This window comes from Pelodiscus sinensis, chromosome 12 (genome assembly GCF_049634645.1).
Source record: "Pelodiscus sinensis isolate JC-2024 chromosome 12, ASM4963464v1, whole genome shotgun sequence".
NCBI classification, from domain to species: Eukaryota; Metazoa; Chordata; order Testudines; family Trionychidae; genus Pelodiscus; species Pelodiscus sinensis.
Genome location: NC_134722.1, coordinates 3,843,431 through 3,984,014, shown reverse-complemented (window position 1 = coordinate 3,984,014; position 140,584 = coordinate 3,843,431). Strand labels below are relative to the sequence as shown.

The following is a 140,584-nucleotide window of genomic DNA, read 5'->3' as shown; positions in this document are numbered from 1 at the left end:
GGTTCAGGGTCCACTCAGTGTGGACATGCTAATTAGCAAAACGCTAGTTCGAACTAGTTTTTAAGTCTAGATGCGTTAGTTCGAATTAGCTTAGTTCGAATTAACTAATTCAAACTAAGTTAGTTCGAATTAACGTTGTAGTGCAGACGGACCCTAAGTGACTAATCAACTAGTTGCTTCTTCCCCACCTCTTCTGCCTCTCAGGAGCAGGAGCTGGTGCTGGGGGGAGCTGGCTTAAAGCCAATTCCCCCCAGCACCGTCTCCATGCAGGAGGCAGGGGAGGCAGAAGTGCAGCGGGGAAATGGCACAAGCAGGATTGAAGCAGTCCCTGCTCGTGCTGGTTCCCACCGCTGCGCCTCTCCCCGCAGGCAGCTCATGTACATTTCAACGGCAGAGGTGCAGCGGGATAGCGAGCACTCCTCTTATCGACTAATCGATGGAAATTCCATCGACTACTCGATTCATCAATTCATCAAAATGTAACATCCTACTTCTCATCCGGGTGCTCTCATGCGCTGCTGCAGGAGAGGTTCTCTCAGGGCTCACAATAAAGATCCACTGGGCCAGAGACAAAGCACAAGAACTTCTCTGTAGCCAGCTCCCCTGGGGGGTGGGAGACCCAGAAAGCCAGTCCCCCTGCTCAATTATGGATGCACAGCAGATCAGCTTCAACAGGGGAGACTGAGAGAAGCCCATCTCTGACCCCCTTCTCTCCTCCGGCAGCCAGGGGAGTTAAACAAAGCTTTTCTACATACCAGGTCAATACCCTACTCACTGAGCTACAGGTTATAAGGGAAGCGCCTGTTTCCCTCTAGCCTGGTTAGTTTGGGTAAATTTGCATACAGGACCTGATCCAATAGCGTTAGGGGTCCAGACAGTAGACGAGGACTGGCGTGAATATGCTCAGAGGCAGAAACATACGTGCCCACTGCATGAAATAGAGGGGATGAGTGATTTTAGGCACCTATGAGGTCTGGTTGGAGCTTTGTGAATCCGAGTGGGGCCTGATTCTGGGTTTTAGGTGCCTGAGGGTGTGTCTACACTGAAGGGCTTAATTCAAATTAAGCTATGCAAATTGAGCCACGTCAATTGCGTACCTTACTTCGAAATAGGGAGCATCTACACAGCACTTATTTTGAAATAGAGCCCTCGTCCTCCGACTTCCCTTATTCCTCATACAATGAGGGTTACAGAAGTCAGAGTAAGAAGTCCTCCAGCTCAAAAGCGTTTTGACACTATTTCGAAATAACTGCCTGCCGTGTAGACACAGACTAAGTTATTTCGGAATAGTGTTGCAGTGGAGACGTACCCTAAGATGGCAGTCAAACCCTTAAGTCCTTTTATGAATCCAGCGCTCAACCTTTTCCTGCCTGTGGTCTCAGAGGTCAGTTCAGAGGGCAGAGTCTCTGAGAAAGGAAGGATTGTAAGAGAAGTGATTTCAAGTCGTCTTGATTCTGGTAACATTCATACTGTTAATTAATGTAACTGGGCTTGAAAAAAAGATTCTTTCGAGCTCAGTCCAGGCTCTCCTTCAGTTCTGTGTAGCTTGAAGTTTGTCTCTGTCACCAACAGGAGGTGGCCCCGTAAAAGATATCACTTCACCCCAACCCTTGTCTCCCTAATATCCTGGGACCAACACGCCTGTGGCAACACTGCATGGAACAGTGCTATAATACGGAGACTGAAGGAAAAGAGCGCAGAACGAAAGGTAGGTTGGAATGAGGCCAACCTAAAGTGAAATCTTCCACCCAAATACAACCCCTTGCTCCTCTCCACTGTCCTTCATCCAAGGATCTCCGAGCACTGGGGGACATCCACTAAGTATCACAACATGGGGGGCTGGCTGTTATTTCACCCTCTTTTAAAGATACGGGAACTTTAAGTGCAGACTCTGGGATTTTCAAAAGGGCTGAGGCCACGCGGTGCCCATCTCCCATTGAAAGTCCATGAGAGCTGGGTGCCTTGGGTCCCTTTGAAAACCCCAGCCAGAGAGGTTAAATTCAACATTTTCCAAACCATCTGGTGATTGTGCATGTCTGAAATTCTGAATGGCCAATTCTGATTGGCTGTGTCTAGACTGGCCAGTTTTTCCGGAAAATCAGCCGCTTTTCCAGAAAAACTTGCCAGCTGTCTACACTGGCCGCTTGAATTTCCGCAAAAGCACTGACTTCCTACTGTAAGAAACCAGTGCTTTTTGTGGAAATACTGTGCTGCTCCCGTTCAGGCAAAAGTCCCTTTTGCGCAAAACTTTTGCGCAAAAGGGCCAGTGTAGACAGCTGAGATTTGTTTTGGGCAAAAAAGCCTCGATCGCGAATATGGCGATCGGGGCTTTTTTGCGGAAAAGCGCATCTAGATTGGCCACGGACGCTTTTCCGCAAAAAGTGCTTTTGCGGAAAAGCGTCTGTGCCAATCTAGACGCTCTTTTCCAAAAATGTTTTTAACGGAAAACTTTTCAGTTAAAAGCATTTCCGGAAAATCGTGCCAGTCTAGACGTAGCCATTGTGTTTAAGACAATGCAAGTGGAAGCCAGGAAAATTTTCATAAGTCCTCAGCCCTCCCCATGAAGAAGTCAAATTGTAACAAGCTGTGATCTAATAGGGCAGACGCCATCTCTTTGCTCAGTCACAAAAGCACATCCTAGAATCACAGTGACAGCACGAACCCAGATAACTGTTAATTACCTTGGAATTTCTTCAGAGACTCCTGTAAACAAACGTTTCTTTGGGAAGAGACGCCAAGTCGGTCTCTCAGGTCCTCTGGCACGGCCACTGGCTTCTGGAACGTCATCTCACACCTACAGGGGGAAAAACGTTTTCTGTTTTGTTTTCTTAGTGAGAATGAACCATCGGGGCAGATTCCAGAGTCCCCCAGACTCCATTTTGTATTCCCGACTTCCATTTTGAATAAGCAAGAGTCACTCCACCTTTGGAAGCTGCAGATCACACGGTGCTTCAAAAGCAGGGGAAAGGTCAGCTGTGGTAAATGACCCAGAATTGGCGGGAGACCCAAGTGGGGGAAAGGTCAGCAGATCATAACGCTGAGGGGAAAAGGGCTGCCGGTTGAAAACAGAACTGGCCGTGAGCGTGCCTGGAATGACAGCAGTGAGCATGTGCAGCAAAGAGCAGACTAAAAACTCAGCAATAGCATCAGTGGACAACCTGCAGCCCTACTGGGGTTCCATGTGTGACCCAGAAGTCATTTTCTTATCATTTCCTATGTAACTGCCCAGAGGCAGATTTGAACCCAAGACCTCAGGGTAGGCATCTCTACAGCTTGAGCTGTGAAGCCAGTTGGTTCTCAGCTTATACTATAGAGCAGTCTCTCGCAACCAGTGGTACAACCTTAAGGGTATTTGAGAAAAGTCGCGAGAAGCGGGGAGGAGTATGTCAACAACTGAAATTTGGAGAAAACTGAATGTTTGTTTTAAAGTTGTACAGCGTTTTATTATTTTTGTACTTTTTACACCCAAACATTTCATCGCCTGCCTGGCTACAATTAAGTTGTTTAAACAAATACGTTGCAATGGTAGAAAAAAAAATTGTGTGTCTGAAAACTGTAGGTACTGGGGGCACTTTTTTTATAAAAGGGGTACTTTATTTCAAAGGTTGAGAAACACTGCTGTAGAGCTCCCTTGTTCTTATCTCTTGCTGTAAGTGCCACTACACGGGACATTGAACTACTCTAGTTGTGTGGGTTACACCCACGTGCAGGGTTGCCAGACTCTGCTGGTTTTGCATTTGTGTAGTTTTTTTTCCTACTGGTAATACTAAAATGACTCGCCCGTAAAGCCAGGGCAGGTGAAGTGAGGTGGGTGCGGATCACACAACACTGACTGTGAGAGCCATGCACTCCCTCTGAATCCAATCACAGCGCTGATACAGTTCAATTGGCACACCCCACAAATGTCTAGGTACGCAAGCGCAGTGAGCAACACCACCCTATCCCAGGAGACTGTGGCTGCGTCTACACTGCACTGGTAAATAGGAAAAAGATACACTCTTTGCGGTAAATTGTGTATCTTTTTCTGATTTGCTTTCGAAAGAGTCTTTTCCGAAATTTGGTGCATCTACATGGCGCCAAATTTCGGAAAAAAGTGCTCTTTTGACACATCCCTTCTTCCTCGTAGAACGAGGTTTACAGAGATGGCGAAGGAGTGCATCCGCTTTTTCGAAAAATTTTTCGGAAAAGTGGACATGGTGTAGCTTTTCCGGGATACCTCTGGAATCCCAGAATAACACTGTAGTCTAGATGCAGCTGTCTTGGGTATGACAATCTTGTAGCTCCCTGAGATGCAGGAGGGACACTCATCTGTCCCATTCACTAGGGCAGGTTGCCCCTCGCTGATCTAGACAGTTCTGACAGGACCGTCTCAAAGGCAGAGCATCAGTGAGCAGCAGATGGGAGTAGGGAGAGGAGTGAGGTGAAGAGCAGATGAGAGCAAAAGGGAGCCGAGAAGGGAGATCTAAAGAAGAAACCAGCAGCAGCAGCATGTCCTGTCTGGCAGAAGACGCCAGTCAGTTATAATTATCATGTAAGTAGAGTGTAGTTTAACCCCAGGAGAGCATGAGGAGGTGCGGGAAGGATTCACCTACCTGATGCAGGTGCTTTTGATGTCCTAGAAAAAAAGAGAGCGAGAGAGCGCTTAGTGCCGCAGGCTACAAGTTGGGGATCCCTCTTGTTCTGGGGGGACTCGCTTTGTCATGTCCAGTTGTGCTCCAGAGGCAGTTCCTTGAAAGCCCATTCAGACCCTAGGATGGGTGGTGGGTGTCTTTCCAAACTCTATACTGCCTGTGCCAATAGCACTTGCTCAAACAGGCCAGACACATGGCTCCCTGACTTGAACACACTTTTGATGGAACATTCACCTGTCTCAAGCTAAAATACCAGGTATGCAATTCTGGTCATCTGTTTGGGAAGCAGGAAGCATTTTTTAGCAGGCTGTAAAAAGAACCTTACTTTCCTAATCTCCCATTTCGTATCAACGGGGCTTCCCCCGTGATGTATCAAAAAGGCCTGAGATGTCTGCTTGTAAAACAGACCAACTCCATTTTTCACACTGGCAATATTGAAAATGTCCATTTTTGTTTTCCCTCGCTGTGCTAAAGAACACATGGAGAGTCTCCAGTGTGAAGTGGGAACTCCAAGAACTTAATAAACTCCAAAGTTAACAAGTCAGAATCGCTCCCTTCCCCGGCCAGGTGTGTGAGTCTCTGCCTGTCTTACCTGCAAGAATTCACTTGTTGGCTGCTGCTGACACTTCTTTTCCAGCTCACTGATCAAGTTGCTGGCACGGGAAATCTCCTCAGACAGTTTGATGACATGTTCTTCCTGCATCTTCACAGCCTCTTTTTCCAGGGCCGCCAGCTGGGCCAGCAGGAGTTGCTCTTGCTCCTCCAGAAACAGTCGAAGTTGCTCAAATTCGGATACAATCTTCTGCCTCTCCGTTTCTATTTTTCCCTGTCACAAAGCAGCAGAACCAGGGAAAGTGCGGGTCAGGAATACGGAGAGTCTGGGAACAGTTCTTAGGGCATGTCTACACTGGAGGTGAAGGCTGACTTAAGAGACGCAACTCCAGCTACGTCAATTACCTAGCTGTAGTCGATGTATCTTAAATCCCCATCCACACAGTGGGAGGTTGACAGGAGTAAACACTCCCATTGGTTTCCCTTACTCCTTGTGAGAAGCAGGAGTACTGGTGCAGACGGGGGCGCCCTCTGAGTTTGAATTAGTGGGTCTTCTCCAGACCTGCTAAATCAAACTCCGGAAGATCGATCGTGGCAGCGTCAATCTTCCCTGTAGCATAGACCTGGCCTTAGAGCCCTCTTTTCAATTCAGAGCCGGGAGCAGACCGGGTGGAGCAGGCCTCTCTAGCCTTACCCCAGTGCGCTGGGGAGTGAACCACTCCAGCCCCACTGGAGATGTCCCCCACCCATCTGTATTTAACTGTTTAACCAATTAAAGGGGATTTTACATCCCTTTTTTCTCATCGGGGTGGGTAACTACAGGTTGTCCCCAAGTGGTATGCAGTGTAGCTGGAGCCACAGCTAACTCAGAGCAGTGCTGTGTGTGGACAGGGGCAGACACTCCCACAGAGAGAAATACCAGCCCTAAGGGGTGTAACTGCTGGGTCAGAGCAATAAGCACCTACCAGATATTCCTGGCTTTGCTTCTCCCCATCCCGTTTCCACTTCAGAAGCTCTTCTTGCTGTATCTTCAGTTTGTCCAGTTGGGCTTGAATTTTTTCCTGAGTCAAGAAAAACAAGGGGAGGGGAGGGGGGAGGATGTCAGGCGGCAGAGGCCAATCTGTTCAGGTGACAGTCTGAGGAAATGTTTCAAACGGCAGCATCAGCGGAGGAGGTTTTGGAAGAAACAGATACATTAAAAAGTAATAAGTCACCAGGACCCAGATGGTTTTCACTCGAGATTTCTGAAGGAATTCAGATACGGAATTGCAGATTTACTAATCACTGCATGTAATGTATTGCTTAAACTGGACTCTGTCATGGATCAGTAACAGGTTAGCAGATAGGAAACAAAGGAGAGGACTAAATGGTCATTTTCACAATTGAGGGAGGTTATTAGCAGGGTCCTCCGATTACTAGCAGGTCTGAAGCAAATTTATACCGGGAAGGGAGCAGCACAGTTCAACATATTCATAAGAGCTCAGGGGAAGGGAGCAAACAGCGAGATGGCAAAATCTACAGATGATACAAAATTACTCAAGATAATTCAGTCCAAAGTAGGTAATGGAGCATTCCAAAGAGATCTCACTAAAACTGAGTAGTTGGACCACAAACTGGCAGATGCAATTCAGTGTTGATAAATGCAAAGTAACATGCATTGGAAAACCGAATCCCAACTCTACATAGAAAATGACGGCGGCTAAATGAGCTGTTGCCACTCAAGAAAGAGATCTTGGAGTCACCTCTGGAAACATCTGCTGAGTGTGCAGCTGCAGGCCTCAAGGCTAACAGAATTTTAAGAACCAATAGGGAAGGGATAGACAATAAGAAACCATTTCATACTGCCACTACATAAATCCATGGTACGCCCACACCTTAAATACCACACACAGTTCTGTGGGCCCCATTTCTAAATTTGGTGCATAGCACAAAATTTATTCCACACATGGATGGAAAAAAATTAGAAGGAACCTTGCTGCCCAGCAGTTTTTTACCTTGTACGCCTGGGCAGCCTCCTCTATCGGAACCACAGTGTGAGCGCGGTGAGTCTGGGACTCCCTGCAGATGACGCAGATGAGCGTTTGGTCCTGGTTACAGAAGAGTTTAAAAGGCTCCTGGTGCACCTGGCACAAATCTTTTCTTCCTGATGCCTGGAAATTCAGCTGCTTGGCTATGGATAGGACGCTGGCCAGCTGCCTGTTGGGCCTTAGGGTCTTCTGGGGAAAGGTCTCTCTGCACTGGGGGCAGGAGATGTCTGTATCGGACCCCTCCCAGCACCAGCTGATGCAGGCTCGGCAGAAATTGTGCCCGCAGTCTATAATCACTGGGTCTTTAAAATACTCCAGACAGATGGAGCAAGTCGCTTAATCTTGGAGGAGTTTCAAGGGGTTCGCTGCAGCCATGGCTTCCTGCGGCCACTGTAACAGGATAAGTTTCTTTCCCTTGTTACTCATCAGCACCAGCTGGGTGTTTCCTTTACTGGGCCAGCTCACTCTGTCATTTCCTAGGGGGGGTTCCCGGGTTAGTCTGCAGCTGTAAAATCAATGAGGAATCCTGGGGCACCTTAGAGACTCACAGACTGATTTGGGTAGAAGCTTTTGTGGGTAAAACCCACTTCATCAGGTGTCTAGAGTGGAAATCACAGAGAGAGGGAGACCTATAGAGATATGAGCGTTTCCTTTCTCTCTATTAGAGCCACATGACCTGGGACATGGGAGGAGAAGTGAAGCTTTGTCAGAGGAGAGAAACGAAACTGATAGTAACAAGGAAAAACTTGAAAAACAACAAATAGTCTAATACCCGCATGTCAGACTTGAAGCCAAAAACTGATAGCTTTCAGGGCCACCGGAGACAATGTACTTCTATTAGAAAGTCGTAATGATTTATTATTATAGATTATATTTTAGGTATATTTTATCATATTTTTTCAGGTCTAGTTTGAATATAATACAAATAATTTGATGTGTAAAATTGTTGTTATTTGCATCCATGAAGACTTTGAGTTTAAGGTACTTCAGCCCCCCCACTCCACCCCCGCAGCTCTAACCCAATGCCATCCCCCTCCCGCAGAGCCAGGAACCCCCAAGCCCCCCCCCCCACTCTAACCCAATCTCTCCCCCAGAGCCAGGCACCCCCATATCCCTGTTCTAACCCAATGCCTCCTCCCTCCTCCAGAGCCAGGCACTCCTAGCCCCCCTGCTCTAACCAAATTCCCCTCTCCTACCCCAGAGCCAGCCCCCTCCTCCCCCCACTCTAATGCCTGGGTCCCGGAGCCACTGCCGCTATCTACTTGTTTTGTTAGTCTTTAAGGTGCTACTAGACTATTTGTTGCTTTTTAAGTTCTTCCCGTTACAGACTAACTCGGCTCCCCCTCCGAAGTAAAAAGGAGGGTAATCCAGCCATCCTTTTTGCTTTGGTTTTGTGTCTGTGATAGTCAAGAATGGCTACTCATCAGCCTGCGGCCTTGGTTTTGTCACTGGGACTTGATGACATCAATTCAGACAGGATCAAACCCGTGATCCATCTAAACCAGTATCCTGTCTCTAACAGAGCTCAGCACCAGATGCCTCAAAAGAAAACAGAAGAACAGCATCTAGATGGGGTGATCTGCCCCCACCACAAAGGTCTCACTGGCTAAATCTACACCCTGCAGTAAACCTAGGCTCAGATTTACGTTTAAGGCCAAGCTCTTCTCAGTACCTTAGTTTCCCCATCTATAGAATAGGGCTAAAGATAGTGACCGCATTCGTAAAGCATTTTGAGATCTAGTGATGGGAAAATAATATACTATTACTCATCTCTAATAGAGATCATTTTAAGCTTTGACCTTTTATCCCTTCCAAAATTCTTTATTTGCTTTACTGCTGGATTTTCTGGAAAAATGTAAAAAAAACAACAAATAGTCTAGCACCATAAAGACTAACAAAATATGTTGCTGGGAAAAACCAAGAAAGCTCATGATACTATCTACATGTTTTGTTGGTCTTTAAGGTGCTATTAGACTATTTGTTGTTTTTTAAAGTTTTTCCAGATACAGGTGAATTCAGCTACCTCTCCGAAGCTGGATTTTCTAGTTATCCATATCAATGCCCAATCCCTTTTTGTGAAATTTGCAAAATTACTAGCCTCAATGCCACCTTGTGGGAATGAGTTCCACAGCCTAATTACATGGGCTACGTCTAGACTGGCATGATTTTCCAGAAATGCTTTTAACAGAAAAATTTTCCATTGAAAGCATTTTCGGAAAAGAGCGTCTAGATTGGCACGGACACTTTTCCGCAAAAGCACTTTTTGCGGAAAAACGTCCGTGGCCAATCTAGACGCGCTTTTGCGCAAAACAAATCTCAGCTGTCTACACTGGCCCTTTTGCGCAAAAGTTTTGCGCAAAAGGGACTTTTGCCCGAACGGGAGCAGCATAGTATTTCCGGAAAAAGCACTGATTTCTTACAGTAGGAAGTCAGTGCTTTTGCAGAAATTCAAGCGGACAATGTAGACAGCTGGCAAGTTTTTCCAGAAAAGCGGCTGATTTTCCAGAAAAACTGGCCAGTCTAGACACAGCCATGCTGTGTGGAAAAGAATTTTTCATTGGTTTTGAATTTGATCTCTTTCAATTTCATTGACTGCCCTCTTGTTCTTATGAGACAGAAACAAAAGATGATTCCAACCTAATTTTTCTGTCCTGTTCCTTATTTTATACCTTTCCAACTTATCCCCTCTTGTTCCTCTGCTTTCTAAGGTAAGCAGTCCCATTCTTTGAATCTTTCTTGAGAAGTTTTTCCAAGCCCTTGCTCTCTCTCATTATCCTTCTCTCAATCCTCTCTAATATGGGAATATTTTTTTTCAGATGGAGTGGCTAATACTGAACACAGTATACTAAATAAATTTTAAAAACAACAAATGGTCTGGTAGCACTTTATAGACTAACAAAACATGTAGATGGGATCATGAGCTTTGTGGGCACAGCTCTCTTCTTCAGATGACTGGAGTTTTGAGTTTAGGATGTGCAAACCCAAAATAATAATAAAAAAAGTAAAGGGAAAACATCACTTAATTAAATATGTTACCATGAGTGGTGGAGGTGACTGCCCCATGCTGGCCAGAAAGGATTAAAGCAGGCTGTAGGGAGCTTGCACAAAGTCCTGTCCAATCAGAGAGGGGCTCTTAAGGCGCCAACCAGAGGGCAGCTTGCTGAAGCAGCCTGGTATATAAGGAGCTGCACAGTAGAGCATGAACATTGGGGGCTTGAGCAGGGAGGGTGAGGTTGTTGGGTAGTATGATGGTGGTGCTGGGCAGGCTCTGGCCAGAGACAAAGGTGCCAGGCTGTGGCCTTGTGACAGGGGCCAGGAGGGTGTAAAGGGCCACAGGGGAAGTGGCCCAGGGCGCAAGAGGCAGACAAGGGGAGGAGAAGAGGGAGGACAAAGCTGCTGTCAGGGCATCACTGGGTCAGATCCAGAGTAGTGGATGGACCTGGGTCCCCCTCGCAACTCACCTTGCCACCAAGGCATGGCCCATGCAGACTGTGGCTTGCCCCTGAGATAGAGGGCCTGGGCTTGGAGACTACCGCTGGCCACAGTGGTGAGTGAAACAGGGAACTGATGATCCTACCCTCTCCGTGGCAGAGGGGCGTGGTCCATACAGGACGTGGCTTGCTCCTGATGCAGAGGGCCTGGGCTTGGAGGCCACAGCTGACCACAGAGGCAGTAGAGAGTAAGGACTGCTGATACAACCCCTACAAGAGGGCAAGAGAGGGCATTGGGCATTGCCGGAGGGCTGTATCCTGAAGAGGATGCTGCGGTCTGGGAGTGACGTGGGTCCGAAATGTGAGCACGGACAGGGGAGATGCTAGTCAGGAGGAGGCACTTAGCTACCAGCAGGAGGCACCACCGCGGTGAGGTCTGCCCCCTGACACCATGTTATTCCTCCAGACCTTAACTTTGTGATTAGGGTATTTTCAAAGCTATAAAGCCCTAAGGGATGGCTATTATGGTTCAAAAGGGTTTGCAACTTAAATCCGTCCTTGAGTCAGAATTGCCGATTGCCTAATGTCCTGAACCTCAGTACAATTTTGTGGCAAAGAGCCACATTTGCAGAATATTGTTTCCTGGCTGGGTGCGAATAGTTACTCTTGGACGTTGGTGCAGATGTTCAAAATGTTCCTGCTGGCAATAGATATGTAGGTGGAATTCAGGAAGCATGAAGAGCCAAAGAAAGAAGCTTTAGGCTTGTCAGAATTCCATTTCGACTCTTTTCGTTTCAAAGGTTAGTATCAGTGGGCGAGTTTTAAGCATTCACGCAACACTAACATTTTCACAGTGGCACTAACTTGTGGGGGTGAAGCATTTTGTTCTCACTTTTATCTTTTCTTTTTTTAAATTGGGATGGGATGGGCATATACGCAATGCCGCTACGCCGATTATTTTCAGGAATAACGGCATTGCGCAAGAGGGGTTTTCTTTTGCAAGAAGGGGCCGTGTAGACAGCTCCCTCTGGCACTAGAGCCTCTTCGGCAAAAATGGCAGCTCATTCGGTATGCCGACGAGGCTCGGTGGTATTCCACACGTAGCCTCATTTGCATATTTCGGGCGCAAGAAGCTGTGAGTGTAGACGTCGCCATTCTGTGCTTGTGTCTGAAGCTGTAGGCACTTCCCAGGGAGGGGCCTGCTCGCCCGCAAGGAGACTCACCTGGGGCTGAGCCAGTGAGCAGGGCGATTAATGCAAGGGGTGCCCAGGCTTGCTGGGAGCAGTGTTGCCTCTAAGCTGTGTGCTTGTGCGGCTGCTCAGGAGAGATTCAAATGCCGCTCCGCTGATGAGCACAGCGCCCCCAACAAGGTTTTGTGTGTCTCTGGGTGGTGCACATCCACACCGGCCTCAGTGCCCATAAAATTTATTCTGCACATGGATGGAAAAGCCTTGAGGGAAGGTTGGCTGTGAGGGGAGGTTTTGCTGCCCACCCTGCAGAGTGTATGGAAAGAAAGGAAGCTGCTGACATGCTCCCCCCCCCAGCAGCGAAGAAGTCGGGCGCACACACTGCGTATTGTGACTGCATTGCAGAGACGAGGGCTGGACTCACACGCAAACAGGGGCACGTCAGTCAGGGTTGGGTGTCTCCTCCGGCTGGCGCGTTCCACTGAGATTTCTAACAGTCCTGCCGCACCTTGCTGGTGCCTAAACCCGCCCGGTGCCTGTGTCCTCAGGGTGACAGGTGCCTTCGCGTCTACTTCCGAGAATCTGCATGGCTGCTTTACTCTAGGCTGCTGCATAGGGCTGTCACTAGGGGGGCGCAGGGCCTGGGGCAACCTTCTCCCCCGCACTGCCCCAGATGCTGGGCCCAGGGCAACCTCCCTGCTGCAGGCTCTGCCCCCACCCTGCCCCGTCTCACCTGTACTCCACCCCCTTCCCCCAAGCAATGCAAGATGGTGAATTACCGGGTAGCCTGGCATAGGGCAGCAGCCCCCCTGCCCCAGAGCGACCCGGCAGCACGTTCCACCATGGGCGGAAGGCGTGAGGTGGGAGAGATGAGGCTGGGACTACACCAGACAGGCCCATGCTGCCCTAGGGATGTCATTCAGCCCAGTCCGGAGCGAAGGGGTTAGAACCCTTTTCCTTCTCTCTCCGTGTCACTAATAAGCTCTCTCTTCAAGGCCCAGCGGCAGTTCTCCCTCCTCCCCCCCTTGCCTTTCTCCCACATGTTTAACACGCCCCCGGACAGGCGGCTACTCCAAAATGCCAGGTTAGCCGCTGTCAAGACCCCGGGGGCAACACAATCAGTGGAGACAACTAAGGAGCCAGGCAGCGCTAGGGAATTCTTCCAGGGGAGGGAGACGCACAGGCGCTGCCAGAAAGCCCATACATGAGTTGTTTTTCTCTTGTAAATGTCATCTCCTCTACCAGATGTCACTTACATTTTTATTTAGCATTGCTATATGGCTCCCAAGGACACAAATTTGAAATTAAAGGCCCCCCTCCCCTCTGCAGTAAAATTGATGTGCCTCGAAGGATCTAACAGGAAGGCCTTTTAAAGCTTTCTTTTATCCCTGCTGCGGCTGTGTATTCATCACGCCCCTCGCTCAGGTGGGGCATTAAAGCCAGGCTGCTGAGGTTCATTTCGGGTCCTTGTGTCTCTTTGCTGTGCCTGCTCACACCCACGGACCAGTCCCATGCTTGGGGACCTCTCCCTAACGGGCCTGATCCTTAGTTAATCCCTGCCCAACCTTACCAAAGCGGCATGTGGTTTTAGTTTCTCTGATTTGGGGGGGTCTGCAATGCTCCCCGCGCCCCGAATTTGCCCCGTACTGCCTTGAGCAATCCAGCCCTCTTCCTGGAACGTTCGGCTGAGCAATAAATAGAGCCAGGTGTGGCTATAACATGTGTATCGACATCCGCGTCTGTATCCGCAGCACTGACGTCTGTGGCTCTAAAGCGGACAGCCGCCAATGTGCAGGGCTCTAGATACAACATTTGTACCCGCCAAAATAAGCTGTAGATCCCTGCCTCCGCACATGTGGATCCCGGCGGCTGCCCGCAGATGTGCGGGGCTCTGCTGGTAAGGGCCGTTGCACCTTTGTCGAGACAAAAGCACAGCAGCGGGGGCTTTAACGGGAGATGATCAAAGTCAAACTCCGCACTGGGTTGATTTTCTAATAAAGGCAAAGCAAGTTTAGTTACTCAGCGAGAGGGCTCGTCCGTGAGATCCGGGGTGAAGGCCAAAACGGTTACAAGCAAACGAAAGAGAAATGTGCTTTCTAGTGGCTAAGACGTACCAGGCTAGTGATGGTGCCATGGTGGCTTTCTTCTGTCTCCTTGTAGCATGGCACCACTGCGGTGGGTGTAGTGAGTTTGGCAGGTCTGAAACAGAGAAATGAGCCCCCTCCACTTCTGCTCAGCAGCCCCCCTCCTCCTGGCTTCACCAGCCCCTTGTTTGGTATTTACCTGAATTCCTTCGCTTGCTCGCTCTCTGCCTGCCTTACCTCTCCCCTGAGCTCCCTGGATTGCCAGTGAAATATTGCCACTCCCAGGGCACTCTGCTTATCCCCGATTGCTTTCTTCCCTCCCTGTCCCTGCTCTCCCCCCACCCACCCTCTGTGACGGCACGTTGGGGTTTTCCCGTCTCCTGCACCCCCATAATGGCACAAACAGACTCCACCAGCCAGTAGAACAGAGGGAGTTTATTGCTTCTCCAGGATACAGCACAGCACAGATGTAATGTGGTTACAGGAACTGGGGCTAAGAGGCCTCAGTGCCCCCCTTTGAGATGGGAGATGGCTGGGCCCTACAATCCCAGTCCCTCCCTAGCTCCTTCTCCCCTGCTTCCCAGACAGAAACTAAAGGCCGACCCTTCCAGCCCTGCCCCCCAGCCAGGGGCGGCATCCCACCTTCCTTTGTTCCTCTCCCTGGGGGGTAACTGGTAGAACATTGTCCTGCATTTTGCTTCAACTACCCCAGACTAACACGGCTACATTTCTATCACTACGCAGCAGCCAGTGGGGGTCACCCCCAGCCCAAGTCTAGCAACCAGCAAGGTACCCCCACTGCGTCACACCCCCCGCTGCCCTTTCCTCTCTGCTTGTGTGTATCAGCAGCAGCTCTGCCCACAACCTCTGGGTTTGTTGAATCCAGAGCAGCCGTTTTCAACCTTTTTTCTCGTGACCCAGTTGAAGAAAATCGCTGATGCCGCAACCCACCATCATTTGACTGGAGTGTGGGCTGCGGGGTGGGGCTGAGGGTGGGAGCTTTGGAGCGTGGGAGGGGGCTCCGGCTTTGGGGGGAGACAGGTCGGGCTTCCCTCCAGCGGCTCCTGGGGAGGGGGGCAGCTTCCTGCCTCTCCTGGCCCTGCGGACCAGGCTGCCCCCAGAAGCAGCCGGCAGCAGGTTTGCAGCCAGTGGGGGTGCGGGGCTAGTGCTCAGGGCAGGGGCAGTGCACGGAGCCCTGTGTGCTCCCCCCCACACATAGGAGCCAGGCTTGTTGCCGGCTGCTTCTGGGGTGCAGCACAGTTTGCGGTGCCAGGCCAGTCCGGGAGCTGCCTTAGCGCACACACCACCCCCCAACGGCTCACCTGATCCCCCTGCAGCAACGAGCCCCAGGGCCCGGCATCCCACGACCCGATCCTGGGTCACGCCCTGTCCTGTGAAAACCCGGATCTAGTGCTTGCCTCTTTCTCCCCTCTCCTCTCCATGGCCCTTGGGGTGTTTCCCTTCGTCCCCGCTCGGTTTTGTCCCATGCTGCCCAGGAGTCTGGTCTTGTCTTGGCCCCTCGGGCGTGGTTTTAATTCCCCGCCGGCGGCGCTGGCCCATCCTTGGCAGTAGGAGGGGGCTCCATTGCTTTGCCTGCGGCCTGCCTCTCTGGACCTGCTCCCGCCCCCCTCAGTGGGGTGAGGGCAGTTATGTGGGTTCTCAGGGCCTGGTTGGTTTTTCTGGCTCCCTGAAATCCAGAGCAGGGAATGTGCCATTCGCCTCGGTACCTTCCCCAGCCTGCCGGTCTCACGCCCGGGGGGCTAAGTCCCGGGGACCAAAGGGTTCACTAGGACTCAGTTCCCTCCCCTGCCCCTTTCCAGGGGCTCAGGGCAAGGACTGTCAATTACCCAGCTGGTAGGATGTAGCCCTGGCCTAGCGCCTGCTTCTCTGTCCTCTCGGCATGTTGCATAGCTCCGAATGGGACCCTGGGGGCAGGCCAGGTGGGGTCACTGAGCCATGCCCGGGGCTTGCAGGCCTGGGGGAGCGTGGCTGGGGAGGGGGGCAATTGAAGCGTTCCTCCAGCCAGTTGCTGATTTGCTCCAGTGCTTAGCACAGACTCTGCCCTGGGTTAGCCTGCCCCCTTTCCCTCGGAGCGCTGTCTGGGCCGCCCCTCCGCCTCGGGAGAGCGACTCCGTGGGGAAGGAGCTGCGCTGTGATAGCTGCATGGCTCAGTGTCCCATCCTGGCCCTGGCTAGCCAGCCGCGGGGAGGTGTCCGTGGTGCCATTCTCCTAAGCCAGCCACCGTAACTAGGGTTGCCAGATGGTCTCCCAAAAAATACCGGACATGCAGTATTTTTGTCGAGCCCCCCCCCCCAAAAAAAGAGGAATGTGGACTCTCCCCCTTGCACCCCCCAGCCACTCCTCCCGTCCTCCCTGTCCCTCCTCCCCCGGTTCTGACGCGCCCAGAGCGGCGATCGCAACCCTGGACTCCCAGGCTGGGAGGCGGGGCCACGATGAGCACTGGGGGCCGGCTTGGTGGCCACTCCCCCCGCCCCCGCCAGGCTTCTGCGCAATCACAGGCTCCCAGCGCCGATCGTGGCCCCGCCTCCCAGCCACTCCCCCCGCCCCCGCCAGGCTTCTGCGCAATCACAGGCTCCCAGCGCCCATCGTGGCCCCGCCTCCCAGCCACTCCCCCCGCCCCCGCCAGGCTTCTGCGCAATCACAGGCTCCCAGCGCCCATCGTGGCCCCGCCTCCCAGCCGCTCCCCCCGCCCCCGCCAGGCTTCTGCGCAATCACAGGCTCCCAGCGCTGATCGTGGCCCCGCCTCCCAGCCACTCCCCCCGCCCCCGCCAGGCTTCTGCGCAATCACAGGCTCCCAGCGCCGATCGTGGCCCCGCCTCCCAGCCACTCCCCCCACCCCCACCAGGCTTCTGCCAATCACAGGCTCCCAGCGCCGATCGTGGCCCCGCCTTCCAGCCACTCCCCCCGCCCCCACCAGGCTTCTGCCAATCACAGGCTCCCAGCGCCGATCGTGGCCCCGCCTTCCAGCCACTCCCCCCGCCCCCACCAGGCTTCTGCCAATCACAGGCTCCCAGCGCCGATCGTGGCCCCGCCTCCCAGCCACTCCCCCCGCCCCCGCCAGGCTTCTGCGCAATCACAGGCTCCCAGCGCCGATCGTGGCCCCGCCTCCCAGCCACTCCCCCCACCCCCACCAGGCTTCTGCCAATCACAGGCTCCCAGCGCCGATCGTGGCCCCGCCTTCCAGCCACTCCCCCCGCCCCCACCAGGCTTCTGCCAATCACAGGCTCCCAGCGCCGATCGTGGCCCCGCCTTCCAGCCACTCCCCCCGCCCCCACCAGGCTTCTGCCAATCACAGGCTCCCAGCGCCGATCGTGGCCCCGCCTTCCAGCCACTCCCCCCGCCCCCACCAGGCTTCTGCCAATCACAGGCTCCCAGCGCCGATCGTGGCCCCGCCTTCCAGCCACTCCCCCCGCCCCCACCAGGCTTCTGCCAATCACAGGCTCCCAGCGCCGATCGTGGCCCCGCCTTCCAGCCACTCCCCCCGCCCCCACCAGGCTTCTGCCAATCACAGGCTCCCAGCGCCGATCGTGGCCCCGCCTTCCAGCCACTCCCCCCGCCCCCACCAGGCTTCTGCCAATCACAGGCTCCCAGCGCCGATCGTGGCCCCGCCTTCCAGCCACTCCCCCCGCCCCCACCAGGCTTCTGCCAATCACAGGCTCCCAGCGCCGATCGTGGCCCCGCCTTCCAGCCACTCCCCCCGCCCCCACCAGGCTTCTGCCAATCACAGGCTCCCAGCGCCGATCGTGGCCCCGCCTCCCAGCCACTCCCCCCGCCCCCGCCAGGCTTCTGCGCAATCACAGGCTCCCAGCGCCGATCGTGGCCCCGCCTCCCAGCCACTCCCCCCACCCCCACCAGGCTTCTGCCAATCACAGGCTCCCAGCGCCGATCGTGGCCCCGCCTTCCAGCCACTCCCCCCGCCCCCGCCAGGCTTCTGCACAATCACAGGCTCCCAGCGCCCATCGTGGCCCCGCCTCCCAGCCACTCCCCCCGCCCCCGCCAGGCTTCTGCCAATCACAGGCTCCCAGCGCCCATCGTGGCCCCGCCTCCCAGCCGCTCCCCCCGCCCCCGCCAGGCTTCTGAGCAATCACAGGCTCCCAGCGCCCATCGTGGCCCCGCCTTCCATCCGTTCCCCCCGCCCCCACCAGGCTTCTGCCAATCACAGGCTCCCAGCGCCCATCGTGGCCCCGCCTTCCATCCGTTCCCCCCGCCCACACCAAGCTTCCATCCGGTGCGCAGCCGGAAAAATCAGAGAATACTGGACATTGCACGTGTCCGGTATTTTCTGATTTTTTTTACCGGACAAAGAGCACAAATACCGGACTGTCAGGTACAATACCGGACACCTGGCAATCCTAGCCATAACCCCCCTGCCTGGGCTGCACGGGGGAGGGAAGGAGCATCTGGGGAGAAAGCACACGAGAGCCCCATTCCTCTGACCTGCCAGGGGCACCCCTACCAAAGCCAGAACTAGCACTAGGAGAGGCCACCCTCCCTACCGCCCCATACACGGAGCAGAGCTCTGGTGCCAGGGAGAATCTGTCCAGTGGGGGGCACCGTTGTTCAGCATCAGTTCGCCTCCCCACTGCTGCTGGAGCGTGATGCTATAAACCAGGGGTGGGGAGCCTGAGGCCTGCAGGCTGGATGCGGCCCCCGGCTTGCCTGGATCCAGCCATCGAGGCACAGGGCTCCTCCCTCAGCTCAGGTTCCCAGCCGGTGGGATTATGGAGCTAGCGCTCGGGGCAGGGCAGGGAGCCCTGTGCACTCTCTCCTCCCATATCTGGGAGCTGGGCCTTCTGCCGTCCGCTTCTGGGGTGCAGCACAGTCTGCAGTGCCAGGAAAGGCAGGGAGCTGCCTTAGCCCGCCCCCTCCTTCTCCCCCAGCTCACCTGATCTCCCTGCAGCCATGAGCCTTTGTGCCCAGCATCCTAAAACCCAGCCCTGGGTCATGTCCCGTTATAGCCGTCCCCTTCTCCCCCAGCTCACCTGATCTCCCTGCAGCCATGAGCCATTGTGCCCGGCATCCTAAAACCCAGCCCTGGGTCATGTCCCGTTATAGCCGCCCTCCCTCCCCCGGCTCATCTGATCCCCCTGCAGCCATGAGCCATTGTGCCCGGCATCCTAAAACCCAGCCCTGGGTCATGTCCCATTATAGCCGCCCTCCCTCCCCCGGCTCATCTGATCCCCCTGCAGCCATGAGCCGTTGTGTCCGGCATCCTAAAACCCAGCCCTGGGTCATGCCCCATTGTTGGAAAACCCCAGGGCTAGCCTGACTCGGGATCGGGTGACCACACCGTGGCCCGCTTGGATTTCTCTGCTGTCATGGCACCATGCACCATGGTCATGCAGAACTTCTCAGGAGCACGGGGGGCTGAGCCCCAAACTGCAGCGATGGCGGCAGGATCAGGATCACGGCTGGCAAATGTCCCTGTGTTATTGTAGGTCCCTCCTCTGCTCCGCTCCCCTCCCTTCTGGCTAACTGCACAGCGGTGAACAAGGCAGCAACGCTCTGCTTTGGAGGGGGAATCCCCAGGCCAGCCGCCCTGCAGCAAAGGGCAGGATGTGGAGAGCCACTGGGCAGATTCCTGGAGACTCCGGTGGCTGCAGGGGCCGGTATGTTACCCCGACTGTGTAGCCCCCCCCCCCCCCTGAAGAAGTCAGAGATGGGCCTGAGTCAAACACCTCTGAGCCTGGACCTCGGAATCTGGCTGCGGATTTCACAGCGAGAGGCTGTCTCTGATCAACGCTGAGCTGTGCGCTGCGTGGGTCAACCCTAACTCCAGGGCCGTGTCCTGCCCCGGCCGAGCCCCCACCCGCTCCTGGCAGCCCTTCCTCTTCCCGCTCGGCTGCCTGAGGATGGAACAGACCCTCCAGGGGTTTCCAGCGGGCCTGGCCAGTCCGAAGGGCCCCTTTGCACAGCCCCCAGCTCTGGAGCCAAGAGACGTGTCTTGTGACTAAGCCCCTGGCCCGCGTTCGCTGAGCGGCGCGCCGACGTGGCTCGTGGAGGAGGCATCTCTTCCTGCTGCCAGGCCGGGTGACTCAGCTGGGGTGGGGGCCAGCCCCGTGGTGCCTGGCATTGCATTTGCCTCCCAGGCGGGGCAGGCTCCGGTATTGGCTGCAGGAAGTGGCTGGACACTGATGGAGAGTTAGTGGCTCAGGGCTGCTGCGCTGTCCCTTCTGCCCAGGGAGCTCGATGGCCCATGAGCAGGAACCCGCTGTGCAAAGTGGAGGGCAGGGGCGCCTGGCCGGCCGGGCTGGAAGGTTACCAAAGGGAGGACCAGACCTGAACTCAGCACCAAGGGGGTATCGGCCGGCCCTGCCAGCTGGGCAGCTGCCTGGGTTTGACGGAGCTCGCACTCCAGTGCCATGGGGAGGCCTGGCAGCAGAGTGTAGCTGGGGCGGAGGGGGGGTCCTCTGAAGGAGCAAAGGCAGAGCGGGGCCTGGGGCCACCCAGGAGTGGATCCTTGATGAGTCAGTCCTGTGACTGCTGCATAACTGTAGGAGACAGCAGTGCCACTGGGGCACCCGGGCACCTTCGCCTTCCCTCCTCCCCAAATTCTGCCCCGGTCTGGGTCAGGCCAAGGGAGCCGGAGGTGCCACACGGGGCAGGTGGAGGGCTCTGTCTCCCCCTGGGGCAGAGGGAGCGTCCCTGCTGTGCCTACAGAGTGAGCTAGGAACATGGGCCAGGCCTGGCACCCCCAGAGCTCCCCAGCTCTGTCCCTGGCAGGGCGGCCCCATTGTACACACCCCTGCCTCCCTAGTCCTGGGCCCCCCGTCTCCACGCCCTCCCCCTCGCATGCCTAGCCCCGGAGCAGCCGGTATCCGCGCTGCTCGATAACTCTGACTCCACAGGCCTCTCCCCTCGGACTAGCTCCCTGCCATTCATCTTCCCTTCACGCCTGGCGGGCCCGGGCCGAGTTGCCAGGAATCCTGGTTCTTTACGGCTCGCTGGAGCCTGGGGTGGAGACGCCCGTTCCCCGGCTGCTGCCTGTCAGGCGCGGAAGCCCCAGGCTGTCTCAGCTACATGCACGGAGAAGAGAGGGGAGGCAGAAAATGTGGGGGTGGGGTGGAGGAGATGGAGGGCTGGGCCCCTCCCTGGGTGGAAGCATCAGCTAGGGGTCCTGAGCATCACCCTGCAACTCCACACACCCCCTCTCCCCCTCCGCTTAGCGGACCCTGGGGGCTGTACCTGCCTCATGAGCATCCTGTTTTCTGGCCCCCTAGACATGAGCTAGTCAATATATTTGGCAGCCTACTGGGCCCAAAGGCTTCTGCCATCTGCGTTGTCTGTTCCAGGCTAGGAAGGATGGCCCAATGGTCAGAGCCCTCACACAGAGCCCAGGAGAGCTGTGTTCAAGTCTCTGCTCTATTGCAAATCCCTTGGGGAAAGTCTCTCTGTGCCTCAGTTTCCCATCCATACCCTGAGTGTAAATGGCCTGCTGGAGGGGTGGCGAGGAGAAATAGCCACCCCCGGAGTGGGTGCCAGGCCTGAGCGAAGGGGTGAGCTCGCTCGGCTGTGGCTGGCTGGCTGGCAAGGAGAACAGCCCAGCCCCTTTCCTGAGGGGAAGGCAGGCCTTAGGCCTGGCTGGTGGAGCTTGTCAGGCAGGCGGCAGGGGCAAGGGGAGAGGCCTGTGGAGTCAGAGATATCGAGCAGAGCAGATACTGGCTGCTTTGGGGCTAGGCCTACGATGGGGGGGGAGGGGTACAGGGTTAGGGAGGCAGGGGTATGGTAGGAGTCAGAGGGGACCACAAGCTAAATATGAGTCAACAGTGTGAGCCTGTTGCAAAAAAACCAAACATGATTCTAGGCTGCACTCACAGGAGTGTTGTGAACAAGACACGAGAAGTCCTTATTCTTCTGCTCTGCTCTGCTCTGCGCTGATGAGGCCTCCGTTGGAGTCTTGTGTCCAGTTCTGGGCACTGCATTTCAAGAAGGATGTGGAGAAATTGGAGAGGATCCAGAGAAGAGCAACAAGAATGAAGCAAGGTCTAGAGAACACGAGCTGTGTGGGGAGGCTGAAAGAACTGGGCTTGTTTAGTTTGGAAAGGAGACGATTGAGGGGACATGAGAGCCGTTTTCAAGTATCGGAAAGGGTGTGACAAGGAGGTGTGAGAAAAATTGTTCTCCTTGGCCCCTGAGGATGGGACAAGAGGCAATGGGCTTACATTGCAGCGAGGTTTAGACTGGACATTAGGAAAAACTTCCTGCCTGTCAGGGTGGTTAAACACTGGAATAAATTGCCAAGGGAGGTTGTAGAATCCCCATCTCTGGAGATATTGAAGAGCAGGTTGGACAGACACCGGGCAGGGATGGTCTAGACAGTACTGGGTCCTGCCGTGAGGGCAGGGGACTGCACTCAATGACTCTTGAGGTCCCTGCCCATTCTCGTGATCTATGAGTCTATGGCTCTATGAAGCCAGGCCTCCTTGGGCACTGGGTGCTGATGGGAAGGAGGTGGCTCTGAGAGCCCAGAGGGCAAGTGGATTGACAGCTTGTGGGGGCTGAGAATTCAGCCTGAGGGCAGGAAAAGGCTTCTTTATGTTGTGTGTGTTTGGGAGCACCTGGGGTGGGGGTGTTCAACATTCGTAGGGACCTGGCTGGAGGCTGAGCCGTAGGCTAGCAGAGTGGGCCGGAAACGCTGCAAACTGGCAGAGCAGCTGCAGCGCCTGGCTCTGCCCAGAGCGGGAGCACAGGGGCTGTGTACCTCAGCCCGGTGAGGGGGGGTCTAGGGCAGGGGGTGTCTCCAGGGGTTCACGCCCACACACACACACCCCGAGAGCCAGAGCCTTTGCTGGCCCCCTCAAGGGGTGGGCTTGGGGCCTGGCGTGGCTGCTGCAGGCAGGGCCCTGGGAAGCAGGCGGCGAGATGCGGCCCCGAGGGCGTCCTGTGGCCGTCGCTGGCTGGGCTTGGCCAGACGCCCTGAGGCGCAGATGGGGGGGGCTGTTCCTGACTCCGTGGGCTGAGGAGTTGGGTTCACTGTCTCACCATGCTCCCCCGCCCTGCATGGCTCCCGCAACGGGGACTGCCCCTGCCCCGGGTCAGCAGGAGGCGATAGCAACAGCAGGTCTGGGTTCCCTGGCCCCACGCACCAGCCTTTGGGAGCCGCGTGGTGCCCGCCTGTCACAAGCCAGGCCTCCTACACCGTGTGGGGGGGGCCACTGAGCCCCCGGCAACCACAGTTGCCAATTAGGGAGCTAATTAGGGGGAGATGGAGGAACCCGCCGGTGGGAGCGGAGTGAGGTGGCCTGGTGCAGGCGGGTGGCTGAGACCGAGCCCTGGGCGTTCCACGTGGGCTTAGGTGACGCGTGCTAGCACCCGAGAGGGGCACCGTGTCCTGCCAAAATTGTAATTGCTCACTGGGTGCTCCCTCATGCCCCCTCCCTGTTCCTCTGGGTGGCCCTCCCTGCACCCCCTCCCCCACAGGCACCAGGGGCCGATGTGCGTGGGACCTACCGAGGCGCAGCAGAGCCCTGACTGGACACGGCGTTCGTGGTTCCCCTCCACGGGCCTCGGCGGAGCCTGCAGCTTCCCTCCACCGGCTACTCCTGCCCTTTGCACAGGCTGTTGGGGTTAGTTCTTTCCTCCCACGTCCCACCCAGGGAAAGCTCCGGCTCTCCCTTCCCGGAGGGAGCTCGGTCCTCCTCTCGCGCTGCTGGGAGCCGGCGTAACTCGGCTGCGGTCAGGGCGCGACAGCGGCAAAGGCGAGGGAAGGGGGGAGGGGGAGCTCCTCGTTCTGTCAGGGCTGATCTCCAGCGTCACAGGGCCATGGCCCTACCTGCCAGTGGCCATGCGGGGTCAGCCCAACGGTTCCCCTAGCCCGGGATTGTCTCAGACAGGGCCAGGCACTTTCGGGGGAATGAGCAGAACGGGACAATTGATGGAGTGATCCGTCCGCTGTTGGCCTCTCCCACCTTTCGGTTTAGGGACACGCGGGGCATGGGAGCTGGGCATGGGGTTGTGTTCAGTGTTCCTTGTAAGCTGAGCGCCTGGGTGGCCACCCAGGAGAGATCCGGGTGCTGCCAGCTGATTGGTAGAGTGCTCACAGCTGACCACAGCCAGCAGCATGTGTTTTGATTGATGGTGCACATCTGCAGATGCTTTGGTGCACATAACAACATTTATTCTGCACATGGATGGAAAAACTTAGAGGGAACATCGGTTGTGTTCCTGACCATCTTGGCTACCAGCCATTGATGGACCTACCCTCCATGAACTTACCTAATTCTTTGTTGAAGTCAGTTATATGTTTGTGTTTGCAACCTCCTTGGGCAAGGAGTTCCACCGGTGGGCTGTGCATTGTGCCAAGCAATACTTCCTTTGGTTTGTTTTAAACCTGCTGCCTGGTAATGTCCTTGGGTGACCTCCAGCTCTTGTGTTCTGGAAGGCGGTGAATAAGAGTTCCCTTTCTCCACCCGCTCACAATTTTATAGACCTCTGTCCTATTATCTTTTTTCCAAGCCCAACAACCCCGGCCTTTTTCATCTCTCCTCCAATGGAAGCTTCTTCCACCCCCTCATTGTTTTCGTGGCCCTTCTTTGCAACTTTTCCAACGGAGCAGCTAGGCGCACCTGCCGCGTTCCATAGAATCATAGAACACTAGGACTGGAAGGGACCTCGAGAGGTCGTCGAGTCCAGTCCCCTGCCCTCATGGCAGGACCAAATACTGTCTAGGCCATCCCTGATAGACATTTATCTAACCTGCTCTGAAATATCTCCAGAGACGGGGATTCCACAACCTCCTTGGGCAATTTATTCCAGTGTTTGACCACCCTGACAGTCAGGAAGTTTTTCCTAATGTCCAACCTAAACCTCCCTTGCTGCAGTTTAAGCCCATTGCTTCTTGTTCTATCCTCAGAGGCCAAGATGAACAAGTTTTCTCCCTCGTCCTCATGACACCCTTTTAGATATCTGAAAACTGCTATCATGTCCCCCCTCAATCTTCTTTTTTCCAAACTAAGCAAACCCAGTTCTTTCAGCCTTCCTCTATAGCTCATGTTCTTTAGACCTTTAATCATTCTTGTTGCTCTTCTCTGGACCCTCTCCAATTTCTCCACATCCTTCTTGAAATGCGGTGCCCAGAACTGGACACAATACTCCAACTGAGGCCTAATCAGTGCAGAGTAGAGCGGAAGAATGACTTCTCGTGTCTTACTCACAACACACCTGTTAATACATCCCAGAATCATGTTTGCTTTCTTTACAACGGCATCACACTGCTGACTCATATTCAGCTTGTGGTCCACTATAACCTCTAGATTCCTTTCTGCCGTACTCCTTCCTAGACAGTCCAGGTGTGGGCAGGCCCAAGGTTCGGGCATTAAGATATTTTCTCTTTGTCTCTCCCTTGACATGGGGAGCAGGTGGGATGTTTTGCTGCCTTGCAAGTGCTCAGGGGTCCCAGCGCTTTTCCACTTGCCGGGGAGCGAGCTAGGAAAACGTGGGCTGGACAGAGCCCCCATCGCGTTTCCAAAGGACCTTTTGGGAATTCTCCCCCCTGCGTGGGTGGGTGCTGGCAGGTGGCTGAGGAAGGGAAATCCTGGCTGGTGACAGGGAGGAGCAGGGCCTCTTTGAGAACGGGGGTGGCCCCAAGAGGGGGATTTTCACACGCCCCACGCTGGAGCTGTGGGACTGACCGACCCTGCTGGACAAGGGCTCTGCGGTGTATGTGAAACGAGTCACGCACAGTCCAGCTCCTGGCTGGTGGGTGCCCCCTGCAGACAAGAAACTCAGCTGTACGTTGCCCCTCGCAGGCTGTGGGGCCCTCTGCCCTGGGGAGGCGGCTGCTGTCGGCTTGGCCTGCCATGCTGCCTGGGGCTGGCACAGGTGGGAGCTGGCGCGGATACTCGCGGCCGACAGATGGAGGCTTCTCCCCCCCCCCTCCTGGAGCAAGCGCCCGCCTCTGCACGTCTCCGGCACTGTCTAGCCGCAATTGCTTGGGCAGCTGCCCTAAGGCCAGAGAGCGCGCAGGGAAGAGAGGCGGCTGCCGCATCTATTAATTAAAAAGAGCAACCGAGAGGAAAGAACGACTCGGCTCCCCACGCTACTCGCCCCGAGCCTGTAGATAACAGCCCCGCGCTGCATAGCTACCGGGGGATGCTGCAGGCGCAGCCAGCGGTGTGGCGTGCAGGAGCAGGGCTGGCTGGGGAGTCAGAGGAAAGTGGCCGGTTTAGAATCTGCCTCTGTCTTGGGTGAGGCAAATGGGGGGGCAGGTTTTTCAGCTCTCCCCAGGCATGGGATTGGAATTCATGTTCCCGTCACTATCCCGCAGTGAGCCGGCAGTTGCCTGCCACGCCCTCTGCTGGAGGAGATCGGGGCTCAGCTGTGTGCCAGGCCCCGTACTGCGAACAACAGATGGAGATTCTCCTTTAGAGACGGCTGGACTGGAGAAGAGGCAGGGCTGTCGGAGACAGTAGAGGACTCTGAAAGGATGAGCGGGGGACAGATAGAACGGTGCAGCCCAGCCCTGCCTCCCCGCTACCCATGCCCAGCACCTGTTCCCAGGGGCGGGGGGTGGCACCAGAGTCACGCACTGTCCCAGGCTCCACCTGTCACCCGGCTCCAGCCATGGTTTGCCCTAGGTTCCCAATGGCTCCCCTGTCCGCTCCCACCCGCAGCACCCCTGGCACGGGGGAAAGCAGCCCCGTGCTGGAGCGGTGTCGGGCAGTGGTCTGGCACGAGGCGAGTGCAGTCTGCCCCGGGGGAGGGGGCTGCGCCCTGGCAGGCAGATTTCTCTCTCCACGGCGGCTGGGAAGCTCTGAGCAGCCCGGGGAGGGCAGCACGACATCCAAAGTGGCCGTAGGTTTGTGCCCGGCCAGCTGACAGGCCGCAGGGGTCTGCTCCGCGATGGGAGCGGGGGCTGCTCTCAGCTGCGGGAAGGACTGGGAGTTCCTGCTTTGTTAGGTGGAGCTCCCCAGCCTCTGTCACTGGCCGCCTGGAGATGCCAGGGGCGGATCTCCTGAGAGCATTGGCACCGCTGTCACACAACAGGGAAAGTGAGGCATGACGTGGCCAGGCCCTCAGAGAGAGGGGGCCGAAGCCAGGGCTAGAATTGCCACTGTGGGTCAGCTCCCTCATCCGTCTAGTCCAGGCGCCTGACCCAACAGTGGCCTGCACCCGACAGCTCGAGGGATGGGCAAGGGCCCCGGTACTGAGTGCCATGGCTGTACTGCCTACCCACTAACAGCTAGTGGCTGGCATGCATCCGGAAGCAGGAGGGTTAGCTCCTTTCCTGAGCACTCGGTTTGTTCTGAACCCGTGTTCCTGGCCCTCTGGCTGTTCTCGCTGCCCGGCCCTTTTTGTGAATCCCTCTGCACACTTGGCTTCCCTGGAACCTTGTGGCAATGAGTTCCACAGGCTAATCAAGCCTTCTGTGCAAAAGTCTTTCCTTTCTAGCCTCCTTTAATGGGCTCCCCTCCCATGTCACTGAACATCCTGTATTGCGATGTGGGCTGCCAACCCACCTGGTTTTGCGAAGAGTCTCCCGGAATTGGGCTTAATCTCCCGATTGAGGCGGAAAGCTAAGGATTAAGGCTACTGAAGTTACTCTGGGAGATTTTAAACTACTAAAACTCCTGCGATGCAGCAGGGCTAAGGCAGGCTCCCTGCTTGCCCTGATCCTGTGCTGCTTCCAGAAGCAGCTGGCATGTCCCTGCAGGCCCTAGGCGGGGAGAGGCAGGGGGAACAAGAGGTCACTGGGTGCTGTCCCTGCCCCATGCATGGCTGCTGCAGCTCCCATTGTCCAGAGACCATGGCCAATGGGAGCTGGGGGGTGGTACCTGCAGGCATGAGCATCTTACGGAGCCACCTGCCCCTCCCCAGCTCCCCATAGGGCCCATACCCTCCCTCCTTGCCACGTCCTGGTGAGAGTGAGGGTGGGGAAGAGCAAACAAAGGAGGGAGGGGGAAATGGAGTGAATGGGGGCGTGGCCTCAGAGAAGGGGTGTGGCCTTAGGGCAGAGGCAGGGCAAGGGCGTTTGGGTTTGTGTGAGGAGACAGCTGGCAACCCGGCTGTTCCTGGCTCCAATAAACGGCCCAGGCCACTAAAAATGTCTTTGGGCCTTTCTACCGAAGTGGGTTCAAGGAACGTCCGAAGCTCTTCTCAGGCACCTCTGGAGTGTGTGTGAGACAACCGGCCCAGAGCAAAGCCGGGGGGCCAGCCTCCCATGCAGTTTGCGGGGCTGGCGGGAGGTGCTGCAGCCTCAAAGCTGCCGAAATACTGCACGTCTTTTGTCCGTCTCTCTAATGGACAAACCCTGATCCAACCTGCCCTGTGCTAGGCCAGCAGCTCCTGCCTCAAACGTAGGCTGGACAGGAGGGAGAGAATTGCGGAAGGAAGAATTTATTCTCCGACAAGTAATTTACATGACAAGTAATTTACAAGGAAAGGCCAATGGTTTCTGCTGCCGTGCCTGCTTTGCCCAGGTGCCTCGGTCTCCCGGAGCAATCAGACCTTGGCTTATACCGCCCCCGACAAGTAGCTTGTCAGGACGCCGACCAAGCCGGGAAAAAACAGATATATAAACATGGCTAAACACAAAGGCTCGAAATACAAAGAGGAGACTCTCCCGCACACATACACACAGCTCACACACATCTGCTGAGGGCAACAGGGTTTTAGATTCTGCAGATCCAGGCATGAATTAAAACCATTACCTGGGTGTATGGGTGTGATACTCCCGTGGATACCGGTATCCCCCCGGCCCCTGCTGTGTGTGGCAGCCGGGCACTCTGTAATCATGCAGGGCTCTGGTCGTTACAGGGTACAGCTCGGCCATCAGCGCTTTGGTCAGAAATACGTCTGGCGCAAGGCCCGGACCAGACGACTTCCGCAGGGTTTGAGATGGGGGCTGGATCCCAGTTTTGCAAATGGCGCTTTATTTATAATGGGCTGACCCAGAAGTTTGGATCCAAATACCCGGATCTTTGCATCCAGATCCAAACGTCGTGACGGCAGCTCGTGTCGCGTCAAACCAGCGAAATCGCGCAGGCAGGCCGGGGGATGTGCAGGAGAGTCCAGCTGCTCTCACGGCCCTTTCTCTCCCGCTTGTGGGCCCCGGGCACGTTAAACTCCGGCCCAGCATTAGCCACCATTGTCTCCCCCCAGTTCCCTGCACGCAGGCCGAGGAGGGAGGGGGCCGCTCTGCAAGCAGCACCGCGCTCCCCAAAACTGTCCGTCACCCCAACTAGGGGCCACCAGACCAAGCCAGCTCTGGAGCAGGAGTTTCTCTTTCTGGAGGCTTTGCCATCAGGACAGGGTGAAGCTGACTCTCTATGGCAGGGGTGGGGAACCTATAGCCTGGGGGGCTGCAGCTTGCCTGGATCTGCCCCCCCAAGGCTCGGGGCTCCCCTCCCAGCATTGGGGAGCTGGCACGCCAGCCCTGTAGCCCCCCTCGCACCCAGCCTCCCACCTCAAGCTCACTTCCTGGCAGCATATGCTCTGTGGTGGGGCCAAAACCGAGGAGGGCCCCCGTCTACCAGCCTGGGCCCCCCAGGCTCTGCTGTGTGAGGGGAATGTGGGGAGCGTCTTTCTGCTTCCCAGTTGGGTTTTCTTAGGGCGGGTTGTTTGGCGGGGGGGGTTGGTTTTTTTGCTTTTCACTCTTGTGCAGCCCCCAACCCAAACAAGATTCCCCCCCCCCCCCCCCCGCACTGTGGCATTCACTGCTCTGGAAATGCCGGTCTTCTCAGGGTTAAAAGGCCAACAGGGCCCCACCCCTCTTCTGTGCGATGCTCAGGGATCTCCTAGGCGGCCGCGTCAGCCCTGCAGCTGCCTGGCAGGGGATGTTGAGGCTGGCGGAGTGGTGGGCAGAGCAGGACACGGGGCCGTTGGCTGCCTTGCGACCTTGGTCTCGGGGCGCCATGGATTGTCCCGCAGCCACCACAGCCTGGTGGGAGCTAGTGACGGATGCCGATGCAGAGCAGACGTGGGTTTCGAGCTGCCCTTTGGATTACTTGGGTTTGGCTCGGCTCGTCCCTAATGAGAAGCGGGTGCACGGGCAATCCCGGGCACTGATCTGCAATGGTGTGTGGTAGGCGGCAGGGGGTACAAGCCCTCTTCTACCTGGGCCCCTCAGCAATCCCCAGACAATGCCCCGAGCAGGTGGCTGCCGTCCCCTGCTCTTGGCTTCATGCCTCTTTGCCTCTTCTGAGCTCTGCCCAATGGGGTCTGGTGGCAGTAGCTTCTGGAGGCGGCTGCCCCCCTTCCTTTCATCTGCCATGGCTTTCCCGGCCCTTAGCCTGGCACCCTCTGGGTTGAAGAAGGGTTGAAGGAGACGGAGCTTTGTCCTCGTGGTGTGTGAGGAGGGTTTGAGGAGAGCGTCTGGTGTCCCTCCCCCACCTCCGTCCCCCATTCTAGCCCCTTCCCCAGGCAAAATACACCCATGTGCTGGGAGAGTATGGAGAGGCACCCACCTGCCCTGTGTGTCTATGCAGGGAGAAGGGGGAGCCATAGAGCCGGGGGGTGGGGACCTACACCACACTGAAGTACAGCTCTTCCCCATTGCCCCCCTGACTCCATGGTGGTGGCAGCTGCTTCTTCGAGAGGGCCGTGCTGCTCGCCGGCGGGGGCGGTTTGCCTCCCGTGTGGTCCTGCGGCTGGGGGGCGGGGGGCAGGGGCTCCCTCGCCTGGCTGTAGCTGGCAGTGGCCATGTACAGGCTGCGGGGTGACGGCTCCCCCTCTCCGCATTTGCACAGCCGCTGGAAGGCGGCCCGGAACTTCTGGGACATGAGGTTGTAGACCACGGGGTTGATGGCGCTGTTGGCGTAGACACAGACCCGGCAGAAGAGGATGAACCAGGGGTCCAGGAAGGGGTGGTCTATGAAGGAGTTCACCAGCACCAGCGTCCGGTAGGGCATCCAGAGCAGGGCGAAGAGGATCACGACCACCGCCAGCATCTTGGTGACCTGCAGAGGGGGCACAGCGGGGAGGCAGTGATGTTACTGGCTTTTTAATAGGGACCTGCAGCTCTTTGGGGCAGCCACTGGGATGTGTGTGCCCAAGGTTCTGGGCCGAGCGGGGCGTCTATGGAAGCGCATGCTCTGCTGGCTCTGTTCATGCTGCTCCCGGGCCTGTAGGATCTGTGTCTGTGGCCTTAGGACGGGCGCGGGACTGGACTTTGAAATGTTCGCTTCTGAGTGACAGCCACAGGCGCCGCCCACCTGTTGTGAGGGGCGGCTACGGAGCGAATAGCAGCGCTCCTCTGACGGGCCTTACGTGTTGCCAATCAGCACCTGAGGAATTCTGCAGCAGGCCGGCAGGTACGCCACGGCCGCTTGCCTGAAAGGACGGGCAGGTGCCTTGCTCCGGTGGCAAACCCCATTTTGGGAGGTACCATCACACAGAACAATGGGATTCCCTCCACGGGGGCAAGGCTATAAAAAGGGCCCTAGAGGTTCCTCCATCTTTGACTTCCCTCCTGCTCCTCACTTCAGAAGCATCTTTGCTACGGATAAAGGGCCCAGAAGGATTTGCTGACCCAGCCTAGCACAGGACGGGCTCCAGAGACTTTTAAGCCGGCAGCTCGTCCCGTATGCTACGAGCCTGCAGCAGGAACTTGTGACGGGTGGATGGAACGTGCTTCCCGTAACAATTCTACTCTCGACCTTTTCTTTCTTTTAAACCTGTGGGCTGTGTCTAGACTGGCCAGTTTTTCCAGAAAATCAGCCGCTTTTCTGGAAAAACTTGCCAGCGGTCTACACTGGCTGCTTGAATTTCCGCAAAAGCACTGACGCTCTCCTGTAAGATTGTCAGGGCTTTTGCGGAAATACTGTGCTGCTCCCGTTCGGGCAAAAGTCTTTTTCCAAAAAACTTTGGCACAAAAGGGTCAGTGTAGACAGCTCGGATTTGTTTTCCGCAAAAAAGCCCCGATTGCGAAAATGGCGATCGGGGCTTTTTTGCGGAAAACCGCGTCTAGATTGGCCACGGACGCTTTTCCACAAAAAGTGCTTTTGCAGAAAAACATCCTGCCAATCTAGACGCTCTTTTCCAAAAATGCTTTTAACGGAAAACTTTTCCGTTAAAAGCATTTCCGGAAAATCATGCCAGTCTAGACGCAGCCTTAGATTGTAGATTCCAAAGGCCTGGCACCGGGTGCTCTTTTGGGTAAGACGTGAGGTGTAAATTGACCTTGGACCGGGAGAACCTGTTCCGAGTCGGTGAGGTTTTTAACCTCTCAGCGGTCTAAGGCGGGTGCTGGCTGTGGCCCAGGTGAGGCGAGGGTGTCTGAGGGGATTTCCTGTGTGACGTCTTGCTGGCCAGAGGGACAGCTGAAGTGCTCGGTGGCTGGATTTGTGCCTTACAGAGGAGGACCCCCAGTCGTGGGCTGTAAGTAACCCTGGTTCTGAGCAATTTGCCCCTCTCAGTGATGCTCCCAGAACCTGTTCTATTACAGAGGACGAGCTGGGTCACTGGGCCTCTGGAGTGTCACTAAGGGGGCAAGTCACCTCCCACGGAGACCGGCTCCCAGACCACAACCTCACCCCAAAGCCCCCGCCCAACTGACTCCTCACAGCTGAAGCTCTGGGCAGGCCTCCCAAGTCACAGACTCCGGGGTCAGGCCTGGAAGCCCATCTCCCCGCCCCCAGCCCAGGGCTGCCAGGCCAGCAGGACCTGCTGACTCACATCCGGGGAGCTGGGAGGGCAGAGAACGATGGGCGAGATGCTTCCAGGGCTGGGTGTAGCCTTGGCATCTGCCAGGCTTTGCACAGCCTGCCTGGTACCCAGCTTGCTGTCTGCAGCCGGCGTTGTGCTTTGGCAGAGCCCCGAGGTGGGACGCCAGCCGGGCTGTCCCCAAATGTCCCCTTGACAAGGAGCAGGCCCTGCCTGAACCTGGCAGCCTGAACAAGCTGCCGGCTCCGGAGTGTGCTGAGTGCGCCCAGAAGCAGTGGAAAGGAGACCGGCACCGGGAGGGCAAGCGAAAGCTGCTTTTCTGTGGCTCCCTCCCCACCATCCACGGGTTCTACTCCCAGGAAGGCGCTGCAGGGGCCGGGGGCCAGACGGAGCAGAGACAGGGCCTGCGTCCAGGGTCTTGAATCCCCGCGCGGTGCTGGGCAAGGCCCGGCGGGGAGCAGGCAGCCGCCAGCCTGGCGCAGACAGGACAAACCCACTGGAGCCAACGCCAGTCTCACCCCGGCTTCCCTCAGCAACAGCCCCTAGTTTCCTCAGCTTGCCTCTCCGCACTGGGAAATGGAGAGTGCAGGAAGGGGGGGAATAGCTAGGGCGGGTGTGTGGGCAGGATCTGGTCCGGGGTCCCCGGCCTCACCCCACTTCTGCCAGAACGGGCCTTGGTCCTCAGCCGCAGCAAGGCCTAGAAAACCAACTGACACCCCCCCAAGTCACCTCCCACGGTGTCCGGGGTCCCAAGCCTCACCATCCTTGTGGCAGCTGCCTGTGCCCCTCAGCCCTGCCCCACAGTCCCCTCCTATCCCAGCCATGGGCTCCCCCAGCTCTTCCTGTGCCCCTCAGCCCTGCCCCACAGCCCCCTGCTATCCCAGCCCTGGGCTCCCCCAGCTCTTCCTGTGCCCCTCAGCCCCCTGCTATCCCAGCCCTGGGCTCCCCCAGCTCTTCCTGTGCCCCACAGCCCCCTCCTATCCCAGCCACGGGCTCCCCCAGCTCTTCCTGTGCCCCTCAGCCCTGCCCCACAGCCCCCTGCTATCCCAGCCATGGGCTCCCTCCAGCTCTGCCGGTGCCTCTCAGCCCTGCCCCACAGTCCCCTGCTATCCCAGCCCTGGGCTCCCCCAGCTCTTCCTGTGCTCCTCAGCCCTGCCCCGCAGCCCCCTGCTATCCCAGCCCTGGGCTCCCCCCAGCTCTACCAGTGCCCCACGGCCCCTGGCTAGCTCTGCCCTGGGTGCCTCCATCTCGCTCCCACACACACTTTTGCTAGTTCACCTGAATTCTGGTTGGTTACAGATCATCCACGCCCTCAGCCAAACCCATGGTGGGGCTGGCTCAGAGCAGCCCTCTGGCAGCATTCCCCGTGGCCCTGGCAGTATTCCCAGGCTCCGAAAGGACAGTCCCATCTCTGAGAGGACGATCAAACCCCCGTTCCCAGCCATCAGATTTGCTCATTCTTCCCTGCGACGGGCCCGAATAATTTCCTGTCGGCAGCCGTTAGGCGATCTGAGATGCACGTCTCCCACGAGCGGTTCTGATGGCTTGTTTTCTACGCACGGGGGGAGGGAGCGACAGCGGAGCCGCCTGTGGGGCTCAGAAAGCCTGGATACGTGTGTGGAGGACAGGTCCGTCCATGGCTATTAACCAGGATGGCCAGGGACGTGACTCCCTACTCTGGTCTGGCTGCCGGAAGCAGGGAGTGGGCGGCACAGGATGAATTACTAGGTGGCTGTTCACTCCCTCTGGGGCGCCTGGTGTTGGCCGCTGTCGGCAGACAGGACGCTGGGCTAGATGGGCCTTTGGCCTGAGCCAGCCTGGCTGCTGTTCCGTGGAACATCTCTGACAGCCCCTCCCCACCGGGCGTTCTCAGTGCGCGGACTCTCCATCATCCCTGGCTCCGGCTCACTGACACCACTCCTAGACGTAGCCACGGTCCCACCCTGCCGAGCCGTGCTGTGGGAGCAGCGCTGGCAGGGCAGAGCGCGTGGAGAACACCCCCAGGAGGGCTGACGTTGGGTGACCCGCCAGGAAGGAGCCCTCCTGGCGCCGCCGTTCCCAGCCTGTTCCGGGGGTTGACTGCTCAGAAGCAGTGACTGCCCGGCAGGATCAGGGCCCTAGCGCCGGCTGATCTTAACGCAGGGCTTGTGATCAGGCCCTGGACGCTAGCGTGACCACCAAGGTCAGCTCCCCTCCGCCCCGCCTGGCGAGCAGCTGCACAGGGCGAGAGCTGGATCCCGGTGGCCCTAGTCGGGGGGTGGCCGCTCACTAGCTATGGGGTGACTCCAGGAGTGCTCGCTGGGGGGTGACCTCGAAGCAGGATGCTCTGTCCCTGGGCTGGGCGGGCAGCACCCCCTCCTTCGCTTTGACAGCTGCATTTGAATTCATCGCCAAGGCTCGGCCAGGCACTGACAGGCCCTGGCGAAGCTGCAGCAATGCAGGCTAGGACGAAAGCAGCACCACTGAGCAATGGCTGATCCTCACAGGCCCAAAATACACACACGCACGCACGCACACACAATCTGATCAGCTCTGTACAAAATGGGGATTTCACACACACACACACACACACACACACACACACACACACACACACACACACACTGTAGCTAATTGGCTCTGTGCAAAATAGGGATCACACACACACAATCTGATCAGCTCTGTACAAAATGGGGATTTCACACACACACACACACACTCACACACACACTGTAGCTGATTGGCTCTATGCAAAGCGGGGATCACACACACACACAATCTGATCAGCTCTGTACAAAACAGGGATTTCACACACACACACACACAGACACACACTATCTGGTTGGCTCTGTAGAAAATGGGAATTTCATGCACACACATACACACTCACACTATGGCTACGTCTACACTGGCAGCTTCTTGCGCAAGAACTGATTGAGGAAGGGTTCTTGTGCAAAAACTCTTCCACAAGAGTGCGTCTACACTGGCATGTGCTTTTGCGCAAGAGCGTCTATGGCTGTGTGGACGCTGTCTTGCGCAAGAAAGCTCTGATGGCCATTTTAGCCATAGGGGCTTCTTGCGCAAGAAATTCATGTTGCCTGTCTACACTGCCCTCTTGTGCAAGAGCTCTCGTGCAAGAGGGCTTATTCCTCGTGGGGAGAGGAATAACTCTTCCAGAAGAAGCCCTGTTTTCTGATGCTGTACTGTAAATTTACTTGTGCAAGAATGCACATGCAGTGTAGACATCCGGCAAGTTTTTGCACAAGAACAGCTGTTCTTGCACAAGAAGCCAACAGTGTAGATGTAGCCTATCTGATTGGCCCTGTAGAAAACAGGGATTTGGCAAATAAACAACAGAACATGAGTTGTGTCTAACGCTGCTCATGGGGCTTTCGTTCCCCCCACGGCACCTGCCCGGGGAGCCCGTCACTGGATTTTTAAGCGCTCTCAGAGAGGAGCCTGCATGTGTCAGATAGTGGCACATGCAAATGCTCATTGTCTCTTGTGCATGGAATTACTGGATCTGTTTGTGCGACTGTCAGCAAAGCAGGCGTGCAAACGTGCAACTGACTTTCTTGGGCAATCTGTAAAAATCAACCCCTAACTATGCAGCTCTGGGCACTGGAAAACGGGCCATCGCAGGCCAGGCAAATCCATGAACTGCCTCGCTCCTGGAGGTGGGGAAGGTATTGGCCCTGGAGGCATCTTTGAAAGATGGGAGGACCAGCCTTAGGGGCTGGCCTAAGAAGCTAGACTCGGAAACTTTCTAACAGTGAAATCTCCTAGGGACCGTCTCTGAAGAGGGGTGGGAGGGAGCCCGACAGCTTGGAGCAGCCAGAGACCTGCTGACAGATGTGCCCCCGCCAGCAGGTGGCCAATGCATGAGGAGTAAATTAGCTAATGAGGCCTGTCTCCACCACTCTTCTCAGATCACTGCACATGGTTCCTGCCCTGTTGCAGCTGCCTGGGCTCCGACTCTGCATTTCACTGGCTGTTCCCCCAGTCCTGCCCACCCGGGTTACAAATTGGGTGGCTGGGCATTATTAACAGGAGCAGATATGCGAGCTGTCCCTTGCCCGCTGACAAGGCCTTGACCACGTTGACACTGGGCAACAAAAGTGCTGTCGACGTGCAAGAGTCGCCAAAAGTGAAAAACGGTCAAACCGGTTTTTCTGCCTCCCATTGTTGATATTTCATGACCATGTTGCTAACATCCCTGGAGATAGATAGAGCAAAGCATTGTGGGTAAGCATCCCACAGTGCATTGCAGTGGGACGGCAGAGCTGCTCTGTGAGCTCTCCGGGTTGAGGAGTGTCAAAGCAGCACAGCAGTCTCTCCAGCCCTCCCCCTGCAGCGGCAGCCTGCCTGCCGCTGGGTTCCTAGCAGGGCAGAACAGGAGCACTCCAGTGATTTGTTCTTTGTTCCTCAAACGGAGCCACTCGCTCAGCTGTCGGAAACTTCCCGGATCTCTGAGAGAGGAGGGGAATGCATGCATGCAGGGCAGCAGAGATCACAGAACACTGAGCAGAGCCATCAGGGCAGGCATTGTGAGATACTGGTGGAAGACAGTTCTCTCGACAAAACAAACAACAAAGTCCACACTAGCTCTGTGTCGACAATAAAGGGAGGGGAAAAACAAACATCTCTCGTGCAAGGGTGGACATTTTTTGTCACCAAAACTGGGTGCCCTGCACCCGACAAAAGTCGCATTGTAGTGTAAACGCTCTCACTGTTTTGTCAGAAGCAGGTGTTGGTGATAAAATGTGCCAGTGTAGACAAGGCCTTTGTCTACACTGCCAATGGAACGACGAAACTGTTGTCACTCACAGGTGCCAACTGCCTCCCCCTGAAATACAAGAGTGTTGCCATGGCAAGGGGCAGTGTAAACAGCACATTGCTGGCAGGAGCACTCTCCTGTCAACAACACAAACCCCGCTCTTGGGGGTGGAAGAATTTAGGGACAAACATAGGGCTTACATTGCTGTGTAGTGTAGACAAAGCCTCGTGCCACTTGCTGCCGGTAGCAGAGTTGCTATGTTGCTTCCTCCCCCTCACACCTCGGCTCCCTCCTAATAACCTGCCACAGTGACTTGCTTTCCCAGGAGGGGGCTCCCCTGCCTCCCCCAGTTTTGATGCAGAATAGAAACATGCGTTCCATCCCCTCCTTGGACCCTTTGACCCGGCTGCAATGGGCCCTCTGGAAACTGGGCCGTGCTGCGCGGCGGTGTGTGAGCCAGGGTTTCCTGGGGCTCTCCCCAAAGTCAGATGCAGGGACTTACAGCCCCAGAGCTAGGTGTCGTCCCAACCTGCTGGCCCTGGGCTGAGAGGACAGCGGGTGATGGCTTGTCATCTTGTCCCTTAGTCCCCCCACACTCTACCACCTGCCCGTAATGTCCCCCTGGTTTACTATCCAGGCCTGTCCCCCCACCGGGTCCCTGGGCGTGGCAGGGCGGGGAAGGGTGAGCCACGGTGGCACTGGGAGGAGGCTGTCAGACACAGGGCAGACTCTGGGAATTGACCTCTTACTGCCCCCACCCCACATCTGGCCCGAGAGTCACTGTGACGCGGGATGTGCCCCCGCCTCATCCCCAAGGCTCAGCATGGGGCATGCGCGGTGCCAGGGGAGTTTGAAATCCCCCCCGGTGCAGGGCCCGGCTGAAGGCCGATGCCTGTAGCATCAGTGGGACGGAGGCTTTGGGCGGGGCTCCTACACAGGAGGGGGCTGTTTTCCGCCGGACAGTCCAGCCAGACTGGTCCCCTCCTGGCTCTGTTGTGCCCAACTAGAACCTGAGGGCTGGTCGGGCATGTCAGGGGCCTCCCGTCCACCTCAGCCTGCTTAAATAAAGATGCTCAGGTCACCGTTCCAGGGGGTGCCTCGTGGCCTGTTTGGTTTCCCCAGGTGGCATTTGCCAGGAGCGAGTCGGGAGGCCCAGCTGTGCACCCGGCGACACTCGCAAGGCACACTGCCACCCAGGGCTCCAGGGAGGGTGCCGTACCTGCCTCCGAGAGGACAGAGCCCCTCGGCTCCTGCAGCGGCTGCCGGGCTTGCTCCCCTGGGCGCCCACTCCATTCTTCTCCTTCCCGCTCCTCTCCCCCCAGGACTCGGCGCTGGCGTCGGCTTGGTGGGAGACGGGGCTGGCGAACAGGATTCTCCCGATCAGCCCGTAGAGCACGGTGGCCACACACAGCGGGGTGACAAAGAAGAGGGCGAAGTCGAGCAGGTAGATGGGCAGGTAGAGGTTGCGGGAGACCTTGTAGCCGCACTCCAGGTGCTGGTGCTGGGTGACGTTGATGTCGACCAGGAAGAACCAGAGCAGGCAGTAGATGGAGGTGCCGATCCAGACGAAGGCGATGATGCGCTTGGCCCGGGACACCGTGCACATGGTCTGGGCGCGGATTGGGTGGCAGATGGCGATGTACCTGGGGACGGGAAAGACAGAGCCGTGACACTGGCCAGGAGGAACGCTAACAGGGAGAGGTCCCTGCCCCCTCCCATGGCAGACAGGAAGGGGACACAGAGGCCTTCTCCAGCACATACAGCTGCACATCCACACTGTCCACAAAGACTTGAGCACGCCAGGCTAGAGGGGCAGCTTGCTCGAGCAGCCAGGGCACTGGGCTGGGATTCAGGAGATTGGTGGCTCTGCTGGGTGGTCTTGGACAAGTCATTCCCTCTCTCCTTTGCCTGCCTTGTCTATTTTGAATCACTGGTGCCAGAACTGGAGGGAGGGCGAGCAATGGTTTAAAATCTCTCAGATTGACTTGAATAGCCTTAATCCTTAGCCGCAGAACTGTATTCCCCCTAGAACACAGGTGGGGAACCTAAGGTCCAGGGGCCGGATGTGACCCCACCCCCCCGCTTGCCTGGATCTGACCTCCAAGGCTCGAGACTCCCCCCCCCCCCAGCATTGGGGAGCTTGTGCTGCTGCTCCAGCAACCTCCCCCCCCCCCCACACACACACAGATTCCTGCAAGCTCTCTGAGGGGCTGGAGCACATAAAATCTACTAGCCTGCCCCCCACCCCCGGGCCCTGGTATGTGGGGAGGAATGTGGGGAGCGTCTTTCTCCTTTTCAGTCGGGGGCCACGTCGGTGAGGTGGGTTTTATCTGCGTCTCACTTGCACGCGACCCTAAACTGATTTTTCTGTGGGTCAGTGGCCCCTGACCCGAAAACAGTTCCCCTCTCCTCGGAATAATAGTGTCCCAGAGGTGCTGCAATTACCCCTTTTACCCACCAGGGGCTGCTGTGGTGCAAGAAGAGAGGGCACAGGCAGCCACGGAGAGGGAGGGAGCACCCCCCCCACACACACACACACTTCTACAAAAGTCCCAGTGCCCTAGTTCTGAATGTAAGCTCCCTGGGGCAGGGGCTTCCGTCTTTGAAATGTAGCAAGAGCCAGCAGAGGCATCCTTATCGACTAATCGATGCAAATTACATCGACTATTCGATTCGTTGATTAATCTAAACGTAACATCCCTAACCTATACACTGAAATGAGGTTTACCAGAGCGGCCGACAAAGGCTTCCCTTGTTGACCGTGGCGCGTCCAGACTGCCCCGCTGAGCCGCCAAACAGCTGATCAGCACCGCGCGGCGGCCATTTTGATGTAAATGAAGCGGCCATTATTTAAATCACCGCTTCATTTTCCTATGTCTAGTAAACTCATCTACATGGCTCTGTCAATGGAGTCATGTACTCTAGACACACCCTTAATGAGCAATGACAGGCCAGGAATGTAACTACTAAAACGCATCTCAACAGAAGACCATTCTATTGACTCCTTTTTGGTTTTGGTCCCACCTGCGGGCCGCATGTTTAGAAGCCCTGGACTAAGAGTTGCTCCCATTGGCCAGCAGGAGAGCAGCCTCTGTGAGAGGCCGTGATGGGCTGGGCCTCGTTAACTTTACCGCTAATTGGCTTCTTTCAAGTGTGGCTCACCAGAGGCCAAGCACTGAATAGGCACCAGCGAGTGAGCTGCTGTCACATCCCTAGAGGGGGTCTGCTTGTCTGAAGGTGAGAGGTGTGGCAAAGGGGAAGCTTGCCCTGCCGGCAGAGGTCTCCGCTCCCTAGGGCCACCCACCCAGAGCAAAAGGGCAGGCCATATCCTCGCCCACCTCTCCACGGTGAAGGCTGCGATGGAGCAGGAGGAGACGTTGATGCCCAGGTACTGGAAGTAGGTTATCCCGAGGCAGCCAGCGTGCCCGTAAATCCACGTCCCCGCCAGGCTGTCGGAGACATTGGGCAAGCCAGCAGCCACCAGGACGGTCAGGTCAGCCACGGCCAGGCTGACCAGGTAGCAGTTGGTGGGTGTCTTCATCTCCCGGGTGGTGAGGACCACCAGCACCACCATGACGTTGCCCACGATGCCCATGCTGCAGATTGCCAGCACCAAGAAGACCGAGATGGCCTTGTATTCGATCTCGTCAGAGACGGCGGCGTTGCTGGCCAGGGAGATGTTGGTGGGGCTGTCGAATTTGCTGCTGTTCTCCATGGCTGGCAGCAGGGGGCGGTAGGAGGTGGGTGCTGGCCCCGCTGCTTCCCTACGGGCTCCCGGATGGCGCGGCTCGATAGGTCACTGGAAGGGACGGGTCAGTTCCTCCAGACTCCAAGACACGGTCTGTGTCCCTCAGCCCCAGCCAGCCACTCGGAGGCATCACCAGACCAAACCAGCTCAGCCTTGCTTGCTGTGGGAAAAGCACAAAGGAGCAAAATGAAGGACGGGCACCTCACAAACCACCTCTCCCAGGGCCTAGCCCAGCGAACCTCCGTGGGCGACTGATTCCCCATTGGCTTTCCCACCCAGCCCTGCCGGCACCGACCCAGCCCCTAACAAGGGCAGCAGGCGGTCAGCTGTCCGTCATTCCTTAGCCAGCTGAACCCCACGAAGCACGGCGGGATCCAAAGCAGCAGGACGGGAAAGGGGCAGGTGAAAACGGGGAGCACGAGGGGTCTAGATCTGCCCGTGGACTTGGAGTCCAAGTAGCAAGGGAAAAGGGGGCAGGAGGAACCGAAACGGTGGGGGAGGGGTGAACACACTTACGCGTGGGGGTTGGCCTCGGGGCTTGTATGCGTGTGGAAGGAATAGGGCTAAATACAAGCAGGCTGGAAGACTCTGGAGGAGCAGGGGGCGGTCGCGCAGGTGGCTCGGGTGGCCAGGTGTCCGGTTTTGAACTGGACAGTCCAGTAGTGGAGCTTTCTGTTCGGGAAACAAACTGAGAAAATAGAAACGTCGGGTGTTTTCTAAATAAGATGCAATGTCGACTGTGATGTCATGGCAAGTGTCTCCCGTATTTTGGTTGAAACCATCTGGCAGCCCTACAGGGGGCTGGAGAGAAGCGGTGCTTTGAAGGGGAAACAGGCGATCGTCTCCAGCCGCCAGCTGCACAAGCACCCCTGCCCCACTGCTCACCGCCTCCTGGTGAGCAAGGGGCTGGTGCAACCTATGGGCGGGGTTAGCCAGGGGCTGGGGCTGGCCACAGGAGTTAGCTCAGAGCCCACGGGGGGGGAGAGGGCAGCCGGATAATGCCCAGAAACCCCCTTCCACATCTCCACCAACTTCCTCATCCTCCGCTAATTAAACCTGCCTTTCCTCAAGCACCCGCATTTACAGTTACATAAAAATACCCTCTTTCTCCTAATTTTCATGACAAATAAACAGTATTTCAGCTACGCTGAGGGTCAAACAGGCTTTTGTGGGCTAGCCTGGGAACCTACCTACCTTTTAGGACATTGTGTCTATAGGAAAATGCATTCCGAGTCCCATGCAACCCACTTACTTACACACGAAGTTTTGGAACACAACCCCGTTTGTAGAAGTTGGGACTGCCTGCACGTTCCTTTGAGCCAAGCGAAGAAGGGGAATTGCTATAAAGGTTAGACGTGTCCTTCAGTTAGAGTCAGTTTTGAAAGACACGTGTGAAAGGAATTATGTAGGAAGAGGGCTTTTTTGTTCCTGGTCAGAAATTAACAGATCTAATCTTAACGACTAAATGTACATAGGGTTTGCAAAACGTTTGATAAATCTGCATGCTCCTTTGGGAGATTGGATCATGTTTGTTCAGATAACCACTAAACCGCAGAAAAAATAAGGGGGCTGGGGAGGAGGGTGGCATATGCCAATGTTTCTATCACTGTCCTTTAAATCATTCAAAAGCCTTCTGGTGTAAAATTGGAGGGGGGGAGAGGATTGTAAAGTCCTTGGCTACGTCTACATTGGCAAGACTTTGCGCAAATACTCTTTAACGCAAGAGTTCTTGCGTTAGAGTATTTGCACAAGAGAGCGTCTACACTGGCATGTGCTTTTGTGCAAGAGATGTGCTTTTGTGCAAAAGCATCCATGCCAGTGTAGACGCTCTCGTGCGCAAGAAAGCTCCGATGGCCATTTTAGCCATCGGTCTTTCTTGCGCAAGAAATTCATGTTGCCTGTCTACACTGGCCTCTTGCGCAAGAACACTTGTACAAGAGGGCTTATTCCTGAGCGGGCGCATCAGAGTTCTTGTGCAAGAAGCATTGATTTCTTATATTAGAATGTCAGTGTTCTTGCGCAAGAACTCGCGGCCAGTGTAGACAGGCAGCAAGTTTTTGCACAAAAGCGGCCGCTTTTGCGCAAAATCTTGCCAATGTCGACACAGTCCTTCTGTAAACGACAAGGGATTTTATACTGTCCCCTGGAATCTAAAACATCCTTCAGATCATTTGTATATCATTTCTAACAGATGTGGTTTCAGGCTGTTCGGCTGGGGATGCTTTCTTGCTTGCTGGCTATTTGTTTAAAGCGCTGCTAAAATTAACAGGCCACCTTACGACGAAAGCCGATAGTGCTCATTTACAATAAATATCAGGGGTTATGAAGAAATCCATTATGTTAAGTACATGGAATAAGGGAAGTGATAACAAAAATTAGGCATATATCCTATTAGGATCTCTCGACTAGTTTTCAAGGACAAATGCGAAAGATGTTATATTAAAAGTCAATTTTCATGTCTGGCCCAGAATTAAAAACAAATCAGGCTAATCGCTAAATTTACATCGCTTTTGTAAAAAGTTCAATAAAGAAATCTCCATGCATGCACGCCCCTTGTGACTGGCATTTCAGCTCTAATTTACATTTTAGTATGATAGAGTGAATATTTCTATGGGCTGTGGATTTAGAAAACACCTGCGGAGTGACTCAGGAGAATGTGAAGTAATTTAATAGGCTATGGTGTGTGATTTTACAAGAATACCTCCTGATTGGCTATGCCAGGGAGGCACAGTTTGTCTCAAACTCCCTGAGCATCTGCCATTTGGCAAATACCAGGCTGTGGAGTGAAATACTTCTCTCTTCTCCTGCCTTTTTTCCTTGATAACGTCCGAAAGATGGTCTTGGAACAATTGTGCTCTTTGCAATGTAACTAACTGACTCTGTATGTTTCTTTCTGTGTCACTAATACTATGCAACCTTTTGCAATGATTTGATCAACTTTCTTTAGAATTGTAAGAGCTGTGTTAAAAAAAACCTATGCATGTTACATAGACGTGTATATTAGTCCTTCACCTTTATTCCTATCATTAATTATTTAATTATTTTAGATTATATATTTCTATCTGCATTACAATTATTTTTCTCTGACTCTGAGGAAAATGCATAACAACATACATATGTCCTCACACTTTTAATCTGCTCTTTTTTACAAATTATTTAATGACTTTATTTAGAAATGCACTAATGGCCTAAAATATTGTCCTCTAAAAATGCATAATTCTGTAAGTATTAACACATCTCCTTTATTTCTCTATCATCAACGGTTAGTCCAAGTATTTAATGGCTGTTTAGAAATGTACTGAATGTATAACATATTTCAAAATAAGAAATGCATTTTATATATGAAGACTTTATCCTATAATCCCTAAAACAAATTACAGTTGTTATCTAACTTGATTTTGAATTGGAGCTGTTAAAATTTTCTCCAAGAATGCACATTAACACCGCTTTATGCTTCTGTCGCAGAGACCTTTTGTACCCATGTACGAGACTTTATTTAGAATTACACTCAAGGTGGAAAATATATTTTCTTCAGATGAGGAAAAGGCGTGGAAAGCTCTGGTAACGTCTGAAATCTAGTGCTTCCAACAGGGCTAGATTAACTAGGAATTTCGATGCTCTCTTTTTTCAAAATGGCTGCCAGCTCCAAAAGTGCTGTGTCCAAAAATGGGACGGATTGCAAACGGGGGCATGGAGAACTGTGTAAGTGATACAAGGAGAAAGAGTACAGGGTTACAACTATTGTGTTACTATCTGCTGCTCTCTTCTCCTCCTCCTCCTTGCCCTTCTCTGAAGTGGGAGCTTTCTGGGGCAGGACCACCTTTGTCACATGTCTGTGCCGCCCCTAGCCCCGTGCGGCTCTGGGTGCAACCGCACTGGTGGTAATAATTCCTAGAGAAAACCCTACACTGGGCTGAAGAGGAGGATGTGATGCAGTCGGCTGGCCATACCCTCTGGGCAACCACTGTGTGCGGGCTGGGGTGACCCCTACTGGCTGGTAGCTGTAGCACTGCCCAGCAGGATGGCTGCCTTAAGTCACATAGGCAAAAAGACCCAACCTGTCCGACGGGTTGAGGGCAGGCAGGAACCAAGGAAAGGAGGTTTCAGGGGAAGGGGAAGGGGCAGTGGCTGGCTGGGAACATGCAGGAAGCAGCCTTAGCTGAGGGTCTAGGGATGACAATGGATCCCCTAATCCAGGGGGTCTGAGACTGCCTGGGCCTGACTCCTGAAACCACATCCCGTCTGTGCTGCGCTGTACCCTGGAGGAGCAATAATCCCTCTCTGTTCTACTGGCTGGCGGAGTCTCCTCTTGCTGCAGGATCATCGGGGGGGTACCCGATGTGCCGTCACAGAGGTGGCCCTGTGACTGAGGGTTGCACACTCAGGGAGGCTGTTAATTACCACAAAGGGGATTCCTGCGTAATGTGACACTTCAAAGAACCCAGCCCTGTGCTGGTCAGGAAATGCCCCGTGATGAGCACCCTCGACCAGTGCTTATGGTGGAGTGAAAGAGGTTCAGGGAAACACGCCCTTGCGTTACCTTCAGAACACATGCAGCAGGCCTAGGGGCTGCCGGGCCTGGAGATACCCAGAGCTGGGGGCTGCCGGGCCTGGAGGTACCCGGGATTAGGGGCTGCTGGACCCAGAGGTACCTGGGGCTAGGGGCTGCCGGGCCTGGCGGTGCCCAGGGCTAAGGGGCTACCAGGCCCGGAGGTGCCCGGGGCTCAGCCCTGGCACAAATTAAAGGCTGTCCCCACCCACCTTGGCTCTGTCCTGGAGGGACCCATTAGGATTCGAGCCACGTGCAGCATCAGCACCGCTGAGGGCGTGGCCTGGCTGGCGCTCTGTGCTGGCCTCCATCCAGCCCATGTGTATCGCCATAGTAACAGCTCTCCCCACCCCTCCCTCCCTCTGCCATTCTCCGAGATGAGAGCGAATGATACAACCCCTCTGTGGGGCTCAGTCCCTGCTCCCCATTGCTCTCCGGCCCTCGAGTCCCTGTCCCTCCCAGTAGCCTCCGCGGGAATTGAAATTCGAAGGGATGTTCGAATTTACAAGAGGGGTGTCAGGGCCGACGAGGGATGAGCCCGTGAGGGGGAAGGTGGGCTGTATGGCACCATAGTTCACAAAACTGGGGGGCGTTGGGGAAATTCAGGGGGGTGTACGCCCCCATTGGGGGGTGTAGGGAAATCCCTGGTCCCTCCTACCAACACACAGACCCCCTCCATGCAGGACCCTGTCCGCCCCTCTTGCAGTCCTGCCCTTGCTTCCAGCTTTCTGCAGCAGGGGACAGTGGCTGGGGGAGGGGAGGGCTGGAAACACTCCCCAAGGGGGAGCCGCCCCAGCTCATAGCCCGCACATCCAGGAGCCCTTGCCCAGCCATGGGAGTTAGAGCTAGGAGAGACCTGGCAGGTCCCATGGCCCACCCCATCGCAGCCCTAGACTGGCTGGAAGAGCCCATCCCAGCATGGGCCGGTGGTAGCTTAGAACTGGGAGCAACCCCCAGAAGTGACCCGACCTAGTCCCTGCACTCAGGGCAGGACCACCCGCCATCTAGACCCGTGGGGGGCACCTGTGGCCCTGGGCTCTATCTGTGGCCCACGAGATAGTTTGTCCCGTTGCCTGTGCCCAGGGCTGCCAGGTCCCACTAGCCTGGGTTGCCCATCGCTGCTCAAGACCGTCCCTGTCAGGCGTGGGTCTAACCTGTTCTTAGAAATGCCCATCCTGGGGCAGTTCCCAGCAATCTGCCCCCAGCTAGCCGGCTGCTGGGGCAGGCAGAGGATCACAGGCTGGGCAAAGGGCTGTTTCCGGTTTCACGGGGCAGCTCTGGGAGCGCAGGGAGAGGGAGGCGCTTCCAAGCTGCGCTGGTTATGGGGCTGCGCTCCCAATCAAACCGGCGCCTCCGCGTTCACACGGGGCGGTGGAGAGAGCGCAGCAGCCCGCTGGAGCGCAGCTGGGCTCTCCCCCGCAGGCTGGCGGCGGTGAGCTGCCTGGTGCCGCTGCAGCCGCCGGAATGGGACACGCTCCGATCCCCCTCTGCGCCCCCGGATTCTCCTGCGCGGAAATTTCAAAGCTCGGGCTCGAAACGAGCCTGGCTGGTGGGCTCTCCCTTTCCCCGATTCAGGCGGAATGTGCCCCCTGCCCGACCGGGGGGCAGAGAACCCCTCAACCCCGCGTCTCAGCCCCACGCGCCTTGGCTGCTCTGCCTCCCGCTTTGCGCGCAAAGCTGCCGGTCCGGGAACAAAGCGGCGCTGCGGCTCCTTTCCCGCCCCGCGGCTCCGGGGATGGGCGCAGGGCCCTGTCCGGCTGCTGCCCCGGGGATCCTCAGGAGGACCCGGGCCTCTCCTCCTCCGCGCCGGCTCCGATTCCGCGCCGCTGGCTGCAGACACGCCCGGGCAACTGTGCGCTCCGGAGAAACTTCCCTGCAGAACTTACCTGGAGACGCCTCGGCTCGCCCGCGGGCCCCTCGCTGGAGCCAGCGCCCCCGGGCGGGTGCCGTGGCTGAGCGCCTGGGGCGTTCCGCGGGGTCCCTCCCCAGCCGGCAGCAGCCCGTCTGGCTCCCGCGCCCCTCGGCTGGCGGCAGATATAAGGGCGCCTCATCAGCTGATCCCGCTCCTGGCTCGCAGGCGAACCTATGAGAGGAGAGATGGGCCCCCCGGCCTCGCTGCCAGCCGCGCCGAAGCGGGAGAGGCCAGGTGGCCCCCGGATGCGCCCCGAAGATAGGGTCTTGCAGGTGAGCAGGCTCGGCCGGGGGGCTCCCCCCTCAAGACCGGGCCTGCTCCAAAGCGGGGCCAGAGTGGCCCCTAGACGTCCCGCGAGGGGTCAGACGGCCCCAGGGTCTGGGGGATGCAGGAATCGCTGCCTTGTTTCATGGAGGGGGGGGACTTCAGGCCTGAATCCGCCCCGAGGCTCAAGCTGCCACCTCCCCAGCAGTGAGGAGCCCGGTGCTCCAGCCCCCCAGCTGGCCCCCATGGGGCTGGAGCACACAAAAAATCTACCAGGCTCCCCTCCCCCCCCCCCCCCCCCCCCGTGTGCCAGGGGGAAGTGGGTCCCCACCCGAGCTGTATAGGGAAGGTGACTGAGCACCACTGGGCCAACGTGGGACCCTGCATATGATGGAAACCGCTGGGGGGCAGATCTGGCAGCATCCTCAGCACCCCTGGTTTCAGCACCGCTGCTTATGGCACTGGCCGTCTCAGTCTCCAGCCGGGGGTGCGGAGTGGAGCTAAGCGGGGAGCCGACCTGCCGGTGTGGTGGGGACAGAGCCAGCCAGAAGGAGCCAGGCGTCCTGCCCCCCGACAGGGCGGTGCTTAGATACCAGGGCGAGGGCCCCAAGCGGGGCAGAGGGAGTGAAGGGGGAACGTGAGGGTCGCCTGCTCTGGGCCTGGCATTGGCGGGTGGGGGAAGACGGGCCCCCGGGCTGGACGGACCTGGGCGTTCTACGTTCTAATGGGCTGGAGGGAAAATGGGGTCCCTCTGCCAACCAGCTCCCCCGACTCCAGAGGGCCCCCGGCCTAGGAGCGGCTCCTCCCGCCCCCTGGAGGGTCTCCCTCTGCCAGGGGCCCTCGTGCTGCCTGGGAGAAGGATAACGGCTCTGGCTCGGGAGGGGCAGGCCAACGGGGGAAGCTCATCCACCTTCAGTGGGGACCATAGGGTGCCCTCCGAGACAGTGAAACCTGCCTGCCCCATTGGAGCTCTCAAGGGAGGGTAGAGGCAGGGGCCCGGGTGTCACTCCTCCTGCGGGAACAGCGGCTCTGCTGCAGCCAGGGGGGCCGCCAGCCCCTGGGCTAATCGAGGGGGGGGGGAGGGCTGGCTTACTGGCTACTAGCAAACGGCACAAGCATCAGGGGAACCCAGCGAGTGGCAGGGGGGCCAGATATCCCTGCACCAGGACTGAAGCTTTGCTGCCCCGATGCCTGCCTAGGGTCACTTGCACAGCCTTTGGACCGGCAGCAGGGGTGGGATTGGGCATGGCCACGCCCCAGGAGGGAAGGGGCAACCCAGCTCTGACACTGACACTCTCAATATCCTTGGGCAAGTCCCATAAGCACGCCCTCTGCCTCAGTGTCTCCATCTGTGCAATGGTGCGTCCCTAGCTCAGGTGTGGGTCAGGTGGGGGATTAATTCGCTCATGGTCCCAGCATACTCAGGAAATGTCTAGCACCCCTTTTCCCTTATTCCTGGTGCTGTGCGGGATCCAGCCAGCTGAGCCGTGGGGCATTGAACCATGACCGGCTTCAGCTAACTCCAGGCTTCCCAGTGGCGTCTCCTGCGCCCCTTCCTGGGTAACAGCAGCACTGAGCCGGGGAGAGGCCAAGCCACCCCTCTGACAGCTCTGGGCATCTTGCCCAAGGCGGGGTTCTCCTCCACGGGGAGCAGAGGGGGAATCGGGGATTTGACTTGGTGCATGGCTAAGAACTCAAGCTGCTGTGCCACTCAACGCCAGAGCCGGTGGGCCCGGGGAAGCCAACGGCTGAGCTGTTTGTTTGCTGACTGCTGTAAAGTTCGGCAGGATGCACTTTACTCCCCGGGGCCCCGGAGGGGGAGAGAGGGATCCAGCCGTCATGATCCGTCTCTCCGTGGGGCGCAGCTGTCTAGCAGCGGGGCGCGTGGGAGGCAGCGCCAGCGGGATGATTCACAACCTGTCATTCATTCACGGATGTCGCTGCTGCTCTCGGGTCGCCAGCGAGCGGCAGATCACGACGCTTAATGGGTTTGCTGGGGAAGATGATTTGCCGGAGCAACTTGATCCACAGCAACCACGTGGCGTGAAACTGACGGGGGGGGGGCAGCCTGAGGATCAGTCCAGAAGCCGGTTCTCCAGGAGCCCCAGCTAACAAGCCCCCCCTGCCTGCATGGACAGCTGGAACACTTTCCCTGCCTGCTAGAGAGCTCCTCTGCCCCACGCCCCAATCCCCACGGGCATATCGTGGAAGCTGGATCATTCCTGCCTGCAGGGGCTTAGCCTGGGGGCCACAGATGTCCTGACAGAGCCGACGTTCAGCCTCAGGACAGCCCCGGGGGCAGTTTAATCACCCTGGAGGGTCCGAACCACTGCATGATGCCTGCGTTTCCCATAGGGCTGTGGGGCGCTGTATGGGCCTGACTCTGTGGCCTGCCTCAGGCTAGTCTGAAAGGGGAGCTAAAGGCAGAGGTGCCCAGCCTGGGAGGTGGACAGATCCCTCCCCGTTAGCTGCTGGGCAGGCGTGCTGCAGAGAACAGGCTGTCTGGGGCTCACTGCATGGAGCCGGGCCATAGCTCCTCAGGCATCTCCCAACAGGAGAGGACCAGGGCACGTTTGGACTATTTTGTGGGGGCCCTGTGGAGGCTGGGGGAGGCCTAGGGCCAGGCCGCAGCAGGACATAGCCCAGGGACATAGCAGGAGGTTGGGAGAGGCCCTGCTGCAGGGGCCCTGGGCTGGACTTTGTGTGTGGTGGGGCGCTCAGAGCCATTGTGAACCAGTGTAGTCAGGAAACCTCTTCAAGCCAGAGGGAACCCTCCCCCCCCCCAATTCCAGCACCTCTGATGCTCCCGGCCACTAAGGAACGACGGGGAGAAGGTGCCAAGGAACGGTCAGAAGGGCTACGTCTGCCGTTACAAACCCACAGCCCCATGGCCAGAGCCGGGAGACTCAGAGACCAGCCTCCTCCTGCCCCTTGTGGGGTCTCTGAGCACGTGCCCCAGCTGGTGCCTGGTGATTCTTAGCCCCACTGCCCACAGCGGCTGCACGGGGCCATGCCGTGGGTCTCCTAGTGCCATGCAGACGTACCCAAATACCAGCGGGCCTACCGTCGGGCTGGAGAGCAGGCGCCGGGCTGCTGGTCTGTCACCGATCTGGTCTCTGAATTCCCCCAAAGGGGCAGGCTCCTGGAAGGGGTCCGGGGGCAAGACAGAGAGCAACCCCCCAAGCGGAGCCAGCGTCACAAGCCACAGCCAGAGACCCAGCCGGAGCAAAGAGCCGGGCTCTGCGTCGGGCCCTTCCGGCCACCCCAGCCTGGCAGGGCACACAGGACTTGCCCCAGGAACAGAGCTACCCTGCCTTGCTCCCTGAAACCCTGACCAAGGCCTCCCCGTTGGGCTGGGTTGGAGCACCCCCTTGTGGCCGATTGGAGGCAAACCAGAAAGTGTGTTCAAAAGCTTCAGAGGGGGAGCAGAGTTAGCGTGTTACAGGAAAAACGTAAAAAGCAACAAATACTCTAGTAGCACCTGAGAGAATAACCAAACAGGTAGATGGTGTCATGACAAGTAGGGTTCTGCAGGGGTCTGTTTTGGGACCAGTTCTGTTCAATATCTTCATCGACGATTTAGATATTGGCATAGGCCGTGGTCACCAACCAGTAGATCACGATCTACTGGTAGATCTCGGAGGCTCTAAGAGTAGCTCTTGAGCCCTCTCTGAACTGTGCACCTGCTCAGTACATTTACATTAGATTTCCTCATTTGAGGAGCAGCTACTCACCGAGCAACAGCACAGGTGAGTAGCTGCGAGGAATGGTGGGAATTTTTTTTTAAAGTAGCAATATAAGGATTGGGGATAGCAAGTGATGGAGAGGAGGAACAGAGAGAGGGTGGGGCTTCAAGGAAGGGGCGGGGCGGTAGATCTTGGCTTGGTCTGTCATTTAAAAAGTGATCTTGGGTGTAAAAAGGTTGGAGACCACTGGCATAGAGAGTACGCTTATTAAGTTTGCAGATGATCCCAAGCTGGGAAGGGTTGCAAGTGCTTTGGAGGACTGGGTCATAATTCAAAATGACCTGGACAAATTGGAGAAATGGTCTGAGGTAAACAGGACGAAGTTTAATAAACACAAATGCAAAGTGCTCCACTTACGAAGGAACAATCCGTTTCACACATAGGCTACGTCTAGACTGGCATGATTTTCCGGAAATGCTTTTAATGGAAAAGTTTTCCGTTAAAAGCATTTTCGGAACAGAGCGTCAAGATTGGCACGGATGCTTTTCCGCAAAAGCTCTTTTTGTGGAAAAGCGTCCGTGGCCAATCTAGATGCGTTTTTGCACAAAAAAGCCCCAATGGCCATTTTCGCATTCAGGGCTTTTTTGCGGAAAACAAATCTGAGCTGTCTACACTGGCCCTTTCGCGCAAAAGCTTTGTGCAAAAGGGACTTTTGCCCAAACAGGAGCAGCATAGTATTTCCGCAAAAAGCACTGATTTCTTACAGTAGGAAGTCAGTGCTTTTGCGGAAATTCAAGCGGCCAGTGTAGACAGCTGGCAAGTTTTTCCAGAAAAGCTTCTGATTTTCCAGAAAAACTGGACAGTCTAGACACAGCCATACATGGGAAGCGACTGTCTAGGAAGGAGTATGGCAGGAAGGGATCTAGGGGTCATAGTGGATGACAATCTAAATATGAGTCAACAGTGTGACACTGTTGCAATCAAAGCAAACATGATTCTGGGCTGCATTAACAGGTGTGTTGTGAGCAAGACACGAGAAGTCATTCTTCTGCTCTTCTCTGCGCTGGTTAGGCCTCAGTTGGAGTATTGTGTCCAGTTCTGGGCACCACATTTAAAGAAAGTTGTGGAGAAATTGGAGAAGGTCCAGAGAAGACCAACACAAATGATGCAAGGTCTAGAGAACATGAGCTAGGAGGGGAGACTGAAAGAACTGGGCTTGTTTAGTTTGGAAAGGAGACGACTGAGAGGGAACATGAGAGCGGTTTTCAGGTATCTACAAGGGTGTCACAGGGAGGAGGGGGGAAATTGTTCTCCTTGGCCTGTGATGAGAGGACAAGAAGCAATGGGCTTAAACTGCAGCAGGGGAGGTTTAGGTTGGACATTAGGAAAAACTTCCTGCCTGTCAGAGGGTATGTCTACACTACCCTCCTAGTTCGAACTAGCGGGGTAATGTATGCATACCGCACTTGCTAATGAAGCCCGGGATTTGAATTTCCTGGGCTTCATTAGCATAAGCGGGGAGCCGCCATTTTTAAATCCCCGCTGCTTCGAACCCCGTGCAGCGCGGCTACACGGGGCTCGAACTAGGTAGTTCAGACTAGGGTGCCTATTCCGAACTACCGGTACTCCTCGTTTCACGAGGAGTAACGGTAGTTCGGAATAGGAACCTAGTCCGAACTACCTAGTTCGAGCCCCGTGTAGCCGCGCTGCACGGGGTTCGAAGCAGCGGGGATTTAAAAATGGCGGCTCCCCGCTTATGCTAATGAAGCCCGGGAAATTCAAATCCCGGGCTTCATTAGCAAGTGCGGTATGCATACATTACCCCGCTAGTTCGAACTAGGAGGGTAGTGTAGACATACCCAGGGTGATGAAACAGTGAAATAAGTTGCATGGGGAGGTTGTGGAATCTCCTCCCCTCCCCTTCCCTTCCATTCCCATCCCTGCTGTGCCCTGCCCTTCCCTCCCCTTCCCTTCACTTCCCTCCCCCTTCCTCTTCTCCCCTTACCTTCCTATCCCTCCCCTCCCCTGCCCCTCCCGCCTCTCCCCTTCCCATCCTTTCCTTCCCCTCCCCTTCCCCTCTACTCCCCTTCCCTCCCTTTCCCATTCCTTCCCATCCCAAATCTTCTCTTCCCTCCCCTCCCCTTCCCTCCTCTCTCCTTCTCTTTCCTCTTCTCCCCTTCCCTCCTCTTCCATCCCTTCCCCTCCTCTCCCCTTCCCTCCTGTCCCTTCCTCTCCTTCTCTCCCCTCCCCTCCCTTCCTGTCTCCTTCCCTTCCCTTCCTGGAATGAGCCCACACCCGGGGATTGTACCAGGAGAAGATGCCGCTGTAGTGAACATGCTGCGACTTGGGAGCAGAGCGATGGGGGGGCTGCTAGGAGCAGGGAGCAGAGAGGGACGGGAGCTGGTTTTACGGGAGGAGCAGCAAAGCAGTGTCATGTCTCTCCTGGGCTGGGAGACGGCGAGCACAAGGCAGGTTTCTATGGTCCCTTCTGGCCTGGGCCTCGCAGAGCGCACAGCCCAGGCCCCGGTGAATCGCTGCAGGGCCCCATGCCCGGGCTGGATCTCCTGTGCCCTTCCTTCTCCCCAGCTCTCAGTGAGCAGCTCAACCAGGTGTCACCCCAAGCCCCTTGTCACCACCCTGGGGCAGCGCCCACCTGCGCCTGAGGGGCCTCCCAGCAGGCTGGGTGTGTGCACCGTGCCTGGAAGAGGTGCTAACGAGGCCCCGCCATTCATTGTCCTTGGCCCCCTGCGTCACTCTGGTCAGATCTGGCAGCAGGCTGTCCGACCGGCACACGGTGTCAGTGGAGGAGATGTCCCGGGTGCACTTTAGAAGCTGCAGGAGGAGGCGGATTTGGTCACATCTTGGAGTCCCCAGCAGCCGGATCGATGTGGAAAACGCTGTCACCTGAGCACGGCGCTGCCATCCGCAGCTGGGAGGAAGACAGACCCGTCGAAGGGAGAGAAGCCACCTAGGCCCTTCACCTGCCCAGCAGCAAATGTCTGTTCTCACAGCACTTAGTGGAGTCCCGGAACTGGGTGAGACGGAGAGAGATGCTGATTCAAAGCTATTCCAGGACCCCCCAGCCTGGCGGACAGCCAAGGACACTCTGGGAGTACTGTTCCCTGTAATCTGAGTACTTGGGGGGCCGCCCAGGAGAGATTCAGGTGCCAACTAGTCCATTAGCAGAGGGCCCAGCATGTGTTTCTATGGTGGTGCACATCTTCATGTGCCTCTGGGCATACAACACAATTTATTCCGCACCTGGATGGCGTTTTAAACACCGCCCAAACATCCAGGCCTGGTCCAGTGTGGATGCTGGAGGGAGAGAAGGCGAATGGCCAGACCAGACCAACAGAGTGGGAGGTGAAATTAGACAAACAAAATGTAGGCTGCTTTCCCTGAAACAAAAATGCCGCGGGCTGGTCTTCTCGGGGAAACGCTCACCATAAAGGGTCGCTAACCAGAATCAGTTCCATACGGAGCAGCCCTGAAGGTTTTGTCATCAACCCCCTCGGGCCACTTGGCAAAAATTCAGTGTGAACTAGAAATATGAACAGAGGCAGCGCACAGGGAACCAAGCAAGACTAGTTACCCAGGCCTCTTGTACTCTAAGGTTTCAGCCGGGATCGCCAGCCCCTCATGTCGGCAACACTGTAGTGCAGGGGTCTCCAACCTTTTTACACCCAAGATCACTTTTTAAGTCTCAGAACAGGTGAAGATCTACTGCCCCGCCCCTTCCTTGAAGCCCCGCCTACATTACATGAGGAAATCTAATGTAAATGTACTGTGCAGGTGCGCAGTTCAGAGAGGGCTCAAGAGCTACTCTTGGAGCCCCTGAGATCTACCGGTAGATCGCGATCTACTGGTTGGTGACCACGGCTGTAATGGCTTGAAACTGCATTGGGAAAAACTAAAGGTATTCCCAATGCAGTTACTGGATGGTTGAAACCTCAGGGCCAAATTCTCTGCGGATGTAAACTGGCCCAGCTCTGATTGGAGGTAGGTCTCAGTGTGTAGACCGGGGTGGGAAACTTTTTTGGGTCAGGAGTGGCTATCCTCATAAAAATCAGTCGGAGGCCACCAAAAAGTGAGAAGCAAAGACTCTGAGGAGAAAGACTCTCCCAACCTTTCCCTTGCACACTGGAGCCTGGAGGAGCCCAGGCTAGTAAATTTTGCGTTCTCCACCCCATGGGAAGATGGTGGAGAGGCTGAAGTGCCAGAGCAGGTTCCCCAATGCTGGGGGGGATCCCCAAGTCTTGGGGGTCAGATCTAGGCAAGCCAGGGGCCGCATCTGGCCCCCGGGCCTTAGGTTCCCCACCCCTGGAGTAGACAAAGGCTGAGTCTGGCCACCAATGATAAGATCTAGATCAGGAGCTGTCTGACCCCAATGCCCGGTGTATTTGGATCTGGATAATGGATCCTGGCTTTCTTTCATATCAAAGAAGATGCAGGCAGAGAGGAGCCTGTGACGGTGCAAAAAGATCACTGTGCCCTTCTGTACCACATTCCCTGCCTTCGGGCCTGTCGCCCATTATGCCTTCTGACTATCCGTTCCTCCGCTGGTCTGACCCTTCCAAAGGGTGAGATTTCAGTCCTCAGCTTTTAGGGAACACTATTAAAATAAACACGCAGCAATAGCCTGTCCCCGACACCCATGTATAACAATAAGATAGCACCAAGGGACTGAGCTGGTGTGGTCCCAAGACTATTGGGTAATGAGCTGATGGGATAATAAGCTTGGGCTGTGTCTAGACTGGCCAGTTTTTCCGGAAAATCAGCCGCTTTTCCAGAAAAACTTGCCAGCTGTCTACACTGGCCGCTTGAATTTCCGCAAAAGCACTGACTTCCTACTGTAAGAAATCAGTGCTTTTTGCGGAAATACTATGCTGCTCCCGTTCGGGCAAAAGTCCTTTCGCACAAAACTTTTGCGCAAAAGGGCCAGTGTAGACAGCTGAGATTTGTTTTCCGCAAAAAAGCCCCAATCGCGAAAATGGCGATCGGGGCTTTTTTGCGCAAAAGCGCGTCTAGATTGGCACGGACACTTTTCCACAAAAAGTGCTTTTGCGGAAAAGCGTCCATGCCAATCTAGACGCTCTTTTCCGAAAATGCTTTTAACGGAAAACTTTTCCGTTACAAGCATTTCTGGAAAATCATGCCAATCTAGATGTAGCCTTGGAAGGTCCCTTTCCTACCACGGCACTTGCTTAGACACATCCCCGCATTCTGCTGCAGTCTCTCCTAGCTGGGTTGCTTGGATTGAAGCATCACCCAGAGTTGGCGCTATGTCAGGGGAGAGCATCAGTAAAACCATGGTAAGAAATCAAAGCACCCCCAAGACCAGATATGCTGCTATTCTAAATCAAAGATGGGAGAATTTGCCCAACAGTTAGAGCAGGGGCAGGGAGCCAGGCGAGCAGGGTTTTATTCCTGGCCATGTCCCTTATCCGCTCAGTGGCCTATGCAGGCAAGTGACCTCCGTCTTCTCCAGGCTTTGCGTTTGTGTAACATTTGGTGTAACTATGTGAACTCTTTGTCCCATACAGGTGGCATCCTGCCATGTTTCCTTCTGCACATAGCAAACATGCATCCACACATTGTGTTTATAACCTAGTGCATGCACAGCATTTCAAGATAAGGATACTGCTCTATGCTAGCTCTGTAACAATCCCAAGAGAACTGGGGGTCACGTGGAACCATAAGGCCAGATTCTCTGAGCTAAGCATAAACTGATCCGTGCAAAGTGCCCTTAGCACCTGGCTTGGTCAGGACATTAATGATGAATGGAGGGTGATTTGTCTACTCAGGAATTTGTAAAATCCTTGTTTGCATGATGTGCCCGATGGGAAAGCTGGCCCACCATTATACAACTGCGGCTGAAACCATCTCGGCTTTGAGATCAATAACAGTGAAGCTCTGTCTTCCGGAAAGAGGTTGCCTTTTCAACTTTCCCAGAACTATCGTGACAGGGGCAGAGTAAGGGGGATCTGGATTCCTTGCTTAATAATTGCATTGAACTTTCACTCCGCATTTCTCTTGGTCTCTTTTTGTTTTAACATCCTTGAAAGTCAATATACAGTATACATTACTGAACGTCGGAATGCACCCAGACTTCTACTCTGGACCTCTGAGATCAGACACCCATTCTGTGTGCCCCTGGCACCTGTGGATGTGCTGTTTAAGCATTGGGTTCCAGTGCTATATTTACTCCTATGCATTTGAGCTTCACTTTGTCTTGCAGTTCAGTGGATGGTGAGGGGAACAGGGTGGAACGGCATGGCAGTGTGTTGTGCAGCACTGAGCAATCTGGCCAGAGGACAAGATGCAGGGTACAGTCATGTGGGCTGTGTGTGGTGTGTCCCTCTGTGCATGAATAAATAGATCACACACACCCTGCCTTCCCCTCCCAGCACACACCCAAAAAGTCTGGCACCCCATAACATGCATCCATACACATCTAAACATACAACCTTCCCCTATATACATACATACACACACAGGGTATGTCTACACTACAAAGTTAATTCGAACTAACAGATGTTAGTTCGAATTAACTTTGATAGGCGCTACACTAGCGCTCCGCTAGTTTGAACTTAATTGGAACTAGTGGAGCACTTAGTTCGAACTAGGTAAACCTCATTCTACGAGGACTAAGCCTAGTTCGAACTTACTAGTTTGAATTAAGGGCTGTGTAGACCCTTAATTCGAACTAGTGGGAGGCTAGCCCTCCCCAGCTTTCCCTGGTGGCCACTGTGGCCAACACCAGGGAAACTCGTATGCCCCCCTCCCGGCCCCGGACCCATTAAAGGGGCACGGGCTGGCTACGGTGCCCGTGCCAGGTGCAAGCCTGCCAGCACCAAGCCAGCAGACCCTGCACCTGGCACGGCTCGAGCCAGCCACCCGATGCCCCCCAGCCCTCCCCCTCTTCCCGGGACCAGGCTGGCGGCTCCCGGGAGCTTGCCCGGGACCGCAAGTGGCGGGCACCCGCCTGGTCTAGTGCGGACATCATGGACCTCGTCCACGACCTCCGCACTAGGCACAGAAAAGTGCCCGTCTAGGGCAGGAGAGCTGCCAGCCTGGCCACCCAGTAGCAGGTTTGCATGAAAATCAAGGTTGTCCACTGAGACCCCCGACCCTGAGCCCTGAGCTTACAATGGCCGTACTGGGTCAGACCAAAGGTCCATCTAGCCCACTAGCCTGTCTGCCGACAACGGCCAACCCTAGGGACCCTGGAGGGGATGGACCAAAGACAGTGACCAAGCCATTTGTCTCGTGCCATCCCTCTCCAGCCTTCCACAAACAGAGGCCAGGGACAGCACTCCTACCCCCTGGCTAATACCACTCCATGGACCCAACCTCCATGACTTGATCTCACTTCTCTTTAAACTCTGTTCTAGTTCTAGCCTTCACAGCCTCCTGCAGCAAGGAGTTCCACAGGTTGACTCTTTGCTTTGTGAAGAACAACTTTCTGTTACTAGTTTGAAGCCTGCTACCCATTCCTTTCCTTTGGTGTCCTCTAGTCCTTCTATTATGGGAACTAATGAAGAACTTTTCTTGATGCACCCTCTCCACCCCACTCATGCTTTTAGAGACCTCTATCCTATCCCCCCTCAGTCTCCTCTTTTCTAAACTGAAAAGTCCTAGTCTTTTTAGCCTCTCTTCATATGGGACCTGTTCCAAATCTCTGATCATTTTAGTTGCCCTCCCCTTTCCCACCCTCTCTCTTCCCCTCTCCCACCTCCTTTTCCCAGTCTCCCCGAGTTTTGTTCAATAAAGAGAGATTCTATTTTTGACCACACGTTTTCTTTATTTTGTACATCAGGAAGGGGGGCTAGGGAAGGGTAAGTGGAAAGAGGTGAGGGAGGAATGGGGTACGAGCCCCCAATGGGGAGGACTGGGCTGGCTCTGCGGGCTTCTGGGGGTGGAACCTCTCCCCAGAAGTGCAGCCGGTATGATGGCCGAGTGCTGTGATGTGCCCAGTGTGGGTACTCCGGGCACTCCAAGCCAGGACTGCTTTGCAAGCAGGGCACCCCTGAGAACTGTCTGTCCAGGGTAGGGGTCAGGTCCCTTTAAGCACAGCCCTCGGCTAGCCTGAGGCAGCAGCTCCACGCTCTAAGTCCTCATCTGATGCCCTGCCGGCACTGCTTCCAGCCATCCTTAACCCCGGTTCAGGGTCCACTTAATGTGGACATGCTAGTTCGAATTAGCAAAACGCTAATTCAAACTAGTTTTTTAGTCTGGATCCGTTAGTTCGAATTAGTGCTGTAGTGTAGACATACCCACAGAGACATACAACCTACAATTTGATTAGCTTCTAAGATGAGGTAACTGGCTCTGTGGATATGGAAAGGTCAGTGGATGTGATATACCTTGACTTTAGCAAAGCTTTTGATACGGCCTCCCACAATATTCTTGCCAGTAAATTAAGGGATTATGGATTGGATAAATGGACTGTAAAATGGATAGAAAGCTGGTTAGACTGTCGGGCTCAATGGGTAGTGATCAACGGCTCGATGTCAGGTTGGCAGTTGGTTTCTAGCGGCGTGCCCCAACGATCTGTTCTAGGACTGGTTTTGTTCAACATCTTTATTAATGATCTGGATGAGGGGATGGATTGCACCCTCAGCAAGTTTGCAGATGACACTAAGCTAGGGGGAGAGGTAGATATGCTGAAGGGTAGGGATAGGGTCCAAAGTGACCTAGACAGATTAGAGGATTAGGCCAAAAAAAAAAAATCTGATGAGGTTCAACAAGGACAAGTGTAGAGTCCTGCATTTGGGACGGAAGAATCCCAAGCCTTGTTACAGGCTGAGGACCGACTGGCTAAGTAGCAGTTCAGCCGAAAAGGACCTGGGGTTACAGTGGATGAGAAGCTGGATATGAGTCAACAGGGGGCCCTTGTAGCCAAGAGGGCTAATGGCATATTGGGGTGCATTAGGAGGAGCATTGCCAGCAGATCCAGAGAAGTGATTATTCCCCTTTATTCAGCTCTGGTGAGGCCACATCTGGAGTATTTCGTCCTGTTCTGGACCCCCAACTATAGAAAGGATGTGGACACATTGGAGAGGGTTCAGCAGAGGGCAACCAAAATGATGAGGGGGCTGGAGCACATGACCTACGAGGGGAGACTGAGGGACTTGGGTTTGTTTAGTCTGCAGAAGCGAAGCGTGAGGGGGGATTTGAGAGCAGCCTGCAACTACCCGAAGGGAGGTTCCAAAGAGGATGGAGAGAGGCTGTTCTCAGTGGGGGCAGAACGAGGAGCAATGGGCTCAAGTTGCAATGGGGGAGTCTAGGTTGGAGATTAGAAGAAACTCTTTCCCTAGGCGGGTGGGGAAGCGCTGGGATGGGTTCCCTAGGGCGGGGGCAGAGTCTCCATCTCTAGAGGTGTTTCAGTCCAGGCTTAGCGGAGCCCTGGCTGGGCTGATGGAGTTGGGGTTGGTCCTGCCTTGGGCAGGGGACTGGACTCCAGAGGGCTCTGCCCGCCCTGGGACTCTATCACACACACACACACACACACACACACACACACACACACACACACACCCCTTTCACACACACACACACACACCCCTTTCACACAGACACACACACACACACACACACACCCCTTTCACACACACACACACACACACCCCTCTTTCACACCCACCCCTTTCTCACACACACACACTCTCTCTCTCTCTCACACACACACACACCCCTTTCACACACACACACACCCCTTTCACACACACACACACACACCCACCCCTTTCACACACACACACACACACCCACCCCTTTCACACACACCCACCCCTTTCTCACACACACACACTCTCTCTCTCTCACACACACACACACACCCCTTTCACACACACACACACCCCTTTCACACAGACACACACACACACACCCCTTTCACACAGACACACACACACACACACACACCTTTCACACACACACACACACACCTTTCACACACACACACACACACACACACACCTTTCACACACACACACACACCCCTCTTTCACACCCACCCCTTTCTCACACACACACACTCTCTCTCTCTCTCTCACACACACCCCTTTCACACACACACACACACACCCCTTTCACACACACACACACACACCCCTTTCTCTCTCTCTTTCACACACACACACACACCCCTTTCACACACACACACACCCCTTTCACACACACACACACACACACACACCCCTTTCACACACACACACACCCCTTTCACACACACACACACACACACCCCTTTCACACAGACACACACACACACCCCTTTCTCACACACACACACCCCTTTCACACACACACACACACACACCCCTTTCACACAGACACACACACACACCCCTTTCTCACACACACACCCCTCTTTCACACCCACCCCTTTCTCACACACACACACTCTCTCTCTCACACACACACACACCTTTCACACACACACACACACCCCTTTCTCTCTCTCTTTCACACACACACAGACAGACACACCCCTGCTACCCCCCCCCGCGCGACACGCAGCCGCGGCCCCTTTAAGGCCGGCCGGGCGGGCGGGGGCGCCCCGCCGCGAGAGGCTGTCGCGTACCGATGATGTCACACAATGGCCGCCCCGCGCCGCCGCCGCGCGTAGAGGCCCCGTCCCGCGCCGCGAGCCGGAGCCGCCTCCCCCACCCGCCTCGGAGGCGCCGCCGCCCCCTCCCCCGCCCCGCGCGAGCCGCCCGCCCCCGCCCAGGTGAGCAGCCGGCGGGCGGGGGGGGGCTCCAGGGAGGGGCTGGGCCCTTGGCGCGGGGCGGGCCCCACATGGGGGCCCCGCTGGGGGGAGGGGTGTGGCTCGGGGGGGCCCTTCCCCCGGGGGTGGAGCAGCACCGGGTGGGATGCGGCCCCTCCCCGGGGGGGCTGGAGGGGGACGCCCTCTGGGGTGAACGTGCTGGAGCCCCCCCCCCCCCGAAGCGAGGGGAGCAGACTGGCCTGCCCCTGGCTGGGGCTGTTGTGGGCTGAGCCCGGGGGGGGGGGGTCTGCGCTGCCTGCCCCCGGTAGATCCATGGGGGATCATGGGCTATTTAAACTGCACAGCTCGTGCGGGTTCTGATAGGTGCAGGGAGCGAGGGGGGGGAGACCTTTCAGGACAGTCCGGGGAACACGCTTGGAAACGCAGGTGCCGCGCTCTGGGCTTTTAATGGATAATGTTCTGCATCCGAACCGGTGCGTGCTTGGTTTTTTTGTCACTGCTATTGAAATTGCATATGGGGATTTGTTATAGGATGGGTTTTGCATATTAGGAACATGTGTGTTGTATTTCTGAACTCAGAAATTAGATGCGCTAACCCTTTTGCTTAGAAAAGTAGTCTTTGCAATACATCCACACCCTGCTAGGTTGTTTCATAAGAACTGCCAGACTGGGTCATACCTAAGGTCCAGCTAACCCAGTATCTTGTCTTCTGCCAGTGGCCAATGCCTGGTGCTCCAGAGGAAATGAACAGAACAGGTAATCATCAAGTGAATGCAGTCACATATACCAAGACCTAGAGTGTGAATTCTTTCTCCTGATTCTCATGGGGTTTGTCTGGAGTAAGGAAGAGATCTTAACCTCTTCCAATCATAAACTCTTACTACCTATCTTGTTCAATTTATTTTAACAGAATTTAACTCTAAAATCTAATTATTAATGTGAATGTGCTTCATAAGCTTAATGAATTCATTTATTCTCTGTAGCTAACCTGATGTCCAATAGTTCAAAATGGGAATTCCACAGGTTCAGTACTAGAAAAGCTTTCCATGGCCCAAGAATAGGTAGAAGTAGACTAGAAGAGACCTCGAACAATTCTTTCAGCAGCCAGGAAGCTAGCTCTCCCATAACCTCCGAGCTCCAGTGGGGAGGGATGTCTTCTAACTGTTTCTTGCTCAACTTCCATTTTATGAGGAAGGTTCCTGCTCTCTTGAGTTTTCCTCTGCTGCTCAGAGCTTTCTGACATCTCCAGTATCAAATTGACCTATCTCACTGATTGCTCATGAAATTCCAGCTTTGAGATTGCCAATACCCTGGGCAGTTTCTGCTTTGCTGTAGTTTGGACAGCTCTTTGCAGTTGCAGAGATACTAGAGCTGAGGAAGACATTACTTTAAGGGCTTACACTTTGTTCATATTGGAAAGGTTTTCTTTTCAGTCATAATGGTTAAGCACCCTCCCTCCCCCTCCCCCTTTTTTTTTATAATGAAAGGTTGGGTTCTGTGGAAATTATTTACATTTGCCCAAGAAAGCTTTTCTGTTAGTCCTGGGAGACTGTATTTTTCAAACCTTTGTTTAAATAGATATTTGTGTATCTAGGACACAACTATTTTCAGCATGGTTACAGAAAGCATTCTGATGGCAGCAAGTTGCTGTTTTCAGCACCAGGTCAGTGGACTTGCTGCAAACAGATTGTTTTCTGCAATTGGTCAGTTTCTTGTTGCAGACAGAGCTTAACTTTCTGTAGATTTAATTGAATGTACTACTTAAACACTTGTACCTGTTAACTAGTTTCTGTGAAATACTCGTCAAATAGTGGGATTTTCCTTCTGTAGAAAGAGTTCTAGAGACAGATTTGGATTAACACCCTATTTTAAGACAGCTTGTCCAAAGAAGAAACACAAATCTCTGTCTTTAAAACATCTTTGTTATAACTGGATTCTGCCCTTCGAGTCATGTGCACAGCTCCTGTTGATTCCACTAGGATTTGCCTAGAGTAAGAGAGGACTGAATTTAGCCCTATTTCCTGTAAAAAGTATTGTCAAGGCCCCTGAGCCCAGAATGCTAACTCACTTTAAATTCCAGTGCTTTTATTTTCACTCTAGACTCTTTCTCTTAATTTGCTGTTAACTCCATACAATGATGTCAATAGTGTTAGTCGGAATCCAACCTTTGTGTTGGGTGTATCTGTCAAGATGTCCTGCAGTAACTGAAGAGCATGAGTAGCAACCTTAGGGCAGACTGTTTAAAAAAGCAGGGCACAAACCACAGATTGCATGAGAGTCCTATACTTAGTTTTCCTCAACCATTTATTAAGTATAAGCTTCTCACGCATCATAACAGCCTACTTGTGAAGTCACAGACAGTACTCTGATCTAACTCTCTATCCAGGTAAGCTTCCCATTGTGAATAGTCCCTTGCATTAAAAATCAAAACAAAATGTAGTATTGTATGCAGGTCCCAAGATATTAGAGGTAAGGTCGGTGTGATAATATCTTTTATTGGACTCAACTTCTGTTGATCAAAGACAAGCTGACCTCTGAAGCTCGACAGCTTGTCTGTCTGACCAACTGAAGCTGATCCAGTAAAAGTTATTACCCGTACCCCTTTGACAGTGTTACTTTAACAGGCGGCAGAAGTTGAGCGTGGTCTTTAGCACAGGACCAGAAGTTTAGATTTCCTGAGTTCTAATCTAGGCTCTGTTGCCTTGTGGAAGTTGGAGAGATTACCGGGTTAAAAATCATTTTTTAAAAAGAACATCCTTATGTTAGCAACAGTACTTTACTTTAATAAAGTGGGGGGAAATGTAAAATCTCTTCACTAGTTAAGCTGTTTTTTCTTATGGCATTGGTTTCCATTTCTAACTACTTTCATTGTGGAATTTCTCATGTCTAGCTCCAGTGCTATGTTTAACATTCAAAAGTGCAGCACAATATTTTTGGGATTTTTTTGTAAACATTTCTATTTGTTATGTTAAAGTAAACCTAAGTGGGATAAATGTGAACTGACTGCCTTTTTCACCTCTCCTCAGTAAGCAGATCCATTTTACTTACTATAAAAATTAGTATCACTTAAATGTCTTGCAGTGAGGATTAGTTCATATTTACATCCAAAAACCTACTTTAAAACAGGACTAAGTTTGCAAAGTCACACACACAGGAGTTAGGAAATGCCAGAACTACGGTTATCCCTGCAACCTTAATTCAACCGCCTCATGCATGTGTGTTCTGATAGTCTTTTATTGAATGATCACATTCTACTTTTTTCCCTCAGCACATGTGTATCATTCAGTGCCCAGGATAGACCTGCTCTGGGGATGAATCAGGACTATGTAGCGAATGAGGCTTTTTGTCTTTAGCACCCTTTCCTCAGGTATCACAGAACCGGGAACATATATCATGAATGAGGCCGGGGATTGCAGGAACAGAAGAATGTCACTATTAGAGAGCTGGGTTCTATCCCTGTCTGCCACAGAATTCCTGTGTGATAGTAGACAAGTCACTTAAACCAACATTTCCATAGGTAGCCATTGTGTGGCCTCATTTTCTGGGTACTAGGGATGTGAAAGGTTAACCAATAAGCATAACCCCTAGTGGGTGATGCTTACCGGTTCCAGTTAGCCATTAACGGGTGGGGGCTGGAGCAGTTGCAGTTGTCCACAGCTACTCCTGTCCACAAGGGGCCTGAGGGCCTCAGCAGCCAGGGGACCACTCCAGCCCCCTCCACTCCCACCCTCTTTAATTGGTCAATTTGTTAAACATATTTTTAACTAGTTAAACAATTAAACGGGATTTTACATCCCTACTGGGTAATCAAGATGGGACACTTCGGGACAGATTTCCTGAATGCTGAGCATTCACAGTTGCAGCTGAAGCCAGTGGGAGCTCGTCTCTGAAGAGGCAGATCCTTGGCATCTCAAATTGGGGGTACTACCTTAGTGCCACACTTTTCACCTCATCTTCTGCAGGCAAGTCAGGCTGTTTCCTCTCTTATGTTGCCTGACGTAGAGGCAGAAAGGCCGTGGCTTTGCAAGCACAGGGGAGAAGTCTCCTAGCTTTCAGTTCTGGGGCCTCAACCCTTGACAGCAAGGGGGTGTAATTGGAGGGATGAGCCTGCTCAGCCCCTCAACCTTGTGATGCAATATGCCCACAGAAGCCCTGAGCACAACACATGCACGGTCCAGTCTCATACAGGAACTGTGAAGGGATGCGTGCGGCATGCTCAGTGCAGAAGCTTTGGAGAACTCAGCCACCAAGTTCTAATACGTCTCTACTGAGCACGTGAACTAGATTTTTTTCAAAGACTTTATAACTTGGCCAAATGTGGGTGAATTCTCATGGGAACAGCAACAGGTACATCCCTGGCACCAGAACAATTCCCGCATCTAAAGCATGGAGGCATTTTCTTTAACCTGAGCAAAATCAACATCTTTCTGTAATCTCATTCTCAAAAACAACTGAAATGTTTTAGCTGAAACTTTCAAAAGAAAAAAAAACCCCACACACCACCTGATTCAGATGCTGAAACTGGTTAAAGTGTGATATAATGGCAGGCAACTGAAAACAGGATTTTCTAATGAAAAAAGTCAGGTGACCTTATGCAGAGGAGACCCCACCTATAAATTATGAAGTGATTTTTGAAGGTGAAGCGCTGTGCATTGATGGTAGACGTTAACTGGTTTATTGCCACAAGTTCTCTAACTATGTGTGTGGATTGGCAGTTCTCTTTTTGTTTTGTTTTTAATATTTGTATTTCTCACCAATATGCTTTTAAACCCAGTCATAAACTAGGCCAATTTTGTAACACAAGGTTCAGAGTTATTCCTTTTCTTTGAACAGATCTGTTTAATTCACCTCCGCTGTATAAGTAAGGCTTTCAGCCAGTCGCAGTGCATCTCTCTGTCTTCCATAATACTGCCTCAGATAAGTTGTTGTGGCCTTAGCACAGCTTCCTCACCAGCTTTCCCTCCAGTCGTCTGGACCTGTTTGGGGAATCTGAGAACTCAGAGACAAGTTTGTCATCTAGGGCCTAGGCATCTCCACTTCTGCCAGGGCGGGGTTGATTGATGTGGAGGGGTGGTAAATGCTGTCAGTGTAAACTGCGTGGAGTGAAAATAAGACTGGAACTTTAACTAACCTTCCTTTCCCTGAATGAACAACAGTTAATGGCCTACCCAGAGAATGGTGGCCACTCCTGTTCCATGTTAGTATAGGAGGTAATCAATCGTTCCCCACTTCTTCCCTGCTTCTAGCCTCACCCTTGTGATTCTTGTGGTGAATTTCCTTGATTTCCATATCATTGCATGTAGCTTAATAATCACAATTGTTCTCCTTCCTTGGTCTGGGCATCGTTTTTCTATTGTACTGGTGAGCTGAGGCAGAGGGATGGCCAGGGAGATTGATCAGCTGACGGAAGCGATGACCCTCTGTATATCCACATAACAGCAGGCAGTGAGAGCTTCCCATGTGCGCTGCCTCATGAAAGGAGCTTGAGAGATGACCTAACAGAAGAGGTTTGAGGCAGGTTGCTGAGGATCAGTATGGGGACACTTGCAATGCTGCTGCTGGGAAGCAGGACATACATCGTGAATGAACGTGAGCACTCACCTTTGTGAAGGTTGTCCTTAAAGGCAGCATTGGTTTTCTATACATTTGTCCCTTTCAATCCTTGATTCAACAGGAGAGAGAGGCACTAGAATTGGGTTGTGTTCTTGTTGTAGTTCTAATAACAGCCAGCAGAGGAGAATGTTTGTATTTAGCAGTTAAACTGATGATCAAATGAGTGCAAGCACATTTTCTCCTGCTCCCGTCACATCCTCGAACTTGCATTCTCTTTGTAAACAGCTTATTTGCAGCAAGACAGAAGACAAAACATTCCCCTAACTCATCTTTTCTGGACAGTTTGTACCTTTCTACAGGCCGGTGAATGATGACCTTTTATGTGAGATGTAACAAATGAAAAGAAAATTGCCATACATGTGCTGGCAAAGGGTAATTTCTAAGGCAGTTAGAGAATTAAAATGTTCATAGAACTGTTCTTACAGAAAGTAACAAGTTGTACCAGACATTGGAGTTCAGCATCAACCTTCCCATGTTTTGCAAAGCATATCTGTTCCATAATGTGCCTAACTGCCCAGAGATGCAATTAGCAGAAGGCAATTAGCTATGTGTTTGTTGAGCTTTTAAGTTATTAACAAAATCACAAACGTGGTCATTTGGGAAAGCTCTGTATGTTGAGAAACACAGGACCAAAATGTGACACTCCCATAATCTCAGTGTTAAACTGGGATTGAGAGCAATCTGTGCAGAGGGGGCTGCTGGAAGAAAGCACAAAAACAAAAGGGAGGACGACTAAGTCTCCTTTGTTCCTGTTTTTAACAGATGGGGAAATTGAAAAATCCAAATTAAGCAATTTGCCCAAGGCAACATAGCGAATCAGTGGCAAGGACTGGAATGCCAAAGTTCCTGGCTTTCTATCCTGTGCTCTAACTACTAAGCCATGTTGCTTATAACCACTCTTCCTGCCCGATTTCATTGCTGAGATCCCAAATTCCATAATAATCAGCCAATGTTTGTTGTTTAAAATTCTGACTGCTTTTTTTTTTTTTTTTCAGCCTTAAATATCTGTTTAGATTTTATGGCAGTCTGTTCAACTGCTAGTGATCTAGCATACACCGTCATAGCTTTTTGCCTATTCCCAAGGTAAATGTCAGCCTTTTTTGCTATAATCTGGATCAAAGAAACTTGCTAGTGAAGAGTAAGTGAGTTAGTTGTGGATCAGCAGAGGACACAGCTGGCTGCCGGTGGTAACTTTTTCTTCACACAGAGGCAGAATGAATAGATATAAACTGTTTGAAGAAGATGTGGGCTTAGGGAAGGTCCCTTCTGCTTTGTTTAATATAATATTTTGTATAGATAGCATCTTTCACTTGAAGATCTTAACTGTATTTGGTGGAAAATCTGGCACTTCATGCGGCACTTAACTACAGCTGTTCCACCACCCGCTAACAAGCGTTCGGGGGGATCAAAAATGGATAAGAATCAGATGAGTTAAGCATGATGCATAGTTTGGAATAGAATCAATCTGAGGGGAATTTTAGTAAAACTGGTTTGCAATCTCATGATTTTTCTTTTTGCTATAAAGGTACCTTAACGCACCTAATACTAGTTCTCCTCTTGACTTCTAACTTCTGCCTCGTGCCCTCCCAAAGCTACATTACTGTAGTACGCTTTCACACAGAAAAGTCAGCATGTGCACATGTGTACGTCTATATAAAATATTAATGGTGAATTTAGGACTTGGGGATGCATCCGGTTGACAGTACTGGGGACATAAGAGCTCTGTTTAATCACACTGGAGGTACAGGCTGGAGAATTATACGACAAGCTTCCCTGTGCTACGCCTTTGCTTCCCCAGCATTTTGGAGCAGTAACCTCTATATTCTGTTTAGACCCATGCTCATTCAGTCCTTGGTTTCTTCTGGGACTGCCGACTGATGCCAGTTATGGCATGTCTGGTGATATGTTCTTTGTTCTCTGGGCTAAGGCAACTGCATAGAGTACCAACAGCTATCAGATGAGAACAACTTAACCTGGGGTCAGAGGACTTAGATCTTATTAGTAGTTCCCTGGGCCGTCCAGTCCCTTATAAGTCAGTCTTCTCCTTTCTGGAACACAAATGCGTTTGATGTATTGGTTCTGAAATACCTTCTGCCTTGCTTCTTGTCATTACTGTACTTATCTTTTCTATTACAAGCAGAGACCTAAATGTTCATATTGAACAGATGGGAAAAAAAGATAGAATGCAACACATAGATATATCTGAAACTGAAATATTTACCTACAAATATTTTAGATACAGTGTGTTGTTACGTAGAGGGAGTGCGAGTTAAACATAGTTTTGCATTCTAAATTTAACTTGATAAACTTCTTACTAATTTGGCCCAGTTACACATTCGAGCTGTTCTTGTTTTGTCTTTGCTGTGGCCAATATGTATAGCTGCTTTTACTGGCGCTTGTTACAAGCCGTGTTCCTGGTCATCGCAAGAGCTGTACCACCACAGCTCCCAGTTACTTCAGATAGCTTTTTTGGAACTGAACACTTCTGAAATCAGGTCTTGTATGTCTAGAGTTTAGGTATCTCTGGTAGGGGTGTTATATTTCAATTAATCAGCTAATCAAGTAGTCGATGGAATTTGTGAAGAGCTTAAAAAAGATCGCATCAAACTTAAGTGATTGGGCAACAAAATGGCAAACGAAATATAATGTTGAAAATGTAAAGTAATGCACATTGGAAAAAATAATCCTAACTATATATACCATATGATGGGGGCTAATTTAGCTACAGCTACTCAAGAGAAAGACCTTGGGGTCATTGTGGATAGTTCTCTGAAAACATTCACTCGGTACGCAGCGGCAGTCAAAAGAGCAAAAGGGATAGACTATCTTATTTCCTCTATTTAAAGGCATGGTACACCCACATCTTGAATACCGTGTACAGATGTGGTCGCCTCATCTCAGAAAAGATATATTGGCATTGGAAAAGGTTCAGAAAAGGGCAACAAAAATTTAGGGGTTTGGAGCAGGTCCCATATGAAGAGAGATTAAAAAGACTTGGATTTTTCAGCTTAGAAAAGAGGAGACGAAGAGGGGATATGACAGGTCTATAAAATCATGACTGGTGTGGAAAAAATGAACAAGGAAAAGTTATTTACTTATTCCCACAATATAAGAACTAGGGGTCGCCAAATGAAATGAATAGGCAGCAGATTTAAAACAAAAGGAAGTTTTTCTTCACTCAGCGCACAGTCAACCTGTGGAACTCCTTGCCAGAGGATGTGGTGAAGACTAGGACTTTAACAGGGTTCAAAAAAGAGGTAGATTGATTCCTGGAGGTTAGGTCTATCAATGGGTTTGAGCCAAGATGGGTAGGAACAAGATCCCTAGCCTCTGTTTGTCTGGAGATGGATGACCGGGGAAGGATCACGTGATGATTACCTGTTGTGTTCCCTCCCTCTGGGTCGTCTGGTATTGGCCACTGTCGGCAGACAGGACACTGGGCTAGATGGACCTTTGGTCTGACCCCGTATGGCCTCTATTATGTTCTAATTTCCTTCAAATCCTTGACTAGTTAAGGGGGGCACTTGCTATCCCGCTGCGCCTCTCCCTTTGAAATGTACAGGAGCTGTGAGCGGCTCCTGTATATTTCAAAGGGAGAGAGGTAGCAGGAACCTGTGTCAGTCCCTGCTGGCACAGGTTGCCCTCTGTGCCTTTTCCTTTGATATGTACCAGAGTTTCAGGCAGCTCTTGTACATTTCAAAGGGAGAGGAGCACCAGTCAGACCAGCCTGAGCAGGACTGTTTCAATGGCCACTTGTGCTGTTTCCCCACTGCCCTCTGCGGAGATGGTGCTGAGGGGAACCAGCTTTTAAGTCAGCTCCTTAGCGCTGCTCCTGCTCTCCCCCTTACTGCCTCTCTCTGATAGAGGCAGCAAATGGGGGGAAGTGATTAGTCGAGTTCTTACTCGACTAGTCGCTTACATGCCTGATATCTGGGGTGGAACGCCACAGCCGTTTTACACCGACAGGGTTGTCTGCCGCTTTTAGGAGCAGATGTGGAAAATAACTTCTCCAGATGAAACAAGCGAAGAATAATTTTCGTAGACAATCGTTGGGCTTTTAACCAGGTCTGGTTAGGTCCTCTATTTTACAAGTCATCCCAAAGCTGAAGCATGGCACCACGCTGAGGTTCTGGTTAAATATCCTCTTTGAGGGACTAGTACCATGCCTTTTCATGCAGCGCCTGGAATTTTAGGGGAAGGTAAGGTCTATCCAAGTAGTGATCTGTCCTGACCCTGTGTAGCTTGGACGAGCAGTTGAAATCCTAGTCCAAGGTGGTATCTCTGCATACACAAAGTGTATAACTAATCAGTCTGGGACAATACTCAAATAAGCATGAGTGAGGGGGGCAGTTTTTGTTCCACGTCCTAAACATATTTTGTTTGCCCTTTGCAGACTAGCAGGTACTGATGGATGTTTCCGACAGCCCTGAGCAACACCCTTGCTCTCCGGAGGAGGAGGACCAGCAGCTCTCGGATGACGAAATCTTGAAAGAGAGCGGCTCCGATCGGGAACTGGATGGAGAGAGCCATAGCAACCTCCTGGAGAAAGAGGAGGATGCAGTCAGGGGACTGAGTCATGGGGAAGAAGAGAACCACTCGGATGAGGAGGACCACTTAAGTGAAACCAAGTCTCAGGACTCTGACAATAATGAGCAGAGCAGGGAGCTAAAGATCTCCCTGTGTCACAAAGAGGAGGAGGAGGACCGGACAAATGACCTTGGAGATGAAGCATCCTCTGTCACTCGGGAACTGGATGAGCATGAATTGGACTATGATGAGGAGGTTCCCGAGGAGCCAAGTGCGGCTGTCCCAGAGGATGAGGCTGAGAAGGCAGGAGGTGAGGATGACGAGGAGGAGGAGAAGGGAGACGATGCACCCGAGGACGAGAAGAAATCTAACAGTAAAAGCGATGACGAAAAGGATGGCCAGGAACCCCTCAAAGAGAAGAAGAAAGAGGAAGATGATGGAGAAATTGATGACGGGGAGATTGATGTAAGTTTGGGTTATCCTCAGAAAGAGGGAATTCAGGGAAGCTCATGTGGGGTGGGGAAATCAATTGTTGGCTTCAGAATTAGCAGGTCCTTAGGCTGTCTGCTCTTAACGTTTGTCCTGTTTTAGGTGAATATTTACAGTAGCTTTTTGGACATAATTTATGGCGCTCTAACTATCCATCCCTCTCAAGCTCAGCATGCCTCAGCATATCTAAGGGGGATATGATAGAGATCTACAAAATCATGACTGGTGTGGAAAAAGTGACCAAAGAAGAGTTACTTACTCTTTCTCATAACGCAAGACCTAGGGGTCATCCAATGAAATTAATAGGTCGCAGGTTTAAAACAAACAAAACACAGTTTTTCTTCACTTAGCGCACAGTCAACCTGTGGAACTCCTTGCCAGCGGATGTTGTGAAGTCCAATTCAATAACAAGGTTCAAAAAACTACTAGATAAATTCATGGAGGATAGGTCCATTAATGCCCATTACACAGTATGGACAGGAATGGCATCCCTAGCCTCTGTTTGTCAGAAGCTGGGAATGAGTGACAGGGGCTGGATCACTTGTTGATTATCTGTTCATTCTTTCTGGGGTACCTGGCGTTGGCCACTGTGGGCAGACAGGATCCTGGGCTAGATGGACCTTTGGTCCAACCCAGTATGGCTGCTCTTATAAATGAGGTGCTCACTTCTGAAAAGGGAAGCCTAATATGTACTTAATTGTGACTTCAGTTGCTATGTTCTGTGGGAAAGCCTGTTGCACACGACATCTGTAAAGAAATCTCAAGTAAACTTGATGCTTATCAAGTGCACAGCATCACCGGAGTGTCAGATTTCTACTTTTGCTCATAAGAACATCAGAATGACCATACTCGGTCAGACCAAAGGTCCATCCAGCCCAGTGCCCTGTCTGCCGACAGTGGCCAATGCCAGGTGCCCCAGGGGGAGTGAACAGAACAGGGAATCATCCAGTGATCCCTCCCCGTTATCCATTCCCAGCCTCTGACAAACAGAAGCTAGGGACACCCTCCCTACCCATTCTGGCTAATAGCTATTGATGGACCTAAGCTCCATGAATTTATCTAGCTCTTTTTTGAACTCTGTTAAAGTCCTGGTCTTCACAACATCCTCTGGCAAGGAGTTCCGCAGGCTGACTGCGCTGCATGAAGGAAAACGTTTTGTTTGATTTAAACCTGCTACCTCTTAATTTCACTCGGTGACCCCTAGTTCTTATGTTACGCTCACAAAGGACTTTTGGATGATGCTAGCACCATGTTAGTTAGCCACATTCTAGGTGCTTGTAAGCTATGCCCTCACTCGTACGTTGTTAGCCTACCAGGCTGGAATGGCTCTTGCAGATGGACCATGTGGCATGACCTCTTTGTGCTAGGCACTGTACAAACAACATAACACACGTAGCTGGCAATTGGAGTAAGTTGTTGTCTGCCGCTTTGGTGGTGCCCGCTCCCTGTGAGGACTGATCGGAGTTTGTACACAGAAAGGCCAAGTGATGAATCCCATTAGGAACACACTTACTTAGTACAGCAACACTCTTCAGTCACCCTGTGTACAACTGCTTCCATTTTACAGATGGAGGAGACTTTCTCAGCACCACAGAGTAGGGACTAGAATCCTTCCTGTGGGTTTAGACCTCACTTCCCTGTGACTACTAGGAGCGTTAGGCAGCATTTAAATTATAAATGCAAAGTGGCTAGTATTAATTCCTGTCAGAGACCCAAGTGCAGTTTCTTGCCTCTGTTTCTTGTTCCCCATGCAACAGGTACAACTGGGCAGGGAAAGTTTGTCACTGCAGCATCTCTCAATTAATCAAGCAAGGAAACAGTGAGTTTGGAAAGTAGTAATTTCCAGTCCTACTCAGCCAAGGAAGATTATCCTGACTGGAGAACTTGAAAGTCAGGGTGGGAAAAGTAGGATGTTCTCCATTGAAGACTAATGGAGAGGAAGTTAATTGGAGGAGACAAACAAAATAATAGTCTGTCATTTCATTTGGCTTTCCAGTTGGGCTGAAGCTGGCAGTGACGTTTCCTGGAGAAGAGGTTCATATCTCAGTGGAAACTATGGTAGACCAGCATTAGCTGAATTTAGCATAGATCCCACATTATGCACTGATGTCTGGCTGAACTCCCCCTATTGGTGGTAAAATGTTCAGGACATGTTGGTGAATGACAGAGGGTTTAGCTTATTAGAGCTTTGTCTAAAAGACCTCAGGTTTTTTTTAATCCAGTAGAAGTGCAGGAAAAAAAATTGATCTTTTCTGCATTGGCCACTTGTCCTCCTGTTTGCTTTAATCTGCTGAACGACTCAGTTCCTAGCCAAAGATCAGAACAAAACTTTTCACACCCCACTCAGCAATCCTCTGACAATATCTTGAGTTTTCTTTGTTGGTTTAATCCCATTTTGCTTTGGCTAAATAAGTGGTCAGGATCATGTATGTGATGTTTTCCTCAGTGGAAGATGATCTGATAAAATCCATGATATATTTTCAACTGTTCTGACTCAGTTTCATTGTAGGTTAGACATAGCTGTGTAATATATTACCGGAAATCCTTAGTCTGGGAGAACCCAAGCAATTAAATGTACTAGATCCCTAAAATTTTAAAATAAATTTTTAACATGCTTCTTAATACAATACTAAATCTTTCCTCCTGATTCATAGGAATTCCTGGGACCTCTGTGCACACTAATATTCAAGACGAACTTGCACTCTGAATGGCTTTCATACATTTGCTTATAACGGAGATCCCAGCTGTCTAATTCTGTGTGGTCTAACAAGAATCAAATGCTTTCCCTTTTGTTCAAGCACTAGCTTTGCAAAGATGTCATACAGTTCTACTGAAAGGAACTGAGTTAAGCTGGCAATACCATTCACATTCTGTTGAATGCAAGACCCATCTCTTTTTTTATGGGGGGAAAGGGAGGGTTAATTTGTTTGCAGTTTATTCTGTTTACAGACTTTTTTAGCTTGATGGAGAAGAAAAGCTAGCACAAGATTTAAATGTGTGCCCCATTTGCAAACATTTTTCAAAATGAGCTCTGGCCCAAAGTAACTGAGAGATGGTGCAATGGGTCCCTGGAGAGCGGGGTTATCCAGTGCCAAGCAGAGGTTTCCCCTGGTTTCCAGGTGTAACATGGCTAAAAATACGTAAAACGTTTTCCTTATAAGTTTTCCATGTAAGGAAGCATTGTAGTTGTTACAGCAGGGGTGGGCAAAAGGGACTCTGTGGGCTAGATCCGGCCCGCCAAACAAGTTGATCCAGCCTGTGGAGGCCCTGCCACTCCCTCTACCCCCAGGCCAATCAGGGTGGGGGGAGACTGTGCACTACCCCACCCCCCAGCCCTGATTGGCCTGGGGGCATAGGGGAGTGCGTGAAGTCTGCTGAACCCCTTGCCGGGCAGGAGAAGTTAAAGTCAACCGCCAGCTGCTGCTCAGCTGGCGGTTGACTCTAGGCACGGCGCTCCCTTGCAGGGCGGGGGTAGGAAGCAAGAGACTTCTTGTGCTCCCCCTCCCCAGGCCCTGATTGACCTGGGAGCAGCCGGGGGAGCACATGAATTCTCCCACCGCCAGGAGCACGGCTACCTAGAGGGAACTGCCAGCTGTTCTGAACAGCTGAAGGTTCTCTTTGGGGAGCGCGGGGAGAGCAAAGACTTTGCGCACTCCCCACCCTGAGACCAACCAAGGTATGTGAGTGGGGAAACACGGAAGTGTCCTAGCCCCGCCCCTTCCGCCTGAGGCCCCACCCCTTCTAGGGCAGCCTCACGGCCACTTCAGAAATTTCTGAGGCAGTCCCCAGTCAAAAATCTTTGCCCATCCCTGTGTTACGGGGATGTTATGATTGCCAATGGTCTATGAAGATGTTCCACAATGTGAAAATATTGTAGGGAAGCTGAGAGAGACAAGTGAAGGTTCCAGTACCTTCTTGGGCAGGGCTACACTACAGTCAGGAGAATGCTTTCCAGAATGGGTAGACAGACACACACAGTAGCTCTGCCTGAGCTGGCGTGCTAAAAATAGGAGTGTAGCCATGGGTCACACGGGCAGCAGCTTGGGCTTGCTACTTGAGTATGTACCCAGGATGTCCATGCGTGTTTGTCGATAGGTGGCTAAACTGAGCTATTGCTCATGCAGCCAGTGGCTACCCTGCTACTTTTAGCATGCTGACTCCAGGAGAGTGGGCATGTGTCCGTCTGCCCAAGCGAGGACTCATGCTCCCAGCTGTCATGTAGAGAAGCCCTTAGTCGCAACTGCGGCTGCTCTTGAGAGCCAAAACCCCTAGTGCCTTTGACGTCCCAGGTCACGTGGCCCATTTCCTTCCCCCTTGACCTGACAGATCCAAGTGGCTGAAAGTTTTTTCCAAAAGCATTTCCCTGGAGAAGAACAGAAGCCGCCTCTGTGCAGCTACACTTGTTTTATTCTGGGGAGGTATATTTCATTTCACACATCTCGTTTTGAGGTCTAATCTTCCCAGGTGACTCATCTTGAAAGCAACTTAGGCAGCTCCTGTGCACTCCATCTTCCTAAGGTTCTGCCTGTGCACACTGGGTTTGTGCTGAGTTCCATTCTGAGCAGTGCTTTGTAGGGATCTAAGCAACGAGTCGACTAGCCGATAAGCAAAGGCTTATCGGGTAGTCAAGTGGGAATTCGACTAGTCACTTCCTCCCTCCCCTCCCCCCTTGCTGCCTCTGTCAGAGAGGCAGCAAGGGATGGGAAGCAGGAGCCGGTGCTGGTGGAGCACTGTCTCTGTGGGGAGCAGGGGAGGCACGGGCCAGTGGGAAAACTGCACAAGCGGGGATTGAAATAGTCCCACTCCTGCCGGGTCCACTGCTGCTCCTTTCCCTTTGAAATGTCCATTTCTCGTACATTTTAAAGGAAGAGGCACAGAGGGGAACCCCTGCCAGCAGAGACTGCTTTGCTCTGCTGTCCTAGGTTCCTGCTGCGTTGGTTCCCACTGCCTCTCTCCCTTGGAAATGCACAGGAGCCGCAGGGTCTTGTACATTTCTAAGGGAGAGGCAAAGCAGGATAGTGAGCGCCCCCCTTATTGACTAATCGAGTAGTCGATAGAAATTCCATCGACTCCTCAATTAGCTGATTAATCAAAATGTAACATCCCTACTTTGACTCACGCTGAACTCCTGAGCCCCCTGTTAAATAATAGAAGGGTAGGAATAGTGGGGCGGGGAATGTGTTTTACCTGCTGCAGCAGGGGTCTTTGAAAGCAACAGATTTAACTTCCTTCCTGCAAAGCTGTTTGTGAGATTCTGTCACTCCCCACTATAAAGAGGCACATTCATATGTATGTTATAATTCAGAAATTGTCTCCAGAACTTCTTGTGTAGGTTCTTGACATCTGTATCCACTCTCCTCACCAGTTGTTTCCGGCTGGTCTGTATGCAACACTGTGTCTCTTGTAATTGAACATGCATTTTTGAAGATATAAACTAAAGAGGAACTGAAGATAAATCAGTGTGATATTGCTCTATCGTTTTCCTAACATCCACTCAGGTTTGCCCCATTTTAAAACTTGAAAATGGGTGCAACATGGACTCTGAAGTCTGATCTCAATACTAAGATGCTCTTGATGCTTGCAAGAGTCCAGTCCTCCCTGGAACACTAGAATTAATACGCTTGCTCCCCTACATGAAGGTGCACAGCATGTGTCATGCTGCCGTGTTCCTGTTTGCCCCGGGATGCACATTCTCTGAAACTTAGGAGTTGCTGGCTTTGATTTTACTGTGAAAGAGTCGGTGGGTTTCATGACGACTTGACTCCATTAAGCATCTTTTGCTTCTGTGCCTTGCAGGATGATGATCTGGAGGAGGGTGAAGTTAAAGATCCCAGCGACAGGAAAGTGAGGCCACGTCCCACCTGCCGATTCTTCATGAAAGGTAACAACATGTTCAGCAGGAGGGATGGCATCAAGCTCTTTGCATCTTCTCTGGTTCAGTTGTGCAACTGTTCGACTACTGGTCACGTGAGACACGCTGCCCCAGGCATTACCCTAGATCAGTGGTTCCCAACTGCCAGGCCGTGGACCAGTGCCAGGCCGTGAACTGCTGGGCCGCAGTGGCTGCCAGATCTCAAGTTGGCTGTTCATGGCAGCTCAGCTCCAGCAGCTGTGGAGGCTGATTTGCCCGGGGCTCAGGCAGTGGCAGGAGGAGGGATAGTAGGAGGTGCCTCCCTCTTTTCACCCCCTCCCAATCAAGTAAGGTGGTGGCCCAGCCAGGACTCTGCACTCTCCCTCCCCCCTGCCTTTAACCATGGGGGCATGAGACGCGCTTGAGGAAGGAGTGTGCGTGCTGCCAACGGCCACTCCCCCAGCCCACGCAGCAGTAACGACCACGCTCCCTAGAGGGGGCAGCCTGGCTCTGGGGAGTGCAGGGGTGGGAGGTGGGGTCAAAGGATGTTAGGGCCTGGGAAGCAAGGGTCTGGGCTGGGTCTAGATCAGGGTTCCCAATCTTTTCCAGATGGGACCCATTTTGACAATTCAGGAAGACTTGGTGACCCAAGGCAATTCAAAAACGGTGGGAGGAAGGGAGGCAGAGCCACCTGGGGAGACACCTGGCGACCCTTTTGAAATGTAATGGCGACCCATAGGTTGGGAAACCCTGGTCTAGATGGACAGGTAACATTTTATTTGCATATTCATTATTTACATAATGAATATGCAAATATGCACACAAAATGTTATTGGCGCACCACAAGTTTGTGAATGGATTTGCCTGTCCACCATATAAAAAAGATTGGGAACCACTGCTCTAGTTCACCTTCCCTCTGCTGCCCCCCCGTCCCCGTCCCCGGAATAGCCAGATGCTGATTTTTGTCAGGGCCAACATGCAAAATATCTATCAACTTCTGCTTTAAGTGTGGGATGCCTTGAAATTACCACACCTTGAAATAAGAAATCCCTTCTGCCGTCATCTTCATGGTGGAAATATTGCTTAAAATGTTTTTCAGATATTACATTCTATGCGTTAGAGAGGAATAATGCTCTGTTCTGAAATGCAGAACGTTTGTTTAGAAACTGTCCAAATAGCATTCCAAAGAGGGACGGTATTAAAGGCAGATCTAGCATCAGGACTGAATGATTATGTCAGGAATGGTGGTTTCCCTTCGAGCACGGAGCACCTGATTCAGAGTAATGTAGTCCAGGAAGAGAACATTTTTTCCTTCAGTGCAGAAAATCAAAAAAATGAGCCCCGTGAAAATATGACACAATGGAAACTGGGTTAATGAAGATGTAAGTCTTTATGGCCTTCATAATAAAAGATCATGTTGCAGAGTCCTCCTCACAGAAGATGGTAATGCTAAATGCCGGTGGAGGGGTTACCACGACATATGTGTGCCTCATCAAAGCCACGTAAAATAGAGGACTAAAAGGAGAGTATGGAGCGAGACCCATTAATCCTGCAGCAGGAAGTAGCACCTGCTGTTTTTTTAAAAAAAAGAAGCCTGATAAAACACCCAGAGTAGATAACCTATCAGAACTGTTAAAAGTGACTGATCTCATGGCAAATTTGCAGGGAGGTATGGATGATTAGAAACTGACCAAATGACTGGATGAGTGGAATCTTTCTGCTCTTATCAGAAAAAGGAGCCATAACAGGATGTAGTAACAATTGCATTATCTCCCTGTTATCACACATGAGCAAAATTTGGCTCTGCATAAAGGAACAATAGAAGCAGAACTACCGCCGCATTGACCCTGTTTCGGTGAGAGACAAGGCGCACGCGATCAAATCACGAACATCCTGAGTAGCACTGAAAAATGCAAGGAGTTGAATCCCCTATCGCTCCTGTGTTTCATTGACTACACAAAAGTGTTTGGTACCGCTTGGAGGAAGTGATTGTCTTTGGAAGATACTGGCAGACATGGGGGTTCCAAAACATCTCCATGAATGCCTTGCAAGTCTCTAGTGCCAATAACAGACCATGGTGGGAACAGCAACAGTTGATAGCAGCTGGTTTTCCACTGGGCAGCTGTGAAACAAACATATTCTGCCCCCAAGCCTTTTAACATTTATGCAGACTTGGTTCGGAGACAAGTTCTGCAAGGTTTGGATAAAGTGGAAGGAGCTGGTGCACACCTCTTAACCTGCCTCTGATAGCTGATGACATGATGCTCTTTGCTATAGCCATGGAGGGAAGGCAAGAGATGTTGGAGTTGGTTTTTAATATGGACTCTCCCTGAATGAGGCTTGTTGACATGGGTAACAAAAATCGAATAGCCAGACAGCATGATTAAGTTTTCGAGGTAGTCGTGCAAATGTAATTATCGAAGCTCGTACATAGCATCCAGGAAGCCTTCCCAAAGAAATCAGAACAGGATTAGGAATGGCTCATTAGCAGTGGCTTCCCTTACAGAAGTTTGGAAACATGATGGTCTCTCAATGTTCACAATCAAATCTTTGTAAAGTTTAACTTTTTCCATAGTGATTTAAGGAGGTGAATTGTAGGAAGCTAACACTGCTGACGAAGAAAATTAAAGTCTTTGAGATGTGGTACTGGCAAAAACTCATACATCTCTCTGGGGTGGAAAACAACAAATGCTTACGTTCAGTTATTGAAAACAAGCAGACCCTGCTGTCAGAAATCAATGGGCACAAGCTTTTGCACGTTGATCAAATCGGGCGAAGAGATGGCAATAACATCGCAAGTGGCTAGTTCTCATAGTAGAAGACCGCTAGTGAGTAGATGGATAGATTTGTGACAGATCAGTTGAAGGTTGGCTGTTGAGTGCTCAAAGCTAACTATGTAGCGGAATTTTTGGATGTCTTTGATCTAATGTCTTATAGTTTGGGATTAAAGAGGAGTACTCGTGAGTGAAAAATCATAATTTTAAGAAACAAATTATCTTGTCTCTGTTACATACAACACCTGAAACTTAGTAAAAGTTTATAAACTAATGCATTTGTGCTTTCAGTTTGCTTTTTGCATTTTCTTCATCTTAACCATTAAAAATAAACTAATCAGTTTCACTTAAGTTCTCATTGCTAGTACATTGTTGCAAAGACTGTAGAGGATGTTTAAAAAATAAAATCTGTTCCCATGGAATTTCTTCAAAAGATATAGAAACTAGGTTTTCTAAAGCCTTGTTTTTAACAGAATTGAATATTGGCCATATTAGACATAGTTCCTTCAACTTCCCCTTAAAGTTGTGTTCACCCAAATGCTTTTATTTTAATAGAAAAGGTAAATTAAGGAAATGAATTAAAATAAAACTAGAAAGAGGAGTGGAAAGACTTGCTTACGCTGCTATGTTGAGCAAAGGCTACAAAGGGATTCGGTTGGGATTTTTCCAAGAGGTAAGAGCTAAGATTAGCTCACCGGTTGCATTGAATGGCTTCCTGTGTCTAATTGTTTCCTGTCATGAGTTTGATAGTAATGTCGTTGGAAGGGGTGTGTTCCTCTGTACCAGGTGTTTTTTCCCTGGGCATAGTTGTTTGGGTTTTTTTTTTTCATTCTTAGCGTTGTTTAATCACTTTGCTCCACAATAGATCGGAAGTATTTTGAGCACGTCACTTATCTTAACATGTGAAAGTTCAGATTGCATCATGTCACACTCTTTTGCCAAAGATTCATTCTTCTGATGTCAGCTTTGTTTAGGTGATCTTGATTTCCTTTCTGCCTTCCCTGGTACAAGAGAGTTGTAGACGTATTGCCAAACAGGAGCCAAGCTAAAAGCCTCATTGTGGGATGTCCGATGCTCAAATTCTAGTCTCTGCAGTCAGTTTCTCAGAAAGCCAAGTGTCCTGTGCTGTGGCCACATCAATCCATTGTGGTAAATAACGGCTTCAGTGAAATAACGTGTGTTTATAACCCATTGTAGTAGAACAGCCTGATTCATAGCCACTCTGTCACATGCACTAGCACCTCTTATTTGCCAGGAGTAACCCTTGCACTTGACATTTAAATAGGAAATAGAAACCGGTCTGTGTAGATAGGAGTCCCTGCATTCAACTTTCAAATCTTATACCTTTACTGCAAGTGTTCAAGTATATTCCAGTGGTGTCCGTTTTGTAAAGTTCCTGAAGAGGGCGCACTAGCCCTCGTGGAAAACATGGCCGTACCAATGACTCAGGTTTGCTGAGCACTGTTTGTGATCCCATTATAAAAACCTCACTGGTAACTTAGACTGTCCCTTGAACACAGAAGTGATGCATCTCAGGTAGTGTCAGTGACACTTCTTGTGTGCTGTCCTGCCACCGTGTCCCCACCCTTGGGGTGACAATGTGGATAGATTTCTGTTTCCCATTAACTTTTCGGCGCTGATGCCGAGACCGCCAATCAAGCTTGCGATTTTAGTGTTGTTGTGTGACACAGAGACCTGTGGGACCTCTGCTGAAGGTCCATCAATTGGCTTCACACAAGGGGCTAGAGCGGGGGAAAACAAGTTTTGTTACCTACTAACCTGAGCTAAATTCAAACCAGGAGTAGACCATATCTTCATCGCATCACAAACACCCGAGCTCCCCATGGTACGATAACGTCAGCTAACCCATTACAGCATCCGGAGTAGACTTTCAGAGAGATGTTAAACATTGTCTCTGGCCTCCTGAGAACACCTCATCTCCTGCTGCTGTGCAGAATCCTCTAATAGAAGGGCTTGGGTTTTATTTTTCCTCCCTGCCCCACAAGCCTGTCTGTTTTACTCCATCTGAGGCCTTTAAACTTCTTGCTGCGTTATTAAATTTTGAGCTATAACAGTTCCTAACAATGCTCTAAGCACTTTTGACTTATAAAATACAAACACCACTCACTGGCTCATAACCCACGTAGTTATCTTCCCAACCCACCAGAGTCGGGGGGGAGGCTCCTTTTTCACTTAGCCAGGAGCCCAACTGTATTCATCTGTCAGGAAAGCTCAGGATCAAAGGCTTTGCCGAGTACTCTCAAGGAAAGTGACCCTGGACCGAGGCGGGGAGCAGAAAGGTCCTGTCTGAAAATCAGAGATGTTCTCTCCTGGGAGACTTCACATAGATCTGGAACGGAACAAGCGTTCATAGCCTTCAGGTGTCTGACTGTTCTGTGCCGCATTTTAATGAGAGCTCTCTGCTTTCCCACAGGTCACTGTACTTGGGGAATGAACTGTAGGTTTATCCATCCTGGTGTGAACGACAAAGGAAACTACTCCCTGATCTCCAAACCGGATCCTTTCTCACCCAACGGTGCACCTCCCATTGGTCCTCACCCACTGATGCCGGCAAACCCTTGGGTATGAATACATCGCTTTGCATTCGCCACCTCCGCGCTTCTTACCTGTTTAGATCTGCCGCTGCATTGCAGGGGGTGACGATTTGTCTGGAAATGAATGACAGGGGAGGGATCACGTGAGGATTACCTGTTGTGTTCCCTCCCTCTGGGGCATCTGGCATTGGCCACTGTCGGGAGACAGGACACTGGCTGGATGGACCTTTGGTCTGACCCAGTACGGCCGTTCTTATGTTCTAAGGATTTGTGTTATTTGGGCCATTAATTTAGCAAACTCAAATGTTCTTGTGGGATGTATAATTTTTAAGAAGGTGCTTTTTACAACCCCTGGCAAATGGCAGTAACGTTCCATGTGTGCCCCATTGACGTTTTGCCTGGATACTGGTTAACCTTCACAAAGCACGTTTTTCCAACTACTTCTAATAGCCTGTGTCTGTCCTGTTTCTTATTTTTCTAACAGGGTGCACCTGTCGTTGATGAAATTTTGCCTCCACCCCCTCCAGACCCTCCAACAGAAAGTGCCTGGGAGAGAGGACTCCGGCATGCTAAAGAGGTGAAAGAGTCCTTCGTGACATAGGCTTACCACTTTCACTCGGTCAGCCTGTGTGTGTTACTGTGGTGGGAGAAGGACAATATAGTCAAAGCCTCTGGGAATGACTTTGACTCTTCGAGTGGTCTTGTGTCTCTGCTCAGTGGAGGCTGTGAAGTGGAGTCAGAGTGTAGCCTCTACTTCCAGTCTGATTTGTTTTTTCAATGGGTAAGATGTTTCTGTGACACTCACCTGAACCTTTCTGGGATGAGTAACTTGATCCCTTTTTTTTATCTTTTGAGGGAGCCTTTTTGGGTGTTTAACCCAACAGACACCTACATGTTGTGTAACATGACAGTCAGTGTCCCTCTAAGATTTTTCCAACTATGCGCAGAATGAGTTTTGAGTTGTGCGCCAATATTGAAGTCATGTGTGCTGATTTGGACGTGTGCCACCATGGTACCTGATTTATTTACACACACACGTGTTCCCAGCCGCCGGAGCAGATGCTTCCCTCCCATCCCCCTTCCCTGCCATGTGGCAGGTCCCATTCCTGGCCCTAGCTGCCAGAACAGGCCCCAACCTCCCTGCCATGTGGCAGCCCCTTCCACCGGAGCAGGCCCCCTCACCATGCCGTCTGAAGAGGTAGATGGGGGAAGAATTTTTTGTGCGTGGCTACACAGGCGCGCACATTAACGGGAACACTGACAGTCCGCTGGTCAAGCAGAGAGAGTTTCCAGCTTTCTTTTTCCCATCAGCACTAGTCAGAGGAGATTGCTCCTGCAGAGTCAGGGGCACCATGCTCAAATCCCTAATGCAGCAGAACTGTTTGCGAGCAGGTACCATGTGCCTTTGTGTCACTGCTGCTTCCTTTAGGAGGTCGGGTTGCCAGATGGTTTCAACAAAAATACCAGACACACTTGACATTACATGATTTCTTCTTTAGAAAATACCGGCCATTTCTATTTTCTCAATTTGTTTCCTGTACAGAAAGCTCAAATACTAGACTGTCCGGTTCAAAACCAGACACCTGGCAACCCTATTAAGAGGCTGTGTGTCTAACTTTCTGGAAAGCCTTTTACCGATCACACCCATCCGGCTGCCCGATCCATCTTTTTCGCTATCCTATTAACTCACATATACATGTGCAACGAGTAAATATCCAACCCCAAACTGTTCTTGAGAATTGAACTGAAGAGAGACAGGTTAACTAGGCAGCAGGCCCCTCACTTGTGCCGATGTACCATTAGTAAGCTAATCTTTGCCCTCTGCGTCTCGAAAATGGTGTTACCTTCAAAAGCTTTTTATTGTGCCTTGTGACAGGTGTTAAAAAAGGCAACAATGAGAAAAGAGCAGGAGCCTGACTTTGAAGAGAAGCGGTTTACGGTGACTATTGGAGAAGATGAACGTGAATTTGATAAAGAAAATGAATTTTTCAGGGACTGGAATTATCGCATCACTAGAGATGTCCGAGACCCAGCGTAAGATGTGGCTTTGTGCTTGCCCCCTGGGTTTTTGGAGCGAATGGGTGGGAAGGAATCCCTGCATGCCAGTCCTCAGCTAAACCTTTTGCGCTAGGTGTGTTGAAATACACAGCCCTGAGTATCCCTACTGTTACAGGGGATGGAAAATCCCGTTTGTATAGTTAACCAGTCAAAAGTTAAGTTTAACCACTTAACTGATTACACAGGGATGGGTGAGGGGCCTGTTTCAGCCCACTGGGTAGAGTACCCCCTCTTCCCTCCTCCCCACCTGCCATAGCCAGGCTGCAGACAAGGACTGCTCCAGCCCCCTATCTCCTCCTCTTCCCCTCCACCCCCCCACACAGCCTGATACTGCCAACTCACAGCCCACATGGTCTGGGAGCCAGTGGCTCACCCCTCCCCTTGGGTAACGGTTAACCGTTACAAGTAAGTGTCACAGGTTTTCCTTGTATACTTTTTTAGCCTTATTTCTTCAGCACTAGTGATTTGTGCTCCATTGCTATTTACACAGCTCAAACCTGCGCTAAAAAGTTGATGTGTGCGCGCGCGCGTGTGTGTGTGTGTGTGTGTGTGCGCGCGCGCGCGCCAATCCCTTGCATCATCAGAGCAGCAGTACTCACACTGTAAGTCTGAGCGCAACAAGTGTGGTTGGCACGGCACTAAGATAGCCTCTGACATCTTAGCCAGCCCTGGATTAATCATTTGAGAATTCACTAACCAGACGACTTTACCTCCCTGCAGTCAGGACATGCAGAGCAGGAAGATTTAGGGGCAGTGGGAAGTGTCTTAAACCTGAAGCATCAAACCTGCAGGATTTTTGTGGGGTAAAACTAGGGGGGAGTGATGGCGTCAGCACCCCACTTTGGTGACTGGCAGCCGTTAGCCGCTCTCCAGTGCTGCTGGCTGCCTGCCTGGAGACCCCAGCAGGCGACAGGACATCCGTTACCTTCAGGAGTTGGGGTTTTGGCTTTTTGAACTCCTAAGGGCTAGAAAATCATTTTAAAAAAAATTAAAGCATCAGTTCTGCTGGAACTAAAGGATGCGCCCTGGTGTACACATGTGCGTGGCATGGAAAGATGACTGATCACCATACGAGGATACATTTGCCAAGCATTGGTGCCAGCTTGTTTGACTCTGTAGGAAATGAAAACACAAGCAGGCCAAATCAAACTGGTTGGTTGGTTAGGCACAAATTTGCCCTGGAATTAAACCTAATTCCTTTTCCGCCTTTTTACCATGGGTGGGACCATGTCTCAATTTGGCAGGTTGTTGCAGAACCGTAAATGCTGCTTATACAGTAAAAGCTAACCCCAGTCATCCTGCAACCTGATTTTTATTTGGAGTCTTGATTTAGCATATGCACAACGTGTTATAAGTGGCACCTGACCACAATTCATCACCAAATTTGGTCTGCGGGTTGAATCATTGGCTTCCCCGGGACAGGTATTGACAGGGTGTGTGATGTAAACACAGATTCATGCCACCCCATTTGATTCTGAAAAACTTCCACATGTAACCAGTACACGTAGTCAATCTGTTAATGCTAGTGGTGACAACACAGATATTAGATTCTTAAACACTTAAGTGATTTCAGCCTGGATTTTACCATTGTATGAAAGCTGCCTTGTAAAATCGGCAAATATTCAAGCTGCTGTTTTACTGTATTGCAATAATACGCATCAGAGACCCTATCCAGATCTATGCCTCATTTTGCTAGGCACTGCACTGTCCTTAAAGAGAAACAGTTTAACCTTAGATTTGTGGGCAGCAGAGTTGAACAGAACTGAATTAATAAAACTATAATGAATTGAATGCTGCAAAGTGACCTTCCAGTTCATTCAGGAAATTGAAGAGGCATAGTTCTATGTAACCAGATTGGTATAGGAAGCAACTTTTTCTCCTTAGTAAGCTTGTGTGTTGAGCCATTACATTTAACTTGGAAAATGTCAGCAATTTTAAGCCCTTAATCATAGTTAGAGTGAAGTAGCCTGTCACAGCAAATCCTAATTTGATTATTTGAATCATAATGTGGATAGCTGGGTTGTCTTGTGACATACAAAGAAGGCTAAATGGTTCGTGAATCCTTTCTTTTCTCTTTTGAAAAATTATAGGGAGGTGGACATCAAAGAAAATGTGAACTATGGGTAAGCAATTTTTTCTGATTTCAACCCTATACCAATGTAAGACAATGTTCCCTTAATTTTCTTCTGTTTCAACTTTTTCAAAATTCCTTGGCCATAGGCAGTTATCACAAGGTTGGATGCAGCTAAACAATTGTCTGCCTATATTTTCATTTTTGGATGCTGCCAATGGTGGCGGCTGGCTGCAAAATGTGACTCTGTCTGTAATTTTTATAAATACGTGCAGAAGGCAAAGCAATGGTTTTTGTTTCTGTGAGAGAAGAGACAGGACTTTCGGGTGGGGCTGGGTTGAAAAGTCAGAATTTCTACTTTGGTGTAGTTTAAAATTCCATTCTATTTTTGTTCCTGAACGTCGGGAGTCACGGAACCTGTTCTGTTAGTGGCCCAACAGTCGAGAGCTGAATTCAGTATCAGACATACTACCAGTAATTTGGAGCTGGATCCATTGTTAGGCAGAAAAGTGGAAATCTTAAACTATGTAAAAGTGTTGACAGAAATGCATGCAGTGACTTGGCTCCCGTGAGAACACCCAGCTCTCCCTCTGCCCTAGATTTTTGGACACTTATATTCGAAAGGTGTGGGGAGGAAGCGGGAGAATGTCGCCCTTCCTACCTTTCAGTAGGGGCTACTGAACTGACTATGGATTTGGAAGGCAGGATTTCTTGATTTTTAATCTCACTTTTGCCACTGACTCCTGTGTTCTGGGAAGCTACTTGAACCCTTACCCCTGGGGGAATTCTCCACCAAAAGTAATTAAAATCCCTTGCACAACATTTTAAAATTCTGCATAGTTTTTGTCAAAATAACACAATATAATCATTTAATCACTCTCCTTTCAATTATTTTGATAATTTTATTTCAAAATACTTGTCAACAAGTACATCTGTGACAACGCAAACAGTGAAAAAGATTCAGAAAATGTTTTTAGTGTAGTATGTTGTACATGCCATAATTGTAGATACCGGATAGGGTTAGTAAACCTGTTCTAATGAAGGAAGCTTTATATGCTAGGGGACTGCTAGCTTTTAGACATTTCTCCCAAAAGAAACGATGGTCTTCCTGCAATTTCATTTGGGGTGGGGGCACAACACTTGCGAATGCGTTTTTACACTGAGGTGTGATACTTGTTTTCCATTGGAGAAGCTACGCTCCAAATTCAAGGGCCAGAGTTGCATAAGTGATTCGCACGCACTGAAAAGTGATGTCCGTGCCAGCATCACATATTTTTCCTCTCACTAGAGAGCTCTTGCAACATGCTCATTCCTGGGACATTCACAAGTGCCATACACGTCACCTCTGCGGATGCAGCAATGGGAGACTCCAGGGTGTGTTCTACTTTCCACGTCCATGTAGAACCTCCCTTGATGGAGCTGCACATGTGCTCATGGGGAAAACATGATAAACTCTAAATGGGGAGGTAGGGGGGCCTCTGTTACCCTTACGTAAATATAGAAGGGATGTAAGCGGGTAGTTGAGTAGGAACTCGACTAGTCACTCCCCCTCTTGCTGCCTCTATCAGCAAGGCAGCAAGTGGAGGAAGAACAAGCTGGGGAGCTGGTTTAAAAGCAGGTTCTCCCCAGCACCATCTCTGCCTGCAGCTTTTGTACATTTCAAAGGAAGAGGCACAGAGGGGGACCCATGCCAGCAGGGACTGCTTTGCTCCCTGCTGGCCTGGGTTCCTGCTGCCTCTCTCCCTCTGAAATGTACAGGAGCCACCCGCGGCTCTTGTGTATTTCAAAGGGGGGAGAGAGGCAGCGGGAACATCTGAGTCTCTCCCTTTGAAATGTACAGGAGCTGCAGGCAGCTCTTGTATGTTTCAAAGGGAGAAGCGCAGTGGGATAGCAAGCGCCCTCCCCTTATCGACTAATCGAGTAGTCGATGGAAATTCCATCGACTACTCAGTCGTCTGATTGATCAAAATGAAACATCCCTAAAGTGTATATGAAAGTAACCTCTATAGAAATCAAAGAGAGTTTCTCTACATTCACCCCAGTTGGACTGAGAGCAGCATCTGACCTGTAGAATTGTGTTGATGAGCACGTGTTTTTCTAAGTTTGATTTTAGTGTAATTCTCAGAGGCTTTCTGCACCTTTCCCAGATGCATATCAATGAACTGTTTTGTATAGTAGTTAGTCTGAATATTTTCCCGTCAATATGCTTAGCGTTTTCATTTATAAATGCCACTGTTTTCCTAATGTGCAGATGACCTTTGTAAATCATCTTCTTTCTCAATACAGGCTTGATTCCTATACAGACCCATATTATGATTATGATATCGAACGGTTCTGGCGTGGTGGGCAGTATGAGAACTTTAGGGTACAGTACACAGATCCAGATCCATATCGTAACTACAGAGTAAGTAAGGTAATATGCTCCCTGTTCTAAGCTTTGTACTCAGTCTTCCGCTGTGTACTTTGCAGGAGTTTATTTTAAATCGATTAGTTTCTTTTTCTTGTGGCACACTGTATAGAGCAGTCTCCCAAACCATTCAATCATTTATCCGGTTATGCTCTGGCAATGTGCAAGGCTCTGTACAAGACACGTACTGGCCCTCTCCTGCTGAATTCACACTCGCTTTTAGACAAGGCAGAACTCAGTGTCACATGTCACTGAAGGTGTTCGTTTAGTAACCTTTGTCACTTACGCCTGGGGCTGGAGAAGGCATTTGATGGACAGGACAGTGTTTGGGGGTAGGGATGTAAGTAACTAATCAACTATCCAATAAACAAAAGCTTATCCGATAATCAGCTAGTCGTAGTGGTGGTGTCCCCCTTCCTCCCCCCCCCCCCCCCATAGAGGCAGCAAAGGAGGGCATCAGGAGACAACTTAAAAGCTGGTTCCTCCCAGTACCGACTCCACAAGGGGCAGGGGAATGGACCTGAGCTGGGAATCAGCTGATTCCCAGCTTGCACCCAGTCCCAGATGCTGCGCCTCGGCTTTTTAAATGTATTAAGAGCCAGCTGGCTCTGGTTCTGGAGTGTACTAGGGGCTAGGTAATTTACCCAGGGAGCGTAGAGTGGTGTGTTCAAGCCCCATCCCTGGAAGCAGCTGGAGAGCCAACACAGGCCCTGGAAAGCAGGAGAAAGGACCTGCTCAAGGTAGGGAGGTGGAGTGGGATCGCCAGTGAACTCAGGGATAGCCTCTGGAGCACAAGGCGGTGGGCTCAGTCCCACTCAGGCAGTGGCTGGGCAGCCTACACCAGCTGCCCCAGCGATGGAGCTGGCTCCCGCATTAGGAAAACAGGATACGGGACCCTCTGAAGGTAGGGAGGTGTGGCGGGTCCTTGAGTGGGATAGGGCATTTGCTTTGGGAGGGAAGGGTTGTGGGTTTGAGTCCCACCCACCCTGGGAGTGGCCAGCCAGCTGCCCCAGGGATGGAGCGGTGGAGTTAAGGCAGGAAAATCCATTGACTAGTCTATTAGTTGATTAAACTAAATTTAACATCCCTATTTGGGGGGCCTTGGAAAGAAGCAAATCTAAAAGTGGGATGTGAATGAAGACCAGTCTGGGTGAGTGGTGTTCACTGGGACTGAAAGAAAAGGATGGATTCGAGTGCGTGTGTTACGTGCGCAGATACTCTTTCACCAGGACACACGAGTATTTAAGAAACGTAATACCCATTGCTATAACTTGGCATTGCATATAATGGTCACTTTGCACTCAGGTGACGAGCCTGACCGTGTTTTGTGTCATTCTGCAGCTCCCAAAAAAACAACAAGAAGTCCTGTGGCACCTTATAGACTAACAGATTTATTGGAGCATAAGCTTTTGTGGGCAAAGACTCACTTGCTCAGATGCTCCAATAAATCTGTTAGTCTATAAGGTGCCACAGGACTTGTTGTTTTTTCAGATTCAGACTTTTCAGATTCAGACTAACACGGCTACCCCTCTGATACAGCTCCTAAATGATTCTGAAACAGTGTCACCCCCCTGCCCCCGTTTGTCCTCCTGCTGAAACATTGTGTACCCCCCCCCCCCCATTTGTCGTCCTGCTGAAACATTGGAGAGCTAGTGAAATTGTTCTGAATCTGAGATGCTGTCCTTAGTCAGGAGAGAGCCCCACAGCAATGCTGATCAAATTTCTTTTGGGTTTTTACACAAGGAAAGAGAGAGAGAACGGGAAAGGGAGCGAGAGAGCCGCCAACGGGAGCGGGAACGGGAACGCGAGAGAGAACGGGAACGGGAGCGCCGCCAGAGAGAACGCGAACGGGAGAGGGAGCGGGAACGGGATAAGGAGCGGCAGCGACGGAAAGAAGAGTGGGAGAGAGAGAGGGAGCGAGTGAAACGAGACGAAAAAGACAGACAGCACAGAGATCGAGACCGGGACCGAGAGCGGGAACGTGAAAAGGAAAAAGAAAAACCAAAACCTAAGTCACCTCAACCACCAAGGTATGTGCTCCTTCATTGATGCTTGGTTTTGCTTGGTACTATTTTAATGGGGTTAACCAGAGGTGCACCAAACAGGGATAGGATGAATATGATCTTTGGGTCCCTATTGTCTGCTGCCCTACATAGGAGAAGCAGTGCTTTCAAGGGATGTGCACTAGAGATGTAAAATCCCGTTGAGTAGGTTAACTGGTTCAACATTGTTCGACTGGTTAACTGATTGAATGGTGGCTGGCGGAGCTGGAGCGCCCCCATCCCCGCTGCAGACAAAAGCTGCTCCAGCTGGCTGGTCAAAGCAGCCCCTGCCTGCAGTGGAGAGGAGAGGGCAGGCGGGCCAGACGCACCCTGCCATGAACTGGGACTCCTCCGACCATCCCTACCAGGTAGCCTTACCCTTACTGAGTGAGGGTTCAGCGGTTAACCATTCACATCCTATGAACTAACCACGGGGGTATTCTTGCTGGCCAGTAAACAGAGAGCTAAAGCAACTTCAGATTAGAGGAGGGATGAGGAACCTTAGGCCCAGGAGCTTGCCTGGATCCAGCCCTCGAAACTCAGGGCCCGTCCCCCCCACCCCCTCCTCAAGATTGGGGAGCCCATGCTGGTGCTTCAGTCTCCCTCCCCCCACTGTCCCACCACAGGCTGGAGCACACAAAATCTATTAGGCTGTGTGACGTAGTGGAGGGGTGTCTGATCTGTAACCCAGTATCCCAACCTGGCTGCGCTGTGGTGTGTGATTCCTACTGACTCACCCACATGTGTATTGGCCCAGACACTTACTCCCAGCTCAAGCAGGTAACAAGGCTCTTCCCAGGGGAGAGACAAAGGAAGGGAGATGGAGACGGCCACCTGGCTGGGGGGCAGGGCCTGGGAGCTGGGCAGGTCGGAGTATGGGGCAGCATAGAGGAAGGAGACTAAAAACCTGTATAGGGGATTCAGGGTCCTATGAACCCCTCCCCCCCCAAGGGAACTAGGGCTGTTGGCCTATGCTATCAAACCTATGCTGGGCTGTATCTTGGAGAAACAATAAACCCAATTTTACTCTACTGGCTGGTGGAGGGTCACATCTGGCTGTGGATGGGGGGGTGCAAGGTCACGGGGCTCCCCGATGCAACGTCACAGGCTGGGCCTCCCTAGGCTCTTGTGTGAGGGGGGGAACGTGGGGAGTGTCTTTCTCCTTCTCAGTTAGGAGAAGGCGGGGTTGTATTTGTTTTTTGGTTGGTTGGTTTGGGGTTTTTTTGGTGGGGTGGGGGGGTTTGCTTCTCATTTGTGTGTGGCCCGTGACTGGAGATATATTTTTGGGTCAGCAGCCCCTGACCCAAAAAAGGTTTCCCACCCCAGATTAGAATATGAAGGGCACCTGCCATTGCTGGTTCTACATGGAAAAGTGGCCTTCTGGCTGGTGTTCAAAATGTCTTTAGTACGTACATGGGAGAAGTCCAAAGCTACCTTAACTGAGATTGCTGTGCCTCTCAGAAATTTAACTGGCTCAGCACAGGACGTAAAGGCGGGAGTTTGAATCCTAGCACTAACAGGATTGGCTCCTTCCTTGGCCTTGGCAGATGGCTCTTGGCAAGAATCCAGGAGGTTTTATAGGTAACACAAATATCCAGCATTCTCGTTAATACTAAAGACCAAAAGGGGATTGGGAAGCATGTCAAGCCTCAATTTTCAGGGATTAAGCCAATCTTTGTTCTGTGTTAGTAACCGGGTGCCCCGGAGAAATCTCCTCAGATCTGCCAGCTACAGCTTTTCTCGTCTCTTCCTCTGAAACTTCCAGTGCCAGCCATAGCCAGAGTACTGGATCCTGTATGGGAATTCCTGTGTTCTGGTTTCTTAGTCTGTCAACTGAATTTATTGATACAATAACTCACAAATAGGTTTGGATTAGTTGTAAAATGCTATATAAATATCAGAGCTGATGGGGAAGAAGGGCAAAAGGAAATTCCATCCCTTGGGAAATTCTGATATCTATGTCTTCATGCTAGGTTGGGCAAAATAAAATATCAAACCCTTTTGAAAAATTAAAAGTTCAATAAAAGTTCAATTCAGAAATGTTGAAATGGATGGGAGGTGTAGTCACGGGGCAAAGCCAGTGGACAAAGGGATGCCTGAGTGACCCGGAACATAGCTCCTGCAGTGCATCATGGGAGAGTTAGTCCATCTGCGGAGCCGGGTTTCTAGAGGTGGAGGTGAGGTGCAGAGGCTAACATTGACCCAACCCTAATCAACTCCCTGAACTAGACATCCTCAAGACAGGCTTGAGTCTGATAAGTAGAGCAGGGGAAGCTGTTGGTTTTCATCCAGTACCAAACACACTGATTCAAACCGTTCCAATAATCTGACAGCTTTGGGCTCGATTTCTGCTATTGAGCCAAAAGCAAATCTACTCATGCATACCTACTCCTGTCTCAGCCGGTCAGTACAAGACATAACTAGATAAAAGTCAAATACCCTACCAGCAGTTTTGAAGAAAATCAGATAGGAACTTTTGTTTTGGTTTCTTTTGTAAGTTAGTTTAAAACAAAACAAAAAATAAACCACCTCTCCAAATGCTGGCTATGAAGTAGTTATTGTGCTGTTTCCAGAGCTAGCTAGGGATATAAAATCCCGTTCAGTTGGTTAACCGGTTAAATGTTAAGTTTAACCAGTTAACCGATTAAATGAGGGACGTGGGGGGGGCTGCTCCAGCCAGTCTAGAGCATCCTTGGCCTGCCGTGGACAAGGGCTGTTCAGCCACTGCTAAGTTAACCGTAACCAGTAAGCCTCACCCATTAAGGGTGAGGTTAACCGTTAACAGCATTGTTGTACATAGTATAGGTCTAAAATGTAATGCTTCCAAATCAGATGCAAGCACTCAAGTAAAGGATAACTGTTTTACAAGGTAACGTGGAGTGAAGCAAGGAATATTTAACAGTGAACTGGTGTCTGAGAGTACCTTTATCTTGTTTCCAGTGGAGATGATGTGCCAGTTGAGGACTGTTAGAATTGCTCTTATGTAAGCAATCAAACCCCCCACCCCCAGGTTTTGCTGTTTGGATTCCACTTGTGATCCACTCGCTCAGTTACATTCAAAAGTGTTTGGGTGTATTGGCAGTAGAGAGAGAAATGCAGGAAAGCAAACAAAATGAGGTCACAGTGGAAATCCTAGGGATTGTTTACACAGGGCAGTACGGCATGGCAAGCCAGTGTGGGGGTACAGAGCATCACCTTGCCTTGGGGATTCTGCTGCAGTGTACTTAAAGTTGAGTACAGGTTGAACCTCTCTAGTCTGGTGCTCTGGGGTCCTGACCTGGGCAAGCCAAAGAATTTTTTGAACCACAGGAGGTCAATATTGTCTGGCAGCATGACCAACACTTCCATTGCTTACTGGGCTCTTAGAAGATACTGAGGGGTAAATTAGAGCTGAATAACAGCACAGAACACTGAGAGCCTGGAAACAAACTTTATGGGACTGCAGGACACTTGGCCATGCTAAGTGGGCATCCAGCTATCTGAAATCATGACGGATCACAGAGGTTGCCGGACCAGCGAGTGCCAGACTAGAGAGGTGCAACTTGTAATGTGCTTTGATGTGCTAGTGTTTGAAACACCCATTTAAAGTGTGATTCTAATCGGAAACATGACTGCCCATACATACGTTTATATAAATATGCTCAATTTACAGATATTTTGGCCAGCCCATTAAGCACTGTCGAGTGGTATTGCTCCAGTAAGAATTCACCAACTCCCTACATCCCTTGCATGCAAATAACTCAGCGCTATTTATAGAACTGAGTTTTGATTTTACCATTCTATAAATAAATCATTTGCAAAACGTGTTTCATATGTAACATTTTAGCGATTACTTCATCTCTCATGCATGCCTCTCCCTCCTAGTGGAAGTAATTCCTTCCTATTAGTTTATTTATAGGCTCTTGTGCTTTCCCTAATGGTTTACATCACCCCTGTTGGCAATTCCAGCCTCTTCCCAAGTTCTTGGCCGATGATTTTTCAGTGCCTCCCTCTGTCCTGTGGCTTTCCGATGTTGAAAACCATTGGTGTTCCAAGCTTGTATGAAATTCCTCAGGCAGCAGTCATCAGGGAAGCACTCTGGCAGGCGCTGCGGCAAACCAAGCAGGTCATTGCCTAATAAACAGATTCGCATTTCCAGCTGCCATGTGACTAATTCTCCTTGGTCATTAGTGACTAAAGAGCTCTGAAAGCCCAGTTCCACGGAGAGCATGCCAGAAAGCATGAGGCAACAACTGAGATGCTAAGGATCTTTGCTATAGTTGTACCAAGGATAGCTATAATTACTGGTGAATGGCCTTCAGTGCATTAACACAGGAGTTTCCCCTGGGGAAGCTAATAGAAGGGAACAGAAACTATGACCAGCATGGACCTGAGAGGGAATGGAAGAGGATCTGAAGCTCAAATAGCCAAAAATGTAAAACTAAATCTGACATTTCAAGTATATTGGAATCCGGTGCAGGGGCCCCGGGCAGTAAAGGAGGTAGTTGAGATTGGGGAGGGTGCCAAGAATCATTGAGTCAGTCTTCACCACTGGGGATGGGTAGAAGCCTTTCTCTCAAATGGAAATCCTCTGCCAGTCTGAGACCAGGACTGCTGCGATCATCCAGTCTGCTCTCCTGCACAGCACAGACCAGGGAACAGCTCCTCATAATTCCCAGAGCAGAGCGGTCAGAGATTTTTCTAAAGTTGATCTTGAAGTTGCCACGGAGCATTGGTAAATTGTTCCAGTGGTTAATCACTCAGTGGGTATGTCTACATTTCATTCCTCTTCTGAGAGAGGAATGCAAATGCAGACACCTGAAATTGCAAATGAAGCACGGATTTGAATTTCCCATGCTTCATTTGCTAGTCACGTTATGGTGCTGTTTCGAGAGGAAAAAACAGGGCTATTTCGAGAAGAAAACCCTTCCCTTGAAATAACCCTTACTTCTCAAAAAGCGTGGGAAATTCAAATCTGTGCTTCATTTGCAATTTTGGGTGTCTGCATTTGCATTCCTCTCTCAGTAGAGAAATGAAATGTAGACAAATTGGCTACGTCTTCACTGGCACCCTTTTCCGGAAATGCCTAAAATGGAACAGTTTTCCGTTATAAGTATTTCCGGAAAAAGCACGTCTACATTGGCAGGATGCTTTTCCGGAAAAGCACTTTTTCCGGAAAAGCGTCCATGCCAATGTAGACACACTTTTCCGCAAAAAAGCCCCGATCGTCATTTTCGCGATCGGGGCTTTTTGGCGGAAAACAGTACTGTGCTGTCTACACTGGCCCTTTTCCTGAACAGTTTTCTGGAAAAAGGATTTTTGCCCAAACGGGAACATTAGAACATAAGCACGGCCGTACTGGGTCAGACCAAAGGTCCATCTAGCCCAGTATCCTGTCTACCGACAGTGGCCAACACCAGGTGCCCCGGAGAGGGTGGACCGAAGACAATGATCAAGCGATTTGTCTCCTGCCATCCCTCTCCAGCCTCTGACAGACAGAGGCCAAGGACACCATTTTATCCCCTGGCTAATAGCCTTTTATGGACCTAACCTCCATGAAATTATCTAGCTTCTCTTTAAACTCTATTATAGTCCTAGCCTTCACAGCCTCCTCTGGCAAGGAGTTCCACAGGTTGACTACGCGCTGTGTGAAGAAAAACTTTCTTTTATTAGTTTTAAACCTGCTCCCCATTAATTTCATTTGGTGTCCTCTAGTTCTTCTATTTAGGGAACTAATAAATAACTTTTCTTTATCGGCCCTCTCCACAGCATAGTATTTCCGGAAAAGCGGCTGATTTCTTACAGTAGGTCGTCAGTGCTTTTCTGGAAATTCAAGGGGCCAGTGTAGACAGCTGGCAAGTTATTCCGGAAAAGCGGCTGATTTTCCGGAATAAGTGGCCAGTGTAGACACAGCCATCCAGTGTTAAAATAGTTCTTTCACCTTTCCACACTCAACTTCTATGGCTTTGATTTCCAGCCACTGGTCTATCTTAGATCTTTGTCTGCCAGACTGAAGAGCCTGTTCTTAAATATTTTTCCCCTGATAGGTGCTTGTAGACTGTCAACAAGTCAGCCCTTCACCTAAATAAAAAGACTTAAGGAGCTCAGTCACTAAAAGGCGGGCTTTCCAATCCTTTAACCATTCTCGTGGTTTCGCTCTGAATCCTCTCAAGTTTATCAACATCCTTCTTGAACTGCGGGCACCCGAACGGACCACAGTATTCTAGCAGCGGTTGCAGCGGTGTAAATACAGGGGTAAAATAACCTCTCTACTTTTTCACGCAATTCCTCTTTTTACTCTGTCAAGAATTGCCATAGCCTTTTTGGCCACAAAGTCATCCCCTCCCCAATCTTTATCGGTCACTGCTTCCCAGAGCAGTGTCTCCATCCTGTAAGCATGGCCTGTGGTCTTTGTTCCCAGATGGATGCATTTATGTTTAACTGTATTAAAACACAGACTGTTTGCTTGAGCCCATCTCACCAAGCAATTCAGATCACCCAGCACCAGTGACCTGTCCTTTTCACAGTTTACCGGTCCTCCAGTTTTGATCGCCTGTCAACTTGAGCAGTGATGATTGTGTTTTCTGCCACTGTCATTAATACAAATGGTAAGCACCATAGAACCAAGAACCAGTCTTTTGGGACACCGCTAAAAATACCTGTTCAGTAATGATTCCCCGTTTACAGTTTCATTTTGAGACTGATTGGTTGGTCAGCTTTTAATTCATGCAACGTGGGCCCTGTTAATTTGTGTGTATTTCGTTAAGATGCCATCCATTACCAAATCTAGTGCCTTACAGGAGAATCAGCATTATTATCTTTATCAACCAAACTTGTCTGAAAACAAAAATGAAATTACTTTGACAGAATCTGTTTTCTGTATCTCATGTTGACTGGCATTAATTATGTTGCCCTTTACCTATTAATTGTGTCCTATCTCCATCTCTTTCCTTGGATCAATATTATGCTGCCAACCCTATAATTACATAGGTCATCCCATTTACGCTTTTTAAATATTAGCACGTTATTTTCTGTGAGTCTTCCATACTTCCCCCCGTTCCAGGCTTATTGAAAATCAACTCAGTCCAGTGAGTTCCTTAGCCAGCTTTTTTAAAACTCTTGGCTAAAAGTTATCTGTATCTGCCGATTTTCAGTTGTCTGACTTTTGTAGCTGTTATTTAACATCCTCCTAAAATACTAGTGAACTTGAAAGTATGTCGTCTTCTGATGTGACACTCCCGTTTTTCCCAAATACAGAGCAAAAATAAACTTCAACAACAAATAGTCTGGTAGCACTTTAAAGACTAACACAGCATGTAGATGGTATCATGAGCTTTCGTGGGCACAGCCATGATCCCATCTACATGTTTTGTTAGTCTTTAAAGTGCTACCAGACTATTGGTTGTTGTTTAAGTTTATCCTGTAGACTAACTCGACTACCCCTCTGAAGCTTTAGAGCAAAAATAGTTATTTAACTTTTTTGCATTATGATGATTCTGCTGTTTCCATCTAATGACCCATTACCATTGTCAGGGATACTTTTTGTACCTCATATCTTAAAAAACAAAAAAACCCTAATTGTCCTTGATTCTGCTGGCCATAGATTTCTCTTGGTGTCCTTTTTCAATGTTCTCAGTGGTTCAGGGCCAAAAATTCAGTCGTCCCTCCAGCGTCCATTTCTCCCCTCCCCCTCCCCCCCCCAAAAAAATCCCCAATAGTTTTTTCAGTATTTCCCCCAAAATACAAATGTGTTTGCACATTTATGGAAATCTTGAGCTCGTTTGTGAGGCAAGATGAAAAGAGCTAGCAGTGTGATGGTTGCTGTCTGTGGTTGGTGCGTTAGAGAATAGTACAGCTTGCTGCGTTTAGAACCAGCCAGTGCAGTTGCATCTGGTCAGCCACAGATTGCAAACTGGAAAGTGTTAGAACAGGGCTGATCCCGGAAGGGAGTGGTTCAGAACAAGGCAATGCAAATTGAGTGTGATTCACGGCTGCGAGACCTAGGCCACTGCAACTAGTCAGAGCTGGCAGTGAGCTAAAAGGGTTCTGAATTTTCAGTGCTGCTCAATCAATGGCACATTTCCTAGTAGGTCTGGACTAGGAATGTGAACCCAGTGAGCATCACTCTTCACGGTTAACCGTTAGCCGGAAGCAGCCCTCTGCCCATGGCAAGCCTGCGCGGGCTAGGCGTCGGCAGCCTTACATTGGAAGAGGGAGGGGTGGTGATGGTAGGGAAGCTTCCGGCTCCAAGCTTGGACCTGTCTGGGATGACTAGATGGTGCTTGGTGCTGCTGTGAGGGCAGGGGACTGGATTCAATGACTTCTCTTGGTCCCTTCCAGTTCTAGTATTCTGTGATTCTATGGATTTCAGCACCAGGTGGCATGGTCACCTGTCTTATAGGACCAATCATAATCCAGGCTCATAGGGAAAACAAGAATAGTCACAGATGCCTTGAGCAAGTTCCTTAAGTACCACTAATGACTTTCACTGGAAGAGCTAGAATAATCAACAAGTTTATACTTCATATTTCTAACTTCACATACAAGCAAGAAACATGGACACAAATAGAATATAGGCATTCAAGCTCTTGCCCCATTTTGCATAAAACATGACTTAGTTGCACACATTCGTATTCAAAAGCACATTTCCATACAAATAATGTGGCACAGTATCACTAATGTTGATGGGATTAGTCCCATTACAGACCCCTGGGAGACACCACTAGTTCATTGTGAAAACTATTTATTCCTAGCCTTTGTTTCCTATCTTTTAACTAGTTATCAGTCCATGAGAGGATCTTCCCTCTTATCCCATGACAGCTTACTTTGCTTAAGATCCTTTGGTGAAAGACCTTGTCAAAGGCTCTCTGGAGATCTAAGTATTCTAAATCTACTGGATCCCCCTTGCCCATATGCTTGTTGACACCCTCAAAGAACTTTAGTAGATTGGTGAGGTATGGTTTCCCATTACAGAAACCATGTTAACTTCCCCCCCCTCAACAAATTATGTTCATCTATATGTCTGAGAATTCTGTTCTTTACTGTAGTTTCAGCCAGTTTGCCCTGTACTGAGTTTAGATTTACCAGCCTGTAATTGCCAGGATCACTCTATCCTCCAGTCATTTGGTACCAAAACTGATTTAAAGGATGGGTTATAAACCACCGTTAGTAACTCTGCAGTTTCGCATTTGTCCTTCAGAACTCTTGAGTGAATACCATCTGGTCCTGGTGACTTACTGTTGTTTAGTTTATCAATTTGAGTAGTTGATAAGTACTGATTTGTTCCAAAACCACCTTAAATGACACTTCAATCTGGAATAGTTCCTCAAATTTGTTGCCTAAAAAGAATTATTCAGGTTTGGGAATCTCCCTAACATCCTCAGGCATGAAGACCAATGCAAAGAATTTAATTTCTCTGCAATTACCTTATTGTCCTTGAGTGCTCCTTTTGCATCTCAATCATCCAGTATTTAGCAGGCTTCCTGCTTCTGATGTACTTAAAAAAATTTGCTATTACTTTGAGTTTTTGGCCAGCTGTTCTTCAAATTCTTTTTTGGCCTCCCTAATTATGTTTTTACATGTCAATTGCCAAAATGCTCCTTTCTATTTTTCTCACTGGGATTAACTTCCACTTTTTAAACTATGCTTTTTTTGTGTCTCTCTGCTTCTTTTACTTTGTTTAGTCATGTCAGTACTTTTTGGTTCTCTTACTGTTTTTTTTAATTTGGAGTACACATTTAAGTTGAGCCTCTATTATAAGGTCTTAAAGTTTGCATGCAGCTTGCTGGGATTTCATTTTGGCGCACTGTGCCTTTTTACTTTCTGTTCAGCTAATGCTCTCATATTTGTGTAATCTAAAATGAAAAATCACAGAGTTGGGCTGCTGTGGTGTCTTCCCCACCACAGGGAAGTTAAATCTAATTATAGCAACTGTTTTGAAGTGGTCTAGCTATATTCACCTCTTGGACCAGATCCTGTGTTCCACTTAAGACTAAATCAAGACCTCTCCTTTTGTGGGGTCTAAGACAAGCTGCTCCAAGCAGTCCTTTAAAAGCACTGTAGCTTTTGTTAAAATTTAGCATCCTTGTAGAGACTTCCTACTTGTGCAGGCTTGCTTACCACTTTCACAATATAACAGGAACATTTTTGGGACCATAAGCTGGGATCAGCCAAGTGTGTTTGTGTGATTTGAATGTGGACCTAAGGAAGTTGATTCTTCTCTCAGCAGCCGTTCAAAGGTGAAATTACTAGAAAGAATGTGGCCTGCACTTATAACATTATTGTAAAGAATGAGACAGAGTGTCCAGACACTTTCACTTGTACTCCCACCACAGAGAAGGCCGTGGCTTTCCAGTGTCAAATACCCCACCCGCAAGACAAGTTCCATTTCCTAGATCTATTCAAACTGGTCTCGGTGATAGATTCAGCTGCTGCAGAAGGCAATCATGTGTCTCATTGCATTGTAAAGTTTGTCCTTTGTGATTTTGAAGAAAATGTTCCAAACATGATGGACTTAGTTCTGTATTGGCCTGAAATGCTCAAGAGATGCAAAGTGTCCCCATCCATTTCATTGCCAGTTATAACTGATAGCACTGCCAGGGCCATGCACACCTGTTCCCAGGCTGGGTCATTGCACATGCAAATCACAAAATTATTCATCCTTAATCTCCTATATCATAATGAGAGCCTTAAAAATCTGGTAATGTACACTGAAGCTCTCTGTGTGTTTGCTTTTAAGTTATTAAACCTTGATGACTGTTCAGACCTTTCCAAACTTTCCTTGTTTTATTTTATTTTATTTTATTTTTAATTTCCTGCTGTAAAATTCCATTGTACTTGGCTGGAAAGCATATGCTGTCGTCAGTGCCACTTCAAAAGTTTATCTTCCTCCTATGAAAGAAACGGTTTCAAATACTAAAGATGGACTTTCCACTTTCAAAACCGAAATTGTAGCTACGCTTCAGAACAATAACCCTGAAGCTGTGTTGATAAGACACCTGGTAGACTGATGTCATGCATGGGGGAAGGGAAGGAAGCACTTTCCCTGAGGTTATTTTCCTCCTTGTTGATTAATTTGCATAAATAATTGGGAAAGGAGAATGGCGGCATGACGTCAGACCCCCCCCCCCCCCTCCCCCACCCTCACCTCTTTTTAGTTTCCTCATTGAATTAAATGACATGCTTCGCATGAATTGTTGGACAGCTACTGAGTTAGCTGGATGCAGTAGTGATCTGTAGTAAGACATAGTCAGCTTTATTCCTTGTTCTCTCCACCTCAGCAGTTTCCTTGATCACCACAATTTGAAATTCACAATGAATGTCTTTGCCATTTCCTACAGCTAACATCGACTTGCTTTCAGGGGTAAATCGAAATTGGGGATGGGAAAGGCCTATTAAGCCTTCGGGTTCTAGTCATCCCCCAGGCAATGCAGGACAATTCCATATTGTTAGTTAACGATCTGAATGCATTTAGGAAGTGAACTACAAACAAGTGCCTCTGACTGCTACTTAGATTCACAAATGCACCAGAAAAGCAATGATAAACCTGAGAGATGTCAGTGATACACTCATCCTCTGGACACACCACCTCAACTCCCTCATAGATTTCCATCACTGCTTTAGTAACCCTCACTCCTCCATTCAGCTCTCTGGAACAGTCACACCAGCATCAACTTCCTGAACACCATGATCAGCTTTAGCAATGGAATGCTACAGACAGCTGTATACGAGAAACCCAGGGATTACCACATCTGCTTTCACAGATCCAGGAACCACCCTAAACACATCAAGAAGCCAGGCACTCAGCTATCCCAGAACATGTTCCAAGGAGAAAGTCCAGGATATACATCTTAAAAACCACCTTCAAACAGGGGCACTCCACCAGAGACATAGATTGCATCCTGGAAGAGGCCATCCATATACCCCAAGAGACTGTGTTTCAATATAGAAATAAAAAAACCCTTTTCCGCTGTAGTCCCCTAGCTGCGACCTACCCTCACGCATACCTGCCTCCTGCCACCTAGGCTGGATGGAGACAGCCTCCTGAGCAAATCCTTTCCTAAGCCCCTCTTTCAGCCTTCAGTCTAGCTCCCAACTCTCCAAGCTCATCAGCGCAGGTACGCTCCCCACTGTGATCAGAACACATCAGCTCCGAGCACCACCCCACCCCGCCAGAACAACAAATGCTAAACGTGCAGCCATCTTGCCACTGCTACAATGATCGGCACCCCCCACACAACACACCTTTCCACATCTGTGGGTCCTACGCTTACCTGTCACGTGGCGCACTTCATCCACTGCACTACATACCCCAGTAGTAACCATGTGAGTGAAACCAGACACTCTCTATACCCTTGAATGAACTCCTACTGAAATATGAGAGAAGACACAAACACCGTATCACCCCGAGGCTTGGTGTACACTGCCAACTTATGTCCATGTCCATCGGCATGGAAAAGCCACAGAGAACGCCTCCTGTTGGCATAGGTAGCACCTTCACTAAGCGCCACAGGGGTGCAGCTGCGCCCCTGAAGCACAGTCCATGTAGATGAGCCCTGAATGACGGGTTGGAATGTAGAGCAGGCCCAAGACCTGCAGAGGAGCTGTGTGTAAGCTTGAAAGCTTCTCACAAGCCAGAGTTGGGGCACAGCCAAAGAGATTCCTTCCCTCACCTTCTCTGACGTAGGGTCACCTGTTTTCAGGCCTCGTCTCCCTCGGCAGTTGTACTGTTTTAACTCAGTCCGTTTAGAAATGGATTTAGTTAAATCAGACCAGACCTGCTCCCCTTAGCCCGGACACTCTCACTTTGACTGGAGTGCCGGGTATCAACGTACCCGACGTCAGTTCCTTGCTGGCCAAGACCAGAGGGTCCTTCTAGTATGTATGTTGAGGCTTCCCCCAGCTGCTCTTTTCCTTAGAAACATCCCATTTCACGTGAAGTAGAAAATTGGGGCCCTTGCTACTTGAGGTGACTCAGGATTTTCAGGACGCTTTTTTGCAAAGAAGAGTATGTCCTGGCCAAACTTCCAGTTGTGGTGAATTATGTTCTGGCCCCTTCATAAGCCCCTGCCGGATCCGCTGGCTGTGTGCTGCTAAACAACTACTGCCTTAGTTGTAGCTTCGCTCTGGTAGGGGGTGAAGAGTCTTCGGGGGGGCTGACTAGGGATGTAATCAGTTAACTGGTTAAACATTGTTTAACTGATTAACCATTTAAACTGGGCCTGGTTGGAGCAGTACCCCCGCCATGGCTAGGCGCCAGCCCCTGCTGGTTAACCATACACCGGTGAGCATCACCCAGTAAGGGTGATACTTACCAGTTAACCATTCGCAGCCCTTGCCCGCACACTCTCTGGCACCCCAGCAGCGATTTTAAAGGCCCTCGAGCTCCAGCCATCACTACTCTTGCAGTAGCAGCAGCAGTGGCGGGGAGCCCCGAGCCCTTTTGAATCACCTCCCCCCAGTAGCAGGCATGGGCTCTTTGGATTGTGTATGAATAAGCCCTGTTTTGTTACGTGCTGCAAACCGAGCGATGCTATGGAGGGGCTGCGTTCAGATCCATGTCAGTGCAACTGAAGGACAGTCTCCTTTCCAGGAGCTTTTCTTTTTGAAGAGGGCTCATGTGAAGGAATCCATACATTGGTGGTTATGGCTTAGTGAGGGCTCTGAGCGATCCTCTGTTGTCTGCCGCCCTCTCCGCTGCAGCAGTGCAGCAGGACAGATCATTAGTTGGTAGCACAAGGATTTCTCAGAAGAGTGGGACAGACCTCTGAGTCGGGGAATTCCTTCCGTAGAGAAACAGAAGGGTTGTCCTGCTGAATGCCTCAGAAGTGAGTCCCTTACTGGCCCCATGTACAGGGTATACGTATCGTTCTAGTACACAGAGCACCCTGTGTGGTAGGAGTTACTAGCAGAGCGCGTGGTCATGGTTCATGCTACTTTATTGCGAGCAGACTGGGAGTTCCCCAGCAGTCCTGAGGTAAACAGGTTGAAGTTTAATAAGGACAAATGCAAAATACTCCACTTAGGAAGAAACTAGGATTGCCAGGTGGTTTCAACAGAAATACTTAACTTAACGTTACATCACCATCTATATTACAGCTTAGTTAGAAAATACTGGACATTTCTATTTTCTCAATTTGTTTCCCAAACAGAAAGCTCAAATACTGGACTGTCCGTTTCAAAACCGGACACCGGGCAACCCTAGAAGGAACAGTCAGTTGCACACATACAGAATGGGAAGGGGCTGTCCAGGAAGGAGTCCTGCAGAAAAGGATCTAGGGGTCATAGTGGCCACGTGTTAATAGTGTGACATTGTTGCAAAAAAAGCAAACCTGATTCTGGGCTGCGTTCACACAGTGAGTGTTGTGAGCAAGACACGAGAAGTCATTCTTCCGCTCTACTCTGCTCTGGTTAGGCCTCAGTTGGAGTATTGTGTCCAGTTGTGGGCACCACATTTCAAGAAAGATGTGGAGAAACTGGAAAAGGTCCAGAGAAGAGGACCTTTGATGAAAGGTTTAGAGAACATGAGCTGTGAGGCAAGGCTGAAGGAATTGGGCTTGTTTAGTTTGGAAAGGAGACTGAGAAGGGACATGATAGAGGTTTTCAGGTATCTAAAAGGGTGTCATAAGGAGGAGGGAGAAAAATTGTTCTTCTTGGCCTCTGAGGATAGGACAAGGAGCAATGGGCTTAAACTGCAGCAAGGGAGGTTTAGGTTGGACATTAGGAGAAAGTTCCTAACTATCAGGGTGGTTAAACACTGGAATAAATTGCCCAGGGAGGTTGTGGAATCTCCATCACTGGAGATATGTAAGAGCTGATTAGACAGACACCTGTCAGGGATGGTCTAGATGGTGCTTGGTCCTGCCGTGAAGGCTGGGGACTGGACTAGATGGCCTCTCAAGGTCCCTTCCACTTCTAGTGTTCTATGATTCTGAGTAAGGTATTGCTGCCCTACAAGAGACTTGGAGCTTAGATCAAATATGCCTAAAATCCCATTCAAGCTCCCCTGTTTTTGACTGCTTTCACTCCCCTAGAGTGCTTCCCTGCTGGGCCCAGTTTTCCTCCCTTCACATGCCAGCAGCAGCCTGAGATGAGTCAGCAAGCCCCTTTCTTGAAGCAACTAAGCGCCGGCTTCTCTTCAGTCTCTTTGCTGCCTGCCTGTTAACACCACCAGGGAACACATGGCATCTTGCCTGTGTGTAAATCCAAATGAGACCACCGCAGGGTAGGACGCATGGGTTGCCAGCCTCCATAACGGGCACGGCTCTCCTCTGAAGAGAGGCTGTGAGCTGTTGAATGAGCATGGGCCAATGTAGGACTGAGAAACAGGAATGTCCAGGGGCTGGTAAGAATTTCTGTAGCTGCTAGCATAGTTTGAATGCTGGCTGTCAGCTATCACTGCGGGCCCAGAGCCAGGGTTGATTAATGGGAGAGAGCTGAACCAGTTTGTCAGGTGCTGCTGTATATTGAGTAAGCAGGTAGTACTTGAGGAAAGACTAAATATGGGAATGCCCTCACAGGAACATCAATTTCCCCTGGGTATTAGCCTAGTTGCCTGCTCACTGCTGAGTCAATAATGGAAGCGTGTACAGAAACCAGGCTTTCTGTGGTGAGTATTTTATTCCCCAGACAAAAGTCCTCTCCAGGAAGCATCAGCGGGGAGAAAGCGCTGTGTTGCGCTAGGCAATAGGCATATGCTGTTGGGTTTGCTTTCTTGGGCTTCCTGGGGCCAGGATTGTGTAGCATGAAGCAGAGCCTGGGGCCAGTGTCTTCGTGCTTTGGGAACTCTGCGGGCAGCTTGTCTTTCACTTGCGAGCAGAGGTTGGGAGGGTGAAACCCACTTGAGAACTTTTGTAATGGTGGCACGTTGGGCTCTGCGATGTAGCCAGACCTGGGCAGTTTAAAATACGATGCTCAGTAGACTAAATTCAGTTACAAAGTGGCAGATGGTACAGTGGAGAGAACGCACAACCAGCCTTACCTTGCTACCTTCCCAAGCCGCGTGGGAGACAACTGGGCCAACAGACTTCCTGTGTGACAAGTCACTTCGCAATTAGATACCTGCGGCCGGCCCAGGCCAGCTGACTCAGGCTGCGGGACTGTTGATTGCAGTGTAGACAGTGCGCTTGGGCTCCCTGCCTGGAGCCCACATGTCTACACAGCAATTAAACACCCTGAGCCCTGTCAGCCTGTGTCAGCTGGCATGGGCCAGCCCCATGGTTTTAATTGCAGCGTAGGTGGTTCCTTGAAGGCTAATGCTTCCTTTCTCCTTGGCTTGACTTTGACTAAGCTCTTTGGGGCAAAGACTGACTCATAATATACCTACAGAATGGCCCCTCCATCCCTAACAGCACTAGCCCCGGCTATCAGACAAACAGGCTCTGCATTGGTCAGCCAAGTTTCAGCAATATATGCAGAGTGTCATGGTCAGATGCTCAGATAAGCCTATGGATGCAATATGGAAACTGAGGTGAAGTCCTGGTTTATCGTCACCTCCACCACTCTCCTTGTATCAAATAGCACAGACCCGAGCGGCACTGGAAACGGTCAGTGATGCTCAGTGAAGGGATGCTGCTCTGTATACCTGTCCTAAAGGAGCCGTGCTGTGTGTAATTGCTGTACAAAAATCCCGCTGGCCGTGGGGGAGAGGCCCAGGCAGTTAAACACGTGTATTTTCCAGCCGTCAGCCTGAGCCACCAAAGAAGGAGAAGGAGACAGCTACGACCCCCAGCTCTCAGTCCAAGAGAGCAGACGAATGGAAGGACCCCTGGCGCCGATCCAAGTCGCCTAAGAAGAAGCTTGGGGCATCTGCCTCTCCCAGCCGCGCACGCCGACGCCGGAAAACCTCTGCCTCTTCGGCGTCAGCCTCTGGCTCTTCTAGGTAAATGGAAGCAGGGAGGACGGAGGGAGAGCTAATTGCTGAGCCTCTCTTGGATGTGGTGACTTGTCCGGATTAGCAGCCACTTCAACGGGCATGTGCAAGTCTCGGTGGCCTTTTGGAGCACAACTTACTGCTCCCGTGTAGCATTCCTAGAACTGGAGCAGTAGGAATGGCGTTCAAGCAGGTGATTGCAGCAGGAAAGGAGTGGCTTGGATCATTAGTATAAACCGGAGGGGGGGGGGGGCGCGCCTCGGTTTACTAAGGGTTGCGGCACTGAACTGCCATGGGGAGCAAGGGAAGGGAAGCCCTCCAAACAGCCGCTGTAGCTAGTGGACTACCCCAAGAAATTAAAACTTGAGGGAGGTTCATCTGGCTGTAATCAGTACTGGGGGGAGGGGACCCAGATAAATCAGGTCTAGCTCACGCCTGGGGTAGCAGCAGGAAGGGGACTCTAGGACGGGATGTGCTTTCACTGGTGAAGGAGAGTCTGGTAACAGCAGGGAGCATGGAGACTGGAGCTCAGGAACAGGGTCGAACAGCGCCGTAGAGGACAGAACACCCCAGTGGAAGGCAGGTATTGAATCAGGGAGCGTTTGAGGCACAGGTCTGGAGCCTGTCACCCTTTAAAGACTTGAATTTCGGGTTCTCCCCCACAAAAGGATTTCCAGCACCCGTGAGATGCACAGAACATGCCAAACTGACAGGGGTTGGGTCTGTAACAGGTGTAAAACGCTGGTAAGAGAAATCCTGACCTTTTTTCTTAAGAACTGCTGCATTCTCTGGATTTCTCCCCCATTCTGATCTGCAGTGGGCAGGCCGTCTTGGCCCAGCAAGGAACAAGCAGCTGGTGACAGGGTTAAACATCATATATAGAGCTAGATTCTGGGATGGATAGTCAGCCTGCTCCAGGTGGCTGGGGAGGTGGTGGCAGCAAGAGATCTTTTTCCTTTGAAGGAGGAAATGGGGGAGAGGGGTGCAAGGAGAGAAAATGTAGGTGGGTCGTGAAGATGGGATGGGGGTTGGGAATGTGAATGATTTTCATGGGAGTCCCTAATACTAAGCCCTGAAAATGAGAACGTTGTGCTCCCCACTATGAGTTGTTCAATCTTTTTCTTCCAGGTCGTCTTCTCGCTCATCGTCCTATTCTGGTTCTGGTTCTTCACGGTCTCGTTCCAGATCCTCTTCCTACAGCTCCTACTCTAGTCACTCTTCCAGACACAGTTCTTTCTCAGGCAGCAGATCCAGGTACTGTTCCTCTGCAGCTGTTGTGTTAGAAGACAATCTTCTACTCAGCAAAGTAGTTCGGCAGGGTGCTTCATTTTAAGATAGTTTTTGGGTTACTCTAATAACTAAAAGCAGATACAAAACCAGTGTTGGGAACAAAAATAGTCAAGCCAGTGCTGATCTTCAACAGCAAGAACAGCATATAAAAGTAGTTACTGGGAACTAAAACACTGCAATAATTCCAGACCACGTGCTGCCTCTATTTCAAAACAGTGTTTCATAGTCTCTCACCAAATAGCGCCAGTCAGTGGACGGGTCTGGGGTTTTCTCTGTGGAAGCTGTCGTTTATTGCTGCTTTCCCGTTGATACTTTCAGTACCTCTCATTCATACATGTGAGGTCCGAAAGAATCACTTTCACTGTTCAAAAGAACTGGAAATGAAAGCCTTACAAAGATGTTAACTAGATTTTTAAGGTTAGTTGGTTTTGTTATTACTTCTATCACTTGAGGGTTGATTTAACAGCCATAAACCAACTCTTAAAATATTTCCCTCCATTTTGTTTAAATAGAGAAGCTGAGTTATTCCTACTCTGCGTCACATAAGGGTTATTTTAATTGTTTTAGTATTTAATGTTTAAAATTCTGCCTCTTCTGAACTGCTTATCAGATAGTCGACACGCTAGTTGACTAGTCACTTCCCCCCTTCCCGCTGCCTCAATCAGAAAGAGGGGGCGCTTCAAAGCTGCCACTTTGAAACGCCACAGGGAGCACAAGGCCAGCAGGGGACTGCTGGCAAATTGCATCGACTATTCTATTAGCCAATTCAGCTGAATTTAACGTCCCTAGATTGTGAAATACTTTGAGGCTGTGTCTAGACTACACAGTTCTTCTGGAAAAAGATATGTCAATTGTGAACCGCAATTGACATATCTTTTTCCACTTCTTTTTTCGGAAAAGGCCTTTCTGACATTTGGCCCTTCTACACTGGGCCACATGTCAGGGAAAAAACCTTTTTTGGAACATCCCTTTTTTCTCATAAAACGAGGTTTACGGGGATACCAAAAAAACGCATCTGCTCTTCCGAAAAAAAATTGGAAGAGCAGACGCATTCCTTGGATGTGGCAGAGTTTTTCTGGGATACCAAAGGTATCCCAGAAAAACTCTGCCATCTAGACGTACCCCGAGATCTACTGATGAAGCATGCTATATCGTGTAGTATTATTCATCTTTTCCATCCTACGCTGCAATTTCCCTTTGAGGAGAAGGATCTCATTTCTTGACAGGAGCCAGCCTGTGAAACTGTCTTAAAGATGGTTTGCTATTTTGAAATGACACTTTTCCACCATAGTGCTGGTAGAATTCCAGTGTGTTTATTGCTTTGCCTAAACTGAGTGAGTCTCACAATAGTTTCCCTGAATCAGGATGAAAATAGGAGGAAGACTTGCTCCTGGCCTGGGCACCTTGTTAGGGTTGAAATCCTCAGCATGGACCAAATGAAAACAGACGTGTGCAGAATTTCATTTGAGCTTCTTCTGCCAATGGAGGAGTTGCTCTAGAGATGCAAGTGCTTATAGGAGAACTGGAGGCAACGGAAATTAGCTTCTCACTTTGTCCTCCCCTGACCTCCACCTTCTCTTTGTTGCAAAACACTGCCTTCCCGTACAGCACCAGTCAATCTGACCTGTTTAACGTGGGCTACTGCTCCTGTCAGAGAAAATGAGGAAACTCCCAACTACCTTTCCAAGATTATTCTTTATCTGATGGAAAAGTTGTGCAAACAAACCAGTCTTCTGGTCCTGGGAGGTGTTGGACTACAAAAGACTTCAATCCTGGTAGTAAGGTGACTCATCTATCAGTTGAGATTGTCAGTTCTAGCACCACTTGGTACTGGTGGGTCACTTGACTGCGTCTCTGCCAGTCCAGGAAATAATTTCTGCACTTGGCTCTTTCAGCTTTCACGTGCTCTGCTTGATGGTTGCCCGAGCATTTCAGGAAATTACAGGTGCATGATCTCTCCCAGATCTCTCCCAGTTTTTTTGTCACTTACTAGCTAAGTGACAGTGTTTCTGAGCCAGAGAATGTAGGAGACACAATTCTCTTCGTAAAAACCCATGCTGTGTAGCCGTCTGTAGTGAAGTGTGGAGCCAGGCATTAGTATGGAATAGCTGAGAACCAGTCACTGTCTGTCTAACATCCAGTTTTCCCTCCGAATTCCTCTCCCCCTTCCTGGAATCTAGAGCAGAGGGTAGGTATGAAACTGAGAGAGCAAGCTGAGTCCCACTAGAAGTAATCAGTGCAATACATCCACCTGCCCCAGGAAGGAAAGGTACAAATGAGACTAGGGTATTTCACACACTAGCGATGTAAGTGGCTAGTCAACTATCTGATAAGCAAAAGCTGTGGTGGGCGGAGAAGGGGATGCTGGGGGGAGCCGTCTTAAAAGCCCTTTCTCCCAGCTCCGTGGGAGGGGTCAGAGGAGCAGCGGCAGCGTGCCACCTTTGAAATGTACAAGACTTTTCCCCCCACAGGCTCTTGTGCATTTCAAAGCGGAAGCTTGGCATGGAACCCCGGGACCAGAGGGGGACTCGGTGTGTCACTTCTGCCTTTGAAATGGAGCAACAGCTGGGCAGGCTCTCACTACATTTTGAAGCGGAAGCGCCCGTATCGACTAATCAAATAGTTTGATGGACATTCCATTGACTATTTGATTAGTTGATTCGTCTAATTTTAACATCCCTACCATGCACCTGAAAGACCTGGAGAGCGCAAGTGAGGGGACCTTTTACAATCCCAGGGACTGAATCAGACACTAGAAACCTCTTCCTCCCAGTGCTAATCTTTTATTTATTTTTTAATTGTCCAGGTCGCGGTCCTTCTCCTCTTCCCCCTCTCCCTCCCCAACACCATCTCCGCACAAAGCGCCTGTGAAAGCAAAAGGAGAGCTTGCACCGCCTGCTGGAAAAGGGTAAGACTCTTGTCTCCTTGGAAGAGATGTTGCAGGAAAAGCCTCAAAGCTATAGTGTCACCTTGGCCCCTAGAGGATCCTGGGTGTGGTCTGAAAACGGTCAATACAGAATGTCACTTGCATGGCTTGACAGTGAGCGTTAAGTCTCTGATTAACTGCATTCTCTTAATTATCTCATTGAGTAGGGTTGCAACAATGGCAATCCCTTCATTGTGTTAATAGTTGTGGTTCACAGACTATGTGCCTGGGTGTATGTAAGTGTTACATGTGTACACACCGTAATTTGTAAATTGGGCGGGTACAGATATGAAATCTGAATGACACTCTTGTAGAAAGATTTCCGGAGATACAAAGCATGTGACTGGAGATATTGTGTATTACAAATAGCGTTAAACCAGTAAAAGAAATGTAGCTGTATAGAGTTATAGTATGTCTGTTTTGCAATGTTGGGTGTGATTGAACACAAGCACAATTGCTATGTAAACTTAAATATTTGTTTAGCAGCTTATGTCACCCCCCTCATGCTCTTTTTAATATGCCTGCATTTCCTATCTCATACACTTCTGCCACAAAATAGTACACGTGGAGAATGCTTCTCTGCTGTAGAGTGAGAGCGCTGTTTGTAAAGGGGACATAGAACATTTTCAGAAAGTTACAACTTGAAGGTCGTGCAGCCTGGTACGTGACTGTTTCAGCCCATTTCTAATTCAGTCTTTACTCACTGCCGTGAGCCCTCAACAGGCCTTCTGAGGCTGGGTGGAGTGATGCCTTTAGAGGTACTGTTCTGGTAATGTTGCATCTGCTGCTGAATAGCATGGCAACTCTCCAGCTGCCTCAAATGGCATGTTTTCTTTTACCTCTCAAACACCGCACATGTTTCACACCTGTGCTCTGCACAGTATAAAGTGTACCTGAAGTCCTGCATCCAGTTCACTGCAGAAAGGATGTGGACACATTGGAGAGGGTCCAGCGGAGGGCAACCAAAATGATTCGGGGGCTGGAGCACATGACCTAAGAGGAGAGGCTGAGAGATTTGGGTTTGTTTAGAAGAGAAGAGTGAGGGGGGATTTGAGAGCAGCCTTCAACTACCTGAAGGGGGTTCCAAAGAGGCTGGAGAGAGGCTGTTCTCAGTGGGGGCAGATGGCAGAATGAAGAGCATTGGGCTCAAGTTACAGTGGGGGAGGTCTAGGTTGGATATGAGGAAAAACTGTTTCCCTAGGCGGGTGGGGAAGCGCTGGGATGGGTTCCCTAGGGAGAAGGCGGAATCTCCATCCCTTTTAGTGAAGGCTGGGCTGATTGAGTGGGGATTGGTCCTGCTTTGGGCAGGGGGCTGGACTCGATGACTCCTGAGGTCTCTTCCAGCCCTAGAATTCTGGGGTTCTAAGAGAGCATATTGAATAGGTAGCAAAAGAGAGACGCTCACAACCTTTGCAGGCAGCCTGCCAGCTCCGACCCTGGTTCATAATGGGTGTAACATCACCCAGTGGCTCATCACGGTCCTGAAAAAGAGCACTGCTGGAATTGAGTTGAAGGGGACCCCTTTGCTGTTGAGTATAAAAGCATAAAGGCAATGCACAAGTATATTGGTTTTTGTGGGGCTTCACATGGTAAATTGCTAGAGGAAAGCCTTGGGTCGCCGTTTGGAAAGAGGCATGTACAAATGGATGCACGCCACCTTAGCAGGCAAGTGAATCTGTTGTTTGCACTTAAGTTAGTTGTCTGTGTGTCTCACTTTGAAGTCTGGCCCACGGTTTGTAAGCAGGCATGTGTTTCAGATACCCATGTATCATCCAAAACGAATTCCAAGGGGAACTGTAAACTGCTGGAGTAGGTTGTCACCATAATACTGGCTGTTTTTATAACAGCTGGTCTCTTTAAAAACCTTTCATATTAGAATGCAATAAACTCTCCTGGCGAAGGGGCTCTGTAGTGTCTGGGAAGGCTTCTGTGAGATGCAGTTTGCGTTTTCTTTTCCAAAAAACACAATAACAATAAGTGGATCGTGTTTTATTAGTGGAAATGTTGGGGAGTTGCGTTCCTTTGGAAAATCCCCGTGTTCTGTGCCCAGTGTGTGCAGTTCTGCATGAGAATATCAGATCTCCACTTGAACTTTGCAGGGAGAAGCCTGTGAAGAAAGTAACTGCCCTTCCAGTCCCACCGCCGTTGACTAAAGTTGCCACAGTTGCCCCAGAGCCAGCCAAACCAGCGGACAATAGAGAGGCCAGAAGGAAGGAACGTCAAACGAGAACGCCTCCCAGGAGGTAGGAGAACCTAGCTTTGATCACATGTACGAGTGGAAGAGCCGTGTAATTGCTAATGGAGGGACAAACCTGGAACTCGTTCTGACATAGAAATCTGTTCCTGTGGGTAGCAAGGGAATGGGAAGAGGAGCAGAAAGCATTAGTTGTGTGCAATTAAAAACACAAACAGGCTGATCTCTCGAGAGACCTATTAGGTGAGAACAGCAGGTGGAATCCTTGAATCGCACCAAAAGGAGATCATCGCGTTATACATTTTAGAGCAGCTGGCTAGTTAGTTCAGCCGTTGGGGAATCAAAGGACACTCGGGCCAGATCTATCCTACGGGGGAAGGTCAGCTTAAGGGGGAATGTCTGTTGCACCTTATAGACTAACAGATGCAACAGACGAAGTGGGTCTTTGCCCACAAAAGCTTATGCTCCAATACATCTGTTAGTCTGAATCTGCAAAAGCGACAAGGAGTCCTGTGGCACTTTGTAGACTAACACTGCTTCCCCTCTGAAGCTTAAGGTACACAATTCCAGCTATGTAAATAACGTAGCTGGAGTAGCTGGAGTCACCGTACGTTAAGCTGAACTTTGGCACCATTCCCACAGTGGGAGCTTGACAGAAGAAACATTCCTATCAACTTCCCTCGCTCTTCACAACCAAGAAGAGTACCAGCGTGGATGAGGGCGCCCTCAGTGTTCCATTTAGCAGGTCTTTACTAGACCCACTAAATCGGGCCTGACCTCAGTGCTACGTTGAATCCAAAGGTTCTTGCTCTATAATGAAGTCAAGGGAGGGAAGGACTTGATTCTGTGCCAACCCAGAAGAAAATGTGACTTCAAAAATGTGGGACTTCCCTAAGACCTAGCTTGACGTGTGTCCTTAAAGGGCAAACAATAGCTTTCCTAGGTCCTCGTGTTTAAAATAAATAAAATCAAGTCCTGTATCATCAGTTTGTTTTCCTTTCAGTCACAAGCTTCCTAGGTTCATTCCTAGCTTTGAATGCAGCTGGTCCTCTTGTCCCTTCCTAGTGACTAGAGAAGAGTACAGAAAAGTGGGTTATGGTTCCCTTATTGCCTGGGTGGGATACCGCAGTCCCCCGGCTTGCCTGGATCCGGCCCCTGAGTTTCAGGGCTCCCCCTCCCCAGCATTGAGGAACTGGTGCTGGTTCTGCAGCCCCCCCCCCCCCCCAATCTGCCCACCCCTGCAGGGCTGGAGCACTAGCTCCCTGCTGCAGGGAGGGGGAGCCCCAAACCTCGCAGGCTGGAGTCAGGCAAGTTGGGTCTGGATCAGACTGACAGGCTGTGCCTGGCTCTGAGAGGAGGTAGCTCCTGCAGCCCCTTCTGCCCAGATCCCCTCATTCCCAGCCAGCCTGCTCCTGCATCCACCTTCCCACCGAGACCCTGCTCTCCCACTCTGCTCCTGCGCCCTGCCTCCCGGCCACCCCCGGCCCGCTCCTGCGCCCTGCCTCCCGGCCACTCCTCCCATCTCCAGCCTTCTCCTGCATTGGAAACCTCTTGCTCACCACTGATCAAATGCACAAAAAAACCACCTCTGCTTGGCTGCTGAGTAGAGTCAGAGGAGAACAGTTTCTTTGAATCTCTGTTGCAGGCGGACTGTAAGCGGCAGCATCAGTGGCAGTGCCAGCAGCTATAGCGGCTCCAGTTCCCGATCTAGATCCTTGTCTCGGTCTCTCTCCAGATCTCATTCCCGATCAACGTCTGCCTCAGTTTCCCCCTCCCCATCCGGGTCCAGGAAATCCAGGTAAAGCATTGTGTTTTATACTTTATCATAAGGTCAGCAGGCTCAGGTTGTGTGACAGCATTGTACTGGACCGGTTGGAGAGTTTACATGGCAGGAAACCACCTTAGAAAAATTAAAACAGTTAACAGCCGCCATGTTGCCTATTCTAGAAAATAATGAAATTGTCAGTGTGCCCTGAATCATCCCACTTTCAGTGCGGCTTGGGGCTAGGGCCTCTTCTCTCCCTGTTTTCAAATCCTAACCGAGCATTTACGTAGCTGTTGTAAATAACAATTCCAGGGTGTTTATTTTTTGAAGACAGTAGGTATTTATATTCCAGCATGTGGCTATTCTAGACTTTCCCTAAACCTCACTGCTCAATTTCCTTACCATTGAAGCCTGGCACGTCGGCACAGCTTGGTCATAAAGCATCTCCGACGTCTGTCGAGGGGTGGTGTTTTGTGCTGGCAATAGCACAGGGAGTTGCAAGAACGGTTCCCATTGCATGTTTTGCCTAAGGCGCCGTTACGTTCTTTGAAGCAGATGGAGTGCTGTGTCGGTGAGCTCCCTCCGATGCCCAGTGACTAACAAATTCCGATAGTCCTGAAATGAGTCCCTGTCAAATGCATCTCCAGATAAACTTGTGAAGCCTTTTCGTACTCAAGAGTCCTGGGAGCAGCTGCCCTGGTTTTTCTATCTGAAGTTCGTAGGTCCTTGGCTAGTGTGATGGGTGTGGGATAGAAAGTGGTTTGAATCAGTCCGTTCGCAGCTTTGTACACTGCAGAGCCGCACTGATGCCCGGCTGCAGTTTCTCCCGGGAATGTACGCAGGTTTGGGAAATATTTGTCCGATTCACTAGGCCCTCCACAGGCTGAGACACGAGGGGTGAGTCTGCCTCTCCAGTGCTCTCTTTTTACCTCAACCTCTGCTCAAGCTTTATATCTAGGACTTCACTTGTCTACTTTTTCCGTTATTTCTTACACCATGCCAGGCGGTGAGCTTGCTTACACTACCGACACGGCCTGGATAGGGCGCGAGGGTAGATGGACGGTGCGGGCTGGTGTTCCTACTTAACCATAAACAAGCTGGCTTAATAGTTGCTACCATGCGGCTTTTCCCAGCAGTGTGCCAACTCCATGTGTGTCCCTGTCAGAGCACCAGGGCTGCTCAGACTTCCGGACCAAAGCACGTAGGAGTGGGGTGGCCAGCCCGTTACTGGCAAAGAACCAAAACAGTTGTACGTATAGCGCAAAGAGCCGGAGGGGGATGGAGTCAAGCAAAAAAACCCAAACAAACCACCCCTGCCGCGTTTGGTCGTCGAGCCAAAAAAATAAAAGGAAGCCCACCCCTAGGTTGTACAGCCAAAAAAAAAGACTGCTCCTTTAAGAAACGCAGTTAAAGGCTTTTTGGCCGCATCAGGCTCCCGCTGGCCGCCGCCATCTTAAAAATGCCATTTTGAAAGGGGAGCCGTCCGGCGCGACCGACCCCCCGTGAGCACCGGGAGGCATGGGCTGTTTTCAAGGCCGCGGAGCGGCTTCGCAAGCTGCACTTTCTGGGCAGGGGGGAGGATCTGCATGCAGCTCACGAGCCACGGGTTGGCCATGGCTGACGTAGGAGATAGTGACTGTCCTCAGCCCCAAACAGACTGCTGAGATGATTCTGTAGCCCCTGCCTCCCTTGGACATGAGAGTGTCCCTGGCTCACCACGTGGTCGTTCAGAGCTCCTCGCTTCGGCCGCACACGGCTGAGTGGTGAGCTTGTGATGTGCCCTCCCTGAATTTCCCTGCGACAGACCAAAGGTTTGGGATCCGGGAGTGGCTTATCCTGATCTGGTCCCAAGCCAAGTCTAAAGGCTGCATCTCCAAATACAGTCGTGGTTCTCCCGCCTGTTAACCGTGTGGAACGTGTCCTCGCTCATCAGCATCCGCCTTGTGGGCCTCCCTGCCCTCTGCCGTATCCCACCTTCCCCATCCCTGTGGGAACCTGGTGGCCTCTGGAACCCCTGGCATGGAGAAGTCACGTCTATTAGAGCTTCCTTGGTAATTAAGTATCAGGCAGCGTATATGATAGGGGGTAACTCTTGAGTTAAACCCCATCCCTGAAACATGTCGTCCGAGACTCACCCTAGTTCTTGCTTTATGGATGTCTGTGAAGTGATAGTCTGGAGTCCGAGTGTGTCTAATTGTGCACAGTGTTACATGGAAGGGTTTGGTGATCTTGCACCTAACACGCTTGGGATGGGTTGTGCCATGCCTGCCTGCGGAGATCATAGAATCAGCGTTGGAGGAGAGCTCGGATGCAGACACGCTTCTGGCCTGGAGTCCCACGGGCCTGTTCCGCTCGTGCAGCACAGGAGTTCGAGAAGGGGTGTGTGTGAATTCAGGTTGCCTGGCGGGGCTGGCAGGGGGTGTGAGAGTCTCTGTCTGCTTTCCAGGTCCCTGAGCGTGAGCAGCGTCTCCTCTGTCTCTAGTGCCTCCTCCAGTAGCAGTTCCATACGCAGTGCGGACTCTGAAGACATGTACGCCGACCTGGCCAGCCCCGTGTCCTCGGCCAGCTCCCGATCCCTGACCCCAGCCCAGCAAAAGAAAGGTAGGAAGCGCCCAGTTTGCGATTACTGGGATCCCGAGAATGAGGGGGTGGGGGTCTAGCTCTTCAGAGAGCTCACGGGGTGGCACAGGACGTCCCCACTGTCCGTCCAAGGTACTTTCCGAAAACCATGGCCGTATCGCAAGAGGACGTAACACAGGACGGTTTTCCCATGGCTGACTTCCGTTTGTGTAAATTGGTCTTTGTGTGTGTGTGACGGAAGAGCGGGGAACGGGAGGACGTGGAACGAACAGTTCCCACAAGCGTCAATGACGCTAGTGTGGTACCAGCGCATGCGGGGGTGACTTACCGCAGGGATGCCCTGCATGGAGGTCAGGTAGACAGCATGGAACCCGTGACGTGGAGGTAGATAGGGCCGTGGGGGGCAGCCGAGGTTTAACGTAGATGGGGGGAGTCCCAAGATGAATGCTGAGAGAAATGCACACTCCCCATCACGCTTCCATGGCCCATCTCCTTTGCACGCCCGCCCTCGGGAGCCAGCCTCTTCCTGGGGGATCATTATTTCCTCTCCCAGACACCCCATCTGCTCATTTGAGACCCTATTCCCACCTGATGCAAGAGCTGCCTGTTCCTCGCTTGCTAGTATGTTAAGTATTCTCCCCTGGGGGACGCTGGCTTCCTACCGGTTTGAATCTGGACCCGATTGGCTTTGCAGTCCCTGCCGCGCCTGCCTGCCTTTCCGCCTTTCTGGAAAAGGCAGGGCAGGGTTTATTGCGAGCAGCTGACAGTGGCTTTCTGGTTTCAGCAGGCAAGTCGAAAAAAGAAGACAGCGCTAAAGAGGAGAAACGGAAACGGGAGGCGCCTGCCCAGCCCCTGAAATCGACAAAACCCGTGCAAGCGAGTAAAGCGCAGCAACTTCTCCCGCCCCCACCTCCACAGCCGCAGCAGGCGGGCTTCAGTGCCCACAAAGAGATCAAATTGACGCTGCTGAATAAGGTGAGACGTGGGGCGAGAGCTCTCGAAGGGCAGGAAGGGGCCGGCTGCTGGTCCTCCGCAGGCCGGAGGAGAGTTGGCAGCCCTCGCGCCAGGGGAGCTCTGTGGCCGAGGTCTGCGGTTGCTTCTCAAGGGCTTGTGGAAAGCAGATCCTGCTGGGCAGTGGATGCTGCGTCTTAACTTCTGGCTGGGTCGGAAGCTTCCCTGGGGCACATTCCTCCTGCCCCATCGCCGGAGCGGCATTCTTTAGGCCTGTGGCCAGCTAGCTCCTTGGCCTGCGATCTCAGCGAGAGATCTCCTGAGCGAGGCAGGGTTACAGGTGGTGCCTTCCGCTGCAGGGTCTTCTGGCTCTGCCCGAGCCTGGCCAGCCTGCAGCCAAGTGGCTTGGGGTGCTGAGCCTGCCTTGGGAACGAGCCAGCCGGCTTCCGGGGAGCTCTGCAAACTGCCCCTGAAAGGGATTGGAGTGGGCCGGTGCTTGTGGCTGGAAATCCCAGCGGGCCATCCCTTGCGGAGGGGGGGAGAAGCTGGTGGCTCGTTGGGCACAGCTCTCCGAGCGAGTGCTGAGCCTGCTGCCCTGGCATGCCGCTAGCAGAGAAAGCGCTCCTAGCGGTGGCCGTCCTTGGGCCAAGCGTCCTGGCCACATGCGCCGGTCCCTGGCAAAGCAGGCAGCTTGCCCCAGAGGCCCGGATCACGTCGGTTGGCGTGGAGGTTTCCTGCTCTCCCAACTTCTCCCGCCTCGGCGGCAGGGAGCAGCGCCACCAGCTGTGATGGGAACCCGTCCGAGAGCTCGGAAAGCATGTCAAGCTCTTCTCCATGGAGGGCACAATAAACAGCTGCTGCAGCATCACACAGCGTGTGGTGGAACCCCCCTCCCTTGGGCTGGGCATGTCCGGGCCCTGCAGATTGTGTAAATACTCGTGCCCTCCCCCAGCCAAGAGAGACGGGACAAAATGCAGCTTCTATCCTGTGCCAAGCTGTCAAATGTCCCATCGGCGGAAATGCGGCGGGAGGCTGGTCGCAGGCTGACCGCTCTGCGCTGGGCCTAATGGCACCTGGCTCCGAGGGACCCCTGGGCTGGCCACTTGCGTCACGGGAACCTCCCGAAGGGCTGGGCCAGCGCAGTGGGCTGGCAGGAGTGTTTTGGTGCCTTCCACAAGCCAGAGCCCAGCTACACCTGTTGCTCCCTGTGAGGGGGGGGGTGTGTCTGGATCTAGCATCTGGTTCCTTCCATTGCAGGCGGCTGACAAAGGAAGCAGGAAGAGATACGAGCCAGCGGACAAAGACAGGCCGGGCTCCCCTCCAGCCAAGCGAGTGAACCTGTCACCCGAGAGAGGTGAGCAATCGGGGCGATGCAGCGAGGGGGGAACGCGCACTGGCGTGGCCGGAGTTAGACAGACAGCTCTCCCGCAGTGCTCGGGCAGTCGCTTGGTCCGCGGGCTGCCGGCCGGTTAGAGTCCAGAAAGCGCCTGGCCCGGCCCGTCCCGTCCACACCGAGGCTGTATCTTCTCTGATAGAAAACAGGGTGTTCGCCAGGCACTGCGCCCGGGAAGCCAGAGGGGAGAAGGAACTTCCGTTAATGGTGAGGAAAAGAAGACAAGGTCGCTCCCTGGGGGCGGGGAAAGCGTTGGCCTCCCCAGCTGCCTTGTGTCTCTCCGTGCCTGGTCTCCACTTTGGATTCTCGGCAAGATCGTTATCTAGCCTCTGTTATCTCGCTGCAAAATCACCCCGCCCATCCTGTGTGGAAACAAAGGGCAGAATCCAGTGCACAAGTCGCAGGGAACATCCAGCGCATGCCGGCCTGCCCTCCTCTTGCTCCTGTCGCTGTCGCGGCTGTTTGAGAAACCCCCGTCTCCAGTCGTCTCTCTGCGCGGGGTGTTGCCCCAGGCTTTAGAGGCTTCTGAGGCTGCACAGAAAGTTGAGGGGTCAGAACATTATAGTTTAATATAGTTTAATTCCTGGGGGACAAGCACTCCCCACGCTTGTGTGCAACAGAATCTGAGCTGTCACTGTAACAGAGCCCCGCAACTCCAGGCTCTTCCCTTTCTCTTGTGACTTGTTAGCCCTGCACCCCGTCTGCTTGCCCCTTGGCAGCGGGGAGAGCCCTGTAGATATTGGGACCTCGAGGGGTCATCGAGTCCAGTCCCCTGCCCTCAAGGCAGGACCAAGCACCATCTAGATCGGGGTGGGCAATAATTTTTGATGAGGGGGAACACTTCACAAATTTTGGAAATGGCCGCAGACTGACCCGGAAGGGGCGGGGTTGAGAGCTACCCTGCCAGGAGCTTTGCCCCTGACTTCTGGCCAGTGGAAGGACCTGGAGCAGAGGGGAGGGTGCTGGGGGCAAGCCTCCTCCCAGAGCTGTCTGGGGTGGAGGCTTCGATTCACATCGCAGGGCTGGCAGCTCCTGGCCTCGCTGCTCACTTGTTGCCTGGCAGCCGCCCGGCCGGCACAAGCTCTTTGAACAGATGCGGCTCCCAGGCAACGGGCCAGCGGGTCCGAGAGCTGCGAGCCCTTTCAGCTGCTTCTGTTCAAAGGGTTTTGCCTGCCGGGCACCTGCCCAGCAACGCAGCCGCCCCGCGGGCGAGCCCTTTAAATAGAAGCAGTGGAAAGGGATCGCGTCTCTGGCTCCCTAGCAAGGCGCTAGCGGCACCAGCAGCTGCGAGCCCTTTAACTGGTTCTATTAAAAGGGCCTCGCGCCTTCCCCAGGGCTCCTGAGGCGCAAGGAAGTCAGGAGCCCTTTTAATAGAAGCAGCGCTCAGGGGTGGGGCCTGAAACTGCCTGCCAGGCTGGATCAAAGCCCTGGGCAGGTCGGATCTAGCTCGCTGAGAGGCTTTTGCCCCCGCGGTCTATAGCGTCCCTGATCAGTGTCTGTCCAACCTGCTCTTCTGTATCTCCAGAGACGGGGATTCCACAACCCCCCTGGGCAACTCATCCCAGTGTTTGACCACCTGCACAGGCGGGAAGTTTTTCCTGATGTCCAACTTGAACCTTCCTGGCTGCAGTTTAAGCCCATTGCTCCTTGTCCTGTCCTCAGAGGTGAAGGAGAATAATTTGTCTCGCTCCTCCTTGTCACGCCCTTTTTGATACCTGAAACCTGTCTTGCTGTCATGTCCCCTCCGTCGTCTCTTTTCTAAACAAAAGTAGCCCAGTTCTTTCAGTCTTTCCCTCATAGGTCACATTCTCTGACCTTTCATCATTTGTGTTGCTCTTCTCTGGACTTCTCCAATTTCTCCCCATCTTTCTTGAAATATGCTGCCCAGAACTGGACACACTATTCCAGCTGAGGTCTAATCAGCACAGAGTAGAGCAGGAGAATGACTTCTCATGTCTTGCTCACCACACTCCCGTTCAGAATCATGTTTGCTTGCTGCTTTTTTTTTATTATTTTTATTTTTTTGGCAATTGTCACACTGTTGACTCAAATTCAGCTTGTGGTCCACTGACCCCTAGATCCCTTTCGGCAGGACTCCTTTCTAGACAGTCGCTTCCCTTTCTGAATGTGTGAAACGGATTGTTCCTTCCCAAGTGGAGCCCTTTGCATTTGTCCTTATTAAGCTTTATCCTCCGACCTTTTCTCCAGTTTGTCCAGATCGTTTGGGATTATGATCCTGTCCTCCAAAGCAGTTGCAACCCCTCCCAGCTTGGGATCATCTGCAAACTTAATAAGTGTCCTCTGTATGCCATCATCTAAATCATTGATGAAGATATTGAACAGAACCGGTCCCAAAACAGACCCCTGCAGAACCCCACTTGTTAAGTCCTTCCAGCACGAGTGTGAACTGTTAGTAACTACCCTCTGAGAATGGTTCTCCAGCCATTGCCCCCACCTTATAGTAGCCCCATCTAGGTTGTATTTGCCTAGTTTATCGATAAGAAGGTCATGTGTATCAAATACCTTACTAAAGTCTAGGTATCCCACATCCACCGCCTCTCCCTTAGCCACAAGGCTCGTTATCCTATCACAGAAAGCAGTCCGATTGGTTTGACGTGATTTGTTCTTCACAAATCCAAGCTGCCGCCTCTTGGCTCGCCAGTGGTCACCCTGCTTTGCTGCTAGTGCAGACGGGAGCAGCGGGCCAAGGAGGAAGTACTACACCGTTGCCCTGGAGCGCTGTTCAGAAGCAGGCTGTGGCACGTGACGGTGTTTTCCTTGCTCTCTCACCGTAGGTGTATTATGTCGGCCGTGGCTCAGAGCCAGAACAAAATCCTTCAAGTGCTGCTCACCTGGCTTGTCCCGCTACTGCCTTGGAGGATTGGGCTAGATTTGAGTGCTAGGACTTGGCGCCCACAGGAAAACAGGCAGCTAGCTCAGAGACTCTCCTCTCCAGCCAGCTGGGAAACGAGGAGAGTCATTTTATCCTTGTTCTCAGATGCTGGCCGGCTGTAGGAACGTGAGGCTCAGAAGCCCGGCTGTTCTAGCCCTCCCAGCGCCTGACAGCCAGCAGGAGCAAGCACAGTGACAGTCACTCAAATGGGCCGCCTGGATACACCCCCTCACATCAGCATGCGTTTGTGTGTAGCACTGTGGACATGCCTGGCCGGTCCCAGGCAAACAGCCAGATGCAGGCTCTGTCCCAGGGCCCCACGAGCCAATGAAAGGATCTCGGCCTGGGAGGCCATGGGGTAGCGCTTTCTGCAGTTCCTTGCGTAGGACGAGAGGGTAAAGCTGTGTGCACCAAGGCTCCTCGGTGCCCGGTCTCGCTGCACAGAGAGGAGAGTCTCTCGGGGTGCTGCAGCTGGGCCTTCGCCTTTCTCTGAGGCCGTCTGGCCCGTCCAGGCCAAAGCTGTGTTTAAAACACCAGTCACGTGGCTCATGCAAAGGCTCAAACCTTTTGTCCTTCCGTTCTCCAGTGGGCCCTCGTGACAGGAAGCCAGCTGGAAGGATCTCTTCGCCCAAACAAGACCGGCAGAGAGGCCAGAACCCCAAACCGTCTCCCGCCCAGACAGACAGGTGAGTCGCCTCCTCCCGTCCTGTCTCCTGCCCACCTGGGGCTCGCTCCCTCTTGGCTAACGTGAGCAAAGCCAGCAGAAGAGCAAACTCCATGGCTTGTTGGCTAGGGAGAGAGCTCTTTGCCCTCAGACCCACGGAGGGAGATCTTTCCCTGCAAGAGCCTCACGCGTGGTCTGTGTGAAAGCTAGGCGGATGGGGATCGAATCTGGTATCGTGGAGTGACTTTTAGCTGGCACGGAGAAGCGAGGACGTCTCTGCCCCTGCTTCCCTTCGGTGACTCAGTTTCCCTGCCTGTGAAATAGGTTTAATTCCTACCACTCAGGGAAGCTGTTTGTAGCGCGCCCAGAGATCCCCGGCTAAAAGGGGCTGCAGAAATGCCACGTATTAACAGTGATATTAACGAGACACAGCAACTTGCGAGTGAACAGCAGCTGGGGGAGCTGGCTGGGCGACGCTCAGACTGCGTGGAAGCCAGGGGAATCCGTGCACTGGCTGTTGTCCCTTTGTGGGGCTCAGTCCTCGCACATGCTGGTTGTGACCTCTCGTGTCCTGCGTGGTGTGCACCATCCCTTCCCCCGGGGCTAATCGTGCACAAGACGAGCCACTTAAAATCCAGAGCAGGCTGCCAAGACGTGTCCCCTGCTGCTGGTTCTGTCTGAGCCCGTCCCCAGTGCTCTGGGGGAGGGAGGGTCTTACCACTCTCCCTGGAGCCTGGGAACTGAAACAGCAAATGCCACCCCCGTTGCAGCGCAGAGCCCGCACTGCAATTGCAGGGGGCTCGTGAGCAGGCAAGGACCGTGCTGCCAGCGTGGGCTCTGCAGGAACGCCCCTCCCCAGGGCAGGGCATGTCGTCCCTGGTCTGCGCCATCTGTGGACCCCTGTCTCCCCTCCTCCCCCACGTGCCTCTCGCTCGCTCCCCGCCCCTCCCCGAGCTGGAACGCTGGGAATCAGCTGTTTGCAGCTGGGCAAGCTCTGGGAGGAGGAGGGGTAGGAAGCACGGGGTTCCAGTGCCACCCAAGAGGCACTTGGGGAGGGGCAGATGGGGGGGCTGCAGGTGGAACTCCAGTGAGCCGTGGGCAGCTGCAGCCCACTGAGATGAAGGGCCACTTGGGCAACCAAGAGCTGTGTGCGGGCCGCACTTCCCTGTCTCGCTCCTTCCTGCCAAGCTCTCTGCGAGCTGTGCGGCCAGCCTGGTCCCACGCCTTCCCGGGCGGCAGGGGCTTCACAGCTCGACGTCCTGGGGCCCCGAGAAACTGAGGCTCAGAGCTCAGGCCTCCCACTGCTCCGGGCTGCGCTTTACCCACGCGCCCGGCCCTCCTCCTCCGCAGGGAACGCCCGGCCCCAGGACTAGCGTTTCGAAGCTGCAACGGTGAACCTGAGCCTTGTGGCCCACTGGGGCTGGAGCTGGCATCTGCCCCCTGCTGCGGGGTGGGTTCGCAGTGCCCTCTGCCGGGCCGGGGAACCGCCAGGGCCTGAGCTCGGGGAGGGGAGCAAAGGACAGTCGGGCAGAGCTTGGCTCTGAGGTTTCACGCGCTTTTCAGTTCAGCTTTGCACAGCCCCCTTACTCGGGGATTAACGGCAGTGGCCTCCAGGGAGGAGTCGCTGGGCTTAAGGAGGATTTCCAAGCTGTTTCTGTCACCTGGGCTGTTGTCTAACCGCCCGTGTGACCGGCTGCCGGCCGGTAGCTAGAAGCAGCTCCACAGGTCACGGATCAGTCCCAGGGCACCAGTGTGTGCCAGCTGCCAGAAATTGTAGCCTTGGGACCTGCTGCCCGTCTGTGCGATGCAGAGTGCTGTATGCTCTGCCCTGCAATCCTTGCACACCAGGGGGCGGGGCGACAGCCTTTCCTGGCTTCTCTCCAGCATCCCTCCCTCCCCTCCTGGCCAGGGCTTTCTCTGGGTTTTCGTGGCCCCGAGGAGGCGAGGGCGGCGGAGGGCAGGCCGAAGGAATTCATCAGAAAGATCAAATGGCAAGCGTGTGACTTGCCTCTTTGAAATCCAACTTGGCCAAGGTGCCTGGAAAAAGCCAGGCAGGATGGCTGGCTCGCTGGGCAGCCCCAGCTGTGCACGTTCAGCGTGCGGCTTCTTTGGAGCCATCAAGCTGAGCAATAGCTAGCTAGGTGATATTCCCTCGCCACCGCCTCCCTTTGCTTTACAAGCTGCCTTGCGAGAAGGGATGATAATTGCAGCAAACTCCCTGGAAGAGGGGCCGTGTCTTCCTGTGGGCCTGTTCTGCCCGAGCCCTGCCCTGGGCTTCTGGGTTGCCACTGCAGGAGAAGAATTAGGGGTAGTGGGCTTAAAGGCCACCGTTTTGTGGGGACTTCCCAGCCGGCTTGCCACGCCCCGGTCCCAAGTCCTAGAGATCATTCAATTCAGCTGGCGTCCACAGCAGGCCTGCTTGCTTCGCTGCCCTTTCTGCAGCATGTGGGAAAACGTGCCGTGGTATTGAAATCCTACCACCCTTCGAAAGGCCCACGGGTGCGGGGGGTGAGTCCTCTTTTACCGGTCAATCCCCTCTTACTCCAGTGTGGCTTTTCTCTCACCCCCCACCCCACCCCACAGGAAACGCCAGCTGTCGCCCCAGTCCAAGAGTTCCAGCAAAGTCACAAGTGTCCCAGGCAAAGCACCCGAGCCAGGCGCACCGGCGGCCGGCGCGAAGCCGGGCAAGTCCAGCACGCTGTCGCGGCGGGAAGAGCTCTTGAAGCAGCTAAAAGCCGTGGAAGACGCCATCGCTCGGAAACGGGCCAAAATTCCTGGGAAAGTATAGTCCAGCGTGCGCAGAGCTCTGTCGCCCCCCGGCTGAGAGACTCGTCCCTGTTTTTATAAATAGTCTACAAGCGGCCACTCTGGATTTTGCAGTTCTGTCTGATTTTTGGCTGCAATTCTTTTTAAAAATTAAAACAAAACACAAAAAAACACAAAAAAAGTTTGTCAGCTGAAAAATCCCACAAATGAGACGACTCACTCTGGCTCCTAACCCATACGGCGGAGCGTCTGGGGGGGATGCCTTTGCCGCATCAGCTGTGCAAGACAGACCAAGCCGGCACCGTGATGGAGGCCCAACCGCCACGTTTTCCCTGTAAATTATGCACAGAGGACTCCAAAATTCCAGCCCTGTCGGATACTTTCACTTTCTCTCTCTCTCTCTCTCTCTGTCTGCCCTCCCCTCTTTGCTAGCCATAAGTTGTACTCTTCTAGTTAGCCTTGCTGTGTGTTGAGTGTCTTCAGCAAAGCAGTTCTATATACTGTGTAACGAGAGAACCGAGAACCGCTGTGAACTACTGGCAACATCATCTTCTCTCCTTCCCCCCAGGAACAAAACACATAGATATATATTCTTGACGGAAGTCAGATTGGGAAATATGACCTGTCTTTTATTTTAAGCATCAGATTGTTTTAGTTGATTTAAAAAAAAAAAAAGCAAAGGTATTGTGGGGTTGTCTGTCTGAGGAGGGTCTTTTTTTGAGGGGTCTCCCTGAAATAAAGTATTTTGATAAACAGTTCTTCCTATCTATTTTGTGCTATTCAGGATCCCAGTCCGGGCCTCTCACTGTGGTCTCTGGGCACCTGCCTTTGTCTGCTGGGCTATATCTACACTCGCAGCTTCTTGCGCACGTATGGCCGTTCTTGCGCAAGAATCCGCAGCGCGTCCACACTGCCCGCCGGCTCTTGCGCAAGGAAATTGACAGTACGGTGTGGTAAGAGGGGGCTTCTTGCGCAAGAGCTACGCTCTTTTTTTAACAGATGTAAGCTCTCTGAGGGCAGTGTGGACACTGGGCAGAGATTTTTTGCGCGAGAAAGCCCCATGGCTAAAATGGCCATTGGAGCTTTCTTGCACAAGAGAGCCTCCACACTGCCATGGGCGCTCTTGCGCAAAAGCACATCTCTCACATGGCAGTGTGGACGTGTTCTTGCACAAGCCTTCCTGCACACGAACCCTTGCGCAAGAAGCCGCCAGTGTAGACATAGCCCTGGAGTATTTCTTCCCTCTGTCCCAAACGCTCTTCCCAAGTTGATTTCCCAGTGCGGTCGGGCGACAAAGCCATTTAATCTGTTTCTGGAGGCTCAAACACTGGGCTGCAGCCAGAATTTCCATCCAAGGCCAGCTGTATTGTTCGACCCTTGCAGAACCGCCGTCAGGGAGGTAGCACTATCCCCGCTTTTCAGATGGGGAAACTGAGGCATGGTCACTACGTGACATCCCCAAGTTCACGGTGCAAATCGGTGGCAGAGCCTGGAGGTCCTGGTGCTGAGGTTGGCGTTTGAACCGCCTGCCGGTGCTGCCTCTCCTGAGCCTGCTGTACCACTTCGTGAGCAGGTGTGGTACCACAAGCCAAGCACCGTCAGTGGGCAGAGGATGTCAGCTGAGGGAGAACCCACCCCTCCTACTGATGAGCCAGGGTCCTAGCAATCCTTTTGCTATGGAACAGAATGTGTTTTACAGAGCGTGTTTCGTTTTTACGGGCGGGGGGGACCCTATGCCCTAGATCAGCGATGGGCAAGCGAGGCTAGTGCGTGGGTCACACGAGTGGCCCTCCATCTCAGGGGGCCGCAGGATTCTCGGCACCAGGCCGGTCTCCTGGGAGAGGGCAGCGTCGCTCACTGCGCTTGCTACCTAGAATGTGCGGGGGGAGCCGTGGCAGCGCTGTGATTGGCTGCAGAGGGAGCGCCCGGCTCTTGCAGTTGGTGTGCGCAGTCCACACGCCCCTCACTGCACACGCGTGTCCCATTAGCAACACCAGCAGCAAAAACCACTGCGCGGCCGAGAACCTGGCAGCCCTGCACGCGGGCAGAGGCAACACAGTGACTTGTGGGCCACGCACAACCCCGATGGGCCGCAGGTGGCGCACCCCTGCCTCTAGATGCTCAGCTAAATGGGGCTCTTCTCTGGCTCTCCAGATTAACCGCATCCCCACCCACCCGAGGCTGGCGGGCGTGGGGCTGACCACCTGCTCTGCCTCCCTCAGCTTCCTCCCACTGTCGACCCCGGCGGGCGGGTGATACAGTTAATAGCGCCAGCCCAAATAACCGGCGTTGTACGGTGTAGCCTGTTCCACTGATCCCTCTCTAGGAAAGTTCAGTGGGAGAAAATGGAGGTTTCATGGTTTTGCTGGAGAATTTCACCAGGCAGTGAGGGTCCTTGGTGGTGGCTGGGATGCACTGGCCAGTCGCACGGTGAGTGCCTTTTGACAGGGGAGAGGGTTTGAATCCTACACCCTCGTAGCGCTGCGCTACCCAAGTCTCGGTGTGAGATGAAACTGCTCAGGCCGCGCTCGGCCCTTGCCCCGCAAGGCCGTAACAAGCCACGAGAAACAATTCAATAGAGGGGACGCAGGTGCCCTGGGGAGGCCGTTTGGGTAGGGCTGGACGGAGGAGATGGTTGCTTAGCCCAAGGGGCTCTGTGCAAAATCCGCTGCTAGGTTTGGCGGATTCGCCGCCAGCTCCGAGCTTGACGTTGGCCGCGGCAGGTGGAGGCCAACGCAGCAGTGGAGCCTGCCGCAGCCTGGAGGCGTGACTCAGTGCCCAGCGGAGGGCCGCAGGCGCCCATGGGCGCTGGTTCTCGTGTTGACGGTGCAGAGTGGGTGGGTCTGAACCTTTCCCTGCATCTTCAGCCGCAGCTGGGAGGCCTGGACCCTTCACCTCTTCCCCAGAGCGCCTGCCACATTCTTCAACTTCCAGTAGCTCTGCTTTGACTTTCCTATCCTAAGGGAGGGCCTGCATATTTCTGGGAGCTGCCCAAACCCGGCCGCCTCCTGGGGCCAGTAGCAGGCTGGCTCAGGTCAGCAGTGACCTGTCCAAGGGCCACTTATGTAAAGGTCGTGAACCTGCTGGTTAAAAACAAAGCTTGCTGGTGGCATCGGGTGGCTGACTTGAGAGTCCTGGGGAAAGGGGCTGGTCAGGGTGTCCCCCAGTTTTGTGACCTGAATTTGCTGCTCACAGTCTCCCTGCTATGGCCACGGAGAGTTAGAGGCACTTTTTGCTTCCTACCGCCTGTTTCCTGCTGGTTTTCCTATGCCCCGCACTGCTGGGATCTGTCCCCTCCTGGGGACACGGGGATCCGGCCTCAGAGGCGACCGGCTACCAGGGTCGCTTGGTCTTCGTCGTTACGTCCACCTGCTTCCGTGTGCGCACCGGTAACGTTCGAATCCCTCGGGCCAGAGCTGGAAGTGGAGCGCCAGCCGTGCTGACCTGCTGCCCGGCTAGGACGTAGTGGCCGTAGGAAATGGATCCAGCCCCCGAGGCTCAGGGCCCCCTCCCTGCATTGGGGAGCCCGTACTGTCGCTCCAGACCCCCCCACCTCGGGGCTGGCGCGCACAACCTGCCAGGCTGAGCCCCCCGAGGCTCTGGTGTGCAAGGGGAACGGGGGAGCGTCTCTCCCCCTCAAGGGCTACAGCAACGAGGGGTTTTCTGCTTCTCACTTGCATGCGGCCCCCAACTGATTTTTCTGGGGTCGGTGGCCCCCGACTCAAAAAAGGTTCCCTGCCCTAGAGCGAGCGGGGAACCAGCCTTTGCTGGGGCTCACCCGCGGCTGCAGCCCGGTTGCCTCAAGCCAGCAGTTTGGGGAGGATGTGGCCTTGGGGCGGTTCCCTCCAGTCCACGGACAGCGAATGAATCCGGCCGGGGCGCAGCCCCCCAACGAGCCGAGCGCGTCCCCATCGTTCACTGGCCTGGGCCCAGTCGCCGCACCCCTTCTCCCAGGGCCCTGCGGGGGGCCCAAAGCTGTCACGTGTGCGCCCGTGGTTGTGCTGGTGAGCCCCTGCCCGGGGGTCCCCAGCCCTGCGGTGCCTGGCCGGCCTTTCCCAGGGGTGCCCACGGCAGGACCTCTCCCCCGGCTTCAGCCCGCCTGGAACACGCGTGCGAGCGACACGGGCTGGCGCCCGCATCCCTGGCTCTGGTGCAAGTGGCATGTGGCCTCCGGCGCCCTCCCCTTGGCTCTCTCCCAGGCAGGGGCCCTGGGTTCATGGACTGGGCCCCTCCAAGCAATTCACCTGCAGGCACAGCACTGGGGGGGCATGGACCCTTTCCCGGCGGGTAGCGGGGCTGGCAACCCTCGCTGTTGGGGGGGTCCTCACCAGCCCAGAGAGCCGCTTAGGAGAGTCTGTGCCCCCCGCTCACAATGGAACGGGGTGCAGGGGAGGGGACAGCGAGCGGGGACCCCCAGAGGTCTGGGTGCTGCTCCGCAAGGGCTCGTCTGCAGGGAGGGGCGTATCTCCGACTCCAGGGCAGGGTCTCCTTGCTGGAGGCTGGAGAGCGCCCGGCTGCCTGGGGGAGGGGGGAGGGGGGAGGAGTCGGACAGATGCACCAGCTGGGGGGGGGGGGGGGCGCATGTCCAGGTGCTTTGCCCCAGAGAGGTAAGAATCTGAGAAATGGGGTTTTGTGGACAGAACGGCTGCTGCCCCCACCTCTACCCCCCAGCCATGGCACGTGCTGTGCTGCTACCTGCAGTGGGGAGAGGCCTTAGGAGGGAGAGTGTGGGGGGGGTCATGCCTCACTGCTCCTGATCGGGGTTCCCTATAAGCTGAGCACTTGGGCAGCCCCCCCAGGAGAGACTCAGGTGCCACCCAGCTGATTAGCTGAGTGCCCAGAGTGCCTGTTTTTATGGGTGGTGCGTATCTACATATTCCTGGATGCACAGAACAAAATGTATTCCGCACATGGTCCGCATTAGAGGGCGCACCCCTCCTGGTGCCTGATGCTGAGCTTCAACGCTCAGCCCTGCCCCCGTGCCAGCCCTGAACTGTCCCGAAGTCGCCTGCGCAGAGGTGGGCAGAGCGCCTCACGCCGGCGCTGACCCAACCTGCCGCTGCCAGAGAGATCTGCCTCCCCGTGGCCGTGAGCACCCGGGCCAGGGACTGCTGCCTCCCTGTCTGAACCTGCAGGATCCGGGCTGGTCCCTGCAACGGCCTGTTGCCTGGGCAGCGCCGGGCCTCGGGGCTTCTGTGGAGCACTGGCCCATCCCCACACCGGCTTGGGTAGGGGCCGGGCTCGGCTGCCCAGCTGGCCTCCCAGCCTTTGGCCACGGTCCCAGCGAGCTGCCCTTCCCCTCAGTCCAGCGGGGTCCAGCGCCCGGGCCAGGGAGCCGGCTGGGCAGTGCCTGGAAAGGCCCGTTTCCTGGGAACCGTCGGCAGCCTCCTCCGGCCAGGCGCTCAGAGCCGGCTCGCCGGGTTGCTTTTCCCAGAGAACGCTGCGCTGGCTCTTAACCCTTCAGTGGCTGGGGGGGGGGGGGAAGCCACGTAGCCAGGAGAGCAAATGGGGGGGGGGCCTGACCACGGTTCCCATAAGCCAGTGATGGGCCACCAAGACGAGTGAGTGTCCCCCCTTTGTCGCTGGGGGCCGCACGATTGAAATCCAGGGGCGGGCAACCTGCGGCCCACGGGGCTCCACGCCGCGCTGACGTGCTGGGTCACTGGAGCCCCCCAGCCGGCTTTGGCAGCGCCACGAATCTGCTGGTTCGCCCCCCACCCCGTCCCTCCCAGAGTCTGAACGGCCCTAAGCAAGGCGCTGGGAGGCAGGAGGAGGAGGAAGTGCGAGGCCCTAGTGCACGAGGGCTGTGGGGGGGCAGGCAGAGGTGGAACCTCCGTGGCCCTCGTGACACCGGTGGGCTGCCCACCACTGCTGTCCGCTGGGTGCTTGTGCGACCGCTCAGCCGAGATCCAGAGGCCACCCAGCTGATCAGTAGAGCACCCGCCGCTAGGTTTTGTTTCGGCGGGTGTTGCACATGGGCACATCCCTTGGTGCACATTAATTATTCCGCACAGGGACAAGATTAGAGGGCATGTTGGCCCCAAGCTCCAGGCAGCTGGGCAATGAGGGCCTGCTAGCCCCTCCTTGGCGTCCCGCCCCCTTGCTGCCCCCAGGCTCCAGTCATCACCTGCCGCATGGTCACGCCATTGCTCAGATTTGGGTGGGCTTGGCGGCTACATAAGGGGGCTGTGATCCTCCCTGGCTCAGCTGGGGCTACGCTCCTGGTGCCCCCTACCCTCCGGCCTCTCCCAAAGAGCCAGGAAGTCTGGAGCCCCCTTTTTGCAGTTGGCTCAGCCAGACCAGATGTGCCACGTGGCCAGACCTCCCTGGCACATCCTGGGATGGGGGCGTGTTCCAGCTGCGGGCTAAGGGCACCTCTGAGCCGTATGGCAGCACCACAGCTCGTTTCTTGGCTTGCACCTGCCCACCTGCCTTCCTGACATAGGGCCCCCCCCCCTTGTTCAGCTGCCCCTGCCACAGGGCAGCCTGGTTCTGCCAGCCCTGCGTGGGGCTGATGTCTCCTGCACACGCTCCCTTCGGGTCCTTGTCCCACACTGGACCTCGGTCACGCATGAGTCTCTGCCACGATTCACCAGGGGCCCTTGGCCAAGTCACTACTCTGTGCCTCGGTTTCCCCCTCTGCAAGCTGAGGGGCGGTGAATGTCCCAGCTGAGACACATAGAGCAGCATTTGTAGCCGGGCGTCCTTTGCCAGCTGACGGTGTGCCAGGGGCAGGTTACGACTCGGCATGGCCAGGTCTGGTGCCGCAATGCCTGGCGGATTCCCCTCGGGCCTGTGTCTTCCTGGACCCCTGTAAGAAGAGTGGATCCTGCATTCGCTCATCCCGGTGGCCAATCTGCCACCTCATCAGGCAGCCCCCCTACCCCCAACCCAACCCCCTTTGTGCTGGGCACACCCCAGCCTAGCAGCGAGTCAGACAGCTGGTCCTAGAGGCAGTGGGCAAAGCCAAGGTGGGCGGGGAATGAGCCATGAGGACCCCTCACAAGCGCAACAGGGGGTGTATCTCCCCTCCCCCTCCGAATCTAACACCAGGGCTACGTCTGCACTGGCATGATTTTCCGAAAATGCTTTTAACGGAAAAGTTTTCCGTTAAAAGCATTTTTGGAAAAATCACATCTAGATTGGCAGGATGCTTTTCCGGAAAAGCACTTTTTGTGGAAAAGCGTCTGTGCCAATCTAGACGTGGTTTTCCGCAAAAAAGCCCCAACTGCCATTTTCGCGATCGGGGCTTTTTTGCAGAAAACAGTACTGTGCTGTCTACATTGGCCCTTTCGCGCAAAAGTCTTTCGGAAAAAGACTTTTGCCCGAACGGGAGCAGCATAGTATTTCCGGAAAAGCACTGATGATTTTACAGGAGGTCGTCAGTGCTTTTCCGGAAATTCAAGCGGCCAGTGTAGACAGCTGAAAGTTTTTCCGCAAAATCAGATGATTTTGCGGAAAAACTTGCCAGTCTAGACACAGCCATGGTCCCTGGGTCCCACTGCGAAGGGAGCCACATGTGGCAAGCCATAGGGAGGTAAGAGCCTGTAAATACAAGCCGCCCCCCCCCATTACCCCAGCTCTCTGCCCCGGGGCCACCTCGCCCCTCCGCTGCCAATGATTAACACGGATTGCAGAATAAAGGAACAGACTCTGTCCTGCCCAGGAGGAAGTAGCCGGTGAATTGAGAGAAGGAAGAGGAGCCGGGCTGGAGTTTCCAGGCGTGTGCTGTCACCTCCTCCCAGGGCCAGTATAAATTCAGGCAGCGAGCTGCCTGGCCAGAGAACACCTGTCCCTGCAGCCTCCTGCCATCCCTGAGGGCAGCCAGCCTCGCCTGAGGACGCGTCGCCAGCTCCGAGCCCGTAGGCCTGCCCGCTGCGCCATGGATTCCACCAGCACGGTGAGGCGGCTGCGTCCATTAGCCGCTCGGGGCAGAGCCTGCGGGGGGTGGCAAAGCAGCTGGGAGTTAAGTAGGAGGGGGGCTGCAGGTCGGGGGCATGGCTGGCCAGGCTGGCACGGTCGGGGGGGTGCAGGTCGGGGGCGTGGCTGGCATGGTCGGGTTGTGTGGTGCTGGCGACGTGGAGATGCTGGGTGCACACGGGGTGTACCCACAGACACGCCGCAGGAGTGTAAGGCTGCATGGCCGTGTGTGTGTGGCCGGGCACACTGCGCACTGAGTGGGTGTATCCATAAGCTGCGGGTTCGTGTGCGTGGGGTTGCGTGTACATATACCCACTGCTGTGCTGGGAGGGTACATGTACATATGCACTTTGTGTGTGCACACATTGTAGCGGTGTGTCTGTGTGTGAATGGGGTCATACAATATATACACACTGTGTAGTGCTGCATGGATACATATACATGTGCTTGGTGAGTGTGTGTACATATATCAGCTGTTGAGGGGGGTGGGTACAGCTATAAGCTGTGGGTTTGTGTGCAGGGGACATGTGTGTATAGATATAGATATAGATATATAGCTAGATCGCTACACACTGTGTAGTGTTATGTGTGTGTACATATGTAAGCTGTCGAGAGGTGTGGGTACAGATGTTAGCTGTGGGTTTGTGTGCAGGGGGCGTGTGTGTACATATACACACACTGTGTACTGTTACGTGTGTGTGTGTACGTATGTAAGCTGCCGAGGGGCGTGGGTACAGATGTTAGCTGTGGGTTTGTGTGCAGGGGGCGTGTGTGTACATATACACACACTGTGTACTGTTACGTGTGTGTGTGTACGTATGTAAGCTGCCGAGGGGCGTGGGTACAGATGTTAGCTGTGGGTTTGTGTGCAGGGGGTATGTGTACATATACACACACTGTGTACTGTTACGTGTGTGTGTACGTATGTAAGCTGCCGAGGGGCGTGGGTACAGATGTTAGCTGTGGGTTTGTGTGCAGGGGGTATGTGTACATATACACACACTGTGTACTGTTACGTGTGTGTGTACGTATGTAAGCTGCCGAGGGGCGTGGGTACAGCTATACACTGTGGGTTTGCGTGCAGGGGGTGGGGGTGTCTGTACCCACACACCGTGTTTGTGAAGACGTGGGGCACTGCACAGCCCCTGGCCTCGTGTGTACACGTGGGTGTGGATACTGTGTAACGGCTGCTGGGCCGGTTCCCAGCAGCGGGGCTCCCGGCAGAGGGAGGCGGTTTCCGGGGCAGGGGGGGCTCCCTCCGGCTGCGGCAGGGTGTGCGCTGACCTCCCCGCCTTTGTCCTACAGGGGGTGCTGTGCGCCCTGTTCCTGCTCTGGCTGTCGGCCGGCCAGGTCCATGGCCGGTCCCGCCGCCACCAGCATCACCACTGCTTCAGCCAGGAGCAGCTGCAGGCGGGGGAGCTGCCCACCCACTTTGTGAGCAGGCACATGAACTGGGACCGGCACGCCCCCGTGCAGCTGGTGCGGCTCCTGGAACACGAGGGGGACCAGCGACGCAAGCGCCAAGTGCAGGGCTGCCCGAACCTGCAGCTCCAGACCGCCCTGCACAGCGAGCCCCACGAGCGCTCCCTCTCCCCCTGGAAGTACCGGTGAGCATGGCAGGGTTTGCAGGGGCGGGGGGCCCTTAGCCGTGCCGAGCCGGCTTTGGAGAAGGGGCAGCGGAGCCTAGTGATCTCAGCTCTGACCCTTGGGCGCACCTTTCCCCCCCCCCCCCACCCCGGCTGTGCCTCAGTTTCCCCTCCTGGGGGCCGAGCCTCGCTGTCCCTCACTAGTGTCCCTCCCGAGGCCAACCAGACCTGTAGGCCAATCTCCAGGAAGGGCTTCCCTGTGGAGAATAGGGGTTGTGAGTTGTCACCCACACACAAGAGGAGCAAAACGCTCCAGTCCCCTTAACACTGACACTGTCCCCGCATTCCCTGCTGGGAGGGAGCTATCACTGCACCCGTTTCACAGATGGGCAAACCAAGCCCCATGATGTTCATCAAAACTGTTTCCCTTGGGTCTGTCCTGTAGAAACAGGCCCTGCACAGATTCCCAGATAGTGCAGCCATGTAGAATCATACAATTACCACAGCATGCAGGTGGGGCACCGAGGCGCTAAGTGACTTGACCAAGGGCATGTTGGACATTAGTGGCAGAGCTGGGCAACTGGCACGGCTTGGACACTGACTTGAGTCCAGGCAGCTCTGACTGAAGTCAAGGGGAGCTGGCGGGTGGGTGCCCCAGGTCACACAGGAAGGGGTATTTCCCAGGGCGTGGCCTGACCCGCCTCCTCTCCTGTAGCATTGACGAGGACGAGAACCGCTACCCGCAGAAGCTGGCCTTCGCCGAGTGCCTGTGCAGCGGCTGCATCGACAGCAAAACGGGCCGGGAGACGTCCGCGCTCAACTCCGTGCTCATGCACCAGACCATGATGGTGCTGCGCCGCAAGCCCTGCCCGCACAGCGCCAACCCGGGGACCTTCGCCTTCGACGTGGACTACATCAAGGTGCCGGTTGGCTGCACCTGCGTCCTCCCTCGGGCCAGCGGCTGAGCAGGCGCCGGCAACGCAGGAGCGGCCGACCTCCTATGGAGCCAGCCGGTTTCCGGCGTGTGAACCCCAGATCCATTGCGTGACTGTGTCACGCCCTCAGTATGTTTGTTTTAAAGCATTTATTATTTATTGCAATGGTAGGCCCTATGGAACCGTGTCCCTGTCCCTCACGGGGGACCCCACCCCTGCAACCCGCCTGCTAGCCCGCCGGCCGCCAGGTGACCCTGAAATCCAACCCAGCAGCTGCCACGCTCAAGCTGCAGGTGAACGCCATGAAAAGGCCTATGGAGTCCCATGCGTCAGGGCCCCAGCTGCCTATGAGCCAGCAGGGTCAGGAAGGAATTTCCTCCTTGCTTGAGTTTGGCACAGTAAGGTGCCTCTCTTGGGAGGCGTGGGGGAAGGCATTCCTTCTTCTGAAGCAACCGGCATTAGCTGCAGGACGCTGGCCGGTTGCGGGGGCTCAGTCAATTGTTTGTGTGTTAATTACAGCCCTCATGCCTAGCTGGCCCTAGGGTGGATAGGCTAGGAGCAAGTCATATGGAGTCAGGTGACTGCGTTGTGCCAGGCACAACACCTGTCGCCTAGCAGAAAGCTCGTCTTAAAAAACAAGAAAAAGAAAGACATTCTGGTCGGGAAAACCTGGCAGTAAAAGCTGCCCAGTGAAGCAAGAGGCAAAGCTGGGGGGGAGGGGGCGGCCATACCCTTAACTCTGCCCCACAGGGGCATGGTGTGTAATGTTTTTTGAGCATTGTCCTCGATTGTGTCACTGGGCAGCCTTACGATGCTCTCTGGGCAGGGGGGGGCCATGCGTCTAGTTCCCTACCGAATCCAAGCCCGTTGGCTGGCCAGTGAGCTGGGACGTGCAGCGCAGGGAACCGTGGGCCGCCCACAAGGTTGGGTCCGGCCCACAGCTGGGCCAAAGGGGAGTAGGGCCCGCGAGCCGTGCCGCTGATATGTGCTGTGTATTTATTGGTTATTTATTTCGTTTGGGCTGATGCGCGCCGCAGTGCCCAGAGCTGGAGGAGGCAATGCGAGGCCAGGGATTTGGCTCCGGGGAGGAGGGCGGTGGGGTGTCCCCCACTCCAGGCTTCCTCCGCTGACTCCTTCTCGTTGGCAAACCCCTGAGCCCGCTCCAACCCTCTGGCTGCCAGCGGGCCCGACTGCGGACAAGCTATTTATTGGAGCACCCTGTGTCCTTATTGTGAATGCTGGTTTGTGTGTGCGTGCGAGCATGCCTCATTATTATTGTTATTTATACCAAGCCATTATTTATTG

General features: G+C 52.5%; 3 protein-coding genes and 1 pseudogene across 13 annotated transcripts; 2 read left to right on the top strand and 2 right to left on the bottom strand.

Annotated features, from left to right (window-relative positions):
* The window catches only part of LOC102448005 (zinc finger protein RFP-like), a 23,194-nt pseudogene extending 15,356 nt beyond the window's left edge, over positions 1 to 7,838 (bottom strand).
* A 20,413-nt stretch (positions 7,839 to 28,251) lies between these two features.
* On the bottom strand, positions 28,252 to 47,706 carry LOC102448252 (thyrotropin-releasing hormone receptor-like). 3 transcript variants are annotated; one of them, XM_075939900.1, is made up of 5 exons: positions 47,473 to 47,706; positions 41,554 to 41,725; positions 40,628 to 41,197; positions 38,509 to 38,932; positions 28,252 to 30,828 (listed from the first exon to the last, which is right to left on the bottom strand). In XM_075939900.1, exons 3-5 carry the CDS (start codon positions 41,002 to 41,004, stop codon positions 30,394 to 30,396), a joined length of 1,236 nt encoding a protein of 411 aa, XP_075796015.1. In that variant the 5' UTR covers positions 41,005 to 41,197; positions 41,554 to 41,725; positions 47,473 to 47,706; the 3' UTR covers positions 28,252 to 30,393. The 3 variants fall into 3 exon arrangements, with proteins under 3 accessions (XP_075796015.1, XP_075796016.1, XP_075796017.1); XM_075939901.1 differs by having other exon boundaries at positions 41,554 to 41,709; XM_075939902.1 differs by lacking the exon at positions 41,554 to 41,725.
* Positions 47,707 to 62,052: 14,346 nt separating this feature from the next.
* Positions 62,053 to 129,596, top strand: ZC3H18 (zinc finger CCCH-type containing 18). Of its 9 annotated transcripts, none has more exons than XM_075939898.1 (19): positions 62,054 to 62,183; positions 72,187 to 72,785; positions 78,606 to 78,690; positions 83,869 to 84,017; positions 84,474 to 84,566; positions 85,866 to 86,023; positions 88,138 to 88,170; positions 90,405 to 90,531; positions 92,269 to 92,555; positions 109,225 to 109,425; positions 110,545 to 110,670; positions 113,513 to 113,614; positions 115,711 to 115,875; positions 117,472 to 117,624; positions 120,074 to 120,192; positions 120,959 to 121,146; positions 122,380 to 122,476; positions 125,995 to 126,094; positions 128,656 to 129,596. In XM_075939898.1, exons 2-19 carry the CDS (start codon positions 72,201 to 72,203, stop codon positions 128,858 to 128,860), a joined length of 2,973 nt encoding a protein of 990 aa, XP_075796013.1. In that variant the 5' UTR covers positions 62,054 to 62,183; positions 72,187 to 72,200; the 3' UTR covers positions 128,861 to 129,596. The 9 variants fall into 9 exon arrangements, with proteins under 9 accessions (XP_075796014.1, XP_075796013.1, XP_075796012.1 ...); XM_075939897.1 differs by having other exon boundaries at positions 120,956 to 121,146; XM_075939893.1 differs by having other exon boundaries at positions 62,055 to 62,183; positions 120,038 to 120,192.
* A 7,011-nt stretch (positions 129,597 to 136,607) lies between these two features.
* Positions 136,608 to 139,309, top strand: IL17C (interleukin 17C). The gene is made up of 3 exons (XM_075939890.1): positions 136,608 to 136,738; positions 138,064 to 138,365; positions 139,060 to 139,309. Exons 1-3 carry the CDS (start codon positions 136,721 to 136,723, stop codon positions 139,307 to 139,309), a joined length of 570 nt encoding a protein of 189 aa, XP_075796005.1. The 5' UTR covers positions 136,608 to 136,720.
* The last annotated feature ends 1,275 nt before the right edge of the window (positions 139,310 to 140,584 follow it).

Coding starts and splice junctions, on each gene's coding strand:
- LOC102448252 (XM_075939900.1), bottom strand. CDS start 41,004: ATGGAGAACAGCAGCAAATTCGACAGCCCCACCAACATCTCCCTGGCC. Junction 38,933..40,627: donor GCAGCCTTCACCGTGGAGAG/GTGGGCGAGGAT, acceptor TCCCGTCCCCAG/GTACATCGCCATCTGCCACC. Junction 30,829..38,508: donor CTCTGTCCTCTCGGAGGCAG/GTACGGCACCCT, acceptor CCCCCTCTGCAG/GTCACCAAGATGCTGGCGGT.
- ZC3H18 (XM_075939891.1), top strand. CDS start 72,201: ATGGATGTTTCCGACAGCCCTGAGCAACACCCTTGCTCTCCGGAGGAG. Junction 109,426..110,544: donor TCAGCCTCTGGCTCTTCTAG/GTAAATGGAAGC, acceptor TTTTTCTTCCAG/GTCGTCTTCTCGCTCATCGT. Junction 115,876..117,471: donor ACGAGAACGCCTCCCAGGAG/GTAGGAGAACCT, acceptor TCTCTGTTGCAG/GCGGACTGTAAGCGGCAGCA.
- IL17C (XM_075939890.1), top strand. Junction 138,366..139,059: donor CTCTCCCCCTGGAAGTACCG/GTGAGCATGGCA, acceptor CCTCTCCTGTAG/CATTGACGAGGACGAGAACC.